The 121,896-nt window shown below is 42.9% G+C and overlaps 7 protein-coding genes and 1 pseudogene across 16 annotated transcripts; 3 read left to right on the top strand and 5 right to left on the bottom strand.

Moving 5' to 3' along the window:
- Positions 1-12,815: 12,815 nt before the first annotated feature.
- LOC135545698 (kelch-like protein 3) lies at positions 12,816-29,482 on the bottom strand. Its single transcript, XM_064973498.1, has 17 exons — positions 28,957-29,482; positions 28,223-28,336; positions 27,789-27,895; positions 27,500-27,621; positions 26,141-26,303; positions 25,623-25,732; positions 23,733-23,849; positions 22,941-23,090; positions 22,477-22,594; positions 22,160-22,357; positions 21,682-21,750; positions 21,593-21,641; positions 20,668-20,819; positions 19,578-19,718; positions 19,318-19,461; positions 16,253-19,131; positions 12,816-16,171 (listed from the first exon to the last, which is right to left on the bottom strand). Exons 1-16 carry the CDS (start codon positions 28,974-28,976, stop codon positions 19,103-19,105), a joined length of 1,803 nt encoding a protein of 600 aa, XP_064829570.1. The 5' UTR covers positions 28,977-29,482; the 3' UTR covers positions 12,816-16,171; positions 16,253-19,102.
- A 1,619-nt stretch (positions 29,483-31,101) lies between these two features.
- On the bottom strand, positions 31,102-39,018 carry LOC135545695 (heterogeneous nuclear ribonucleoprotein A0-like). 3 transcript variants are annotated; one of them, XM_064973494.1, is made up of 3 exons: positions 37,572-39,018; positions 31,619-31,693; positions 31,102-31,348 (listed from the first exon to the last, which is right to left on the bottom strand). In XM_064973494.1, the coding sequence occupies exons 1-2, from the start codon at positions 38,314-38,316 to the stop codon at positions 31,620-31,622; spliced, it is 819 nt and encodes a 272-aa protein (XP_064829566.1). In that variant the 5' UTR covers positions 38,317-39,018; the 3' UTR covers positions 31,102-31,348; position 31,619. The 3 variants fall into 3 exon arrangements, with proteins under 3 accessions (XP_064829566.1, XP_064829567.1, XP_064829564.1); XM_064973495.1 differs by lacking the exon at positions 31,102-31,348 and having other exon boundaries at positions 31,669-31,757; XM_064973492.1 differs by lacking the exons at positions 31,102-31,348; positions 31,619-31,693 and adding an exon at positions 31,764-34,516.
- A 129-nt stretch (positions 39,019-39,147) lies between these two features.
- On the bottom strand, positions 39,148-40,965 carry LOC135545696 (heterogeneous nuclear ribonucleoprotein A0-like). The gene has a single exon (XM_064973496.1). It carries the CDS (start codon positions 40,878-40,880, stop codon positions 39,978-39,980), a length of 903 nt encoding a protein of 300 aa, XP_064829568.1. The 5' UTR covers positions 40,881-40,965; the 3' UTR covers positions 39,148-39,977.
- Positions 40,966-42,166: 1,201 nt separating this feature from the next.
- On the bottom strand, positions 42,167-45,240 carry LOC135545692 (heterogeneous nuclear ribonucleoprotein A0-like). Its single transcript, XM_064973490.1, has 2 exons — positions 44,058-45,240; positions 42,167-42,531 (listed from the first exon to the last, which is right to left on the bottom strand). Exon 1 carries the CDS (start codon positions 45,163-45,165, stop codon positions 44,233-44,235), a length of 933 nt encoding a protein of 310 aa, XP_064829562.1. The 5' UTR covers positions 45,166-45,240; the 3' UTR covers positions 42,167-42,531; positions 44,058-44,232.
- Positions 45,241-46,071: 831 nt separating this feature from the next.
- LOC135545694 (protein Spindly-like) lies at positions 46,072-55,216 on the top strand (annotated as a pseudogene).
- Positions 55,217-56,717: 1,501 nt separating this feature from the next.
- On the top strand, positions 56,718-62,752 carry LOC135545691 (nucleotide exchange factor SIL1-like). Its single transcript, XM_064973489.1, has 9 exons — positions 56,718-57,001; positions 57,143-57,281; positions 57,854-57,962; positions 58,099-58,216; positions 58,374-58,556; positions 60,182-60,303; positions 60,422-60,518; positions 60,730-60,894; positions 60,985-62,752. The coding sequence occupies exons 1-9, from the start codon at positions 56,897-56,899 to the stop codon at positions 61,345-61,347; spliced, it is 1,401 nt and encodes a 466-aa protein (XP_064829561.1). The 5' UTR covers positions 56,718-56,896; the 3' UTR covers positions 61,348-62,752.
- A 65-nt stretch (positions 62,753-62,817) lies between these two features.
- Positions 62,818-66,806, bottom strand: LOC135545693 (serine protease inhibitor Kazal-type 1-like). Its single transcript, XM_064973491.1, has 4 exons — positions 66,698-66,806; positions 65,853-65,893; positions 65,628-65,737; positions 62,818-62,981 (listed from the first exon to the last, which is right to left on the bottom strand). Exons 1-4 carry the CDS (start codon positions 66,804-66,806, stop codon positions 62,930-62,932), a joined length of 312 nt encoding a protein of 103 aa, XP_064829563.1. The 3' UTR covers positions 62,818-62,929.
- Positions 66,807-90,826: 24,020 nt separating this feature from the next.
- On the top strand, positions 90,827-117,381 carry LOC135545690 (casein kinase I). Of its 8 annotated transcripts, none has more exons than XR_010456488.1 (12): positions 90,827-91,591; positions 92,001-92,107; positions 101,537-101,663; positions 101,879-101,977; positions 104,244-104,327; positions 106,700-106,839; positions 107,786-107,873; positions 108,825-108,899; positions 109,429-109,535; positions 109,896-110,008; positions 110,631-110,729; positions 115,583-117,381. XR_010456488.1 is itself a non-coding variant. In XM_064973487.1 (11 exons), exons 1-11 carry the CDS (start codon positions 91,469-91,471, stop codon positions 115,588-115,590), a joined length of 1,071 nt encoding a protein of 356 aa, XP_064829559.1. In that variant the 5' UTR covers positions 90,829-91,468; the 3' UTR covers positions 115,591-117,381. The 8 variants fall into 8 exon arrangements, 4 of the variants coding, with proteins under 4 accessions (XP_064829559.1, XP_064829556.1, XP_064829557.1 ...); XR_010456489.1 differs by having other exon boundaries at positions 90,830-91,591; positions 107,786-107,864; XM_064973487.1 differs by lacking the exon at positions 110,631-110,729 and having other exon boundaries at positions 90,829-91,591.
- Positions 117,382-121,896: the final 4,515 nt, after the last annotated feature.

The raw sequence follows: 121,896 nt of genomic DNA, 5'->3' as shown, positions 1-121,896 counted from the left end.
GGTTGCAGTTATGGTGGGTTAGGACTAGGGTTAGGGTTGTGGTTATGGTGGGTTAGGACCAGGGTTAGGGTTGTGGTTATGGTGGGTTAGGACTAGGGTTAGGGTTGTGGTTATGGTGGGTTTGGACTAGGGTTAGAGTTGAGGTTATGGTGGGTTAGGACTAGGGTTAGGGTTGTGGTTATGGTGGGTTAGGACTAGGGTTAGGGTTGTGGTTATGGTGGGTTAGGACTAGGGTTAGGGTTGTGGTTATGGTGGATTTGGACTAGGGTTAGAGTTGAGGTTATGGTGGGTTAGGACTAGAGTTAGGGTTGCGGTTATGGTGGGTTAGGACTAGGGTTAGGGTTGTGGTTATGGTGGGTTAGGACTAGAGTTAGGGTTGTGGTTATGGTGGGTTAGGACTAGGGTTAGGGTTGAGGTTATGGTGGGATAGGACCAGGGTTAGGGTTGTGGTTATGGTGGGTTAGGACCATGGTTAGGGTTGTGGTTATGGTGGGTTAGGACCAGGGTTAGGGTTGTGGTTATGGTGGGTTAGGACCAGGGTTAGGGTTGTGGTTATGGTGGGTTAGGACCAGGGTTAGGGATGTGGTTAAACTAGGGGGAAATTAACCTTAAAGAAGACAAGCAAAGTACAGGCACGTGCTCTCTAATTCTATTGCTCCTCGGGATCCATCTTTCTAAAAGTTTTTGTATAAGAAGTGCGAAAACATTCAAAGAGGAAGGTTAAGGGTAGAGCCAAGACCTGGATAGTAACCTCTATCTAATGAACCTTTTACCTATTACTACCAGTCAGGGCAATGAGATTGAGACTGTAACCTCTTATAAATATCTTGGAATTTTAATTGATGACAGCCTCTCTTTTAAATTGCATATTCAACAACGTACAAAAAAATGGAGCTGAAGTTTCGATTTTATTTTAGGAATAAGGCCTGTATTTCTTTTGAAGCCAGAAGGAGGCTAGTATCAGCTACATTTATGCCTTGACTAGACTATGGGGATATTTTATATATGAATGCTTCCGCTCAGTGTTTGAGATCAATTGACAGTCTTTACCATGGAGCATTGAGATTTATTTTAAACTGCAAAACCCTTACGCACCAATGCACTTTATATACCAGGGATGTCTGGCCTTCTCTAGTCACCTATAGGCTCAGTCACTGGTATACTTTTATTTACAAAGCCATTTTTGGTTTACTACCTTTTTATTTGGGCATTTGTATTGTTCAGAAAAGTGGTGGGTCGTCTCTTTGTTTGCTGGACTTTATCCTGCTAACTGTTCCAAATGTCCCAACTGAATTTGATAAAAGGGCTTTTAAGTACTCTGTGCCATCGGCTTGGAACACCTTACAAAATACTTTTAAATTGGAAGAACTTGTTTCGATTGGTGTTTTTAAATCACTGATGAAGGATTTTGAGACTGATTCCCTGACCTGTCACTATTTTTAATTTGCTGTTTTATGAGTTTGTTATACTCCTGTGAATTCAATGGTTTTTACTAGATTACTTGCAGTTTTTCATGTTGTCTGTCTGTAATTGTGTAATGACTTGGTGCTTGCCTATCTTGACCAGGACGCTCTTGAAAAAGAGATTTAAAAACTCAATGAGCCCTTCAAAGTAAGGTTAAATAAAACATATATTTTTTAATAAACTTCAGAAAAAACAACAACCAGTCCACCTGTCTTCTCAAAATTGTCCAATAGATGGAGAAAGAGGATCCTATGTGGTCATGCCTTTCACTAATACTTGTTATTCAGACCTGTGGGATCAATAGTACTCTGTTTTTTTTCCATTCAAAAACGCTCCTTAGTCTGTCTGTGTTAACGTCCCCCCTTGATTAGATTCTAACCCTGCTATTCTTAACTGTCGTACTATATGATATCTAAATGTGTGGTTAGTGTGGTTGTACCTGCATATCTTTCACAGTTTTGTTTTGTCAATATGCTGATATATATATTACTCTGAATTGTTGGAGAACCTCATCATCCTTTGTCTTCTAGAAATGACCCTTTTACTACAGAGTTAAACTTCATAGAAGACAGAGTATGTGGGGACAAATGGGAGTTTGTCACCATATACTAGTCCTAACCCTCCCAGAACATCACCATAACCCTAACCGTTGCAGAAACCCAAACCTAACCTCAACCCTATCCCTAACCTAATGCCTTTTCTTCCTCTAGTTGTTGTATTTCTCTCATTGAACCAACGCAGGTGACCCCTCTGAGCTCTCGGCCACCATTGACCCCTCAGTCAAACAAACGCCCCATGTTTTCCCACCCTCTTCTGACACATTTTCAAAATGCAAAGCAGTAGGTTGGAATAGGCCTGTGCAACCCAGGGTTTGATACCAGCACAAACAGAAACCCTCTGAAACCGAATCCTAGCACAAACTCTAACCCTAACCCTTACCCTAGCTTCATGTCCACATCCCAGCTCAACCCTAACCTTAACCCTTACCCTAGTTTCATGTCCACATCCCAGCTCAACCCTAACCTTAACCCTTACCCTAGCTTAATGTCCACATCCCAGCTCAACCCTAACCTTAACCCTTACCCTAGCTTCATGTCCACATCCCAGCTCAACCCTAACCCTTACCCTAGCTTCATGTCCACATCACAGCTCAACCCTAACCTTAACCCTTACCCTAGCTTCATGTCCACATCACAGCTCAACCCTAACCTTAACCCTTACCCTAGCTTCATGTCCACATCCCAGCTCAACACTAACCTTAACCCTTACCCTAGCTTCATGTCCACATCACGGCTCAACCCTAACCTTAACCCTTACCCTAGCTTCATGTCCACATCCCAGCTCAACCCTAACCTTAACCCTTACCCTAGTTTCATGTCCACATCCCAGCTCAACCCTAACCTTAACCCTTACCCTAGCTTCATGTCCACATCCCAGCTCAACCCTAACCCTAACCCTTACCCTAGCTTCATGTCCACATCCCAGCTCAACCCTAACCTTAACCCTTACCCTAGTTTCATGTCCACATCCCAGCTCAACCCTAACCTTAACCCTTACCCTAGCTTCATGTCCACATCCCAGCTCAACCCTAACCCTAACCCTTACCCTAACTTCATGTCCACATCCCAGCTCAACCCTAACCCTTACCCTAGTTTCATGTCCACATCCCAGCTCAACCCTTACCCTTACCCTAGCTTCATGTCCACATCCCAGCTCAACCCTAACCCTTACCCTAGCTTCATGTCCTCATCCCAGCTCAACCCTAACATAACTCTTACACTAGCTTCATGCCTACATCCCAGCTCAACCCTAACCTTAACCCTTACCCTAGCTTCATGTCCACATCCCAGCTCAACCCTAACCTTAACCATTACCCTCTAGCTTCATGTCCACATCCCAGCTCCACCCTAACCCTTACCCTAGCTTCATGTCCACATCCCAGCTCAACCCTAACCTTAACCCTTACCCTAGCTTCATGTCCACATCCCAGCTCAACCCTAACCCTTACCCTAGCTTCATGTCCACATCACAGCTCAACCCTAACCCTTACCCTAGCTTCATGTCCACATCCCAGCTCAACCCTAACCATTACCCTAGCTTAATGTCCACATCCCAGCTCAACCCTAACCTTAACCCTTACCCTAGCTTCATGTCCACATCCCAGCTCAACCCTAACCCTTACCCTAGCTTCATGTCCACATCACAGCTCAACCCTAACCTTAACCCTTACCCTAGCTTCATGTCCACATCACAGCTCAACCCTAACCTTAACCCTTACCTAGCTTCATGTCCACATCCCAGCTCAACACTAACCTTAACCCTTACCCTAGCTTCATGTCCACATCACGGCTCAACCCTAACCTTAACCCTTACCCTAGCTTCATGTCCACATCCCAGCTCAACCCTAACCTTAACCCTTACCCTAGTTTCATGTCCACATCCCAGCTCAACCCTAACCTTAACCCTTACCCTAGCTTCATGTCCACATCCCAGCTCAACCCTAAGCCTAACCCTTACCCTAGCTTCATGTCCACATCCCAGCTCAACCCTAACCTTAACCCTTACCCTAGTTTCATGTCCACATCCCAGCTCAACCCTAACCTTAACCCTTACCCTAGCTTCATGTCCACATCCCAGCTCAACCCTAACCCTAACCCTTACCCTAGCTTCATGTCCACATCCCAGCTCAACCCTAACCCTTACCCTAGTTTCATGTCCACATCCCAGCTCAACCCTTACCCTTACCCTAGCTTCATGTCCACATCCCAGCTCAACCCTAACCCTTACCCTAGCTTCATGTCCTCATCCCAGCTCAACCCTAACATAACTCTTACACTAGCTTCATGCCTACATCCCAGCTCAACCCTAACCTTAACCCTTACCCTAGCTTCATGTCCACATCCCAGCTCAACCCTAACCTTAACCATTACCCTCTAGCTTCATGTCCACATCCCAGCTCCACCCTAACCCCTACCCTAGCTTCATGTCCACATCCCAGCTCAACCCTAACCTTAACCCTTACCCTAGCTTCATGTCCACATCCCAGCTCAAACCTAACCCTTACCCTAGCTTCATGTCCACATCCCAGCTCAACCCTAACCCTTACCCTAGCTTCATGTCCACATCCCAGCTCAACCCTAACCATTACCCTAGCTTAATGTCCACATCCCAGCTCAACCCTAACCTTAACCCTTACCCTAGCTTCATGTCCACATCCCAGCTCAACCCTAACCCTTACCCTAGCTTCATGTCCACATCCCAGCTCAACCCTAACCTTAACCCTTACCCTAGCTTCATGTCCACATCCCAGCTCAACCCTAACCCTTACCCTAGCTTCATGTCCACATCCCAGCTCAACCCTAACCTTAACCCTTACCCTAGCATCATGTCCACATCCAAGCTCAACCCTAACCTTAACCCTTACCCTAGCTTCATGTCCACATCCCAGCTCAACCCTAACCTTAACCCTTACCCTAGCTTCATGTCCACATCCCAGCTCAACCCTAACCTTAACCGTTACCCTAGCTTCATGTCCACATCCCAGCTCAACCTTAACCTGAAACCCTTACCCTAGCTTCATGTCCACATCCCAGCTCAACCCTAACCTTAACCCTTACCCTAGTTTCATGTCCACATCCCAGCTCAACCCTAACCCTTACCCTAGTTTCATGTCCACATCCCAGCTCAACCTTAACCCTTACCCTAGTTTTATGTCCACATCCCAGCTCAACCTTAACCCTTACCCTAGTTTCATGTCCACATCCCAGCTCAACCCTAACCTTAACCCTTACACTAGCTTCATGTCCACATCCCAGCTCAACCCTAACCTTAACCCTTACCCTAGCTTCATGTCCACATCCCAGCTCAACCCTATCCCTTAACCTAGCTTCATGTCCACATCCCAGCTCAACCCTAACCCTTACCCTAGCTTCATGTCCACATCCCAGCTCAACCCTAACCCTTACCCTAGCTTCATGTCCACATCCCAGCTCAACCCTAACCCTTACCCTAGCTTCATGTCCACATCCCAGCTTAACCCTAACCTTAACCCTTACCCTCTAGCTTCATGTCCACATCCCACCTCAACCCTAACCTTAACCCTTACCCTAGCTTCATGTCCACATCCCAGCTCAACTCTTATCCTTACCCTAGCTTCATGTCCACATCCCAGCTCAACTCTAACCTTAACCCTTACCCAAGATTCATGTCCACATCCCAGCTCAACCCTTACCCTAGCTTCATGTCCATATCCCAGCTCAACCCTAAACTTAACCATTTACCCTCTAGCTTCATGTCCACATCCCAGCTCAACCTTAACCTTAACCCTTACCCTCTAGCTTCATGTCCACATCCCAGCTCAACACTAACCTTAACCCTTACCCTAGCTTCATGTCCACATCCCAGCTCAACCCTAACCCTTACCCTAGCTTCATGTCCACATCCCAGCTCAACCCTAACCCTTACCCTAGTTTCATGTCCACATCCCAGCTCAACCCTTACCCTAGCTTCATGTCCATATCCCAGCTCAACCCTAAACTTAACCATTTACCCTCTAGCTTCATGTCCACATCCCAGCTCAACCCTAACCTTAACCCTTACCCTAGCTTCATGTCCACATCCCAGCTCAACCCTAACCCTTACCCTAGCTTCATGTCCACATCCCAGCTCAACCCTAACCCTTACCCTAGTTTCATGTCCACATCCCCGCTCAACCCTAACCTTAACTCTTACACTGGCTTCATGTCTACATCCCAGCTCAACCCTAACCTTAACCCTTACCCAAGCTTCATGTCCACATCACAGCTCAACCCTAACCTTAACCCTTACCCTCTAGCTTCATGTCCACATCCCGGCTCAACCCTAACCTTAACCCTTACCCTAGCTTCATGTCCACATCCCAGCTCAACCCTAACCTTAACCCTTACCCTAGCTTCATGTCCACATCCCAGCTCAACCCTAACCCTTACCCTAGCTTCATGTCCACATCCCAGCTCAACCCTAACCTAAACCCTTACCCTAGCTTCATGTCCACATCCCAGCTCAACCCTAACCCTTACCCTAGCTTCATGTCCACATCCCAGCTCAACCCTAACCTTAACCCTTACCCTAGCTTCATGTCCACATCCCAGCTCAACCCTAACCTTAACCCTTACCCTAGCTTCATGTCCACATCCCAGCTCAACCCTAACCTTAACCCTTACCCTAGCTTCATGTCCACATCCCAGCTCAACCCTAACCTTAACCCTTACCCTAGCTTCATGTCCACATCCCAGCTCAACCCTAACCTTAACCCTTACCCTAGTTTCATGTCCACATCCCAGCTCAACCCTTACCCTAGCTTCATGTCCACATCCCAGCTCAACCCTAACCCTTACCCTAGCTTCATGTCCACATCCCAGCTTAACCCTAACCTTAACCCTTACCCTCTAGCTTCATGTCCACATCCCAGCTCAACCCTAACCTTAACCCTTACCCTAGCTTCATGTCCACATCCCAGCTCAACCCTAACCCTTACACTAGCTTCATGTCCACATCCCAGCTCAACCCTAACCCTTACCCTAGCTTCATGTCCACATCCCAGCTCAACCCTAACCCTTACCCTAGCTTCATGTCCACATCCCAGCTCAACCCTAACCTTAACCCTTACCCTAACTTCATGTCCACATCCCAGCTCAACCCTAACCCTTACCCTAGCTTCATGTCCACATCCCAGCTCAACCCTAACCTTAACCCTTACCCTAGCTTCATGTCCACATCCCAGCTCAACCCTAACCTTAACCCTTACCCTAGCTTCATGTCCACATCCCAGCTCAACCCTAACCTTAACCCTTACCGTCTAGCTTCATGTCCACATCCCAGCTCAACCCTTACCCTTACCCTAGCTTCATGTCCACATCCCAGCTCAACCCTAACCCTTACCCTAGCTTCATGTCCACATCCCAGCTCAACCCTAAACTTAACCCTTACCCTAGCTTCATGTCCACATCCCAGCTCAACCCTAACCCTTACCCTAGCTTCATGTCCACATCCCAGCTCAACCATAAACTTAACCCTTACCCTAGCTTCATGTCCACATCCCAGCTCAACCTTAACCCTTACCCTAGCTTCATGTCCACATCCCAGCTCAACCCTAACCTTAACCCTTACCCTAGCTTCATGTCCACATCCCAGCTCAACCCTAACCTTAACCCTTACCCTAGCTTCATGTCCACATCCCAGCTCAACCCTAACCTTAACCCTCTAGCTTCATGTCCACATCCCAGCTCAACCCTAACACTTACCCTAGCTTCATGTCCACATCCCAGCTCAACCCTAACCTTAACCCTTACCCTAGCTTCATGTCCACATCCCAGCTCAACCCTAACCCTTACCCTAGCTTCATGTCCACATCCCAGCTCAACCCTAACCTTAACCCTTACCCTAGCTTCATGTCCACATCCCAGCTCAACCCTAACCCTTACCCTAGCTTCATGTCCACATCCCAGCTCAACCCTAACCCTTACCCTAGCTTCATGTCCACATCCCAGCTCAACCCTAACCCTTACCCTAGATTCATGTCCACATCCCGGCTCAACCCTAACCTTAACTCTTACACTAGCTTCATGTCTATATCCCAGCTCAACCCTAACCTTAACCCTTACCCTAGCTTCATGTCCACATCCCAGCTCAACCCTAACCTTAACCACTTACCCTCTAGCTTCATGTCCACATTCCAGCTCAACCCTAACCCTTACCCTAGCTTCATGTCCACATCCCAGCTCAACCCTAACCTTAACTCTTACACTAGCTTCATGTCTACATCGCAGCTCAACCCTAACCTTAACCCTTACCCAAGCTTCATGTCCACATCACAGCTCAACCCTAACCTTAACCCTTACCCTAGCTTCATGTCCACATCCCAGCTCAACCCTAACCTTAACCCTTACCCTAGCTTCATGTCCACATCCCAGCTCAACCCTTACCCTTACCCTAGCTTCATGTCCACATCCCAGCTCAACCCTAACCTTAACCATTACCCTCTAGCTTCATGTCCACATCCCAGCTCAACCCTAACCCTTACCCTAGCTTCATGTCCACATCCCAGCTCAACCCTAACCTTAACCCTTACCCTAGCTTCATGTCCACATCCCAGCTCAACCCTAACCTTAACCCTTACCCTAGCTTCATGTCCACATCCCAGCTCAACCCTAACCCTTACCCTAGCTTCATGTCCACATCCCAGCTCAACCCTAACCCTTACCCTAGCTTCATGTCCACATCCCAGCTTAACCCTAACCTTAACCCTTACCCTCTAGCTTCATGTCCACATCCCAGCTCAACCCTAACCTTAACCCTTACCCTAGCTTCATGTCCACATCCCAGCTCAACTCTTACCCTTACCCTAGCTTCATGTCCACATCTCAGCTCAACCCTAACCTTAACCCTTACCCTAGCTTCATGTCCACATCCCAGCTCAACCCTTACCCTAGCTTCATGTCCACATCCCAGCTCAACCCTAACCTTAACCCTTACCCTAGCTTCATGTCCACATCCCAGCTCAACCCTAACCTTAACCCTTACCCTAGCTTCATGTCCACATCCCAACTCAACCCTAACCTTAACCCTTACCCTAGCTTCATGTCCACATCCCAGCTCAACCCTAACCTTAACCCTTACCCTAGCTTCATGTCCATATCCCAGCTCAACCCTTACCCTTACCCTAGCTTCATGTCCACATCTCAGCTCAACCCTAACCTTAACCCTTCCCCTAGCTTCATGTCCACATCCCAGCTCAACCCTTACCCTAGAATCATGTCCACATCCCAGCTCAACCCTAACCTTAACCCTTACCCTAGCTTCATGTCCACATCCCAGCTCAACCCTAACCTTAACCCTTACCCTAGTTTCATGTCCACATCCCAGCTCAACCCTTACCCTAGCTTCATGTCCACATCCCAGCTCAACCCTAACCCTTACCCTAGCTTCATGTCCACATCCCAGCTCAACCCTAACCTTAACCCTTACCCTCTAGCTTCATGTCCACATCCCAGCTCAACCCTAACCTTAACCCTTACCCTAGCTTCATGTCCACATCCCAGCTCAACTCTAACCCTTACCCTAGCTTCATGTCCACATCTCAGCTCAACCCTAACCTTAACCCTTACCCTAGCTTCATGTCCACATCCCAGCTCAACCCTAACCCTTACCCTAGCTTCATGTCCACATCCCAGCTCAACCCTATCCTTAACCCTTACCCTAGCTTCATGTCCACATCCCAGCTCAACCCTAACCTTAACCCTTACCCTAGCTTCATGTCCACATCCCAGCTCAACCCTTACCCTTACCCTAGCTTCATGTCCACATCTCAGCTCAACCCTAACCTTAACCCTTACCCTAGCTTCATGTCCACATCCCAGCTCAACCCTAACCTTAACCCTTACCCTAGCTTCATGTCCACATCCCAGCTCAACCCTTACCCTAGAATCATGTCCACATCCCAGCTCAACCCTAACTTAATGTCCATACTCTGGTTCAACACAGCCTAGTTTCATGTCCACACCCCAGTTCAACCCTAACACTAGTAAACCGTTTCATATCAACAGTTGCGGTTGATAGTTTAATGATTGAGTATCTATAGACCAAATAAGGCTCTCCAAATACAGTTTGACCAACACGTCTTTATTTCTAGCTTCTGAATCACTCATTACCACTTAGCAGACACCTTTATCTAAAGTATTTTAGTAACTACACTGAACAAAAATATAAACGCAACATTCAACCATTTCAAAGATTTTACTTACAGTTCATAAATGGAAATCAGTCAATTGAAATACATTCATTATGCCCTGATCTATGGATTTCACATGACTGGGCAGGGGTGCAGCCTTAGGTGGGCTTGGGAGGGCATAGGCCCACCCACCTGGCAGCCGGGCCCAGCTTATCAGAATGGGTTTTCCCCACAAAAGGGCTTTATTAAAGACAGAAGTACTCCTCAGCACACAAATTCTCTTGCAACAGCTCTGGTGGACATTCCTGCAGTCAGCATGCCAATTGCGTGCTCCCTCAAAACTTAAGACATCTGTGGCCTTGTGTTGTGTGACAAAATTGCACATTTTAAAGTGGCCTTTAGTCCCCAGCACAAGGTGCACCTGTGTTATGATCATGCTATTTAAATCAGCCTCTTGATATGCCACACATGTCAAGTGGATGGATAATCTTGGCAAATGAGGAATGCCAACTAACAGGGATGTAAACAAAATGAGAAATTAGCTTTTTATTCATATGGATCATTTCTGGGATTTTTTATTTCATCTCATGAAACATGGGACCAACACTTTACATGTTGCGTTTATATTTTTCTTCAGTGTACATAGGATCCCTGCGGGACTGTAACACACAACCTTAGGCCACGCAATGCAAGTTTTAAAGGCAATGTTTCTGCAGGCAATGTTTGCAGAGACAACATTCACAGTTATGTTGTCTCAATCGGAAATATTGCATTGTCTAAATCGGCGATGGGATTGAATCCCAGCTTTCGTACTGCACCTTGCTTGTGTGCTATACTCTTATCATGGTAATATATTATTGTCAAATTATAGAATATTTCACAAAAAGACAGACACCACATCTATGTAAAAAAAAAAAAAAAAAAGATCCATATATACAATTGAAGTCGGAATTTTACATACACCTTAGCCAAATACATTTAAACTCAGTTTTCACATTTCACAAATCTAATCTGAGTAAGATTTCCCTGTCTTAGGTCAGTTAGGATCACCTCTTTATTTTAAGAATGTGAAATGTCAAAATAATAGTCGAGAGAATGATTTTCTTTCTTTCATCACATTCCCAGTGGGTCAGAAGTTTACATACACTACACTCAAATAGTATTTGGTAGCATTGCCTTTAAATTGGTTAACTTGGGTCAAACGTTTCAGGTAGCCTTCCACAAGCTTCCAACAATAAGTTGGGTGAATTTGGGCCCATTCCTCCTGACAGAGCTGGTGTAACTGAGTCAGGTTTGTAGGTCTCCTTGCTCGCACACGCTTTTTCTGTTCTGCCCTCAAATTTTCTATTGGATTGAGGTCAGGGCTTTGTGATGGCCAGTCCAATACCTTGACTTTGTTGTCCTTATGCCATTTTGTCACAACTTTGGAAGTATGCTTGGGATCATTGTCCATTTGGAAGACCCATTTGCGACCAAGCTTTAACTGATGTCTTGAGATGTTGTTTCAATATATCCACATAATTTTCCTCCTTCATGATGCCATCTATTTTGTGAAGTGCACCAGTCCCTCTTGCAGCAAAACACCCCCACAACATGATGCTGCCACCCCCGTGCTTCACGGTTGGGATGGTGTTCTTCAGCTTGCAAGCCTCCCCCCTTTTCCTCCAAACATAACAATGGTCATTATGGCCAAACAGTTCTATTTTTGTTTCATCAGACCAGAGGACATTTCTCCAAAAAGTACTATCTTTGTCCACATGTGCAGTTGCAAACCGTAGTCTGGCTTTTTTATGGCGGTTTCGGAGCAGTGGTTTCTTCCTTGCTGAGCGGTCTTTAAGGTTATATCGATAAAGGACTTGTTTTACTGTGGATATAGATAATTTTGTACCCGTTTCCTCCAGCATCTTCACACGGTCCTTTGCTGTTGTTCTGGGATTGATTTGCACTTTTCGCACCAAAGTACCTTCATCTCTAGGAGACAGAACGCGTCTCCTTCCTGAGCGGTATGACGGCTGCGTGGTCCCATGGTGTTTATACTTGCATACTATTGTTTGTACAGATGAACGTGGTACCTTCAGGCGTTTGGAAATTGATCCTAAGGATGAACCAGACTTGAGGAGGTCTACAATTTTTTTTCTGAGGTCTTAGCTGATTTATTTTGATTTTCCCATGATGTCAAGCAAAGAGGCTCTGAGTTTGAAGGTAGGCATTGAAATACATCCACAGGTTCACCTCCAATTGACTCAAATTATGTCAATTAGCCTATATGAAGCTTCTAAAGCCATGACAATCTTTTCTGGAATTGTCCAAGCTGTTTAAAGGCACAGTCAACTTAGTGTATGTAAACTTCTGACCCACTGGAATTGTGATACAGTGAATTATAAGTGAAATAATCTGTCTGTAAACAATTGTTGGACAAATTATTTGTGTCATACACAAAGTAGATGTCCTAACCGACTTGAAAACTATAGTTTAAGAAATTTGTGGAGTGGTTGAAACATGAGTTTTAATGACTCCAACCTAAGTGTATGTAAACTTCTGACTTCAACTGTATTTATTCAGTTACACAGTACCAGTCAAAATTTTGGACACACCTATTCTTTCAAGGGTTTATCTTTATTTTTACTATTTTCTACATTGTAGAATAATAGTTAAGACATCAAAACTATGAAATGACACATATGAAATCCTGTGGTAACCAAAAAAGTGTTTAAAAAAAATTCAAATCTATTTTAGATTCTTAAAAGTAGCCACACTTTGCCTTGATGACAGCTTTGTAGTCTGGGCATTCTCTCAACCAGCTTCATGAGGAATGCTTTTCCAACAGTCTTGAAAGAGTTCCCTGCTTTCACTTCACTCTGCGGTCCAACTCATCCCAAACCATCTCAACTGGGTTGAGGTTGGGTGATTGTGGACACCAAGTCATCTGATGCAGCACTCCATCACTCTAATTATTGGTCAAATAGCTCTTACACAACCTGGAGGTGGGTTTTGGGTCATTGTCCTGTTGACAAAAACAAATGATAGTCTCACTAAGCCCAAACCAGATGGGATGGTGTATCGCTGCAGAATGCTGTGGTAGCCATGCTGGTTAAGTGAGCATTGAATTCTAAATAACTCAGTGTCACCAGCAAACCACACCCACACCATCACACCTCCTCCTCCATGCTTTATGTCGGGAACCACATATGAGAGATCATCCATTCACCTACTCTGCGTCTCACAAATACATGGCGGTTGGAACGAGAATTTACACTGGTCTAATGTTCATTGGTCATGTTTCTTGGCCCAAGCAAGTCTCTTCTTATTGGTGTCCTTTAGTAGTGGTTTCTTTGCAGCATTTCGACCATGAAGCCCTGATTCTCCTTGAACTCTGTGAAGCTTTTATTTGGGCTGCAATTTCTGAGGCTGGTAATGAACTTAACCTCTGCAGCAGAGGTAACGCTGCTGCTACTCTCTTTTATCTATGCATAGGCACTTTAATAACTCGACCTACATGTTCATATTACCTCGACTAATCTGTGCCCCCCCACACATTGACTCCGTACCGGTACCATCTGTATAGAGCCTCGCTGTTCTTATTTTACTGCTGGTCTTTCATTATTTGTTACTTTTACCTTTTTTTTCTTTTCTTAAAACTGCATTGTTGGTTAAGGGCTTGTAGTAAGCATTTCACTACCTATTGTATTCGGCGCATGTGACAAATACGATTTTATTTGAACTCTGGGTCTTCCTTTCCTGTGGCGGTCCTCGTGAGAATCAGCTTCATCATAGCATTTGAAGAAACTTTCAAAGTTCTTGAAATTTTCCAGATTGACTGACCTTAATGTCTTAAAGTAATGATGGGCTGTCGTTTCTCTCTGCTTATTTGAACTGTTCTTGCGATAATATGGACTTGGAATTTTACCAAATAGGGCTATCTTCTGTATACCAACGCTACCTTGTCACTGATTGGCGCAAACGCATTAAGGAAAGAAATTCCACAAATAAACTTAACAAGGCACACATGTTAATTGAAATCCATTCTAGGTGACTGCCTCATGAATCCGGTTGAGAGAATGCCAAGAGTGTGCAAAGTTGTCATCAAGGCAAAGGGTAGCAATTTTGAAAGCTCTCAAATAAAAAATATATTTGGATTTGTTTAACACTTTGACTACTACATGATTCCATGTGTTATTTCATAGTTTGATGTCTTCACTATTATTCTACAATGTAGAAAATAGTAAAAATAAAGAAAAACCCTTGAATGAATAGGTGTCCAAAATTTTGACTGGTACTGTATATAAAGATTAACACCATACACAGTCCCTACTGAATCCTAAGATCCCATACAGTATCGTGTTAATGTTTCGCACTGTTAGACAATGATTCAGGGCCACACTTCCCCCACTTAAAATGCAAGGCCATTTTTATTGGTCATAAACCGAGCAGCTGAAGATATATGAGGACAGGTTGGGTGGAATGGACGCAGTAAGGCCCTACAGGGCTTTGGAGACCCATGGACTGTAAACCCATGCTGGTGTTGTTATGCAAGCTCAGTGCAGGTCCCTGAGTGGTCCAGCTCTGACCTCTGACCACACCTCTCCAGAGGGACACTGGGAAGATCTCAATTGCATACTCCTTGCGTCCTCTCTCCTCAAATCCCATTGGAAGAGAAGGTCAGAGGTGAGGGTCCTATGGCTTTCTCATCCAATGGGTTTTGAGAAGGAGACAAGGAGAGAGGACGCGGAGTATGCAATTGAGATCTTCCCCCTGTGACCCTGCTCAGTCTCGTATTGTCAGTGACATGCTGTAGATAGCTAGTAATAATATATGGTGTATTACTATTCCCACCAATACAGAAAGTAGCCCTAAATTCCGTATGACAAGTGGCTTGAAATGTAATGTACAAGGCCACAAACATGGCTGCTGAGCTGATGGCATTCACTAATAAAGTCACTGACAACTACAGATGTCATCCTCATACACTCCCAGTCTGAGTCACACACACACACCTCCTACCAATCCACATCTTACAATGGTGGCTCACAGTCAGCTGCATAGTCCAAGTTAATAAAAAGACAGGTTCGTTTCAGTAGCATTGAAAGTGTAAAGTAAAACTGCTCATGGTGATTTGGAAGGGACCTTGATTCTATGAAGAGAGTCAGATGTTCTAGAAATAAAAATGAAAAATGGAACCACCATAACCACGTTTCCAAATAGAACCACCACAACCATGTATCCTCATGGAACCATCGTAACCATGTACAGTAATGGAACCACCATAATCACCTTTCCAAATAGAACCACCACAACCATGTATCCTCATGGAACCATCGTAACCATGTACAGTAATGGAACCACCATAATCACCTTTCCAAATAGAACCACCACAACCATGTATCCTCATGGAACCATCGTAACCATGTACAGTAATGGAACCACCATAATCACCTTTCCAAATAGAACCACCACAACCATGTATCCTCATGGAACCATCGTAACCATGTACAGTAATGGAACCACCATAATCACCTTTCCAAATAGAACCACCACAACCATGTATCCTCATGGAACCATCGTAACCATGTACAGTAATGGAACCACCATAACCACGTTTCCAAATAGAACCACCACAACCATGTATCCTCATGGAACCATCGTAACCATGTACAGTAATGGAACCACCATAATCACCTTTCCAAATAGAACCACCACAACCATGTATCCTCATGGAACCATCGTAACCATGTACAGTAATGGAACCACCATAATCACCTTTCCAAATAGAACCACCACAACCATGTATCCTCATGGAACCATCGTAACCATGTACAGTAATGGAACCACCATAATCACCTTTCCAAATAGAACCACCACAACCATGTATCGTCATGGAACCATCGTAACCATGTACAGTAATGGAACCACCATAATCACCTTTCCAAATAGAACCACCACAACCATGTATCCTCATGGAACCATCGTAACCATGTACAGTAATGGAACCACCATAATCACCTTTCCAAATAGAACAACCACAACCATGTATCCTCATGGAACCATCGTAACCATGTACCCAAATGGAACCACCGTAATCACCTTTCCAAATAGAACCACCACAACCATGTATCCTCATGGAACCATCGTAACCATGTACAGTAATGGAACCACCATAATCACCTTTCCAAATAGAACCACCACAACCATGTATCCTCATGGAACCACCGTAACCATGTACCCAAATGGAACCACCGTAACCATGTACCCAAATGGAACCAACGTAACCATGTACCCAAATTGAACCACTCCCTGAACAGAGGACTGATGCTCAAGAGAATTCTAAAGGTGGTACTATCATTTAATATCCACAATAAACCTTAGAAAATATTTCACTGACCTTGATCAAATATTTAATATACTTAACATTATACAAGTTGCCTATGTCCTGCATATTTCAACATTGCTCTGGGGTGGCTAACCATAGTAAACCTACAGATTGTGCAGTATATAGAATCATTTAAAATACCAGAATCTCAGTGAAAAAATTACAGTTTAGGCTAGGCGTAGACAAAGACAGTAGGGGTCAACTCCACTTCAAGTCAAGAGATTCATTATTATTCAAAAAGAGAACATTTAATTGAAATGGAATTTAACCCAACCCTGGTAAAAGATGTTCTGAGCTTGAAATAAGGTTAACCAGAATTATTGGCCCTGATCCAGAAGTTGTACAGTAGTATTTTGCTCATGTTACAGTAAATTAGCTTAATACAAAACAAAAAGGTGATAATGCATTCATTCTTACACACGGTGTTCATTGTCTAACGTTGTTTTTGCATCAATTTGGCACTTCTCCTTCAGAGAGAGACAAGGTTTGTGAACAAACCCCCAGACACATTATGAAAACAGTATGGCACATAGAGCGCGCCAAGTTAAGACTGAGTGTATCTTGGGTATCACTTTGCAGTTGTCTTTACAGTGCATTTAAAACACTACATCAACATGGTGCCCCATTGCAGCCAATTCAAATATGTGAAAAAATACAATATCGATTTAAAATTGGAAATTGTATTTGAGGCATGTGGCTCCTGGTAAATGCTGGTCCAGGTTGGTCCTCCAGTCTGCCTGCTGAGTTCTTCAGACCAGTAGTACAGGTGATATTAAAAAGGGAGCGCCCAATCAGGCTGCAGACAGTGAAAGCCTGTTGGTTTCACCTTGGTAGTGACCATAGTGCCACAGTCCTGCAGTCCATAAGGTCTCCAATCGAGGACAGAAAGACTGACCTGATTATCAGGGCATTTCTACATCAGTGGTCGAGTCACTAAACCTCGAATCCCAAGTCCCCTGTGCTCGAGTCCAAGTCAAGTCACGAGTCCCTATGGCTGAAGTCCGAGTCAAGTTCAAGTTCGAGTCATGAGTCAGGTCACTAGTCCATCAATTTATAATAGGTCTTATTAAGCCATTGTTTCTAGTTGCCACCAAATGACTGATTATCACCACTCCCTCGTGAAAAAATAAACCTCACTTACTAATCATCACTACCTCACAAGTTCTACTCTATACCTGTTTCACTACTTATTTACTACATAAATTAAGTCAGGCTCTCAGCTGCTGCCCACTGATATTTGATTAGGTTTTTTATTGCAGAATGAAAACTAAAGGGAGACTTGTCAGAACCAGGGGTATAACCATTAAACCGATTTTGTTGCAAAACTTTTCCAAATCATTTACTCCAAACGGAAACCGCAAACAAGAGTTTCTATTGGACAAATTCAGGTACTTCCCTCCCAGTTTCCTTTTCTCCGTTTGGTTCTTAAACTGTAAGTGGTTTCCGTAATGAATACATCCCTGGTTCTTTAACAGTAAACAGTTTCCGTAATGAATACATCCCTGGCGATGGGATGCAGGGGGGAAAGTGGGCGGCTAGAGCGGGACGACAAATTCAAAGACAACTTACTTCTCTATCCTCAGGGTAGAGAGAGACAAATAGCTACAATGTTGTTTACTATTAAACTCAACACTAGTACTGTTTTACATTTCAAAAACCAGTTTGTGTTTCTTAACCAGGCAAAGCTAAATAGTAAGCTGGTGACTAATGGTTATGGGGAAACAAGAAAGTTGCTTGTGCGATGTGTAGCAGCCAATGATTGGAGGCGGCGCCTGCCTTGCGGTCTTGCTCCCCCGCAGCTCGCCAGCTGATGTAGGCTGTGTGTGGCACGTCCTTCCCACTGCTAGAGAACAGAACCCTCGAGGCTCTGCGCACCCAGTGCTGCTAATATTCTCCTTATTATAGTAGCCTATCCAGTCCAAGTGCAAATACAAGTCACCAAAAGGCGTGTCCGAATCACAAGTCATGAAAATCGGGACTTGAGTCAGACTCAAGTACTACAACACTGCCAGAGCTCATTGTTGGTTTGAGAGGCCCGTCTTAGCACAATGTGTGTCTGCACGGTCACAGTCCCACGCCGCAGACTGACTGCAGTCTAGTTTCCCAGGCCAATCAACAACCTTCTTCTTGGTCCTAGCTCATTTAGTCCATCCCTTAAAACAAGGCCAGTTTATTTCCCCCTCTGATCAGTTGTAAGGAGTCTGAGGGGAGTGAGGCCCTCCTAATACTAATGTAAATGGCCCCCTGTGAGGCTGAAGGAAAACAGACCCCTCCAGTCTTAAGACACTCTCATCCAGGCAGATTTGTTGAGTCTTGGGGTCATTTTGACCATGGAAGCCAATGTCTCTCTCAAGTCCACTCTGCCTGGAAGGAAAGCAGTTAGAGTTACAGGGCTGAGACTGCAGCTCCGCAGAGCACTGTCCGGGCTGGGGTCTCCCTCCCTCCTGAGCCACCCGTCAGGCTAGTGTTACTCCATGGAGTTGACTGTGAAATCAGACGTCTGTGTGGCTCCCTTTGATTGCTACCTGTGGCTGTGGGGTCCTGCTGCCGTCAGGGCCTGATAGTCATAAAGGCTTGTCTATAACGGATACACCTTGAGTGGATATAGCAATGTATATCAGGACAGCGATTAATAACACACTAAATGCAGCATAACACATTCAACATCAAACCATCTCACGACCAAAATGTCTTAATTCTTCAAAGGAGAAGGTTCTGAGTTTGGATGCGGAGACAAGCATTTGAAAGGTGGTATGAAAGGTAAAAGGTGAAAGGTTACCTGCATAGCTTCGTCCGTTTCTCATGTTGGTGGGTATGAGGCTCCACTTGTCTGTGGCAGGGTTGTAATACTCCACTGAGGAGAGGTTACAAGAGCCGTCGTCTCCTCCAATCACATACAGCAGTCCGTTTATAGCACACACACCTGCATGAACACAGGGGATGAGGTTAGTGAGTCACACACACACACACACTCCAGAGACAATGATATGCAGAACATTTGGGCATAGGGGAGTGTGTGTGTTGCATCAGACTACTCACCAGCGTTCCTCCGACACATGTTCATGTCACACACCTGTCTCCAGGTGTTACTAGGTGGGTCGTACACCTCCACACTCTTCCTCACCAGGGGCCCATCATGACCCCCTGCTGCATACAGCTGCCCACTTAGCACCCCAACACCTGCACACACACACACACACACACACACACACACGTCTGGTTATATCTATTTCCACAAACACATATACTTGCACAAGCTACAGATGTTTCCCAGCAATAACTGCAGTCCATTAACTACCCACAAGGAGGAGCGATCACTCCCAGTAATTCTCTTGTTAAGTGGGCCATCTACCTCTACGGCAATTATCTTATTTCAGTGCTCATTGGGTTTAGATTGGTGTATGCCTACGCAAAGAAAATATTGCTTGCAGTGCATTAAAACCACATCATGTATTGTCTCATTTTCACTGATATGGTTGTGCTGTTCCTTCCTAGCTAATGGGCCAGTAAGTTAGTTAGCAGTAGAGTCCTGGATGAACCCAGGCAGTGTCCATAGGAATCAACGGACTGCATTGTGTTGGTGCTACTTCCTCTGGCCAGCTGAGCAGACTGCACAATGAGCACAGGACACTCACACACATTCAGAGCCAGGAGGCTCACACACAGAGAGGCCAATGGACCTCCACCAGATCACATTCAGAACAACAACCTTCACTGAGACAGAGACACTCTCACAGAACCAAGCTAACAGAACGGGAGGGAAAATACACAACAGAACCCTTTGGGAAAGAGAGAAACCATCCCAATAGAATATTTTTATGTACAAGACCTTGGGTCTTGTGACACCTTGCCTATTTCCAAGGATCTCTATAGAGAGTAAGAGTGACTGTGTGAGGTTAGTCGAGCCCATTACAACTCTATATATAGTCCTATACCACATATCATACTGCGCAGCTCCATTACACATTTCCTGGACTTAAAGTCACAGCACTCCCATGTCTCTGTGGACACTGACAGTGTGAGTGCAGTGTGTCTGTGCGGCACAGAGGTAGCATTGCCTGCTTTTAAACACATAGGATAGATAGTCTGTGATAAGGAGAGGGTTGTTGATGGTGAGGACTGTCTGCACCTGCTCCGCTGCGTCTGGTGCTCATGTCAGCCATGTAGCCCCACTGGTTAGTGACTGGGTTGTACTCCTCCACCGTGCTGAGACACTGCCGTGACGCCCCGTCGTAGCCACCCACTGCATACAGCTTGCCTGTACAACACAACACACACCCACTGAGGAATACAACGAGGAACACATACAAAGAGATGCTCAAAGTACAACCGCAGACAGGAATCTGACAAATACACAGGCACAGAAACACTATAGACACTAAGTGGACAAAACATTAGGAACACCTGCTCTTTCCATGACATAGACTGACCAGGTGAATCCAGGTAAAAGCTATGATCCCTTATTGATGTCACTTGTTAAATCCACTTCAATTAGTGTAGATGAAGGGGAGGAGACCGGTTAAATAAGCTTTAAGCCTTGAGACAATTGAGACATGCACTGTGTATATGTGCTATTCAGAGGGGAATGGGCAAGACCAAGAATGTAAGTGCCTTTGAACGGGGTATTTTAGTAGGTACCAAGCACACAAGTTTGTGTCCAGAACTGCAACGCTGCTGGATTTTCACACTCAACAGTTTCCCATGTGTATCAAAAATGGTCCATCCAGACAACTTGACAAATATGGGAAACATTGTAGTCAACATGGGCAAGCATCTCTGTGGAACACCTTCGATACCTTGTAGAGTCCATGCCCCAGTGAATTGAGGCTGTTCTGAGGAGGGGGTGTGGGGGTGCAACTCACTATTAAGGTGTTCCTAATGTTTGGTATACACTGAGGAGAAGCTCTATATAGACACTGAGGAGAAGCTCTATATAGACACTGAGGAGAAGCTCTATATAGACACTGAGGAGAAGCTCTATATAGACACTGAGGAGAAGCTCATAAAACTGAGCACTGTTATAGACACTGAGGAGAAGCTTCTCTTATAGACACTGAGGAGAAGCCACTCCCACTCCGACACTACTGCGACACTGAGGAGAAGCTCTATATAGACACTGAGGAGCAAAAAAGCAAACATCCACTCATTGGTCTTATAGCAACAAACATCCACTCATTGGTCTTATAGCTGTAGGTCTCCACTGATGACAGGCCTGAGACGGAGGGAGAAAAGGAAGGAGGGAGAAAAGGAAGGAGGGAAAAGGGCGAGAAGAAAGAGTTAACAAAGCAGCTCTAAATTACCTTCTGAAAGCAGGGCACAACACTTGGCCAACACTAATGCTCTCTCCTCTCCCCTGTCCTCTTTCCTCTCCACTGTATCAGTAACACTAATTTTCTCTCATCACATAAAGTCAGAGTGACATCACCACTGTGCCCAACCACACAATCTAGACATTCATCCTGGGGGTACTACTGTTCCAAGCTCCATTCAGTCACACTGCAACACGCTCCACTGCCTCTCAAAGGACTGCTGGGACACTTAGACAACACACTTTCTTTGACTACACACTGGTCTTGGGCAGTGGTGATGCAAGGGGAGAAGAGCGGTGTAGGACTGTGTACCTGTGCTCCCGTCGAAGCCCCCCACAGCATAGAGCAGGTCCCCCAGCATGGCTGCCCCCAGAGTGCTGCGCCGCTCTTGCATGCTGGGAACTGTGGTCCACTGGTCTCTCATCCCGTCGTACATGTCCACCGTCCTGACCCGCAACGAGCCGTTGAAGCCTCCCACAGCGTACACCCTCCCTGCCATGAACACCACACCTGAGAAAGCGAGAGGAGAGGAGACATTAAAAGCTTTTAGGTTTGCCCAGTAGAACAGACAAGTCAGAGAGGAGTGTGTGATTTCAGAGGTAGCAGCGGCCAGAAGGAGGTGTGTTTACCTGCTCGACAGCGTCTGGACGGCAGGTCAGCCACCTGGTACCAGCGGTCCTCCTGGAAGTCATAGCACTCCACACTACGGATGGCCTTAGGAGCCTGCCCACCCACCACTATCATCACCTAACACAACAATAGGGCTCCGGTTGGTTCAGTCAGTGGGTATGAATAACTGTGTGTGAGAGCTTGTATTGCTCCCCTTGAGGGTACAGGAAATCCCCACAAGGATAGTAAAACAAGAAACATTCTCACTTGTGGGGACATTTCCCAGTTCCCCACAAGTAAAGTAAAAAAGGCTAATTTAGGCTTAGGGGTTAGGTTTAGAGTTAGGAGATAGGGGTTAAGGTTATGTTAAGGAAAATAAGATTTTATTTCAAAGGTTTTATTGGAATAAATGTTTTGGTCCCCACAAGGATAGTAAAACAAACGTGTGTGTGTGTGTCCATGTGTGATGCAAGTGTTGTCTGACCTTGGGCATGCTGATAGGCGTGCGTGGGCGTGTCCGGTCGGTCTTGATGAGGTGGCGCTGGTCAGCGGGTAGGAGGTGGTACTTCATGGCCTCGATCAGGAAGTCCTTACAGGAGTTGTTGTTCTTGATCAAGGCCTCCTTCTCCACTATCTGCTCCACAGGACACAGCACAGTGAGCAATACAGACACATGAAACAAGTTCACTATCTGTCAAGTACACCATCTTGAATAAAACAATGCAGTGGGTTTTCAAATATCACAGTTTGATTTGTATGATGGAGCATGTGGATGCTTGATTAATTATTCATGCTATCTGACAACAAGGTGAATGGTAGTGCTGAGTGACCCACCTGTACTAGGTCATCTCTGGACAGTAGGACCCACCTGTACTAGGTCATCTCTGGACAGTAGGACCCACCTGTACTATGTCATCTCTAGACAGTAGGACCCACCTGTACTAGGTCATCTCTAGACAGTAGGACCCACCTGTACTAGGTCATCTCTAGACAGTAGGACCCACCTGTACTCGGTCATCTCTGGACAGTAGGACCCACCTGTACTAGGTCATCTCTGGACAGTAGGACCCACCTGTACTAGGTCATCTCTGGACAGTAGGACCCACCTGTACTAGGTCATCTCTGGACAGTAGGACCCACCTGTACTAGGTCATCTCTGGACAGTAGGACCCACCTGTACTAGGTCATCTCTGGACAGTAGGACCCACCTGTACTAGGTCATCTCTGGACAGTAGGACCCACCTGTACTAGGTCATCTCTGGACAGTAGGACCCACCTGTACTAGGTAATCTCTGGACAGTAATGGCAGACGAACGTGCTCCATCAGCTTTGGCATGTGCTCCAGACGAGCCTCCTTGTCGTGCTTTATCCATGCAACAATGGCCTCAAATACCTGAGGAGAGAGAGAGAACACAAAGGGTTAATTACATTTACCAAGAGGGGAACAGGAACTGGATCTGACTTGTGCTGACTCCCCTCCTTTACCTGAACACAGACTGAGACAGCCATCTACCATCCCTTGCTATTTCTCATACAACCTGCTCCTCCACTCTCCTGCTCTAATCCCTGAAGATAGAGGATCAGAGCTGTGAATGGATAGATAGGAGACGGGGGCCAGATAGAGACAGGGCTGGTGTCATGTTGCTGTGTACATCGGTTGAAGAGGAGGCGGCTACTTTGCTTTGTAAACACATTAGCAAGTGGAGCCTGAGGCATGGAGTGGTGGGTCCGCAGCAGTAGTGCCAGCAGTAGTGTCAGCAGTAGTGCCAGCAGTAGTGCCATCAGTAGTGCCATCAGTAGTAACAGCAGTAGTGCCAGCAGTAGTGTCAGCAGTAGTGCCATCAGTAGTGGCAGCAGTAGTGCCATCAGTAGTAACAGCAGTAGTGCCAGCAGTAGTGCCAGCAGTAGTGTCAGCAGTAGTGCCATCAGTAGTGCCATCAGTAGTAACAGCAGTAGTGCCAGCAGTAGTGCCAGCAGTAGTGTCAGCAGTAGTGCCATCAGTAGTGCCATCAGTAGTGCCATCAGTAGTAACAGCAGTAGTGCCAGCAGTAGTGTCAGCAGTAGTGCCATCAGTAGTGCCATCAGTAGTAACAGCAGTAGTGCCAGCAGTAGTGCCATCAATAGTAACAGCAGTAGTGCCAGCAGTAGTAACAGCAGTAGGAGTAGCAACAGCAATAGCAACAGCAAGAGTAGCAGTAGTGCCAGCAGTAGTGCCCGCAGTAGTAAAAGCAGTAGCAGCAACAGGAGTAGCAACAGCAGTAGGAGTAGCAGCAAGAGTATCAGCAGTAGCAACAGCAGTAGCAACAGCAGTAGCAGCTCAGGTACAGCTCTCTCTCCCTCTGTGGTAAGTCACTCTGGGACTGGGACCAGGCTGTTTGTGAAAGGGCTGTCCTCTATTACAGCAGGATGGGACTCTGCTGTCACGGGGAGCGATCGGGAGTCGGATCTGTTGTCATGGTGAGAGATGGGGAATCTATTGTCATGGTGAGAGATGGGGAGTCTATTGTCATGGTGAGAGATGGGGAGTCTATTGTCATGGTGAGAGAGGGGGAGTCTATTGTGAGAGATGGGGAGTCTATTGTCATGGTGAGAGATGGGGAGTCTATTGTCATGGTGAGAGATGGGGAGTCTATTGTCATGGTGAGAGATGGGGAGTGGTCTATTGTCATGGTGAGAGAGGGGGAGTCTATTGTCATGGTGAGAGATGGGGAGTCTATTGTCATGGTGAGAGATGGGGAGTGAGAGATGGGGAGTCTATTGTCATGGTGAGAGATGGGGAGTCTATTGTCATGGTGAGAGATGGGGAGTCTATTGTCATGGTGAGAGATGGGGAGTCTATTGTCATGGTGAGAGATGGGGAGTCTATTGTCATGGTGAGAGATGGGGAGTCTATTGTCATGGTGAGAGATGGGGAGTCTATTGTCATGGTGAGAGATGGGGAGTCTATTGTCATGGTGAGTGATGGGAAGCCTGTTGTTATGATAAGTGTTGTCTGAGGAAGACCAGGAGGAGAGAGATTGAGAGCTGAGCTGTACTGAGCTCATTGATAGCAAAGAGAAGGAGTTGCCACAATCCTCACTTCACAGGTTAGAATAGGATATGAGGCTGCATTGTCCCTGAACAGAAAAGAAGGGGTTGGTTTGGGATGTTCTGGTGGCTGGCCTACCTTCTCCTCTGTGGACACGGTGAGTTTGTCGCTGGATATGAGACCGCACACATGCTGCAGAGACAGGCCCATGAACTCCTCTCCCAGCATCACCTCGGAAAAATGCTGCTCTGTTAAACAAACAAGCACACAGTTAGACAGACAACTAGACTGTTCACGGTTACACCCCTGAGCAATGACAAAGGTTGTCAGCATACGGCCAGCAAGCCCCTGCAGTTTACCACGTCTCTACAACGTGGAGTCAACGTGTTGACATTTAGATGGGTTACAAGCTTTGAGCAGAACGAGGTCCATGCAAAACAGAGCCAGGGTGGGTCACATCTTCTAAAAGCAGTCTGAGTCAAGAACTCCCTTCACTTGAAGCTCAAAGTAGTATGTCATAAATACCCACTGTATGCTTTTTAACGGCAATCTGTTCATACTGACTGACCAAGACAGAGGGCAGTTTCTCCATCCCCTCCGCTAGGCTTACACTCTCTGCCTGGTGAAACGTAAAAGTGAGGTGGGGCTCCACTAACCAGAGTAGGCATGGGACTGGTTGAGGAGCTGTGTGCAGGTGTGGAGGTCGGCGAAGGCTTGAATGCCCAGACAGTTGGTGGGGTGCAGCTGGCTCTGCAGGAACTCGCAGCACACCTGCCTCACGTCCATCAGCTGCAGGAGGCTGGCTGCAGGCAGGAGCACCTACAGAGACACAACACAGGGATCAGAACACGCAGCAGGAGACTGGATACTCTCAGTTCAGCCATCAGAGAGAGAAGGTGGGCCCAATACAAGACAATATCATTTGGTCAATTAATAGAATACACAGCAGGAAAATGCTCTCCTTGTCATTCATTTCTAACACCAAACAAATCTCCATGTTTTCAATTCAGAGGATTTGAATACTATTCAATGGTTTGAGGAATCTATGGGAAGCAAACTTATTTCAATTCCAGAGTGGGGTTAATACCAAAATTAAGGGCAACCCAAACAGAGCCCCAACTTCATCTACAGGGGGCCATGATCCATAATGTCAGTGCCACTCAGAATGGACAATGAGTCAGAAACAGCCACATATTTACTAGGATAAGAGCTTAAGCTGTGAAAAACCCAAAACAGAGACAGCAGGGATAACAGGAGAACTCTGCAGCCCTGGCTCTCAGACTATAGCCGGACAACTAGAATGATGTTTACCGGTGGTACACGGTGGTCAATTCTAAAGGAGACATTTGGCTTCTCTGGTTTATTAGCCTCCAGCCTGCCAGTCCTTCAGTAATATTGTGTGCTTTAACAGGCAGCCCAGCTCTCCCATTTGTCGACATCCCCACACAGGCAGGCACACAGAAACTAGGTCACTCAGCCAGGCTCTCCTTTAATTTAGGCCTGTGATTTCATTTTTGCCTGTTGCCCTTAGGTCTGAACAGGGAGCTGCAGGCTAAATATTATAGTGGGTGTTTTCAGCAGTTGTGGCCCACACATTCTGAGAGCTAAAATGGAAAATACCGTAGCACCACACACACATACAATGAAAAATGAGCCAATCAAATGACAAGGCTTGGATGCCATTCTAAAACAAACACACACACACACAAAGCAGGCATGTTGCAAACATTGAGAGCATTTCCTCTCCCTCCATGCACATTTCCTGAGCTAATAATAAGAGGAAAAGCCCTGCCTGCAGAAACCTTGGCCTCAACAGCAAGGAAGGAAGGAGCAGACTGGTAATGCTGGAGAAAGGGAAAGGGCTGGTAGGGGGAGACAACTTTATGCCACATAAAATGTATAATTCTGAAGAGACCAATGAAGGCATGCCAAAGCAACATGAAAGAATCCATTGACTCCACTGCTGTAAGCACTTAGACATGTCGGAGGACACAGATAGGGACGCTGTAGCTCACCTGAACGTTGTCCTCCGTTACTTCAATCATAGCTGTATAGATATAGTCCACCAGTTTTTTTAGTGTTTGGCCATCCACATCCCTGATCTCCACCTGCTGGGCTTTGCTCTCACTCATGTCCCCTGTCCACCACACACAGCGAGAGAACCCACTTGAGAAGGTTTTATGTGATATGAGGAAAAAAATAATCTCACTGTCACAATAAAGTGGGCTTCACATTCACAACATCTTTCACTTGACCCGCGGCTTTCACAATGATTACAAATGTAGCCTATATACACACAAATACCTGTGAACATGGCACAGAAGTAGGGGCTGCAGGAGGCTAGCACCAACTTGTGAGCTGTCACCTCTACATTTCCTGCCACCAACAGAACGTCGCACAGCATATTCTTACTGTAAACACAAAAGATGGTTGAACAGTGTTTTCCCAAATCACCATACTGAGCGATTTCTAAATAACTGTCAACATCATACTGATGATTTATAAATAACTGTCAACTGTAAATAAGTGCTCCAGCTGTGTGCCGAGGTTACTGTAGTATTAGGTCATTCATTGCAAAGTAGACTATTCGGTGCCAAGGATAAGCCATTATGTATAATGTGAAGGCTATTACTGTGTCTAATGACACTGGGTTATATCAACATCTTACAAAGGCCATTACATGGCTTATTTTCAGTGATGAAAAAAGGGGATACTAGGCAGGGGTGAAACCAACCTACCTCCTCATGTCATTCATCAGCTGAAATGCCTTTCTCATATGGGTGTGGTTGAAGGTGTGCATCCCCACATCTTCCTCGGGGTCACAGGTCAGCTGCTGGTCATTAGATTCTCGACTGGTCAAGGACAATAAACTGGACATTAATAGGCCCACCCAAGATAACTCAAGATCATTAACCTCATTCATAATAACCCCAGTCCTTTGACTTGTACAAAAATGGTATTAACAAAACCCCACTGTCATTCCAAAGACAATGCTAGAGATAAGTTCGTGTTACTCAAAATAACTGAACACGCATTTAAAATTACAATAAAGTATTGTAATGTATGCTTCAACAGTAGCTAGCTACAGTTGCTAACACAGTAATTTAGCTGCTGATGTTCGTAGCTAGTAATTTGGCAGCTCTTTCGCTAGCTAGTAACGTTACTTGGTTACTAGAACCACGTTACAATAAGTATGTGCCACTCTTATTGACGAACGTACTAACAAAGTACGGTAGGTAACATACAGTTGTCTTGGGCTACATTATACTCACGCCGTTCGCTTAGATTGCTAATACTATAACTACATTGACAAACCAACGAGGCAGTGCAGTACAGTAACGTTAGTTAGCTAAACTAGCAAGTCATCCAGCTATCATGGAATATGCCAAATCATGTTGCAAGTAATCCGACAACAGCTGTACTGAATTCATCGGAAGCGTACACTTTCATCCCGACTATTATGTCAACTTACCCCAAGGTTATACAATCCATGATATCAGATGTGCTAAATAAGTACAGGGGCTGGCAACGGGCACATGCACAAAATGTCTCGTCCAAACTAAGTCCAACGCAACACTAGCATGAAATTGCTTATAATCGAATATTGACTCATTCATTAGCTGACAAATAAACCTAGCTAATAATAAGCAAGCATCTTCCCATGGTTACTGCTTCTTTCCTTTTTACCTTAAACTATTACATGTATTTTCTGAGAACTGATTAAGGAAGGGTAGAGAATGTTTTCCCCAGTCACCACTGCTGCTTCATGCGGCCCCATTTCAATCGGCAAAGCGTTGTTCCACGGAGGAACATCTTGGTTCCACTTGCTCCCGCGTTGCTAGGTTACGGAGTGTCCGGTGAGGAGAAGAAGAATCCACCCAAGAGAAGTCGTTGGGACAGTCGGTTACAAAGTAGCCATTCATGAGGTAACTTTATAGATAATAGTATCAATATTCATCATATCAACTTTAGAATATTGATATACATACAGTTCATTCTGAAAGTATTCAGACCCCTTGACTTTTTCCACATTTTGTTACCTACAGCCTTATTCTAAAATGGATCAAATGGTTTTTTTTCCCTCATCAATCTACATACAATACCCCATAATGACAAAGCAAAAACAGGTTTTTAGAAATATTTGCACATTTATTAAAAATGAAAACGGAAATATCACATTTACCTAAGAATTCAGACCCCTTACTCAGTACTGTTGAAGAACCTTTGGCAGAGATGACATGACAGCCTCAAGTCTTCTTATGTGTGAAGCTACAAGCTTGGCACACCTGTATTTGGGGAGTTTCTCCCACTCCTGCATTGTCTTGGTTGTGTGCTTAGGGTCATTGTCCTTTTCACCCCAGTCTGAGGTCCTAAGCACTCTAGAGCAGGTTTTCATCAAGGATCTCTCTGTACTTTGCTTCGTTCATCTTTCCCTCGATCCTGACTAGTCTCCCAGTACCTGCCGCTGAAAAACATCCCCACAGCATGATGCTGCCAGGTTTCCTCCAGAAGTAACGCTTGGCATTCAGGCCAAAGAGTTCAATCTTGGTTTCATCAGACCAGAGAATCTTCTTTCTCATGGTCTGAGAGTCTTTTAGGTGCCTTTTGGCAAACTCCAAGTGGGCTGTCGTGTGCTTTTTAGTGAGGAGTGGTTTCCATCTGGCCACTCTACCATGAAGGCCCAATTGGTGGAGTGCTGCAGAAATGGTTGTCCTTATGGAAGGTTCTCCCATCACCACAGAGGAACTCTGGAGCTCTGTCAGAGTGACCATCGGGTTCTTGGTCACCTCCCTGACGGGCGGCCAGCTCTAGGAAGAGTCTTTGTGATTCCAAACTTCTTCCATTTAAGAATCATGGAGGCCACTGTGTTCTTGGGGCCCATCAATGCTGCAGACTTTTTTGGTACCTTTCCCCAGATCTGTGCCTCAGCACAATACTGTCTCGGAGCTCTACGGACAATTAATTATACCTCAATAGCTTGGTTTTTGCTCTGACTGTAAGACATTATATAGACAGGTGTGTGCCTTTCCAAATCATGTCCAATTAATATAATTTACCACAGGTGGACTCCCAAGTTCTAGAAACATCTCAATGATGACCAATGGAAACAGGATGTACTTGAACTCAATTTTAAGTCTCATAGCAAAGGATCTGAATACTAATGTAAATCAGATATTTCGTTTTAGTTTTTTATACATTTGCAAAAATGTCTCAACCTGTTCTCGCTTTGTCATTTTGGGGTATTGTATGGAGATTGATGTGGATTTATTTAATCCATTTTAGAATAAGGCTGTAACGTAACAAAATGTGGGAAAAAGTCAAGGGGTCTGAATACTTGTATAAGCTAAACAACATGACTTTATTTGAGTGAACTATTGTAAATAGCCTAACTATCTCACTCAACGCTTTAGCTAGCAAAATAGCGTAGAAGCTATTGGCTGGCCTGAGGGTCAGCAAACTTGAAATGTGATAATGTGTTTCACTTTGTTTACAAGACATGGTTCAAGGTGGCTTACAAGATAAAACAGCATGCATCTAAAATGACATTTTAAAAAAGGAGCTTAATACACGGTCATAAGCACCACTTGACATTTTAGAAGAATTATCAATGTATACGTTTTAAAAAATATCGATATTTATTGAATTGACTAATAACCATTAGAGTATAGTACAAGCAGTGCAATTGATTCCACATACTGGAATACAAAACAAGGATACACATCTGAATGATTCAGTGAAAGTTTCAACTTTCCCAACAGATGGATATTAGGTCCTTCAAAAAACCTGCATCTTTCACAGACATCTTTTTTTATCCTGTGATGACAGGACCACTGTGCTGATCCAGCTCTTGTCTTGGGTCACACCTGTTAAAATACATTGGAATTTGATAACCATTAAAACAATTATAAAACCCATGTAGTACCCAGTTAGCTATCCATTGGCACTTTAACCAAAATAGTAATTAACCCTTCATGAGCAAAGAAATGCTGCCCTCCATAGGCTAAAGACAAAACACATAAGGAAGTTCCTTTGACTTAAATTAAGCACTGTGAATCAATGAAAATGTGTAGGCCATATCAAAGTATGTGCATGTAAACAAAATGCATCTGTAATAAGAGAATTATTAAACTCACCTTAGTCGTCCCGATGCCATAGACAAGAGTTTTCCTTCTCATAGGAACTTGTCCTCATCTTGGTCCAATCAATCCCTGGCGATCCATTAACCAGCAGGACATAGGAAGAATGTATCATAATCTATCAATTTTGATAACTCTGTGGAAAGTAAGAGAACATTTTTGAAATTGTCATCCAGACAGATAAAAAATATGTTTCCCAGTGAAGTGGAATAGGCCCAGGACTATTTCAATTATGCATGTATTGTAACAAACCTGATATCCTATGGAAGTATATCCTATGGACTTTCAGCTGGAATTCCAGAGCTCGGAATACCCTGGAGATTCCCATGATATAGAAGACACAGCTAAGGTATCCAGCCTATTTGTTCACCAAGGGCCCGATTCCTACCCAAGTTAAGCGCGTGTAAATGGAACATAATTCCCTTTCTATGCACCTCTCTCTATGCGTATTCTGAACTTGAATATAAGCATGAGAATAGTATTCTATTCACCTACTATTTGTTTTGGGTGGAGATCTAATAAATGAAGGTGTGGCGGAGGTGTGTCAACAGATACGCTGTATTCTGACCTTGACTTAATTCCACCACTTTTACGTGTGAGGAAACCATGAATAAGGTCTAGCAAACCTACAGGTTTCAATTGGAAAAAGCATCCACTTTTTTATTAGAAATAACATTGACTGTAATTTACAACTTAAGAGCTAGGTAAATGAGTAATCCGTTTGGATAAGGGAATTGTAAATATAAATGACACTCGGTTTAGATATATTTTACCTGGAGACAAATGTACAACAAGTCATATGGCAGCAAACTGAAACATATCAACTTTCCTACTGTAAAGTTTATAAAATGCTGTGCCATTATGCAGAATTTAAATTGTACGGCCTTTTGACTTGCAGGGATGGCCACTCAAATGTCTTAAACATGGGGTAGCCTATCTTTCTCAGTTTTCTACTTCTATCATGTTAAATGTTAGCCACTATTAGTATCGATCGTCAGTAGGCCTAATAACACATATTCAACTGCCAACTTACTGATAGTTCCCTTCAGTTGGTATAACCTAAATTATCATTCCATTTAATGACATTGTTTCATTTACCTTAATTTGCTTCCTCTGTAAACTCCGTCATGACCATGTGGTTGTTGCTGAGGATCATTAGTAACAGTTGATTATACACACTACATGACCAAAAGCATGTGGACACCTGCTCATTGAACATCTCATTCTAAAATCATGGGCATAAATATGGAGTTGGTCCCCCCTTTGCTGGTATAACAGCCTCCACTCTTCTGAAAAGGCTATCCATTTGATGTTGGAACATTGCTGCGGAGACTTGCTTCCATTCAGCCACAAGAGCATTAGTGAGGTCGGACACTGATGTTGGGCAATTAGGACTGACTCGCAGTCAGCGTTCCAATTCATCCCAAAAGTGTTCGATGAGGTTGAGGTCAGGGTTCTGTGCAAGCCAGTCAAGTTCTTCCACACCGATCTTGACGAACGATTTCTGTATGGACTTCGCTTTGTGCACAGTGGCATTCTCATGCTGAAACAGGAAAGGGTATTCCCCAAACTGTTGCCCCAAAGCTGGAAGCACAGAATCGACGAGAATGTCATTATATGCTTTAGCGTTAATATTTCCCTTCAATGGAACTAAGGGGCCTAGTTCGAACCATGAAAAACAGCCCCAGACCATTATTCCTCATCCACCAAACTTTACAGTTGGCACTATGCATTCGGACAGGTAACGTTCTCCTGGCATCCGCCAAACCCAGATGCGTCCGTCGGACTGCCAGATGGTGAAGTGTGATTCATCACTCCAGAGAACACGTATCCACTACTCCAGAGTCCAATGGTGGCGAGCTTTACACAACTCCAGCTGACGATTGGCATTATGCATGGTGATCTTAGGCTTGTGTGCAGCTGCTCGTCCATGGAAACCCATGTCATGAAGCTCCCAACGAACAGTTATTGTGCTTAAGTTGCTTCCAGAAGCAGTTTGGAACTCGGTAGTGAGTGTTGCAACAGAAAACTTTTATACGTGACACGCTTCAGCACTCAGTGGTCCTATTCTGTGAGCTTGTGTGGACTACCACTTCGTGGGTGAGCCGTTGTTGCTCCTAGACGTTTCCACTTCACAATAACAGCACTTACAGATGACCGGGGTAGCTCCAGCAGGGCAGAAATTTGACAAACTGACTTGTTGAAAAGGTGGCATCCTATGACGCTGCCACGTTGAAAGTCACTGATCTCTTCAGTAAGGCCATTCTATTGCCAATATTTGTCTATGGAGATTGCATGGCTGTGTGCTTGATTTAATACACCACCAGCAACGGTGTGATTGAAATAGCCGAATCCACTCATTTGAAGGGGTGTCCACATACTTTTGTGTGTATACATACAGTTGAAGTCAGAAGTCTACCTACACTTAGGTTCGAATCATTAAAACTCATTTTTCAAACACTACACAAATGTCTTGTTAACAAACTATAGTATTGGCAAGTCAGTTAGGACATCTACTTTGTGCATGACACAAGTCATTTTTCCAACAATTGTTTACAGACAGATTATTTCACTTTTAACTCACTGTTTCACAATTCCAGTGGGTCAGATGTTTACATACACTACGTTGACTGTGCCTTCAAACAGCTTGGAAAATTCCAGAAAATGTAATGGCTTTAGAAGCTTCTGATAGGCTAATTGACATCATTTGAGTCAATTGGAGGTGTACCTGTGGATGTATTTCAAGGCCTACCTTCATACTCAGTGCCTCTTTGCTTGACATCATGGGAAAATCAAAAGAAATCAGCCAAGACCTCAGAAAAAAAATTGTAGACCTCCACAAGTCTGGTTCATTCATGGGAGCAATTTCCATAAGCCTGAAGGTACCACGTTCATCTGTACAAACAATAGTACGCAAGTATAAACACCATGGAACCACGCAGCCGTCATACTGCTCAGGAAGGAAGTGCGTTCTGTCTCCTAGAGATGCGAAAAGTGCAAATCAATCCCAGAACAACTGCAAAGGACCTTGTGAAGATGCTGGAGGAAACAAGTACAAAAGTATCTATATCCACAGTAAAACGAGTCCTATATTGATATAACCTGAAAGGCCGCTCAGCAAGGAAAAAGCCACTGCTCCGAAACCGCCATAAAAAAGCCAGACTACGGTTTGCAACTGCAAATGGAGACAAAGATATTACTTTTTGGAGAAATGTCCTCTGGTCTGATGAAACAAAAAAAGAACTGTTTAGCCATAATGACCATTGTTATGCTTGGAGGAAAAAGGGGGAGGTTTGCAAGCCGAAGAACCCCAACCCAACAGTGTAGCACAGGGGTGGCAGCATCATGTTGTGGGGGTACATTGCTGCAGGAGGGACTGGTGCACTTCATAAAATAGATGGCATCATGAGGAACAAAAATTATGTGGATATATTGAAGAAACATCTCATGAGATCAGTCAGGAAGTTAAAGCTTGGTCACAAATGGGTCTTCCAAATTATACAATGAACCCAAGCATACTTCCAAAGTTGTGGGAAAATGGCTTAAGGACAACGAAGTCAAGGTATTGGAGTGGCCATCAAAAGCCCTGACCTCAATCATATAGAAAATGTGTGGGCATATGCGAGCAAGGAGGCCTTACAAACCTGACTCAGTTACACCAGCTCTATCAGGAGAAATGGGCCGAAATTCACCCAACTTATTGTGGGAAGCTTGTGGAAGGCTACCCAAAACATTAAACAATTTAAAGGCAATGCTACCAAGTACTAATTGAGTGTATGTAAACTTCTGACCCACTGGGAATGTGATGAAAGAAATAAAAGCTGAAATAAATCACTCTACTATTATCCTGACATTTCACATTCTTAAAATAAAGTGGATCCTAACTGACCTAAGACAGGGATTTATTTTTACTATGATTAAATGTCCAGAATTGTGAAAAACTGAGTTTAAATGTATTTGGCTAAGGTGTATGTAAACTTCCAACTTCAATTATATATATAGCATGTAGGCTAATTAAATCGTTTATGGAGCAGAGTGCAGACCAAGCCATAACTGTTTCAACCCAACAAATGGTGGAACACTTGGCTGTATCACAGTTCAATGGTTAGTGCAGGCAATTGATAAGGGTATAACCTACTATTGTACACTATTCTCCCTATTATAATGTGCTTGAATTAAATTTATTTGGAACCACACCTACAATGCCAGTTGCACACCTTCATAAGGTAAGTCTGAATATCAGCTACTGAGAAGTGCATAGGAAAGTTGTGTGTAAGAAAGGCGTCATTTCCTAAATCGGGCCCGTGGAGCTTTGGAACAGAGCTCTAGCATTAATTTCATGGAGGAATAAAGACATTCTGGATGTAATACATATATGTTCAAAGACAGATATATAGTCTATTCATTACTCTACCAAATCTGATTGATTGAATATATTTTTGGGGACCTAAGAGCTACTTGAATATCAAACATGAGTGGCTAGCAAATCCAATTAGTATGAAGAATACATTCATCAAAATCTAGGAATTAATTTTAAGGTGCTTAAAGAACAAACCCTGATAACATTTTCTGTACCACAGCAGGTTACTTACGGTTGTTTCATACCCTAAGTTTTACCTGATTTAATTCAAAGTACTTAAGGTCTAATTCATTTCTATATAGAAGGGTTTATTAGATGGATATATTACACACAGTTTACTGAAAAACAATAATAAGTTTAACTCTGTTCACCAAAAATACACAAGACAGAAGCATAAAGATATATCCTTGTTACTGAAATATTTGTGGTTCTACAGTAAAATAGAAAAACTGGAAAGCTTAGGTAACATCTGTTTACAGAATTTGAAGTAGTTGAGAAGTGAGAATATGTAATGGTTAACAACTATAACATAATGATCATAGTAATGTTACAATTATTTAATATTCAAACTAAATGGGAATTACAAATCAAACACTACAACAAATAGCCTATATTTCAGTAACAGCAGTGAACCATGAATACTTAAAAAGTGTGACCTAGTCCTTAGTCCAAAATAAATACTGTGTGGAGATTCCCCTTTGAAACCAAATGGTATTGGGCAGATATGTCATATACTTTGGTATAGTGCAGGGGCAAGTAAGAAATGTATGGGCAAAATAATTTAAGTTACCTTTAAACTACTTAGATGCAGAAAAGGACGTCATCAAGTTCACTGCAATTGACGACATGGCTAAGTCAAACAAGGGGTCCCAAATTAATAACACTCCAACTTCAATACAAATATTTTAAAACAAAATGTAATTTAGTTACAACACATTAAGGTAAATATAACAGATCTACGATAACAAGCAGAGACGTATTAACTTAATTTTTACAGCATCTTGGCAAAATATAAACAGTGGTCCACTGCTCAAAATAAAATAATCCAAAGGAGTAGTCCTATTACTTGTGGTGGATGGACAATGGCCATTTAGAGCTAAGTTATTTGAGAACTTTGGAGTGATGACATCTGCCTCCTAGAGCTCAGTAGTTGCTATGGGGTGAAGACATCTGCCTTCTAGAGAGATCTGTAGTTGCTATGGAGGTGAAGACAGCTGTCTCCTAGAGAAATGTTGTTGCTATGAAGGTGGAGACATCTGCAGTTGCTATGAAGGTGGAGACATCTGCCTCCAAAATAATCTGTAGTTAGTTGCTAGATGGCCCTAACGTTGCCTATTTGGGTCATCTTTGAATAGAGAATACTGTAGTAACTTTCCTGTCTGAACCACTCGGTCTGTGTTCAGTCACTCTCGTACCATTATAGAACGCTTGGTGGGAACTATGTTATGAGGGTGTAATCATTTTTGCTAAGGGAACGAGGCTGCTTTGAGTAAGATTTGCTGGGGCTCTAGTAAGCGCCATCGTACCCCCCCCTGCCGTAACCACCACCACCTCGGGTGTAAGGTGCGCTGCTTCTGCCCGAGTAATTACCTTTCATGGGGCCATAATTAGATGACTGGTCGCTATAGCCACCTCCAAAATCACTGTAGCCGTTCCCACCGTAGCCACCCATTTGGTCACCATAGCCTCCACTGTACCCCACGCCGTATCCACCGTCACTGCCTCCATAACCTCCTCCATAGCCAGCACCGTATCCATTTTGAAACCTTCCTCCCCTCCCGCCACGGGTGCCAGCAGCCTGCATTTCTTGCTTTGTGAGGGCTTTTTTCACCTCTACTTTATGGCCATTTATATGGTGGAACTTCAGTACCACCGCTTTGTCGGCAGAATCATAATCTTCGAAATAAACAAAACCAAAACCCCTCTTCTTACCAGTTTGATTATCGCTAATAACCTCGGCCTTCTCGATAGTACCGAACTGAGAAAAGTACTCGTTCAGATGTCCATCCTCTATGTCTTCTTTCAGACCCCCGATAAATATTTTCTTAACCTTAGCCAGAGCCTCGGGTTTTCCCGCATCTTCACGTGCCACTGCTCTTTTCAGTTCAACATTGTTGCCGTCCAGGGCATGAGGCCGGGCGGACATTGCAGCGTCTGCCTCATCAGCAGTAGCATAGGTTACAAAACCAAAACAGCGAGAACGCTGTAGTTGCTGGTTCTGAACAACTACGCAGTCGGTCAGCTGGCCATACTGTTCAAAGTGTTTACGAAGACCACCGTCAGTGGTGTGAACATTTAGTCCACCAATAAAGAGCTTGCAGAGTTGATTTTCCATCTCGCTTTGATGCAATTTATATGGTTATGTCAACGCATAGACTTTTGACAGTGCTTCTTTTGGTGTCTAAAATGGCGGATGTAGACTGGTTGGCGTCGACGTAATGCTTACACGTCTACGAGCCTCCTAGGGGCGAGCTATTGTAAATTGATAAACTCCAATAGAACTACATTTTAGCAAAAAGTTACCCATTTTGCAGCTTTTCATAATCTTAAGGACATAATGATCGGGCACATTGGAATCAAATTTGGACAGGACAAAAACTAGAATACAATTGTATCGACTAGTTTACATTTGGCACGTATGTAGCAAAACAAAAAGCTGTTTATAGATTTTATAAACTGGGTGGGTCAAGCCCTGGCTGACAGCCATGGTATAATCAGACAACGCAGAGTACCTGGATACAGCCCGTAGTCATATACCAGACCCCTTCATGCCTTATTGCTTGAGTATAGCCAGTGCACTGGAGAAAAATAACAATCCTCACTGCTATCCAATCAAATTAGATGTCAGACAACCAAAAATCCCACATTGATTAGGATAGACCTAGTATTAGAAAAGACAGCCTTTGGTAGTGTAATGGTCCTGCCTCCAATCAGGTTTGTCACTCCTCCCTCAATGAGGACTGGTTGTAGACAGCGTAACAGGAAATTCTGGAAGGTCTGAACATTTTATTCTTTTATGCATGAATGGAGGCCAGTTTCACACGTGCCAGATTAGTCTACTCCTGAACAGGAAAGTAACCAGTGATGGTGTTTCATTCTGTAGGGTGCCCAACCACTTCATGATAACCGATCCTGAATAATCCTTTTGAAACAAAATGCCATATGGTTAAATTGACAACATTAAAAACTTTATTACAGGCAAAGGAGTGAGACTCAAGAGTCAACTAATTCAGGATTTTAGTAACATTCCACAACTGCATTGATTTACAAGGTATTGAACAGCACATATTGGACGGAGAAAAGCATTAGGAGGTAACCATTAAAAACAATAACCATAGTTCTTTCAATTCCTCAAAACACTGTCACGAAATTTTATGATCTTAAACCACTCAAGCATTCATGAAGACTGCTTTAAACTCCATTAATACCCCTGAGTTTCATGTTGCAAAGCAATTTGACTTGTTATTAACCTTGCTGGTACTAAGGACAGAGCACAGGTGTCAAACTCATTCCACAGAAGACCGAGTCTTAGCTCCTCCCTTGTACTTGATTAAGGTCAATAATTAGTAAGGTACTCCCCACACTGAAGCCTAGGGCGTAATTGAAAAGGGGGGGGAAAGGCCTGAAACACTAGACCCTCCATAGAACGAGTTTGACACCCCTGACATACAGTATCATAGGAAAGTCTTGAAGCAGGGAAGTTAACTACAATTTAATAAAAAAAAAAATGTTTAAAGAACCACGAAACTACATCGACAAGTCATAAAGTTGAACTGGTAACAAAGTCCATAATGTCTTTAGTAACGCCGCCTAGGGACAATGGTGTAGTCCAGATGGAGGGAGTAGGATAGGGGTTAAATCAGGGTGGGTGAGGGGCGCGAGTCCTTTTAAATTGGAGCAACAAAGAAATAGGGCACTCTGGCCCGTGTGTAAATTCAGTTCATTGAATCAGAAATTATGAACATTTCAAATTGCGGGTTGAGAGGTCAACGGCATCTAATAACCACCATATCCACCCCTGCCATAGCCACCGGCACCTCCACGGGAGTACGGTGCAGCGCTCCTGCCTGAATAGCTACCCCCCTTCATTGCACCATAACCGGAAGACTGCTGACCATAATCTCCGCCAAAGTCATTGTAACCGTTCCCACCATAACTGCCCCCCATTTGATCGCCATAACCTCCTCCGTATCCCCCTTGGTTACCGTAACCACCTCCGTTGCCGTATCCTCCACCGTAGCCGCCATCGTTTCCTCCATAGCCACCACCATAGCTGCCGTAGCCGCCACCTCTTCCGCCGTCGTAGCCATTTTGAGACCCCCTCATTCCTCTCCCACCCCGGCCACCACGACCACCGGCTGACTGCATCTCTTGTTTGGTGAGGGCCTTCTTCACCTCCACTTTGTGTCCATTGATGGTGTGGAACTTCAGCACTACCGCTTTGTCGGCAGAGTCATTATCTTCGAAGTAGACAAAGCCGAATCCCCTTTTTTTGAAAGTCTCTTTGTCGCTGATGACTTCGGCCTTCTCAATTGCGCCGAATTGAGAGAAATAATCATTCAGATGTTCGTCTTCAATGTCGTCTTTCAGCCCACCAATAAATATTTTCTTTACTTTGGCGAGTGCCTCTGGCCTACCAGCATCTTCCCGTGCAACGGCCCTTTTTAACTCCACGTTGGTACCATCGACGACATGTGGCCTGGCGGCCATGGCTGCGTCGGCCTCCTCCGCACTTGAGTAGGTTACAAAGCCGAAACAGCGGGACCTTTGTAGCTGCTGGTTCTGGACCACTACGCAGTCGGTTAACTGGCCGTACTGCTCGAAATGTTGACGAAGGCCATCGTCTGTAGTCTCGACGTTCAAGCCACCGACGAATAGTTTGCAAAGTTGGTTAGTCATGATTACTAGCAGAGTTGTTTTTTACAGCAAATAAAATGTAACCTGACAAAATCGCATCGCTTTAAAAGAAGCTACCCGCGACGCAATGACGTCTGGCGTAGGTTTGGAAATACGTCAACAGTTCTGATTGGTTGTTCCCTTCAAATCCCACCTAATTTTATTCAAATTGCCGTTCTCATCGTTTGTAAATTCATCCTTCACGTTTTATACAATCTCTTCATATGTAATGATCTGAATATCCATTATCTACTTAGCTTTCACTAATCCAGGTCTTTATTCACATCAGTACTCTGGTCTCTGGCCTGACATTCATGTCAGTTCTGTTCTAGCACGACACTGCTGTGCGCATTCAAAGCAGTATTGATGCCAAAGATTTTTGGTTGACGCTCATTTGTGGACGACCTTTCATTCTGAACTACATCTGTTACTCCTTTGTTCCCCCTAACCATTAAAAAAGACTGGCATTGAACATTCAAGTGTAAAAAATAAATAGGCAACTTGAATACATTCATTCAGCAGACACTCTTATCCAGGGGGTCTTACAGTAAGAATAGCATAAACTATAACACGAGAGCTGTAATGTTTTGTACATTTTGACATTCGAGGACAAGAACATCTTACCTTCAGAAGAGTATATATTTTTCATACTGGTCCACTGTAGGAATTGAACCAAAAGCCCTGGCTGTTCGAAGCACCATGCTCTACCAACTGAGCCACAAGGGATTAGTGTGAGTGCGAATGTGAAAAAAGATGTGAATACATTACAGGACATGCAGATAATCCTGGCAGTGCTCAGCATGCCACAATGCTGTTGAATTTGCATATTTAAATTTATTTTGCTAAGAAAATACTGGTGTCCATCTTTCCTATTCATTTAGGATTGAGGTATAACACTACAAATGCCATGCAATATAGGCCCATTTCAATATTAAATGGCTTTTGAGATCTGAAGACATCTGCCTAAATTTAATTAACAGTTACAGTACAAGTAAATGTGCATCAATAACTGCGAGACAGGCAGCCCAATTCAGAGCATTCACTTTGAACTGCATCTTTAGAGCTCAGGAGGTTGAGATTCACTGTACCTGGCACTTAACTATTAAACTAAGATCTAATGACTGCTCAAAATAGCAAATTAGTGGACTAATAGAATTGGACTGCATGTCCAAAGTTCAGTACATGTAACTTGAACATTGGAAGAGTTAATGCAATCCAAAGGCAAAAACTTCCATACAATAATATTGCCCTTCAAACCCATTGCACATGTCCCAATAAAACAATGTAAATCTTTAAAAAAATAGTTTTATTTAAATTGCAGCAAATTAAAAGCATAGCACACCAAAGCCATCATTGGTGTCCATTTTTCCATAGTATGCAATGATCTAACAGTTATGACCCACTTTCCTACAATGGGTAAGAACAGAATAAGTAGTCAATTATTTCACCCTCCTAGATTGACAAGAATAAACCCACTGGCAATCATTGAAACCTGGTAAATACAGTAAAGATTTTAATGCACACATTAGGCAGAATGTCCAGGGGTTCCAAATCACCCATGGAAGTGGGACAGCCTTAACTGCAATCCCCCAGTCCTGAAGGAAACCAAGGCTTTGCCAGATTGGTGTCCTGGCAGTCAGGTCACCATGGCTACCTGGAGGAGAGAGGAAAAGGGTAAAGAATGAGACAGTGCATATAAATACATCAAGCCAAGTCAGGAGGTAACACCATGTGCCATTCCATATATTTGCATTAATGTAGGAAGTGCACTTAGTCTCCTCAGACCATTATTTTAGATTATTTAGGACCAAGTAAGTGCAGTAAAATCCCCTCTTAAAAGATGCATAAGGCCAAAGACCAACTACTGATAAATGCAAAAAACTATCAATAAATTAATCCTAATCAGTACAGTTGAGTACCATTTCAAATCCATATCTTTAATACTTGACCAACACATAGTGAAGACAGTTTGATTTACATACCTAGTTTGCTGATGTGATCCTAAAGAGATATTTCAGAGTCCTATGACAATCGACCCCAGGTATAGAACAGGGTCCCTGTATAAAGTCAAACTGCTACTGCTATGTTGACGTACTTGGATAACAGTATGAACACCTAAATGTAGGAATCAAAGATAAATATGAGAGCCCTCAGGTCCACAAGTTAAAAGCCAGTTAACTTTATGGAACAATTTATGTTATTGCCAACCAACAAAGCCTCCATGCATTGGTCATGGGCAAATTTAACTGCAATCCATTCTTCACCCCCTTAGCTGGGAAGAGCAATGGAAGAAACGCCATGAAGCTAATATTAAATATAAAATAAGTCACATAATATAACCAATCAGAAGTAGACTTAGAGGGATAGTTCGGGATTTTTTCCAGTGATATGAACCATTTATATGCACCTGCGTGCAGCTTGAAGGAAGTATTGGCGCTCGAAACTGCCTTCATACTGGACGCTGATGATTACAAATGGTATACCTTGATTTGACTTTGGAGAAGTAGATCAAGCCGTCAAAAACCCGAACTATCCATTTAAGACATTTGGTAAAATGAGTAAAATAACTAAGTTTGTTTAACTTTTTATTTAAAATGAACATACATATGCATACCACTGCTTAACAATTGTAGTTTGATCTTCAGACAGATTATACAATATACATGAGATATTGCTGAAGTAAATGAAAGGAACATTAAGCTGATAGCGGACGCTATGTATGTGTGTTGGGAAATTACTGTGACGTACTTCGTTGATTTACAAAACATTGTCAAGAATGAAACGTTTAAACTGGATCCGCCCCACCACCTAAGCGTCACCTAAAACCTATAGGCTAGTAGTGGATAGAATACAAATTTACATCAGAGTCATAGCTAATAAATACAACTCCATAGCACATGCGTCCCATTCCCCAAACATTGAAAAAAAGATTAGATCCCAGGGAAATTCGGAACTAATTGCTTAAAATGTAGATAAGAGAAAATAGTATCAAACAAAACAATCCTTGACTAAACTCAAAAACGAATGTACGCAAAACTAAAAAAAAAAAAACAAGCCAACTAACGACAGCTACACGCCCTCAACTTGGAACAAATGATAAATGGGTTTTGCAATCGAACTTTTCTTACAGCAACAGCTGGTCGTGCTAATCAGGTTCTGGGTCGGAAGTCATCTTCCTACCTGTTTGGTTTTGAGGTCTTCTTAATGATTAGGTTTCACAGTGTCGGCATTTTGCCAGTACTTTATGGCAGATGCCCGATGACTGAATTTATTTAGTTCGGTTTGAGGTCGTCCGATCCGACGGTTGAGGGTGTAAAAGACATTTCTTTGCAAATAGTCTGTCGTAGCCACGGGTTTAGTAGCCGCCATAAGCCCCTCTGTTGTAGCCACCCGCACCGCCTCTGGGGGCGTATGGAGCGGGGCTCCTACCGGCATAGTTGCTGCCGCCTTTCATGGGCCCATACCCGGAGGACTGCTGGCTGTACCCACTGCCAAAGTCACTGTAGCCATTGCCGCCACCATAACCTCCCATCTGGTCGCCGTAGCCACCTCCGTAGCTTGCGCCTCCATAACCACCGCCATAGCCTCCACTTCCGTAGCCACCGCCATAACCGCCGCTATTGCCTCCGTAGCCCCCACCGAAACCGCCCCCGTAGCTGTCGTAACCACCTCTGCCGCCACCGAAGCCATTTTGTCCTCCTCTCATGCCTCTCCCCCCTCTTCCACCCCTGCCGCCACCACCAGCTTGCATCTCCTGCTTGGTGAGGGCTTTCTTCACTTCCACCTTGTGCCCATTGATGGTGTGGAACTTCACAACCACTGCCTTGTCGGCCGAGTCGTTATCTGTGAAGTGAACAAAGCCGAAGCCCCTTTTCTTTCCGGTTTCCTTCTCCGCGATTACTTCGGCCTTCTCGATCTCGCCGAACTGGGAAAAATAATCATTCAGATGTTCATCTTCGATGTCGTCTTTCAGTCCACCGATGAATATTTTCTTGACCTTGGCGAGTGCCTCGGGTTTACCAGCATCTTCACGAGCGACCGCTCTTTTCAACTCCACGTTGGTGCCATCAACGACATGTGGCCTTGCCGCCATTGCTGCATCGGCCTCCTCCCCGCTCGAGTAGGTAACAAAGCCGAAACAGCGGGACCTCTGTAGCTGCTTATTCACAACCACAACGCAGTCGGTCAGTTGACCATACTGCTCAAAATGCTTGCGGAGCCCGTCATCGTCGGTATCTACGTTCAATCCACCGACAAAAAGTTTGCAAAGTTGATTTGCGGCGTCCATTTCTTGACAAAAAATACTGCGTAGCTAGCTCGACAGAAAACCTGTATCAGCAAAGCTTGGAGGTAGGGAAATGGCGTCCAGGCCGTATTTATAACGAAGTTATAGTGACGTCAGACTACAGCAACATCACCGTTACGCCCCTGACATTGGAGTTGTTCAGGAGGGTAAGGTTGAAGCAAAACGCTGCGCAGATGATCGGATCACCACAATTTCCGAAGTACTCCTTTCAAAGTAATTCATATACAGGGGGGATTAGCGAATTTACGCAGCCCCTAGTCACCCGTTGATTGTTGTGAATAAACTGATAATCTTTTGTTCTTTTGAGGGTTGGAAAGTAATTTTGGAAATTGTTTATTTTAATTGTATAATTAGTATCTTATTTAAATCTGTAGAACTTGACTTTGTTTTTTACATTTTATTTAACCTTTATTTAACTTGGCAAGTCAGTTAAGAACAAATTCTTATTTACAATGACGGCAGAAGGCCTCCTGCGGGACAGGGGCCTGGGATTAAAATAAATAAATACAATATTAATATAGGACAAAACACACATCACAACAAGAGAGACAACACAACACTACATAAAGAGAGACCTAAGACAACAACATAGCAAGGCAGCAACACATGACAACACAGCATGGTAGCAACACAACATAACAACAACAACATGGTAGCAACACAACATGGTACAAACATTATTGGGCACAGTCAACAGCAAAGGTCAAGAAGATCGAGACAACAATACATCACACAAAGCAGTGAATTTCGACCCCCATTAACATACTTTACGCAAATTCCCCTCCTTGTATAACCCTACATACATGTACAAATTACCTGACTAACCTATACCCCCGCACCTGTACCCCCTGTATATAGCCTCGTTATTGTTATTTTGTTGTGTTATTTTTTTATTAGTGTTTTATCTTTTACTTTAGGTTATTTAGTAAATATTTTCTTAACTCTATTTCTTGAACTGCATTGTTGGTTAAGGGCTTGTAAATTAGCATTTCAAGGTAATGTCTACACCTTTTGAATTCGGCCCATGTGACAAATAAAAATTTTGTTTTCTTTGTATCCCTTCAAATTGCTTATATAAATTGCAGTGTAAAATGATACCCCAAGCCAGCTTCCAACCAGCTATTGTATGGTTAAAGACTGTTTAGTGCCTTGATGTCTGAAGCATTAACATTTGAGAGAGAAAAAAAACAATAACAGACATTTAAGCTTAATAGTTTTCCTATGAAGTTTGTGAAAAACCTTAGCCTTTAACTTTGACATAATCTAAACTGCATTTGGGAAAAATGAAGAAAAATAGTAAAAGCTAGTGCATAAAACAAAAGTCATAATTTAATATCATATAACCTTTACATAATCTAAAATTGAAATGATGCTGTTCCTGATGTAAATGGTTAGATTGATTGGATGTGTTTGCACAACAACAGAGGTAGCGTCTGTGGTCAGCTCCTCAGACAATGGCATGGTATGCTGCTGCTCATTTGTGTTTGAATGGGGAGGCCCCTATTCTCTGGAGATGCGAAATCGAGGCTTTTGGTACCACCAGTGTTCAAACTATTCTTTTCACTGATGAGCAGCCTTCATCATGTGCATCATCTTCCTCGGGTTGATTTAAGTACTCTGTCTCTCTGAATATTCCTGTTTCATGAGCTGATGGGTTAGATACTGTTCAGTGCTCTATTTAATATACACAGTGCACAATCTGGAACTATGTGGTGTTAAATATTGATATATATATATATATATATATGTATATATATTTTTTTATTGAAACTTTATTTAACTTATTTAACAGTTAAGAACAAATTCTTATTTACATTGACGGCCTACCGGGGAACAGTGGGTTAACTGCCCTGTTCAGGAGTAGGATTTTTTTACCTTGTCAGCTCAGGGATTCAATCCAGCACCTTTTCGGTTATTGGCCCATTGCTCTAACCACTAGGCTACCTGCCGATATTCAGCTTATTCAGCAATATCTCTTTGTCAAACAATTATTTTAAGACTACAATGTGTTAGATCCAGGCTAGATGGTAAGAAATAACTATTTCTTTCAGCTTATGGTTTCAATATAAAAATCAAGCAGAATGTCAAAGAATAGTAATACTTCCCTCTGGTGGAACACATTTGGCAACTCTGCAACACTGAGAGGCAGTACAAATGAGATAAAAGTATATCCGATCTGCTAAACCTACTAAATAAGTATAATAGTAAGCCTTCATGATGAGATTATTACATTATTTTGGAGTAATTACATGTAGCTAAAACCAGTTGACAAAGTGGCACAGGGTTAACATAGGTTTTGTTCTTATATGAGGTTTGTGTGCTACTTTGATTTAACTTTAGTGTTTTAGTGTTTGGTCCTGCAGTCACTATAGTCTGAGCTTTAGTGGATTGCAATAGTTTGGAAGATTGGACATGGTTTCAGTATGAGGTGAAAGCTTGCATATTCCGTTGAATTTCCACCACAACAGGGGATGTATCCCTGGACATGTTTCACAAAGGTTATGTCACACACAGAGATGCATGTGAAAGTGTATGGTGCTCAAACCACCTCGAGCACCAAATCAATAGGCATAGCCTACATTGTTTACCATGTCTGTTTGGCTCAATGACTTTATCCAAATGCCTAGGTATTGTATAAGTACTGTAATAGTACTGTAATAGTATTGTAATAGTGTTCATATTAAGTAAAACATGCTTTTTTTAAAAGACAAGAAAATGACACATTGACACAACTGAGAGAATAACATCAGATTATTGGATAATATAATCATAGCAATAAACATGGTGGACTGTATTATATGTTCATAACATTTTTAAACACACGTTGTGCATTATTGACATAAAGAATTGATCCTTGTAAAAAGGCAGAGCAACAGACGTATCATTACTGTCGCGATATTTGGCTTGTGGCTGGAGCTGGATCAGAATTCAAATCGTGTTTCGTAAATGGTGGAAAACCTAATAATATTTGAGGTGTGGTGGTGGTTCGGTGCCCTTTTGACGGCATGTGGAAAGGTATGCTAACAAGCTAGGCTGCAAGCTAAACAGTTATCCTCTTCAAATATGATCACTTACAACTTTTCGGAGGATAACTGTCTTTGTGCAATCAACAGCTAACCGTGTCCCCAGGCTCGATTGCAAGAGAGACAGCCGGCTGGTGGACGAGATTACAAGTTTAGCTAACGGAGCTAGTGAACTTGAATATCAGGAGGGGGAAAAAAAGCTTGATATCGTGTTACTAGCTAGCTATGTAGCCTAACTTGTCAGATAAACAAAACAAACATTAGATCAAATATGTGTATCAGTTGTATGTTGCATTGTTCACTAGAAAGCATATGTATACAATCGTTTTATCCAGTTTCGTGCCTACTGAAAAGGACCCAGTTACTGAGTCCAAGTTAGAGCAGTTACTACTAGCTACAACCTTTATCCATTGTTCTCTCAACACGGTTTAGCTCCAGGTTTGTCTTTGGTTCACCATTAAACTAATATCTATTTGGCATCCTTGTTTGTTCTGTTCATTTAAATCAGATATTGTAATCACAGAATAGCCCACATGCGTTACATAATTGAACAACTATCCCACCTAACACCATATGAGCCATTGCTGGATTTAATGGGTGTCCCACACCTTCCTTAATAAGTGTTCCTGTTAAGTTTCTTGTTGTTAAGTTGAAAGAAGAAGAATGTGCGCTGCAGAAAGCAGCCCAATATGGCCTTCAACTGTTGGACGGGCAGCTGGATCTGCAGAACAAGTTGGATGAACAGAGGATAGAGATTACCAACAATGTGGAGGTGATCATTCACACTAGGCAATTACTGACATCATTAAAGGCAGCTGTCTTGACAGTTGATGAATAGGCAATGACAGAAGCAGTATAACTCATTACAAAATAAGACAACTGCTTAAAACTACTAATATGAATGGTGTAATCATCCTGATATTGCATGACAGGAATCTTGTTACTACTGATATTACAAGAACGTTAAACAGGGTATGACTATAGTCTCTTGTGTGTCGGTTCTCAGGCCCTGAAGGAAGATAAATACTCTGCAGGAGAGGAATGTAAAGCCGTGTGCTGGACAGCCTGCGCTCCGACTACGACTTGGTCAATAGCCAGCGGAGGCTGCAGTGGGAGAAACAGGAATCCATGCTGGAGAGGAACCATGCTATGGATCTCAATGAGTGCAAGAACAAGGTTGGGCTGCCAGTGATGTGGTTTGGGTTACCTGTACATCGCTGTACACCATTTGCAGTATTTGGGGGATATGCTGAATCTAGAGGAGGAATGAATGCAAAGTTAATTGTTGTGGAATTCTGCACACTGAAATCATCTCTGCTAAGGACATCACAAGTTGTCTTGGAGTCAATTCGTTTTCCCTGACAATACATAGTGTGTTTGGCCGTAGGTGGAGAAAATGGAAGCTGAATTGGATGAGGCGCAGCTCATTGAGAAGCAGCTGAAGCATAAACTGGAGCTCCAGACAGAGACCCTGAGGAACAAGATGGAGGACCTGCGTTTGGTCACAGAGCGGACTCATGAAACCATGTCCTTAGAGTTGATGGAGTTGCAGGAGGAGAGGATGGAGCTGGAAGATGCTAAGGTGAACAAAATATTTAATATTACACTCTGTAAAGACCCATAAAGACTCAGGATAAACAGAAAAATAATTTGTTCATCCATAGCTGATTAAAATCTTGGTAAACAATGATTACATGTGGTACAGTATAGGTAGCCATTTTCTTTTTGTCCACTCAGGCCACCTTGGAGCAGGCACTTCAGGAGGCTCAGTACAAAGACCAGCATCTGGAGCTGACCAACACAAACCTTCAATGTTAACTGGATCGAATCACTGAGAAAGAAGAGCATAAGAGAGAAGCTGTCTCCTGCTTTAAAGCCTTGGAGTAAAATAATAATCTTTTAGCAGTTTAGAATAAGGCTCAAGGTACTAAACGATATCGTAACCGCCATCGATAAAAGACAGTATTGTGCAGCCGTCTTCATCGACCTGGCCAAGGCTTTCGACTCTGTCAATCACCGTATTCTTATTGGCAGACTCAATAGCCTTGGTTTCTCAAATGACTGCCTCGCCTGGTTCACCAACTACTTTGCAGACAGAGTTCAGTGTGTAAAATCGGAGGGCCTGTTGTCCGGTCCTCTGGCAGTTTCTATGGGGGTACCACAGGGTTCAATTCTCGGAACAACTCTTTTCTCTGTATATATCAACGATGCCGCTCTTTCTACGGGTGATTCTCTGATCCATCTCTATGCAGACGACACCATTCTGTATACATCTGGCCCTTCTTTGGACACTGTGTAACTAACCTCCAAACGAGCTTCAATGCCATACAACACTCCTTCTGTGGCCTCCAACCGCTCATAAAAGCTAGCAAAAACCAAATGCATGCTTTCAACCATTCACTGCCCATACCCGCCCGCCCGACTAGCATCACTACTCTGGACGGTTCTGACCTAGAATACGTGGACAACTACAAATACCTAGGTGTTTGGCTTGACTGTAAACTCTCCTTCCAGACTCATATCAAACATCTCCAATCCAAAATCAAATCTAGAATCGGCTTTCTATTTCGCAACAAAGCCGCCAAACTTACCCTAGTAAAACTGACTATCCTACCGATCCTCGACTTCGGCGATGTCATCTACAAAATAGCTTCCAATACTCTACTCAGCAAATTGGATGTAGTCTATCACAGTGCCATCCGTTTTGTTACCAAAGCGCCTTATACCACCCACCACTGCGGCCTGTATGCTCTAGTCGGCTGGCTCTTGCTACATATTCGTCGCCATACCCACTGGCTCCAGGTCATATATAAGTCTATGCTAGGTAAAGCTCCGCCTTATCTCAGCTCACTGGTCACGATGGCAACACCCACCCGTAGCACACTCTCCAGCAGGTATATCTCACTGGTCACCCCCAAAGGAACTAATTGCAAAAATCGCTGAAGCTGGAGACTTACATTTCCCTCACTAACTTTAAACATCAGCTATCTGAGCAGCTAACTGATCGCTGCAGCTGTACATAGTCCATCTGTAAATTGCCCACCCAATCTACCTACCTCATCCCCATATTGTTTGCTACTCTTTTGCACACCAGTATCACTACTTACACACCATCATCTGATCATCATCATCTGCTCATCTATCACTCCAGTGTTAATCTGCTAAATTGTAAATACTTTGCTATTATGGCCTAGTTATTGCCTTACCACCTCATGCTATTTGTACACACTGTATATAGGCTTTCTTTTTTTTCTATTTAGTTATTGACTGTACGCTTGTTTATTCCATGTGTAACTCTGTTGTTGTTTCTGTCGCACTGTTTTGCTTTATCTTGGCCAGGTCGCAGTTGTAAATCAGAACTTGTACTTGGTTAAATAAAGGTGAAAAAAAAAATATATATATGTATGCGTTACACTAGATTCATAGTCATTCATGCTAATGACACTATTGTTCCTATTTGCCTGCTTTAGATAGCCCTGGAGGCCAACAAGATCTCCAGATTCAACTGGATCAGGTGTTGAAACAGGCACAAGATCCAAACAGCAAGGGAAATTCTTTATTTGGAGAGGTAGGTGCAACATTTCTCTTTAGCTTGAGGACAAGCGAGCAGCGATTAAGAGACAGTTGATCAGTATGAAAGTACCGGCCCCTTCAGAAGCAGCATGTGATCTCAGAACAACATCTTCATCATATGAAGGTACAATACAAAACACTTTCCCTTATGTTTCCAGTCAATCACTCCTAGTGACAATGTGAGACTGAACCAGAGGTGCATTTGGAATTTATCTGCTTTTTCCTCTTGTTTTTTCCCTCCGGGTTCAGATAGCCACAATGATGCAGCTGCAAGGCTCCAGGGCAGGCCCTGCTCACTTGGAGCGCCTTCAGTCCATGCTCTCAGAGAAGAACAGTGAGATACAAGCTCTCAAGATCAAACTACGTCGCTCGGAGAAAGTAGAGGTGATATCCTCTTGTTTGGGGTCACTTCGATAAAAATCCATAACACTACAACATGTGATAGGACAACAGATTCACAGTATGAAGTGATTGTGTAGTTATGTCAATTGTTGGTTACTTTGTCTATGCAGATGACATTGAAGGCACAGCCCTCTTCAGCCCCAGTGGAAATGGACAGTGGGGACGGGACTTACTACACTGACCTGAAAATCCAACTTTTGAACTCTGTGTGAGTTATCTCTGGTTTTAGTGTAGAGTTAGTATTTACAGTGCCTTGCAAAAGTATTCGGCCCCCTTGAACTTTGCAACCTTTTGCCACATTTCAGGCTTCAAACATAAAGATATAAAACTGTATTTTTTTGTGAAGAATCAACAACAAGTGGGACACAATCATGAAGTGGAACAACATTTATTGGATATTTCAAACTTTTTTAACAAATCAAAAACTGAAAAATTGGGCGTGCAAAATTATTCAGCCCCTTTACTTTCAGTGCAGCAAACTCTCTCCAGAAGTTCAGTGAGGATCTCTGAATGATCCAGTGTTGACCTAAATGACTAATGATGATAAATACAATCCACCTGTGTGTAATCAAGTCTCCGTATAAATGCACCTGCACTGTGATAGTCTCAGAGGTCCGTTAAAAGTGCAGAGCGCATCATGAAGAACAAGGAACACACCAGGCAGGTCGGCGATACTGTTGTGAAGAAGTTTAAAGCCGGATTTGGATACAAAAATATTTCCCAAGCTTTAAACATCCCAAGGAGCACTGTGCGAGCGATAATATTGAAATGGAAGGAGTATCAGATCACTGCAAATCTACCAAGACCTGGCCGTCCCTCTAAACTTTCAGCTCATACAAGGAGAAGACTGATCAGAGATGCAGCCAATAGGCCCATGATCACTCTGGATGAACTGCAGAGATCTACAGCTGAGGTGGGAGACTCTGTCCATAGGACAACAATCAGTCGTATATTGCACAAATCTGGCCTTTATGGAAGTGGCAAGAAGAAAGCCATTTCTTAAAGATATCCATAAAAAGTGTCGTTTAAAGTTTGCCACAAGCCACCTGGGAGACACACCAAACATGTGGAAGAAGGTGCTCTGGTCAGATGAAACCAAAATTGAACTTTTTGGCAACAATGCAAAACATGTTTGGCGTAAAAGCAACACAGCTCATCACAATGAACACACCATCCACACTGTCAAACATGGTGGTGGCAGCATCATGGTTTGGGCCTGCTTTTCTTCAGCAGGGACAGGGAAGATGGTTAAAATTGATGGGAAGATGGATGGAGCCAAATACAGGACCATTCTGGAAGAAAACATGATGGAGTCTGCAAAAGACCTGAGACTGGGATGGAGATTTGTCTTCCAACAAGACAATGATCCAAAACATAAAGCAAAATCTACAATGGAATAGTTCAAAAATAAACATATCCAGGTGTTAGAATGGCCAAGTCAAAGTCCAGACCTGAATCCAATCGAGAATCTGTGGAAAGAACTGAAAACTGCTGTTCACAAATGCTCTCCATCCAACCTCACTGAGCTCGAGCTGTTTTGCAAGGAGGAATGGGAAAAAATTTCAGTCTCTCGATGTGCAAAACTGATAGAGACATACCCCAAGCGACTTACAGCTGTAATCGCAGCAAAAGGTGGAGCTACAAAGTATTAACTTAAGGGGGCTGAATAATTTTGCACGCCCAATCTTTCCGTTTTTGATTTGTTAAAAAAGTTTGAAATATCCAATAAATGTCGTTCCACTTCATGATTGTGTCCCACTTGTTGTTGATTCTTCACAAAAAATACAGTTTTATATCTTTATGTTTGAAGCCTGAAATGTGTCAAAAGGTCGCAAAGTTCAAGGGGGCCGAATACTTTCGCAAGGCACTGTACATGCTGAGTGGATGAAGGCCTTCAGTTTAACCCATAAACGGTCTGCATTTAAAGTTCACTATACAAATTGGAGCTGTCATACCGTCGTCAGCGTTTGATTGTTGTGATGTGTGATGTTTGTGTGTGTAGGAAGGATGCAGAGCGACTGGGGGATGAGTTGTTCATGCAAAGAATTAAGTCACTCTGAGATTCAAAGAGCACTGGAGCTGGAGAGAAAGCTATTCAGTAAGAGCGTCTGCTAAATGACTTAAATGTAATGTAATGTAGTGAGGGCCCTCAAACAGAGTCAGAGTGACAACATCAAGCTGCAAGTCAAAGTGGAATAGTTTAGGTGGAAATATGAGCCCAATGGTAAATTTGCCTATATAGTGACATTCACTTGAACACAGGTGCAGTGATTACTTACATATTTCAAACATTTAGACAATAGGTAATAGGTATTAATTCAATGATGTTGTGTTTTTAGTAGGGAATAAATATCTTATTCAGAAGCGCAAGTGCGAGAAACTCCTTATAGACATGCCTAGTGACCTCCCAGAGGTGAAGAAAGAGGAGCCCATGGTCCTGGAGATGGAGCTCCCCAAGCACATGAAAAGAGGAAACGGAAGCAGAAAGCAGAGGCCCACCCTTGTGTAAAGGAGAGGCCCACCGTTACCCCTCTGCACCCCCCCCCCAACAGCCCCAAGCCTAACCCTGGCTTGCCTGGAGACGGCAAGTGTGTCCGCATCTGTGAGGAGCCCCCCATCACTATCCCCAACCCCATTTTTCCTACAAATCTGACCGCCTGGATTAAGGATAGAATTGCTATTAGGAGAACCGTTGTAACTTACTGTATACAGTGTACCATGAGTCAGTGTGTAACTTGTTCTTCCGTTGTATGTACTGTATTAGATGCATGTCATTTAAGTACTAATAATGGTTTACAGCCTGCTGCCTTTGGGAACAGTTTAAATTACGTTTATCATTGTTTTAGCATTTTTTTGTTCTTATTAACACATGTACTTGAATTTTGTCAAGTGGTTTTGGAATTAGCCTGTTTACCTTCAATCTAATGGGGTTTATTGTATGGCGTACCACGTAGGCCTAGAACATTTGTTTGTAAATTAATAGTTTTATATTTATACTATAAATGAAGATGACGGGGTTGTAAACCTCATCTGTATGGCTTTGCATTTGACCATCTTTATACAAACTGAATGGTTTGCAATTGCCTTTAGGTCTCTTTTAGCTGACTGTAAAATCAAGACTAAGGAGATGGAGGAGGAATCACTTAAATATTTTGTCTTGCTCATTCACTCTCTGAATGGCACACAAACACAATCCATGTCTCAAAGCTTAAACATCCTTCTTTAACCTGTCTCCTCCCCTTCATCTACACTGGTTGAAGTGGATTTAACAAGTGACATCAATAAGGGATCATAGCTTTCACCTGGTCAGTCTGTCATGGAAAGAGCAGGTGTTCCTAATGTTTTGTACACTCAGTGTATATTTTAACAGTTTGTAAATATATTAATACAATTACCAGAAAATATGGATTTGAGTCTGATTTAATCTCATTTAAGTGTTCAAATTAAATATTTGGTGAGATGCCTTTTAAACCCTATCTGATATCAAAGCACAGTCAAATAGCATTTTTTTTTAAATATATTGTTAAATTAGTCTATGGGCAGTTTTGGGAAGTGCTCTATCATCACTTAGTACTTAGGTTATAACTAACACAATGTCACACACAACAAGGAGACCCATTGAGAAAGTTTTTTTAGTTGTATAGTCATCATATATTAAGCCAGGATTAAATTATATTGCACAAAAATATAAACGCAACATGTAAAGTGATGGTACGATGTTTCATGTGTTAAAATAAAAGATCCCAGTAATGTTCCATGCGCACAAAAGCTTATTTCTCTCAAATATTGTGCACAAATTTGTTTACATCACTGTTCGTGAGCATTTCTCCTTTGCCAAAATAATCCATCCACTTTACAGGTGAGGCATGTCAAGAAACTGATTAAAAAGCATGATCATTACACAGGTGCACCTTGTGCTAGGGACAATAAAAGGCCACTCTAAAATCTGAAGTTTTGTCACACAACACAATGACACAGATGTCTCAAGTTTTGAGGGAGTGTACAATTGGCATGCTGACTCCAGGAATATCCACCAGAGCTGTTGCCAGATAATTGAATGTTAATTCCTTTACCATAAGCCGCCTCCAACATTGTTTTAGAGAATTCGTCAGTATGTCCACCTGCAGACCACGGACCACGTGTAACCAAGCAAGCCCTGGACCTCCAGTATAGATCAGGGTTAACCCGCTATAACCGACACACGCAAGAGTATTGGTCTCTTCTCCTGCTTATCTCTCTGTCTTCTGAGAAGAAAACACTGTAGTTACTTTTTCATATGTTGTAACATTCATATACATGTTTACAGTTTACAACTGTTTTGACAAATGGGCACATGGGCTATATGTACAGTTGTCAGTTCATGTAATAAAATGAAATAAAACAGACTGACTAAAAAGACAGATGAAATGTCATGTAATTGCGTCACAAAGATTATACAGGGATCGCCATTAGCCAATCCGATTGCATAGATTTGAAAACAAGTGACACTCTTTCAAATACAATTGGCTCCCGGTCGTGATGACAAATACGGTAGGAGTGGTCTAATTTCTGACAAGTATCAACGTTACACGTCCATGCTTAAATCTGAAATGGTGCGGTCGGGTAAATAAATAGTGCAATGCGTCGTAGTTCACGTGAATTGAATTTGTTACTCTATAGTGTTATGATATCTTCACCATCAATATATTAGTTGTGTTAGCTATACAACAGCCAGTATGTTGACCGGATGCCTGAGAAAAGGAAGTAAATCTACCAGGCTGAAGATGGACCTCGTGCTCTTAATACTGAGTTGTCAATTCGTCCATGTTCTCAGCGAAAAAGTGAGTAATTAATGAGTTAATGATATACTACTCGATATACTACTGTATAAATATATTGTTAAACAGTTTGTGTGTAGCCTACCAGAGTTTGATGAGAGTTTGTAGCCTACATGAGTCTGATACAATCCCCTGGCCCTGTAGTCTTCCTCTGAGTTGACTGTTGTGGAGAGCACTGAGACCAGCCTGGATGATGAGGATGCGCACCACATGGAGGAAGAGAGCAATCCTGAGGATTTGGATGTGTTCCGTCCCACGGACCAGTGGCAGTCTCTCAAACCAGGTGATTTTTTTTAAAGTATTAATGCACAGGTGCCTCATGACGTACACACAGTAGTAATACATGTATTTTATTAGGATCTCCCTTAGCGACTGTTAAAGCAGCAGCTACTCTTCCTGGGGTCCAGACAATATAAAACATTACATAATACAGAACATTTAATAGACAAGTACAGCACAAGGACAGAACTACATGCATTTAAAATAAGAATGCACACATTCATATATTTGTGCCTTAGCATTCCATTTACTCAGTATAGCAGAAATACTGCAGCCATTTATTTTCCCATATATTGCAATCCTTTACGCTACTGTTACAATTGCTTTGTCTAAGCAGGTCCTGATATCATAATCTCACAGCACTAGTTGTTCTGTAAACACCAGAGAGAATCACAACATCATGAACCATCCATGTCCTTGGTTCTTCCATTTGATGTCAATAATAATATTAATAATCATGTGATTCATAGATGCCACTGAATGCAAGTGCAAAACACAGAAACAAGAAACGGCATGGAGTATTAAGGTGTATGGCAGAATCAAAAGTATTCACTGTACAATATTGTTATCACTCAGGCCAGGCAGTCCCAAGGGGCTCTCATGTAAGGCTCAACCTCCAGACAAGACAGAGGGAGGTCAAACTTGGGGAACATCAGATTCTCAAATACCAGATCGATGGACAAAGGTAAGGATCCTGTTGAAGTGTTTCTGTCAGTTTGAAACACTAACATTTTTGCCATGTAGCTATTGTACAGTGGAGGGCCATACTATCTTTGCTTGAGATTACAACAGACTACCCACAGATGTTTTCTCTGAGTCAGACAGGGGAAGGAGAACACACCAGGCCCATCCTTCAATGCAGAGGAGCTGAAGAAGGCTCTGAAAAATATAAAAGAAGGAGTGGATCCCGAAACTAGTGACAAAGAAAAAGAAGAGAAGGTATGGCCTGATTTGACATGTCTGTAGTCTCTTTTCACGGCGAAGACACGCGGCTGTGAAAAGAAATGGGTTCACAGAGGCATTCGTCTATTTTTGATTTCCTTCTCGGTTGGCAAACTATTACTTATGGTTCTAGTGTGTTTCCCTGTGTGTTTAGGAGGCTCTCAGAGCCCAGTTTCGTCCCATGGAGGAGCTGAAAAGAGACATGGCCAAACTGGACATGCTGATGGAGTCAGACTTCCAGATTATTAGCAGACTGATGTCCCAATTCAACAGCTCAAACACCACTGTGGAGGAGAAGATCAAAGCTTTACATGACCTAGAGTACCTTGTTCATCAGGTGAGCAACGAGATAGTGGCTTTGGAAAGTTTTCAGACCGCTTCACTTTTTCTACATTTGTTACATTACCACCTTATTCTAAAATGGATTGAATGCACCCCCCCCCCCTCAATCAATACACAATACCCCATAATGACGAAGGTTAAAGGTTTTTAAATTTTAGCAAATGTATTTTTAAACTGAACTATAACATTTACATAATTACAGCCTCGAGTCTACCTGGGTATGAAACTACTAGCTTGGCACACCTGTATTTGGGGAGTGTCTCCCATTCCTCTCTGCAGAGCCTCTCAAGCTCTGTCTGGTTGGATGGGAAGTGTCGCTGCACAGCTATTTTCAGGTCTCCAGAGAAATTTGCTCCAGTTCAATCCGGGCTCTGGCTGGGCCACTCAAGAACATTCAGAAACTTGTACCGAAGCCACTCCTGCATTGTCTTGGCTGTGTGTTTATGGTCATTGTCCTATTGTTTGGTGAACCGGTCTCCCTAGTCTGAGGTCCTGAGAGCTCTGGAGCAGGTTTTCGTCAAGGATCTCTATGTATCCTGCTCTGTTCATCTTTCCCTCGATCCTGACTAATCTCCCAGTCCCTGCCACTGAAAACATCCCTTCAGCATGAAGCTGCCACCACCATGCTTCACTGTAGAGATGGTGCCAGGTTTCTTCCAGATGTGATGCTTGGCGTTCAGGCCAAAGAGTTAGATCTTGATTTCATCAGACCAGAGAATCTTCTTTCTCTTGAAGAGAGTCCTTTAGATGCCTTTTGGTAAACTCCAAGCGGGCTGTCACTGAGGAGTGGCTTCTGTCTGGCCACTCTACCATAAAGGCCTGATTGGCGGAGTGCTGCGGAGATGGTTGTCCTTCTGGAAGGTTCTCCAATCTTCACAGAGGAGCTCTGCCAGTGTGATAATTGGGTTCTTGGTCACCTCCCTGACCAAGGCCCTTCTCTCCCGATTGCTACGTTTGGCCGGGCGGCCAGCTCTAGAAAGCGTCTTGGTGATTCAAAACTGTTTCCATTTAAGAATGACGGAGGCCACTGTGTTCTTGGGGACCTTCAATGCTGCAGAAATGTGCTTCAACACAATCCTGTCTCGACGCTCTACGGACAATTCCTTTGACCTCATGGCTTGGTTTTTGTCCTGACTTGCTCTGTCAACTGTGGGACCTTTTATATAGACAGGTGTGTGCCTTTCCAAATCATGTCCAATCAATTGAATTTACCACAAGTGGACTCCAATCCAGTTGTAGAAACATCTCAAGGATGATCAATGGAAACCGGATGCACCGGAGCTCAATTTTAACTCTCATAGCAATGGGTCTGAATACTTATGTAAATAAGGTATTTCTGTTTTATTTTTAATACATTTTTAAAAATGTCTTAACCTGTTTTCACATTGTCATTATGGAGTTTTGTGTGTAGATTGAGGGAAAACAAGTCATTTAATTCATTTTTGGAGTAAGGCTATAATGTAACAAAGTGGAAAAAGGGAAGGGATCTGAAAATACTAATGGTTTGGGAGTATAAATTGTTGAGACAATAAAAGATGCAACACTGATTACATTTTTTTTGTTTTAATTTGATTGTAGAAGCAACATTCTAATTAGTTTCCTTGTTATCTGTGTTGTCAGGTGGACAATGCCCAGAACTTGGCATCTAGGGGAGGATTGAAGCTTGTGGTTGATGCTTTGAACAGCACAGACTATCGCCTTCAGGAGAGTGCTGCTTTTGTCTTGGGGTCAGCTCTGTCAAGGTATAGCAGTCTCTATTAACCCATACCAACAGTCTAATTGTAAATACCATCCAAGAGATGGCATGTTTGTATTTGTGTGTGCGTCAGTAACATTATCATCGATTTATATTCTTCCTAGTAACCCGGTGGTGCAGGTGGAGGCAGTTGAAAGTGGTACTCTGCAGAAGCTGTTAATGTTACTCGCCACTCCACGACCCATGTCTGTTAAAAAGAAGGCAAGTCTTGTTCCCACATAATCAAATCCATTCGTTTAGTACTCTGATTGTAAATGTAGCACTGCTAATTATCCAGTTGGAGACTCTCTTTCCATTTTAAAATTGTAAGGTTTCCTCACATCTGTCTACAGTGAAGTTTTACAATTAGCACACTATTTTGCATTATTCTCTTCCTGGCACATTACTGATGCTAATGTTTGTCTGTATACAGGCGTTGTTTGCTGTGGCCTCTTTGCTACGTCACTTCCCCTTTGCCCAAAGCCACTTCCTGAAGCTGGGTGGGCTGCAGGTGTTGGGGGATCTTTTCCGAGCTTCCGAAGGTGGGGCCCTCCGTGTGAGGATTGTAACCATACTCTATGATATGATCAATGAGAAGGTGAGTGGTGCTCTTATGAAAACCTTGCCTATAAATGCAAGGCTAGTCATGTGAAATCAAATGATGTGAATGGCACATTCTCTATTCCAGGAGCTGATTTCTCAGACTGGACTTGACCCCATTCCAGATGCTTCTCACAACGAGCGGTTGCGGCAGTATGCACAGGTCTCCCTCATGCCACTGTTGGCAGAGCAGGGCTGGTGCAGCCTGGTGCCTGAACTGTTGGCCTCCCCAGAGCACGACTGGAAGGAGAAGGCCCTGAGAACTATCCTGGCCATGATGCCTAACTGCCAGACTCAGTATCGGCAGGACTACACCCTGTCTTCCTCCCTTCACACCCTACAGGAGCAGTACCAGGAACTGGTGCTCTCAGAGCAGGTCCTCGGAGACGAGGATGGGTACTTTGGGGAGATCCTGGCTCTGTTGGAGACAGTGCTGCTTAAACTGAAGTGAGCATACGGCTGGGTGGAGAAACCCCATCTAAGGACAATTTAAAAAAGGTCTGCAGCTCTGTAATGTAACATTTTTATTTAGAGACTAATATGATCACACATCTGCAAATCAGAAGGTTGCCTTTTTCAGTTGCTGCCTCAGAGGGCTTAGCCTTCCTTACAGCTTTTTTTTCTGCATCTGTGATGCCTCATGCTTTGCCTTGTCTCAATAAGGCTCTCCAGTCCTCCCTGAGGAATACATTTAGCTGGGCTAAATTTCATTTTCCCTTATGACATGTTTCTTTATTCACAGTGTGCTCTATCGATCTTCTTGTTGGATTGCCCACTAATGTGAGACTGGTGCGCCTGTGGGTGGCGGGTAGAGCATTGGGTTAGTAACCGAAAGGTTGCTAGTTCCACTCCCCGAGCCGACTAATTGTAAAAGTTGTCGATCTGTCCTTAAGCAAGGCACTTAACCCTAATTTGTACAGGGTTGGCTGATCCCAGGCCGTGATCCCTCTCTGCAGGTGTCTCGGCGGGGAGTGGGATATGCAACAAAAACATTTCCATTTCACACCACATACTTTTACAAGTTACGTACTTGTACATGTGTGACAATTATAAGCACCCCCTATTTATCCTGCTGCTAACAGTAATGAAATCAGAACTATATTGAACAAAAATATAAACTTAACAATTAATTCATAAAAGGAAATCAGTCAATTTAAATTAATTAATTAGGCCCTAATCTATGGATTTCATATGACTGGGTAGGGGTGCATCCTTGACAGGGCATAGGCCCACCCATTTGGGAGCCAGGCTAACACACTGGGGAGCCAGCCCCAGCCAAACATAATTTGTTTTTCAACACAAAAGGGATTTATTACAGACAGAAATACTTTGTCTGTTTCATCAGCTGTCCGAGTGGCTGGTCTCATACGATCCCGCAGGTAAAGAAGAAGGATGTGGAGATCCTGGTTACACATGGTCTGCGGTTGTGTGGCTGGTTGGATATTCTGCCAAATTCTCTAAAATGAAGTTGGAGATGGCTTATTGTAGAGAAATTAACATTAAACACTCTGGTAACAACTCTGGTGGACATTCCTGCAGTCAGCATGCCAACTGCACGCTCCCTCAACCTGACATCTGTGGCATTGTGTTGTGTGACAACTGCAGATTTTAGAGTGCCCTTTTATTGTCCCTAGCGCAAGGTGCACCTGTGTAATGATCATGCTGTTTAATCAGCTTCTTGACATGCCTCACCTGTAAAGTGGATGGATTATTTTGACAAAGGAGAAATGCTCACTAACAGGGATATAAACAAATGTGTGTGCAAAATTGGAGAGAAATAAGCTTTGTGTGTGTATGGAACATTTCTGTGATCTTTTATTTCAGCTCATGAAACATAAATGCAACATGTAAAGTGGTCCCATATTTTTGTTCAATATACTTCCATAATATTCTATTAGTTTTCATAAGAGAAGAGACTACATTTTCATGCTTCATAATTTTATTAGTCTACAGATTTCGAAAGCTGGTGTCCAGTGATACTCCTCCTTCCTCTGGATCATTCCAGCAGGACAGGTGTCCAGAGAGACTTCTTGTTATGCCTCACACACTCCTCCATGCTTGACCAGGACTTGCTTGTGTTTAAGCCTGTGAAAAATAGGTGTTCTGTTAACAACTTAAAATGGAAGGTTCAAATATGGCAACTTCAATTCAAAAGGGCATGATTGAATGTAAAATGCTGAACAGAAACCTCAAGGATTGTTCAGTATAAAATTGAGTCTACATCTCTCAAATACACACTTTATTCTAATAATTTGAGATGTCTTTTATTTGAAACTTTTTTGGGGGGTACAGATCAGCTTTAAATTGCAGATTGTAGCTTCCATCAATGTAATTGTCTGTATCATTTCCAATCACACACACACACATATATATATATATATATATATATAGTTGAAGTCAGAAGTTGCCAAATACATTTAAACTCAATTTTTCACAATTCCCAACATTTAATCCTCATATAAATTCCCTGTCTTAGGTCAGTTAGTATCACTACTTTATTTTAAGAATGTGAAATGTCAGAATAATAGTCGAGAGAATGATTTATTTCAGCTTTTATTTCTTTCATCACATTCCCAGTGGGTCAGAAGTTTACATACACTCAATTCGTTTTTGGTAGAATTGCCTTTAAATTGTTTAACTTGGGTCAAAGGCTTCGGGTAGCCTTCCACAAGTTTTCACAATAAGTTGGGTGAATTTTGGCCCATTCCCCCGGACAGAGCTGGTGTAACTGGATCAGGTGTATAAGCCTCCTTGCTCACACCGGCTTTTTCAGTTCTGCCCTCACATTTTCTATAGGATTGAGGTCAGGGCTTTGTGATGGCCACTCCAATACCTTGACTTTGTTGTCCTTATGCCATTTTGCCACAACTTTGGAAGTATGCTTGGGAGACCTATTTGCGATCAAGCTTTAACTTCCTGACTGATGTTGCTTCAATATATCCATATAATTTTTGTTCCTCATGAAGCCATCTATTTTGTGGAGTGCACCAGTCCCTCCTGCAGCAAAGCACCCCCACAACTTGATGCTGCCACCCCCGTTCTTCACGGTGGGGATGGTGTTCTTCGGCTTGCAAACCTCCCCCTTTTTCCTCCAAACATAACAATGGTCATTATTGCCAAACAGTTCTATTTTTGTTTCATCAAACCAGAGGATATTTCTCCAAAAAGTACGATCTTTGTCCCCATGTGCAGTTGCAAACCATAGTCTGGCTTTTTTATGGTGGTTTTGGAGCAGTGGCTTCTTCCTTGCTGAGCGGCCTTTCAGATTATTTTGATATCGGAATCGTTTTACTGTTGATATAGATACTTTTGTACCCGTTTCCTCCAGCATCTTCACAAGGTACTTTGCTGTTGTTCTGGGATTGATTTGCACTTTTCGCACCAAAGTACATTCATCTCTAGGAGACAGAACGCGTCTCCTTCCTGAGCGGTATGACGGCTGTGTGGTCCCATGATGTTTATACTTGCGTACTATTGTTTGTACAGATGAACGTGGTACTTTCAGGCATTTGGAAATTGCTTCCAATGATGAATCAGACTTGTGGAGGTCTACAATTTTTTCTGAGGTCTTGGCTGATTTCTTTTGATTTTCCGATGATGTCAAGCAAAGAGGCACTGAGTTTGAAGGTAGGCCTTTAAATACATCCACAGGTACACCTCCAATTGACTCAAATAATGTCAATTAGCCTATCAGAAGTTTCTAAAGCCATGACATCATTTTCGGGAATTTTCCAAGCTGTTTAAATGTTCAGTCAATTTAGTGCATGTAAACTTCTGACCACTGGAATTGTGATACAGTGAATTATAAGTGAAATAATCTGTCTGTAAACAATTGTTGGAAAAATGAGTTGTGTCATGCACGAAGTAGATGTCCTAACCGACTTGCCAAAACTATAGTTTGTTAACAAGAAATTTGTGTAGTAGTTGACTCCAACCTAAGTGTATGTAAACTTCCGACTTCAACTGTATATTATTATTTTCCACCACCCCTCCCCTAATTGGAGTAAACTTATGAACAACACTTCGGCTTCTACTTCCAGCTTAAACATACTATATACATTTTACAGACACAATCTATTTCACAATAGTTATCTGTCGTTTTTATTACTCCTATCCTTCTGCTACCCTCAACCCCTCCCATCTATTTTTTTCTATTTGAAATGTCTTAACTAATAATGTATAAGTTATTTGTTTACTGTTTATTTAAGCGTGGTTGATATGAATAAATGTATCGGGTATAAAGCATGATCTTCCTTTAACTGAAAAATGTTTGAATCTTTAACAAACCGTACTAAATTTCTAGCCACAGTCAATAGGTAAGATTTGTGCGTCAGTGGCACGTCCCTTTCCTGATGATGCAACTGTTCCTAGAACAAGGTCACGTAAAGTTACCTCACCGGAACTGGGGTAAGGTTTGGAGGTCCGTACCATTGATTTCTCAGACTTCTGGGGGAATTTTTTCTTATTGACGTATTGCCTAACCTTTCTGTGTGGTCTGGCATCACTTTGCCAGTGTTTCCTAGTGATTGAAATAGCCTAAAAGACAGCATCAATCATCTATATTATAAAGAGAATAATTCTCTCCAAAGCTTTCTTTACTGCAGGTAAATAACCTCACCCTTGTGCTTCATACTTACATTACAGCACATAGTAGGATAGGTATAAAAGGAATAATACTTTATCAGAAACCCTATTTACACAAGGTAAATAACCCATGTGTTTTATACTTACTTGTTCTCACGACACAGCACACACTCGGTGGTGTATGTGTTGCCATCGCTCCCACACACAGGATCAAACTCTCTGGAGCACATGCCACCTTCATACACCTCACACTGAGGCTGTTTTGGGCAGGGGAAGAGCAGTCTATTATAGTTCTTTTGACATACACATCCTCATAAAAAGTATTGTAATGGCCTTGTTCCCATAGAATAACTATTTCCTAATGTATCTCACCTCTCTGGGCTGTGGGCGTCTTTCTTCATCCATGGCAAAAACTGTACAAAACATGAGAAGAAAGGGGTATTCACTTTTTCCTTGATGTGATTCACAATATTTAGTGTGGGGGAAAAGGTTGGTGGAATGTTGCTCAGCAACTGTCTGAAAAGTATGCCTCCTTTTATTATTGGTCTTTGAAACAAGATCACATTCCACTTCTTTAAATACCTTATTGTTTTCCAGATTAATTACTCTCCCTTGTTGAACTTACTCAATGTGTTATCTTTAGCTCTATGATGACACAGCCAGTGAGATACATACCAGTAACCCTAATGTCAAGGTACCTATCTTGGAAATAACTTTTATCTTGGTATTAATGGCATGGGGTCTGAGACCGTTGTCCATATTCTATCACCAGTGTCCTGTGACACATGCATATAATTAGGAATTACAATAATTAGGAATTTAATAGGATCATGGCTCCCCACATGATGAGCTCTCCCAGAGTCAGCTTCATAGAAGTGCCTTGGTCGACAAAATGATATCACCTGACATTCTTTTCTTGGTGCAACTCTGACTTTCCATTTGTGTGGGCTCTTACAACTGGGTATTCTATCCTAAATATAGATAACCTAAGCTATCACCACTTCCTTATAGGCTACTCTTCATTCTTAAATTCAGCTGAAAGCGTTTAAAGGATCCAACTAGCATCGCTCACAGTGAAGAGTTCTGATTATTCCCAAAACCTCATTGATCTAAGTACAGAATAAGGTGAAATGTTCAATGTTAAAATATCAGGCAATATTTTTACATGTATGTCAAAACAGCTCGTAAGTGCTTTTGGTTATGGCAATAGTACTCACCAGAGAGCGAGAGGAGCACGATAGCACAGAGCAGTATTGTCAGCTTCATAGTCTCTGTGAAGGTATGGCTTGGAGTTGTGAGTCTGTAGGTTTGTGTTTCCCTTGCCATCTAGCTTGCCTTTTTATATGGTGCTTTTGGGACTTGACCTGTCTGTTAAATATCACTCCTCCCACCCCTCCATCTCTCCTCCCAGCTGGTTTGTTTGTTATTGCCACTGAGTTTTTGTCACATAACAGTGTGTTGGCCAGCAGGGGCCATTCAGCATGGTCATCATAACTAACACAGATCTGGATTTTGGGCCCACAGAATAAAACTAACAATAAGTACTGCAGTTTTATGTTCTTGTGTGCATGTTCTGCTTTCATTTGATCAATAATAATTTATTACATCTCTGCAACAAAACAAACACAGTACATATCTTCCCTTTTTCAATTCACTTTGTCAGAATAAGATGTACTTATTTCTAAATAAGTATTTTTCTATTGTGTCTGTATAGGAATAAAAAAGAGACAAACCATTATTTTTCAGGCAAACCCCAGTTTCACTACACAGCTCCCAAAGTGAGTGACTGTTCATTGGTTGAAAATGAGTGGAATGACTGGAAGAAGTTGAACTTGCTTTCTAAAGAGGTTAATTGTGCTTTGAGACTTTAACAATGCAAGATATCAGTCATCCTTTGGATTTGTAAATGTAATTTGTAGTCTCTTAATGAAAATGTGCATCTACAAATGACTCAGAAAGATAACCAAGTCACACAGTACACCTTGTGCATTCTCAATTGAATCCTTGCTCAAGAAGATAATCCTGTATATTTTAGAATGAATGGAAATATCAGAGTAGTATGTAGCTAGGCTACTAAATTCTAAGGCATCTTTACAGTAGGTCATATGCGGCAAGCTCTGTCTGAGTTTAATCTTTTTCCCTCCATTTTCAGATCACTTTGAGGGGAGGCGTTAAACATGGATAAAACTACCATTTTGATTTCATGGACGGTCAGTCCTTGCATCCATAGCCCCGTCTATGAATTTAACATTGGTACCATTCTCTAGGCCCATCCGTCTGCTTTTTACTTAAACAGAGGCAGGTGACCACTTTGTTATTGTTTCAATTAAAGGTAGACTCAGCGATATGAGGTACACGCAGAAAGTAAACAGCATAGTGGATCAGTTTACGCATCAACTAAGAGCGTTGAAGCGTGAGGCTCAACTTCTTCCATTTTGTTTGCAATACATGTATCTGTGCAATTTTTAAAGTCATGCAACCCTCTGTCCTTGGCTTGAACTAAATACGTATTTTTGACACACCTATGTTAACATTTAGAGATCACAACATTAGTGTTATTAGCATTTTTAGAATGACATGTAATTTACTTTCAGAACCACCAAAAAGTTACTTTTTCAAATCCTACAGATACAGGTAAGATGTTCTGATTTCTATATAGTATCAGAAAGAGCAGATTCTGAGGTTTCCAACACATTTACCTTTGCCGAATAACTCTCAAAATTGAAGATATGAACTCTATTTCAAAATCTCACTTTTTTTCAAGAATAACCACTGGTCCTTTATGCTCAACACAGTGAGCATGCAGCAATAGATCATCTACAGCAGTGGTTCCCAAACATTTATAGTCCCGTACCCTTTCAAACATTCAAACTCCATCTGCGTACCCCATCTAGCACTAGGGTAACACGTTCTGACCTTAGTTCCTTTATTATGTCTTTGTGTTAGTTTGGTCAGGGCGTGAGTTTGGGTGGGTAGTCTATGTTCTTTTTTCTTTGTTGTATTTCTGTGTTTGGCCTGGTATGATTCTCAATCAGAGGCTGTCAGGTCTTGTTATGTCTGTTCCTGTCCTTTCTCTTCACTCTGTCTCTCTCTGCTGGTCTTTTTAGGTTACCTTCTCTGTCTCTCATTCTTCAGCTGTTCTACATCTCCCCTAACTAGCTCATTCACTCTTTCACACCTGTTCTCTCTTCCCCCTCTGATTAGGTCTCTATTTCTCTCTCTGTTCCTGCTACTTTCAGTGTCTGATTCTTGTTTGTGTTTTTGATGCCAGAAGCAAGCTGTCGTCTCGTTTGCTTCCACCTTGTCCTATCCTGTCGGAGTCTGCCTGGCAGGTGCATCCTGCACTATACTACGTTCTTTTTGTTCCATTGTCAACGTTGGAAGAGGATTTATGCCATTCCTGTTTTTCATTAAAGAACTCTGTTTTCTGTTAAAACCGCTTTTGGGTCTTCACTCAAGTACATAACAGAAGAATCAGACCAAGAATGGACCCAGCGGCTCCGGACCCTTTTCACTCCGCCGTCGAGATCCAGGGAGCGATGCTAGGCAGACACGAGGAGGAATTGTCTGCTGCTCGACATGCCGTTGAGACCCTGGCCGTCCAAGTCTCCGACCTCACAAGACAGGTTCACCAACTCCACCTCGATCCACCGCCCACTTCCAGGGTTTCCGAGTCTCCGAAGCCCAGGATCAACAACCCGCCCTGTTACTCTGGGGAGCCCACTGAGTGCCGCTCATTCCTCACTCAGTGTGATGTGGTGTTCTCTCTCCAGCCCAACACTTACTCCAGGAGCGCAGCCCGCATCGCCTACGTCATTTCTCTCCTTACCGGACGGGGCGCGTGAGTGGGGCACGGCAATCTGGGAGGCGAGGGCTGAGTGTATTAACCAGTTTCAGGACTTTAAGGAGGAGATGATACGGGTTTTGACCGTTCTGTTTTTGGGGAGGAGGCTTCCAGGGCCCTGTCTTCCCTATGTCAGGGGAATCGATCCATAACGGATTATTCTATTGAGTTTCGCACTCTCGCTGCCTCTAGTGACTGGAACGAGCCGGCTTTGCTCGCTCGTTTTCTGGAGGGTCTCCTCGTCGAGGTTAAGGATGAGATCCTCTCCCGGGAGGTTCCTTCCAGTCTGGACTCCTTAATAGCCCTCGCTATTCGCATAGAGCGACGGTTTGATCTTCGTCGCCGAGCTCGTGGAAAGGAGCTCGCGTTCTCCGTTGCTCCCCTCTCCACATCACTGCCACCTGCCGCATCACTGCCACCCTCCTCCGCCGGCTCGGATGCTGAGCCTATGCAGCTGGGGGGTATCCGCATCTCGGCCAAGGAGAAGGAACGGAGAATCACCAATCGCCTCTGTCTCTACTGCGGCTCCGCTGGTCATTTTGTCACCTCATGTCCAGTAAAAGCCAGAGCTCATCAGTAAGGGAGGGCTACTGGTGAGCGCAACTACTCAGGCCTCTCCTTCTGGATCACGCACTACCTTTCCGGTCCATCTCCGCTGGCCCGGTTCATCTGCTTCCTGCAGTGCCTTGATAGACTCTGGGGCGGAGGGTTGTTTTATGGACGAGACCTGGGCTCGGGAACATGACATTCCTCTCAGACAGTTAGGGGAGCCCACGGCCTTGTTCGCTTTAGATGGTAGTTCTCTCCCCAAGATTCAGCGTGAGACGCTGCCTTTAACCCTCACTGTCTCTGGTAATCATAGCGAAACCATTTCTTTTTTAATTTTTCGTTCACCTTTTACACCTGTTGTTTTGGGTCATCCCTGGCTAGTGCGCCATAACCCTTCTATTAATTGGTCTAGTAATACTATCCTATCCTGGAATGTTTCTTGTCATGTGACCTGTTTAATGTCTGCTATCCCTCCTGTTTCCTCTGTCTCTTCTTCACAGGAGGAGCCTGGCGATTTGACAGGGGTGCCGGAGGAGTATCACGATCTGCGCACGGTGTTCAGTCGTTCCAAGGCCACTTCTCTCCCTCCACACCGGTCGTATGACTGTAGTATTGATCTCCTTCCGGGAACTACTCCCCCCCGGGGTAGATTATACTCTCTGTCGGCTCCCGAACGTAAGGCTCTCGAGGATTATTTGTCGGTTTCGCTCGACGCGGTACCATAGTCTCCTCCTCCTCTCCCCGCCGGAGCGGGGTTTTTTTTGTTCAGAAGAAGGACGGGTCCCTGCGCCCATGCGTGGATTATCGAGGGCTGAATGACATAACAGTTAAGAATCGTTATCCGCTTCCTCTTATGTCTTCAGCCTTCGAGATCCTGCAGGAGCCAGGTTTTTCACCAAATTGGACCTTCGTAACGCCTACCATCTCGTGCGCATCAGGGAGGGGGACGAGTGGAAGACGGCGTTTAACACTCCGTTAGGGCACTTTGAATACCGGGTTCTTCCTTTCGGCCTCGTTAACGCTCCAGCTGTCTTTCAGGCACTAGTTAACGACGTCCTGAGAGACATGCTGAACATTTTTGTTTTCGTTTACATGGACGATATCCTGATTTTTTCACCGTCTCTCTCGATTCATGTTCAGCACGTGCGACGCGTCCTCCAGCGCCTTTTGGAGAACTGTCTTTATGTGAAGGCTGAGAAGTGCACTTTTCATGCCGCCTCTGTCCCTTTTCTCGGTTCCGTTATTTCCGCTGAGGGCATTAAGATGGATCCCGCTAAGGTCCAGGCTGTCATTGATTGGCCCGTTCCTAAGTCACGCGTCGAGCTGCAGCGCTTTCTGGGCTTCGCTAATTTCTATCGTCGTTTCATCCGTAATTTCGGTCAGGTGGCAGCTCCCCTCACAGCCCTTACTTCTGTTAAGACGTGCTTTAAGTGGTCCGTTTCCGCCCAGGGAGCTTTTGATCTTCTTAAGAATCGTTTTACATCCGCACCTATTCTTGTTACACCTGACATCTCTAGTCAGTTTGTTGTTGAGGTTGACGCGTCAGAGGTGGGCGTGGGAGCCATTCTTTCTCAGCGCTCTCTCTCTGACGGCAAGGTCCATCCTTGCGCGTTTTTCTCTCATCGCTTATCGCCGTCAGAACGTAACTATGATGTTGGTAATCGCGAACTGCTCGCCATCCGCTAGCCCTAGGCGAATGGCGACAGTGGTTGGAGGGCGACCGTTCCTTTTGTCGTTTGGACTGACCATAGGAACCTTGAGTACATCCGTTCAGCCAAACGACTTAATGCGCGTCAGGCTCGTTGGGCTCTGTTTTTCGCTCGTTTCGAGTTTGTTATTTCTTATCGTCCGGGCTCAAAAACACCAAGCCTGATGCTTTATCTCGTCTCTTCAGTTCTTCTGAGGTCTCCACCGACCCCGAGGGATTCTCCCTGAAGGGCGTGTTGTCGGGTTGACTGTCTGGGGAATTGAGAGGCAGGTAAAGCAAGCACTCGCTCACACTCCGTCGCCGCGAGCTTGTCCTAGGAACCTTCTGTTCGTTCCCGTTCCTACTCGTCCGGCCGTTCTTCAGTGGGCCCACTCTGCCAAGTTAGCCGGCCACCCCGGCGTTCGGGTACGCTCGCTTCCATTCGCCAGCGTTTCTGGTGGCCCACTCGGGAACGTGACGCGCGTCGATTTGTCGCCGCTTGTTCGGTCTGCGCGCAGACTAAATCTGGGAACTCTCCTCCTGCCGGCCGTCTCAGACCGCTTCCCATTCCCTCTCGACCGTGGTCTCACATCGCTTTAGATTTCATCACCGGACTGCCTTCATCAGCGGGGAAGACAGTTATTCTTACGGTTGTCGATAGATTCTCTAAGGCGGCTCATTTCATTCCTCTCGCTAAGCTCCCTTCTGCTAAGGAGACGGCTCAGATCATTATCGAGAATGTTTTCCGAATTCATGGCCTTCCGTCTGACGTCGTTTCCGACAGAGGCCCGCAGTTCACGTCTCAATTTTGGAGGGAGTTTTGCCGTTTGATTGGGGCTTCCGTCAGTCTCTCGTCCGGCTTTCATCCCCAGTCTAACGGTCAAGCCGAACGGGCCAATCAGACTGTTGGTCGCATTTTTACGCAGTCTTTCTTTTCGTAACCCTGCGTCTTGGTCAGAACAGCTCCCCTGGGCAGAGTACGCCCACAACTCGCTTCCCTCGTCTGCTACCGGTCTATCTCCTTTTCAGAGTAGCCTCGGGTACCAGCCTCCACTGTTCTCATCTCAGCTCGCCGAGTCCTGCGTCCCCTCCGCTCAGGCTTTTGTCCAGCGTTGCGAGCGCACCTGGAGGGGGGTCAGGTCGGCACTTTGCCGTAATAGGGCGCAGACTGTGAGGGCCGCTAATAGCGTAGGACCAAGAGTCCTAGATATTGTTGCGGTCAGAGAGTATGGCTCTCCACTCAGAACCTTCCCCTTAAGACAGCTTCTCGCAAGTTGGCCCCGCGGTTCATTGGTCCGTTCCGTATTTCCCAGGTCATTAATCCTGTCGCAGTGCGACTTCTTCTCCCGCGCTATCTTCGTCGCGTTCACCCGGTCTTCCATGTCTCCTGTGTTAAGCCCGTTCTTCGCGCCCCCGCTCGTCCCTCCCCCCATCCTTGTCGAGGGCGCACCCATCTACAGGGTTCGTAAGATTTTGGACATGCGCCCTCGGGGCCGTGGTCATCAGTACCTAGTGTATTGGGAGGGGTACGGTCCTGAGGAGAGGAGTTGGGTTCCCTCTCGGGACGTGCTCGACCGTTCGCTAATCGATGATTTCCTCCGTTGCCGCCAGGTTTCCTCCTCGAGTGCGCCAGGAGGCGCTCGGTGAGTGGGGGGGGTACTGTCATGTCTTGTTATGTCTGTTCCTGTCCTTTCTCTTCACTCTGTCTCTCTCTGCTGGTCTTTTTTAGGTTACCTTCTCTGTCTCTCATTCTTCAGCTGTTCTACATCTCCCCTAACTAGCTCATTCACTCTTTCACACCTGTTCTCTCTTCCCCCTCTGATTAGGTCTCTATTTCTCTCTCTGTTCCTGCTACTTTCAGTGTCTGATTCTTGTTTGTGTTTTTGATGCCAGAAGCAAGCTGTCGTCTCGTTTGCTTCCACCTTGTCCTATCCTGTCGGAGTCTGCCTGGCAGGTGCATCCTGCACTATACTACGTTCTTTTTGTTCCATTGTCAACGTTGGAAGAGGATTTATGCCATTCCTGTTTTTCATTAAAGAACTCTGTTTTCTGTTAAAACCGCTTTTGGGTCTTCACTCAAGTACATAACAGAGGCAGCTGTCAATCGTTGTCTCTGATTGAGAATCATACTTAGGTAGCCTGTTTTCCCCATTTTGGTTGTGGGTGGTTATTTTCTGTTTAGAGTTTTTTCATCACCTTACAGGACTGTTCGTTTGTAATTTTTGTTATTCAGTTGTTTTATTAAAATATGAACACTTACCTCGCTGCACCTTGGTCCTCCTCTCTTTCTCCAGATGACAAGCGTTACATAGGGTCAGCGTACTCTCAAATGTTGTTTTTTGCCATCAATGTAAGCCTTCCACACACACACTATATGATACATTTATTGAACATAAGAATGAGTATGAGTTATTGTTACAACCCGGCTCGTGGGAAGTGACAAAGTGTTCTTATAGGACCAAGGCACAAATAATAACAATATAATAATAATCAATAATTCTGCTCTTAATTTATCCATCTTACATATAAAACCTTATTTGTTCATCAAAAATGGTGAATAACTCACCATAGGTTAATGAGAAGGGTGTGCTGGAAAGAATGAACATAACTCTGCAGTGTTGGGTTCTATTGGAGAGTCTCAGTGTTAAATAATTTTCCACACACAGTCTGTGCCTGTGTTTAGTTTTCATGCTAGTGAGTGCTGAGAATCCACTCTCACATAGGTAGTGGTTGCAAAGGGCATCAGTGTCTTAACAGCGCAATTTGCCCAAAGCGGGATACTCTGAGCGCAGCCCAATCCAGAAATCTGGCAGTGGCTTTTGATTAAATTCAATTTTCACAGAACGGCTTGTTGCAATTTCGAATGAGGCTCTCTTGTTCAGATATCGATAAGTGGACTGGAGGCAGGGCATGAAAGGGATATCGAATCCAGTTGTTTGTTTCATGTTTCGGGAAAGTACCTGTGTAATTGCGTAGGTACAGTGCCTTGCGAAAGTATTCGACCCCCTTGAACTTTGCGACCTTTTGCCACATTTCAGGCTTCAAACATAAAGATATAAAACTGTATTTTTTTGTGAAGAATCAACAACAAGTGGGACACAATCATGAAGTGGAACGACATTTATTGGATATTTCAAATTTTTTTAACAAGTCAAAAACTGAAAAATTGGGCGTGCAAAATTATTCAGCCCCCTTAAGTTAATACTTTGTAGCGCCACCTTTTGCTGCGATTACAGCTGTAAGTCGCTTGGGGTAAGTCTCTATCAGTTTTGCACATCGAGAGACTGAAATTTCTTCCCATTCCTTACAGTTATTGTAATAATCGTTTATTATTATTATTATTATTGATAAAGCTACTGCAAGCAATAGCACTTGTATAGCCTAAGAAAGTAGCAGAAATGTGCAATAACAATAACAGTCTTGAACTTTTTTGGCAACATCATGATATATTCTTATATACTGTACAATGAGGAATTCAACTACAAAATACTAGTTTTCTCCCATTTTTTGAATCATTGCCCCAATCCACAAGGTGTATAAACAACAACAATAAATAAGAATAAAATAAGATAATAGTAACAAAACTATAGCGTAAAGAACATAAATCAATCAACTCTAATTAGCACATGTAGGACAGTCTGCAAGTGTGTGTGCATGGACTTTGCAGATGTATTTCTCACATGTGCAGCACATAGTATTTGTTTTACAGTCCTTCTTTGGGGGGCAGAATTGGCACCTCCTCCTCTTGCCTGCCCCAGCTGCAGCCTCAGGTGGATCAGGACAAGATTCAGCCCCCTGAACAGCTCTCACAAGCTCTGCAGAGGCTGCTGTGCAGGCGAGGGGCTCCCTTCTTTGAATGTGTGGGGTTACAAGTGCCTTTCCCAGCTGCTCCACCCTCGTCTTGTTCCGCTTATCAGGTATCCAGGTAGGGTTGATCTTGTTCCATATCACTAAGGCATTGTATGAGGACACATCAATGATGTTATGGAAGATGACCAGGAGCCAGCGGGCAGTCATCCTCCTGCAGCTGCACTTTCCGATCACCTTGTCCAGGTTGTCTATGCCTCCTTTGTTGTGGTTGTAGTCCAGGATGATGACTGGCTTCCTGTCATCACGATCACTAATCTCAGCCGTTTTGTGCAGTGTGCTCAGGAGGACCACATTCTTGTTCCTCAATTGGAGGTAAGAAAGTAGAGTGGTGATGGGGGTGAAGGCACACTTCGATGAGAAGGCCTCTCTCCCACTTGTTGTGAGGAGTACAGGGGGCTCAGGCTTGTTCTTTCTAACTTTGCCGACCATGGTGATCTTCCTCTTCAGGAGCTGCTGACTGAGTTCAATCAGTAGCACACATAATCTAAATGTCTCATTGTTTGTGTGTGTGTGTGTGTGTGTGTCTTTGTGGTTTTAGTGGTGTGTAAATCATTTTATGACTGCCTGGTCAAAAATTACCCTAAGACAATCTTTGTACCCTGGTGGTGTACAGCTTTCATGGAGAAATATGTACAAAGGAGATGTTTAACTTTTTCGAGTCACTAGGAAAAGTCATACATTTCAAGTTGAAAAAATATAATTTCGGGGGGGGGGTTCTCTGCTGTTAAACATAGTGGTGGGTCATTTTTTTACCCTTAAGACAGCACAAGGGTTAAGCTAGCTTCGTAATTTTGTCTGACATGCCGAAAATGCAGCCGTCATATGCTTCAGCCACCGAAGTATGAGTACAGTTTGCATTGAATTGTGGGTTATATCAACCCCACAAGTGATCATGGTTCTTCACTCACTACCTCAAGCTGAATCGAGAGCCGAGGGGGTAACGTTAGTGAAATGGACCTCCACTTCAGATGGCAGTCAAACTGCATCCGGCTAGCGCAATGTGGTACCTTCAATTCAAAAGAGCATCATTGAATGTAAAATGTTTAACAGAAACCTCAAGGATTAATGAGCGTAATACTGAGTCTACACTCTTTCTCATAAATTACAAGATTTATCTAATGATTTTATGTTTTTTAACGAATTATGGTGTCTATAAGTTATTTGCTTACTGTTTATTTAAGCATGGTTGATCAGAATAAAATGTATCGGTTAAAGGACCGACTGCTCATGATGTGTCTCTATCCCAAATTATGTTTTCATTTTTTTAATCACCCAACCGAATTTCTAGCCACAGTCAATACATAAAATAGATATGTGCGTCAGTGGCACATTTGTGCATCAGTGGTCCCTTTGGTGATAGGGAAAATGTTTCTAGAACATGGTCACGTAAAGTTACCTCACTGAAACTGGGGTAAGGTTTGAAGGTCAGTATCATTGATTCTAGGTGCATCTAACACCTGCTTCATCATCTTATTTTCTCAGACTTCTGGGGAGTTTTTTCTTATTGACATATTGCCTCACCTTTCTGTGTGGTCTGGCATCACTTTGCCAGTGTTTCCTAGTGATTGAAATAGCCTAAAAGACAGCATCAATCATCTATATTATATAGAGAATAATTCTCTCCAAAGCTTTCTTTACTGCAAGTAAATAACCTCACCCTTGTGCTTCATACTTACATTACAGCACATAGTAGGATAGGTATAAAAGGAATAATACTTTATCAGAAACCCTATTTACACAAGGTAAATAACCCATGTGTTTTATACTTACTTTTTCTCTCTGGAGCACATGCCACCTTCATACACCTCACACTGAGCCCATTTTAGGGAGGGGAAGAGCAGTCATTACTACTCTCATAATCATGACTTATATACTGTATCTCATAATAGTGTCTTACTATCTCATTATTATGACTTACATATCAGTATGAGCTCCATTCAAGACTATCCTATCAATGTGATCTGAAGAACTATAATATCCTATGTTTCTCTGAGTTGTGGCTGAACAAGAAAATGGTAAATATAAATCTAGCTGGTTTTTCTTTACATCGGCAGCACAGAACGGCAGAGTTGGTAAAGCTCAAGGGAGGGTGCGTTTGTATTTGTATTTATTATGGATTACCATTAGCTGCTGGCAAAGCAGCAGCTACTCTTCCTGTGGTCCAGAAAAATGAAGGCAGTTTATACCATTTTAAAAACATTACAATACATTCACAGATTTCACAACACACTATGTGCCCTCAGGCCCCTAATCCACCACTACAACATACTGCATCTACAGTACAGTACAAAATCCATGTGTATGTATAGTGTGTCTGTTATCATGTGTGTGTGTTTGTGTGTGTTTATGCATGTGTCTGTGCCAATGTTTGTGTTGCTTCACAATCCCCGCTGTTCCATGAGTTTTTTTTAATCTGTTTTTGAAATCTAATTTACCTGCTTGTATCAGTAACTTGATGTGGAATAGAGTTCCATGTAGTCATTGCTCTATGCAGTACTTTGTGCCTCCCATAGTCTGTTCTGGACTTGGGGACTGTGAAGAGACCTCTTGTGGGATGTCTTGTGGGGTATGCATGGGTGTCCGAGCTGTGTGCAAGTAGTTTAGACAGACAGGTCGGTGTATTCAACATGTCAATATCTCTCATAAATAAAAGTAATGATGAAGTCAATCTCTCCTCCACTTTCACCCAGGAGAGATTGACATGCATATTATTAATATTAGCTCTCTGTGTACATCCAAGGGCCAGCCGTGCTGCCCTGTTCTGAGCCAATTGCAATTTTCCTAAGTTATTTTCTGTAGCACCTGACCATACAACTGAACAGTAGTCAAGGTATGACAGAACTAGGGCCTGTAGGACCTGCCTTGTTGATAGTGTTGTTAAGAAGGCAGAGCATCGCTTTATTATAGACAGACTTCTCCCTATCCATCGCCGCTCCACCTTTCATTTTCCATTTGTTTTGTCTTGTTTTCTCGCACACCTGGTTCACATTCCCTCATCAAACTAAATGTATATTACCCTATGTTTCCCCCATGTCTGTGTGTGGAATTGTTATTTGTGTAGGGTGTTATGCTACAGGCTGGCTTGCGCTAGGTTTGTTTCAAACCTAGGTTTGTTTGTCTTGTTTAATCCGATTCATGTTACCGTGGTTGTGCTTTGTGCTGACTCGCCTGTGCCTTTGGGCCAGGGTGTAAATTAAAGTTCTCCGGTTATCACCCATCTCTGCTCTCCTGCGCCTGACTTCCCAGAAACCAGTCAGTCACCCCGTTACAGAATTCCACACCCATCAATGGAGTCAACAGGAGCGGGTGCCCCCGTCGTGGGGGTAGAGGAGCACGTCCAGGAGCACGCGGCGATGCTTCACCATCTCGGCGCTGTGATGAACCGTGTCATCCAGACTATGGACCGCTGGGAGAGACAGGGAGTACCTCCAGCGCCTCCACCAGCACAACCTAGGTCTCCAATACTCGCCTCCCCTGCTCCTGGTCCCAGTGGGATTCGTCTCGCTTTTTTAGGGAGTTTGATGGGACGGTGGCATGCTGCCAGGGGTTCCTGCTGCAGCTGGACCTGTATCTGGGGACCGTCCACCCGGCTCCTTCGGGACGCGAGAGGGTGTCCGCCCTCGTTTCGTGCCTCTCGGGGAAAGCCCTGGAGTGGGCTAACGCCATGTGGGTAGAAGGAGATGCGGCGCTGAACCACTTCGAGGAGTTCACCCGGTGAACATCTCTTCCACCTGAGGCAGGGGACGAGGAGCGCCCAGGAGTTTGCCCTGGACTTTCAGCATGCTTATAGGGAAGGACACTCAACAAGCACAGAATTTACACAAATGACTGACGATTGGCTGAAAGAAATTGATGATAAAATGATTGTGGGGGCTGTCTTGTTAGACTTCAGTGCAGCTTTTGACATTATCGATCATAGTCTGCTGCTGGAAAAACGTGTGTGTTATGGCTTTACACCCCCTGCTTTAATGTGGATAAAGAGTAACTTGTCTAACAGAACGCAGAGGGTGTTCTATAATGGAAGCCTCTCAAATATAATCCAGTTAGAATCAGGAATTCCCCAGGGTAGCTGTTTAGGCCCCTTGCTTTTTTCAATTTTTACTAACGACATGCCACTGACTTTGAGTAAAGTCAGATTGTCTATTTATGCAGATGACTCAACGCCATACACGTCAGCTACTACAGCGACTGAAATGACTGCAACACTCAACAAAGAGCTGCAGTTAGTTTCAGAGTGGGTGGCAAGGAATAAGTTAGCCCAAAATATGTCTAAAACTTAAAGCATTGTATTTGGAACAAAACACTCACTAAACCCTAAACCTCAAATAAATATTGTAATAAATAATGTGGAAATTGAGAAATTTGAGATGACTAAACTGCTTGGAGTAACCCTGGATTATATACTGTCATGGTCAAAGCATATTGATACAACAGTAGCTAGGATGGGGAGAAGTCTGTCCATAATAAAGCACTGCTCTGCTTTCTTAACAACACTATTAACAAGGCAGGTCCTACAGGCCCTAGTTTTGTCGCACCTGGATTGCTGTTCAGTCATGTGGTCAGATGCCACAAAGAGGAACTCAGGAAAATTGCAATTGGCTCAGAACAGGGCAGCGCGGCTTGTCCTTAAATGTACATGGAGAGCTAACATTAATGATTGGCATGTCAGTCTCTCATGGCTCAAAGTGGAGAAGAGATTGACTTCATCACTACTTGTTTTTGTAAGAGTTGTTGACAAGCTGAAGGCGCCAAGCTGTCTGTTTAAACTACTTGCACACAGCTCGGACACCCATACATACCCCACAGACATGCCACCAGAGGTCTGTTCACAATCACCAAGTCCAGAACAGACTACGGGAGGCACACAGTGCTAGATAGAGACATGACTACATGGAACTCTATTCCACAACCAAGTAACTGACACAAGCAGTAGAATCAGATTTCAAAAACAGATTAAAAAAACACCTTATGGAACAACAAGGACTGTGAAGAAACACACACACAGGTACAGATACACGCATACTCACACATACATTTTGTGTTGTAGATATGTGGTGGTGTGACAGTGTTATATGATGTACTGTTTTATGTTTTGTTTTATGTGTAATATAAGTGTCTTAATGTGTTTGGACCGCAGGAAGAGTAGCTGCTGCCTTAGCAGGAACTAATGGGGATCCCTATAAAATACAAATACAGGGCTTGCAAACTATTATGGATTATAAAGGGAAACTCAGCCGGAGAGCTGTCCAGGAATGCGAGTCTACCAGACAAGCTAAATACCTTCTATGCTGCTACAAGGCTAGCAACACTGAACCATGCATGAGAGCACCAGCTGTTCCGGACGACTGTGTGATCACGCTCTCCGTAGCCAATGTGAGTAAGACCTGTAAACAGGTTAACATTCACAAGGCCACAAAGCCAAACTGATTACCAGGACGCGTACTCAGAGCATGCACTGACCAACTGGCAAGTGTCTTCACTGATATTTTCATCCTCTCCTTGAACCAGTCTGTAGTACCTACATGTTTTAAGCAGACCACTATAGTCCCTGTGCCTAAGAATATCAAGGTAGCCTGTTTAAATAACTATTGCCCCGGAGCACTCACATCTGTAGCCATGAAATGCTTTGAAAGGCTGGTCATGGCTCACATCAACCCCATAATCTCAGACACCCTGGACCCACTCCAATTTGCATACCGCCCTAACAGATCCACAGATGAAGCAATCTCTATTGCACTCCAAGACAAAGGAGCTGATCGTAGACTACAGAATGGCTGAGCACGGCCCCATCCACATTGACAGGGCTGTAGTGGAGCATGTCGAGCACTTTAAGTTCCTCTGTGTCCATATCACTAAGGAATTATCAAGGTCCACACACACCAACACTGTCATGAAGAGGACACGACAACGCCTCTTTCCCCTCAGGAGGCTGAAAAGATTTGGCATGAGCCCTCAGATCCGCAGAAAGTTTTACTGCTGCACCACAGAGAGCATCTTGACTGGCTGCATCACTGCTTGGTATGGGAACTGCTTGGCATCCGACCGCAAGGCGCTACAGGGGGTAGTACGTACGGCCCATTGCATCACTGGGCCTGAGCTCCCTGCCATCCAGGATCTCTATACCAGGCGGTGTCAGAGGAAGGGCCTAAAAATTGTCAAAGACTCCAGCCACCCAAGTAGGGCTGGGCACTGTGGCCTATAAATCATATCTAACTTATGGAGATTCACAATATATATCTTGATTTTTAAAATATTTTTCTCTAAACAAGCTTTGTTGCACAATTGAAGGTCAATACACTGCATTTCAAACAGTCCTGAATAATCTAATGAATTCAGGGCTTATAAAATTATACCGAGGCTAAACATAAGCCTTCAACCATAAGACCCACTAATAATTTAATTATTTTATCAAAATAGTGTAACCTAATTTGTTTGCAATAATCATTGATCTGGCTTTCAAGTCTGTCTATGAAAATGCAGTTTTTGTTACAAATCTAACCAGAACCATGCACAATGCACATCCACTAATAATGACCAACTTCTGGTAGCAGGCATTATAGAAAATGAACATAGGTCACTCAAGCACAAGTCCACTGCTAGTGAGTAGCCAGTTAGTCTTTATATTTAAAGTCTAGCCAACGTGGATCTATTTGCTTGCTAACAATGAATACACCTTCCTGTCTATCTCTAACTGTTTGAACAACAGCCTGTTCACTTTGTTTAGATGTTGAAATCAAGTGGCCTGCCTGGATAGGAAGATGATTATTTATCAGAATGAGAAAGTGTTGCCAATTCCTTATGCAAATAGATATGTTTATGCTCATTGGATTAAATACATTTTGTCTCACCCATCTACACACAATACCCCATAATACCCCATAATACCAGAAGTGTTAAATTAGATATTTGTCTACATCATTTTGAAAGAAAATCAAAAAATGTCTAAGAACATGTTTTCAGACTTTTTTTGATTTGTTTTCTAAATTAAATAGAGAAATATCTTATTTAATTAAATATTTACAATACCTAAGTGAATACATGTGAGAATCACCTTTGGCAGCGATTACAGCTGTGAGTCTTTCTGGGTAAGTCTGTAAGAGCTTTGCACACCAGGATTGTACAATATTTGCACATTATTATTTATTTTTTATTCTTCAAGCTTTGTCAAGTTGGTTGTTGATCACAGCCATTTCCAAGTTTTGCTATAGATTTTAAAGCCACTTTATGTCAAAACTGTAACTTGGCCACTCAGGAACATTCAATGTTGTCTTGATATTGTAAGCCACTCCAGTGTAATTTTGGCCTTGTGTTTTATGTTATTGTCCTGCTGAATGGTGACTTTGTCCCCCAGTGTCTGTTGAAAAGCAGACTCAACCAGGTTTTCCTCTAGGATTTTGCCTGTACTTTGCTCTATTCCATTTCCTATCCTTGCCAATGACAAGCATACCCATAACATGATGCAGCCACCACCATGCTTGAAAATATGAAGAGTGGTACTCAGTGATGTGTTGTCTTGGATTTTCCCCAAACATGATGCTTTGTATTCAGTTTTACTTGAATGCCTTTTTGCAAACAGAATGCATTTTTATGTATACTTTTATTATATACAGGCTTCCTTTTCATTCTGTCATGTAGGTTAGTATTGTGGAGTAACTACAATGTTGTTGATGCATCCTCAGTTCTCCTATTACAGCCATTAAACTCAAAAACTGTTTTAAAGTCACCATTGGCCTCATGGTGAAATCCCTGTGAGGTTTTCTTCCTCTCCGGCGACTGAGTTAAAAAGGACACCTGTATCTTTGTAGTGACTGGGTGTATTGCTACACCATCCAAAGTGTAATTAATAACTTCACCATGCTCAAATGGATATTCAATGTCTGCTTTTTTATTTTTACCCAATCAATCAATATTTATTTTTAAAGCCCTTCTTACATCAGCTGATGTCACAAAGTGCTGGAGAGAAACCCAGCCTAAAACCCCAAACAGCAAGCAATGCAGGTGTAGAAGCACGGTGGCTAGAAAAAACTCCCTAGAAATGCCAGAACCTAGGAAGAAACCTAGAGAGGAACCAGGCTTTGATGGGGTGCTCCTATCACTAGGTGCTCTTCTTTGCAAGGCATTGGAAAACCTCTCTGGTCTTTGTGGTTAAATCTGTTTGAAATTCACTGCTTGATTGAGGGATCTTACAGATAATTATATGTGGGGGGGGGGGGGGGGTACAGAGATGAGGTAGTCATAAAAATTAATGTTAAACTATTATTGCACACAGAGTCCATGTAACTTATGTGACTTGTTAAGCACATTTTTACAAACATATTTAGGCTTGCCATAATAAAGTTTTTTTTGACTAAAAACATTTCAGCTTTTCATTTATCAATTTGTAAAAAATTAAAAAACATAATTCCATTTTGACATTATGGGGTATTGTGTGTAGGCCAGTGACACAGAATCTCAATTTAGTAAAGTGATGTGAATAGAACCAACTTTCTGAAGGCATTGTACATATCTACATTTGTAACGTTCGTCGTATGGAGGAGACCAAGGCACAGCGTGATATGAATACATATTACTTTTAATAAAGATGGACACTAAACAAACTTACAAAACAAACCGAACGAATAATACTAATGCAGACACAGGCAACTAGACATAGACAATAACCCACAAAATACCCAAAGAAGATGGCTGCCTAAATATGATTCCCAATCAGAGACAACGATAATCACCTGCCTCTGATTGAGAACCAATCTAGGCAACCATAGACATATAAACACCTAGATGATAAACAACCCCATAAACATAAAAAAACCCTAGACAACACAAAACACATACATCACCCATGTCACACCCTGACCTAACCAAAACAATTAAGAAAACAAAGAATACTCAGGTCAGGGCGTGACAGTACCCCCCCACAAAGGTGCGGACTCCGGCCGCAAAACCTAATCTAAAGGGGAGGGTCCGGGTGGGCCTTTTTCATGGCGGCGGTTCGGGTGCAGGACGGGGACCCTCGCAGCGGACCCCGAACGGAAGATCATTGTAGAGGGCGTCACTGGACTGAGGTGCGGCTCTGGCAGATCCGGACAGGAGGGAGATTACAGCATCACCGGCGTGACAGGCGGCATCGGCAGCTCCTGGTTGGCTGACGGCTCTGGCGGCTCCTGGCTGGCTGACGGCTCTGGATGCTCCTGGCTGGCTGACGGCTCTGGATGCTCCTGGCTGGCTGACGGCTCTGGATGCTCCTGGCTGGCTGACGGCTCTGGATGCTCCTGGCTGGCTGACGGCTCTGGATGCTCCTGGCTGGCTGACGGCTCTGGCGGCTCCTGATTGGCTGGCGGCTCAAGACTGGAGGGCGACTCTGGCGGGCCCGGACTGGAGGGAGACTCTGGCAGGCCCGGACTGGAGGGAGACTCTGGCAGGCCCGGACTGGAGGGAGACTCTGGCGGGCCCGGACTGTGACCCGTCGTGGTAGACTCCGGACTGCGACCCGTCGTGGTAGGTTTCGGACTGTGACCCGACGTAGGAGGTTCTGGTCTGCTTCCCGTCGTAGGAGGTTCCGGTCTGCTTCCCGTCGTAGAGGTTCCGGTCTACGGCCCGTCGTATGAGGTTCCGGTCTGCGGCCCGTCGTATGAGGTTCCGGTCTGCGGCCCGTCGTAGGAGGTTCCGGTCTGCGGCCCGTCGTAGGAGGTTCCGGTCTGCGGCCCGTCGTAGGAGGTTCCGGTCTGCGGCCCGTCGTAGGAGGTTCTGGTCTGTGGCCTGTCGTAGAAGGTTCCGGTCTGTAGACTGTTGCCGGACTGGGTACTGTTGCCGGATGCTCTGGACTGGGTACTGTTGCCGGATGCTCTGGACTGGGTACTGTAGCCGGACGCTCTGGGCTCGGTACTGTAGCCGGACAATCTGGACTGGCGAGGCGCACTGTAGGCCTGGTGCGTGGTGCCGGCACTGGTGGTACTGGGCCGAGGACATGCACCTCAGGGCGAGTGCGGGGAGGAGGAACAGGGCGTACTGGACTGCCGAGGTGCACTAGGCCTGGGCGAGTGCAAGGAGCAGGAATAGGGAGTACTGGATCCTGGAGACGCAGGCCTGGCGTGGTGCCGGCACTGTGGTGCCGGCACTGGGAGATACCGGGATCTGGAGACGCACTGGTGGCCTCGGGCGAGTGCGGGGAGGAGGAACAGGGTGTACAGGGCTCTGGAGACGCACAGGAAGCCTGGTGAGTGGTGTTGGCACTGGTGGTAACAGGCTGGGGACATGCACCTCAGGGCGAGTGCGGGGAGCAGACACAGGACGTACTGGGCTGTGGAGGCATATTGGAGGTCTGGAATGTAAAGCTGTCACAACACGTCCTGACTGGATGCTCATTCTAGCCCGGCCAATGCGAGGAGCTGGAATATAGCGCACCGGGCTAGAAATGCGCACTGGAGACACCATGCGCATCTCTGCATAACACATGCCTGACAAGTTACATGCTCCCCACGGTAAGCACGAGGAGTTGGCTCAGGTCTCCTACCTGACTTAGCCAATCTCCTCGTGTGCCCATCCAAAACATTTCTTGGGGCTGCCTCTCGGGCTTCCATGCTAGCCGTGTACCCTTATATCTTCGCCGTTCCTCCATTCTCCTGTATCCCGCCTCGCACTGTTCCAAAGAATCCCATGCAGGCTCTGGCCCTCTCCCTGGATCAATCGACCAACTCTCAATCTCCTCCCAGGTTGTTACCCATTCTTCCTTCTCCCCGGTCCATCTCTCCATTAAGCGCTGTTCCTCCCAATCACTCTGCTTGGTCCTTTTAAGGTGGGTTATTCTGTCACGTTTGTCGTATGGAGGAGACCAAGCCGCAGCGTGATATGAATACATATTACTTTTAATAAAGACGGACACTAAACAAACTTACAAAACAACAAACCGAACGTGAAGCTATATAATACTAATACAGGCAACAAGACATAGACAATTACCCATGAAATACCCAAAGAAGATGGCTGCCTAAATATGGTTCCCAATCAGAGACAACGATAAACACCTGCCTCTAATTGAGAACCAATCTAGGCAACCATAGACATATATAAACACCTAGATGATAAACAACCCTATAAACCTACAAAACCCCTAGACAGTACAAAAACACATACATCACCCATGTCACACCCTGACCTAACCAAAACAATAAAGAAAACAAAGAATACTCAGGTCAGGGCGTGACAACATTACCTTAATTACCTCGTACCCTTGCACATTGACTCGGCACTGGTACCCCATGTATATAGCCAAGTTATTGTTACTCATTGTGTATTTATTCCTTGTGTTATTATTTCGCTATTTTTCTATTGTTTCTCTTTTTTTTCTCTGCATGGTAGGGAAAGGCCCATAAGTAAGCATTTCACTGTTAGTCTACACCTGTTGTAACAACGCATGTGACAAATTTGATTTGATTGATTTTACTTACTATCACATAACTATAATGACTTAGTATCGCATTATTACGACTTACTATCTCATAATAATGACTTATGATCTCATAAATATGACTTACAATATCATTATTATCACTATCTCATATGACTTATTATCTCATAATTATGACATGGTATTTAATTATTATGACTTACATATCTAATAATTATGACTTACTGGAAGGATATTGATCTCATCCCGTCAGTAGAGGATGCCTGGTTATTTTTTTTAAATGCCTTCCTCACCATCTTAAATAAGCATGCCCCATTCTAGAAATTTAGAACCAGGAACAGAAATAGCCCTTGGTTCTCTCCAGACCTGACTACCCATAACCAACACAAAAACATCCTATGGCGTTCTGCATTAGCATCAAACAGCCCCCGTGATATGCAACTTTTCAGGGAAGCTAGAAACCAATATACACAGGCAGTTAGAAAAACCAAGGCTAGCTTTTTCAAACAGAAATTTGCTTCCTGCAACCAAACTCAAAAAAGTTCTGGGACACTGTAAAGTCCATGGAGAATAAGAACACCTCCTCCCAGCTGCCCACTGCACTGAAGATAGGAAACACTGTCACCACCGATAAATCCACTATAATTGACCATTTCAAAAAGCATTTTTCTACGGCTGGCCATGCTTTCCACCTGGCTACCCCTACCCCGGTCAACAGCACTGCACCCCCCACAGCAACTCGCCCAAGCCTTCCCCATTTCTCCTTCTCCCAAATCCAGTCAGCTGATGTTCTGAAAGAGCTGCAAAATCTGGACCCGTACAAATCAGCCGGGCTAGACAATCTGGACCCTTTCTTTCTAAAATGATCTGCCGAAATTGTTGCCACCCCAATTAGTAGCCTGTTCAACCTCTCATTCATGTCGTTTGAGATTCCCAAAGATTGGAAAGCAGCTGCGGTCATCCCCCTCTTCAAAGGGGGGGACACTCTTGACCCAAACTGCTACAGACCGATATCAATCATACCCTGCCATTCTATGGTCTTCAAAAGCCAAGTCAACAAACTTGGCTTTCGCTATGCAATCTGGGTTCAGAGCTAGTCATGGGTGCACCTCAGCCACACTCAAGGTCCTAAACGATATCTTAACCGCCATCGATAAGAAACAATACTGTGCAGCCGTATTCCTTGACCTGGCCAAGGCTTTCGACTCTGTCATTCACCACATCCTCATCGGCAGACACGACAGCCTTGGTTTCTCAAATGATTGCCTCGCCTGCTTCACCAACTACTTCTCTGATAGAGTTCAGTGTGTCAAATCGGAGGGTCTGTCGTCCGGGCCTCTGGCTGTCTCTATGGGGGTGCCACAGGGTTCAATTCTTGGACCGACTCTCTTCTCTGTATACATCAATGATGTCATTCTTGCTGCTGGTGATTCTCTGATCCACCTCTACACAGACGACACCCTTCTGTATACTTCTGGCCCTTCTTTAGACACTGTGTTAAGAACCCTCCAGACGAGCTTCAATGCCAAACAACTCTCCTTCCGTGGCCTCCAATTGCTCTAAAATACATGTCAAACTAAATGCATGCTCTTCAACCGATCGCTGCCTGCACCTGCCCGCCTGTCCAACATCACTACTCTGGACGGCTCTGACTTAGAATATGTGGACAACTACAAATACCTAGGCGTCTGGTTAGACTGTAAACTCTCCTTCCAAACTCACATCAAACATATCCAATCCAAAGTTAAATCTCGAATTGGCTTCCTATTTCACAACAAAGCATCCTTCACTCATGCTGCCAAACATACCCTTGTAAAACTGACCATCCTACCAATCATCGACTTCGGCGATGTAATTTACAAAATAGCCTCCAATACCCTACTCAATAAATTGGATGCAGTCTATCACAGTGCCATCAGTTTTGTCACCAAAGCCCCATATACTACCCACCACTGCGACCTGTACACTCTCGTTGGCTGGCACTCGCTTCATACTCGTCACCAAACCCACTGACTCCAGGTCATCTACAAGACCCTGCTAGGTAAAGTCCCCCCTTATCTCAGCTCGCTGGTCACCATAGCAGCACCCACCTGTAGCACGCGCTCCGGCGGGTATATCTCTCTGGTCACCCCCAAAACCAATTCTTCCTTTGGCCGCCTCTCCTTCCAGTTCTCTGCTGCCCATGACTGGAACGAACTACAAAAATCTCTGTAACTGGAAACACTTATCTCCCTCACTAGCTTTAAGCACCAGCTGTCAGAGTAGCTCACAGATTACTGTACCTGTACATAGCCCATCTATAATTTAGCCTAAACAACTACCTCTTTCCCTACTTTATTAATTTATTTTGCTCCTTTGCACCCCATTATTTCTATCTCTACTTTGCACATTCTTCCACTGCAAATCAACCATTCCAGTGTTTTTCTTGCTATATTGTATTTACTTTGCTACCATGGCATTTTTTTTGCCTTTACCTCCCTTATCTCACCTCACTTGCTCACATTGTATAAAGACTTATTTTTCTACTGTATTATTGACTGTATGTTTGTTTTACTCCATGTGTAACTTTGTGTTGTTGTATGTCGAACTGCTTTGCTTTATCTTGGCCAGGTCGCAATTGTAAATGAGAACTTGTTCTCAACTTGCCTGCCTGGTTAAATAAAGGTGAAATAAAAAAATAAAAATAGTATCTCATTATTATCACTATATCATAAATATGACTTAATATCTCATAATTATCACTTTAAATCTCACAATAATGACTTACAATCTCATTATTATGACTTACTATCTCGTAATTATGATTTTATCTCTAATAATAGGATTTACAATCTCATATTTATGACTTACTATCTCATTATTATCACTAACTCATAAATATGACTTACTATTTCATAATTATGACTTTATATCACATAATAATGACTTTGTATTTCTTAATTAGGACATAGTATCTCATTATTATGACTTACATATCTCATAATTATGACTTACTATCTCACAATAATGACTTACTTTCTCACAACAATAACTTAGTATCTCATAATTATGATTTAGTAATCCATTATTATGACTTACATATCTAATAATTATGACTTACTTTCTCATAATGACTTGCTATCTCATAATTACTTTATATCTCATAATAATGACTTACAATTTCATAATTATGACTTACTATCTCCTTATTATGACTAACTATCCCATAATGACTTACTATCTCATAATTATGATTTACTATTGCATAACTCCTAGTCAGATTTTTTTGGTGTTTTTTTTGGGGGGGGGCAGCTTCCATAAGTTCCACTTCTTTAAAGACCTTATTGTTTTCTAGATGTGCTCTTGACTAGAAATAATATTACCAACACAAATGACTGTTCCTTGTTTAACTTTCTCAACGGCACCAGATTGCTATAATTTATGTGATTAGCTGATATGTAAAATACCTATCCAGGCGTTGTAAAATATGGTATGCGTCAGCAATGTCTGGGCAGGAGAATACAACCTAATAAGTGTTAAGAGGGAGGATAATGTCAAACAGGCTAGGATTTGTTTCACGAAAAAGATCTGTGAATCAGTGAGGCAATAGATGGCACCAGTGAACCGTTGTAACACTGGTGACACTTATTACAATGACGCTGTCAATATAGTAGCCTATGTAGAAATAACTGTCACCAAAATTAAACCGACATTTGTTAAAAATGGGTTCTCTAATGTCAAGTCCCAACGCATAGGCTTTGGCTATATGATCCATGGCATAACATTCGCTTAGATTTGAAATGTGTCCATATTACATGAAAAGGTAGAGCGCGGCTTTTGATCTGAAAACATCAGTGGAAAGTACTTGATATCTTGGACACTAATTACAATGCATACATTGAACGTTGTAATATGCGAAACTGTTTCTTTATTTTTCTCACGCACTTACTAGGCAAGGCTCTCTTTCGTAAGCGCAAATTCAAAACGTCACAAGGCGTCCTCTGCGCTCGCGCCCCCCAGTGTTTCTCGCGCCCGCCTGCGCCTTGTTCTGAAGCTAAGCTAGCTAGAATCACCTCGAGACGGACAGTGCATTTTTGTGGAGTAGTGACAAGAAAATGGCGGAGTGAGTGGGTTGCGCTTTGAAGGAAAGCAGCGACCCTAGGTTTCCGTAAAATATAATACGAACAAAGGAGAGTCACATAAAAGCTGTAACTTTCATCGAAAATTTGACAAACAAGAACAATATTGCCCCTCTCGCGGAGGTGGTACAAACAGATTATCGAACCAGGCTTCGCAGTACCACTGGTGTCATTTCGATAGCTCGACGCTAGCAGGCTAGCGACGAGGCACTGGGCGACGGACTAACACGGCACATTAGAAGTGTTTTCAGAATAATTGTTTGGCCTTTTTCGTGATAAGTGTTGGGTTTATTTTGTATGTTTTTTACTAGCTAGCTTGTGAATATCGCATGAGAATAAACAAAGTCTGTCCTAGTTCGCTAACATTACATTGTTTCAAGTACATAGCCTACGACCAACCAGGATTGTATGTTCACGATATGTTCTGATAACGAGCTGGCCGAGTAGGGGAACCGACGGAGCAGTCCCAGAAAATACTATTTTAAACTGATTGGGGTTGCTCGTGATTTTGAGGATATGGCAAGCAGCAGCGGCTCAAAAGCCGAATTCATTGTTGGTGGAAAATACAAACTTGTCAGAAAAATTGGATCTGGATCATTTGGTGACATATACCTGGCGATCAACATCACAAATGGAGAGGTAATAAACATTTAACTAGTGCTTAACTTAGTGTTCGCTGTGTTAACCAACAGCCAAGCCGACTCAGAGATTGAACAGAAGATTGCTTAGCCTTCCTAACGTTAGCTAGCTAAGTTAGCTGAAATATTTGCCAACGATGCTCAATGAATACCCAGCTAAAATTAGCCTAGCTAGCTAACTGTCATGTAAGATACTTGTCGATATTGGCCACACTAAAACGTGTGACGGACTACATAACGTTCGTTTCTTAGAAATAACACGTTTGTTGTACCTAGTTAGTAAATTACGATAGACTATGCATCTGTGACGTTAATAACTAAACACTGCCTAGCTAACGTGGCTAGTCTAAAGTGTTACTAACTCGGTGGACTACTACGTTAGCTAACTTACTGATCATTTTGTTTTACAGGAGGTAGCTGTAAAATTGGAATCTCAGAAAGCCAGACACCCACAGTTGTTATATGAAAGCAAACTGTACAAAATATTACAAGGAGGAGTTGGAATCCCACACATAAGGTAATATACGTTTTCATTATTTTGGACAATTTAATATCGGAGTTGTATGTGGAGTAAAGTCATAGCTAATTGTACAGTATTTGTACAGTTACATTTCTCATGCAAACATGTCTGGTTTACTTCCATATGCCAGTTGTAGTTGGTAAGTTAAGCTAGTTAGCTGGCATTAGTTAGCTTTAATCGCCAAGGCTTCATGATTTTCCTTGATCTTTGCTTATGTAAACGTTCCACTTACATTCCCTTTTAACGTCAATATTATTCTATTGACCAATCCTTCATGAGCCATGTATATTTTCACAATGTGTGTTCACTGCTCTAGTTTTAACGTGCAAAAAAATCACCAGGCCACGAAAAAAAATCGGTGTGCTGGAAATGGCCGCTCCTCTTTTATTGTTTGTTCCAACATGTCTTCCTTCCCTGTTAGGAAATGGCGGCTCAGCACTAGCGAAAACAACTAGCTATCTGGGCCAATTGCTTTTGTCTCAAGGTGACTTCAACGCTGAAGTAGGACCGTATCTCGCTCTCATTAAACACCTACAATTAGTTTATTTTAGATTTCATAGGTTATAGGGCAATATGTAGAGTATAACTTGGGTAATGGGTTAGTTCACTGACACATTGGTGAAATTAATAATCGAGGCAGGCAGGCTGTAAACTGGCTGTGCACGTTTAAAACAACTGAGTTAGGCTCAATTACCCAGTTGACTTATAATTTATCAATATTATCAGTGATACACAATTGTTTTATGGTGTTGTGACAAGAAACACCACTTGTTTGCATTTGACTTGGAAAAGGGACATAAGGATACTAAAGCCATCAAAGATGATAGGATCAACTTTAATGTCCCCAAGGTGAAAATTCTTGGACACAGTACTGCCGTTTACAAAATACACTGTACATTACACATTCAGCATAATACATGCATTAAACCTTACCCAACGTACACATTGTGCACTTCTCAAATAGCCACATGCATAATACATATTGCACATTTCTCCTATATACTGAATGTAGGGAAATGTGGAATATGTATGTGGCTATTTTAAGATTGTGTGGAGGCGAAAGAAACGCACACCTGCTTTGGCGGGGTGCTGGCTTGGGTAGAACACTTGAAAAAGAAAAGGAGAGCCGCACACTAGGAGCTCAGATGCAATAATGCCCCTTCATCCTGGAACATGCTTCAAAATATATTCAAGTTGGGAGATTTAGTGCCCTTGTTGATCAGTCTAAAAACGGGCAACACGGTTTGTGATAGCTGCAGTTGTTTCTAATCTTCAATTGTATCTGCGACTTGTGACCGTTTTTTAACGAGTATATTCTGTAATTTTCTGTCATTTATGTACACGTTGCTATTTCCCTTTTGCTTTCTTGCCAGGTCACCTTGTAAAATATGCTTTTAACCTCCAATGGGTTTTACTTGGTTAAATAAAGGTAAAACATTTTTTAATAATTTAATTACCAACATTTCAACAGACATGCTTGTCTTCATCAGGGTATAATGACAAACACTGCGGGTCACTAGTTTGTATAGTTTTGAGGGAAACACAGGTGTCTGTAATCATGGCTGGGTGTGGCTTGATTTCATTGGGTCATTTACAGATAAACACTACTGGTGAGTAGTTGTTTTTTTTAACCTTTTTACCTTTATTTAACAAGGCAAGTCAGTTAAGAACAAATTCTTATTTTAAATGACGGCCTAGGAACTGCCTGTTCAGGGGCGGAACGACAGATTTGTACCTTGTCAGCTCGGGGGATTTGAACTTGCAACCTTCCGGTTGCTAGTCCAACGCCCTAACCACTAGGCTACCCTGCCGCCACACAAATAGAATCATGTCGTAATAAAGAAAGTGTTAAATAAATCAATGTTATAGTTGAGATTCTTCAAATTGCCACCCTTTGCCTTGATGACAGCTTTGCACACACTTGGCATTCTCTCAACCAGCTTCATGGGATAGTCACCTGGAGTGCATTTCAATTAACAGTTGTGCCTTAAATGTTAATTTGTGGAATATTTTAATGTTTGAGCCAAACTTTGCACACTCTTGGCATTCTCTCAACCAGCTCCACCAGGAATGCTTTTCCAACAGTCATGAAGGAGTTCTCACATATGCTGAGCACTTGTTGGCTGCTTTTCCTTCAATCTACGGTCCGACTCATCCCAAACCATCTCAATTTGGTTGGGGGATTGTGGAGGCCTGTTCATCTGATGCAGCACTCCATCACTCTCCTTGGTAGAATAGCCCTTACACAGCCTGTAGGTGTGTTGGGTCATTGTCCTGTTGAAAAACAAATGATAGTCTCACTAAGCCGAAACCAGATGGGATGGTGTTTCACTGCAGAATGCTGTGGTAGCCTTGCTGGTTAAGTGTGCCTTGAATTTTAAATAAATCAGTGTCACCAGCAAAGCACCATCACACCACCACCTCCATGCTTTACGGTGGGAAATAAATCTCCGATTTGGACTCTAGACCAAAGGACAATTTTCCACCAGTCTAATGTCCATTTCTCGTTTCTTGGCCCAAGCAAGTCTCTTCTTATTGGTGTGGTTTCTTTGCAGCAATTTGACCATGAAGGCCTGATTCATAGTCTCTGAACAGTTGATGTTGAGATGTGTTTGTTACTTGTACTCTGTGAAGCATTTATTTGGGCAACAATTTCTGAGACTGGTAACTCCAATGAACTCCGGGTCTTCCATTCCTATGGCGGTCCTTATGAGAGCTAGTTTCATCATGGTGCTTGATGGTTTTTGTGACTGCACTTGAAGAAACTTTCGAAGTTCTTAATTTTCTGTATTGACTGACCATGCCTTAAAGTAATGATGGACTGTCATTTCTGTTTGCTTATTTGAGCTGTTCTTACCATAATATGGACTTGGTCTCTTACCAAATAGGGCTATCTTCTGTACCCACTACCTTGTCACCACACAACTGATTGACTCAAACGCATTAAGATGGAAAGATATTCCACAAATTAATTTTTAACAAGGCACACCTGTTAATTGAAAGGCATTGCAGGTGTCTTTCCCATAAAGCTGGTTGAGAGAATGCCAAGTGTGCAATGCTCAAGGCAAATGGGTGGCTATTTGAAGAATCTCAAATATAATTGGATTTGTTTAACACTTTTTTTGGTTACTACATGATTCCAAATGTTATTTCATAGTTTTGATGTCTTCATTATTATGCTACAATGTAGAAAATAGTAAAAATAAAGAAACCCTTGAATGAGTAGGTGTTCTAAAACTTTTGACCGGTAGTGTAAATAGAACGTATAAAAGCATGAATGGATAACATACCATATATGAGGTTGTGAACATAGCTAGATTCTGGTTAAAATGTTGTACCTATTTGTTTCAGGTAGGGTTCTGTCAATGCTGTTTAGGCCTAATGGTGAATAGTTCATGCCTAGATTTACGCTGGGATATTGCCGTGGTTGAGGGTCAGGGTACTTTTGAATGTTTTTACAAAAAAATGTATTAAACTAGCCAAGTCAGTTAAGAAAATTCTTATTTACGATAGCGGCCAAACCCGGATGACGCTGGGCCAATTGTGCGCCGCCCTAAAAAACCTTCAAACACAGCTGGATGTGATGCAGCCTGGTTTCGAACCAGGGGCTGTAGTGATGCCTGTTGCACTGAGATGCAGTGCTTCAAACCGCTGTGCCACTTGGGTGCCCTTGATCATTAGGCTCTGATATTTAGAATGATTTAATAGAAAGATAAGACTACTGGCCCCTCCATGACCCTTCTGGATAACTTTTTCCCCACCTTCTAACGAAGCCTATTTACAGTGCCTTTGGAAAGTTTTCAGAACCCTCGACTTTGTCCACATTTTGTTACATTACAGCCTGTTCTAAAATGGGTTAAATAAATATTCTCAGCAACCTGCACACAATACCCCATAATGACAATTGAAAAACAGTTATTTAGACATGTTTTCAAATGTATTAAAAATAAACATACCTTTTATTTACACAAGTATTCAGACTCTTTGCTATGAGAGTCGACATTGAGCACAGGTGCATCCTGTTTCCATTGGTCATCCTTGAGATGATCCTACAACTTGATTGGACTCCACCTGTGGCACACGCTTGTCCATTTAAGGTCACAGCAAAACCCAAGCCATGGGGTTGAAGGAATTGTCAATAGAGCTCCTAGACAGGATTGTGTCGAGGCACATCTGGGGAAGGGTACCAAAAAATGCATTATTGAAGGTCCGCAAGAACACTGTGGCCTCCATCATTCTTAAATCGGAGAAGTGTGGTGGCAGCAACATGCTATGGGGATTTTTTTCAGCGGTATGGGCTGGGAGTTGTCCTGATCGAGTCAAAGATGAACAGAGAAAAGTATAGGGAGATCTGTATTTTTAATTTAAAATAAAGTTCTCCCCAATTTCGTGGTATCCAATTTCTGGTAGTTACTGTCTTCTCATCGCTACAACTCCCACACGGACTCGGGAGAGGGGAAGGTTGAGAGCCATGCGTCCTCTGAAACAACCCAACCAAGCCACATTGCTTCTTAACACAGCGTGCATCCAACCTGGAAGCCAGCCGCACCAATGTGTCTGAGGAAACAACGTACACCTAGTGACCTGGTCAATGTGCATTGCGCCCGGCCCGCCACAGGGTCGCTAGTGCGCGATGAGACAAGGATATCCCTGCCGGCCAAACACTCCCTAACCTGGACGACGTTAGGCCAATTGCGCACTGCCCTATGGGCCTCTCGGTCGTGGCCAGCTGCTACAGAGCCTGGGCTCTAACCCAGAGTCTCTGGTGGCACAGCTCGCACTGCGTTGCAGTGCCTTGGACCACTGCGCCACCCGGGAGGCCCAGTATAGGGAGATCCTTGATGAAATCCTGCTCCAGAGCGCTCAGGACCTCCAACTTGGGGCGATGGCTCATCGTCCAAGAGGACAACGACCCTAAGCACAAAGCAGGCTTTGGGACAAGTCTTGGAATGTTCTTGAGTGGCCTAATGTGCAGCAACGCTCTCCCTCTAACCTGACAGGGCTTGAGAAGACCTGCAGAGAGGAATGGGAGTAACTCCCCAAATACAGGTGTGCCAAGCTTGTAGCGTCATACCCAAGAAGACTTGAAGCTGTAATTGATTCAACAAAGTACTGAGTAAAAAGGGTCTGAATAGTTGTGATTTATGGTTTTAATTTTTAACAAATGTGCAAAAAATTTCTAAACCTCTTTTTGCTTTGTCATTATAGAGTATTGTGTGTATCTCGAGGGGGAAAAATATGAAATGCTCTAACGTAACACAATGTGGGAAAAAGTCAAAGGGGTCTACATACTTTGTGAATGCACTGTATACATTGTTGAATATTATGCACTACCCAACTAGAACAATTTAGACTAGATATGTTGGGGCTGCCACACTATTTTATCTGCTGTTCTGTACTCTCATAGCCAGTTGTTTTTAGGTACATCAGCATCTGGCTGGTGCACCTGTCTAGGGACCTTTCTGTTATGTAACTCACCTGACATTTTCTTTCCACAATGAGAGTTGGAAGGTTTGATCTGGAAAGTTCTCCAATGCTTTTCCCATCTCCTGTTTTCATCACATTTTAATTAGACCTACTTATACCCATTTCAGACAGAATATGTGATGATACATGTAAACAATACAAGGCCATGTTTATGACCCTCTTTCAAACATCCCCTTGTTTAGCTTATTTGCAGGTATACATACCCCTTGCATACATATCGTGGGTAACTGGCAAAGTGGGGGGTGTTGGTTAACCATGCGGCTGTTTGCATTTAAAATTAGGGAGGTGTTCAACACAATTTATGAATTGATCTGCTAAAAAGCAGAGAACCATTCACACAGACCAGTACTTGTATTTTGGTTACAGGGTCTGTGAAATTGCAGGAATCGTGATTGTCTTTAGGTGGCTTTTTTTTTTTTTTTTTTTTTTTTTTTTACTGCTTTCAGATGTTTGAAAAGGCTGGTATAAAAATGCAGGCGTGGTATATTAGACATATTTTGGTCTGTGTATGAAAGGGATATTAGACTAGAGCCAGTGGTTAAACTTAAGTGCAAACATTCTGGAAAAATTGTACCACTTAATTGACTCAAGGGTTGTAGAGCCAAGTTATTGAGATGAAAATAATTCCATTATTACCTGCTTCGGAAGCTTGTGCAAACATTTTTATTTATTTATTTAGCAGATGCTCTTATCCAGACTGGCTTAAACTTAAGTGCCTTGCTCAAGGACACACTGCTCTTAACCACTAGGCTGCCTGCTGCCTCAGAGCCCAACTTCCTCTTTAGTAAAGAAGACCATCAACAGATGAAGTCCACTTGAAACCTAGCCAACTGCCGGCTGTGTGTTGGTATATTCAAACTAAGTTGATGCTTGTTGACCAAGGCATGGTGGCTTACTGGTAACCTAATCTCTAGAGCTGCATTCTGTTACTTAGCTACATACAGTGTACAGATAAGACCCATTTTGTGTTGGTTAACTATTCATGGATATGCCCAGCCGTTGGTAGGTAAGGAGGGGGTTGGTGATTTCTAATTTGCACAACTGAAAGCTGGTTATCAGCTGGTACCTCCAGCAGATATACTGCGTGTTACCTAGGCAGGTGACTTCTTCTCTTGGGCACCTCAAAGGGCTAAAGGCCATTTCAGAGTTATTGGTACATGAGTGTGAATTGTACATTAATGTGCAGTGCAGGCTTTGAGGCTCAGTGGGTAATATCAGGAGCTGTATAGTGCTTTTGAATTGAGTCATTTTAGAATGTTTGTTTGTGAAGGTTACTGTAGGAACGAGCTGAGAGAGTGAAAAAACTCATGGAACTTTGTCAATTCCAGAACAACCTGCTGAACAAGCCTCCCCACAATCAACCAATAGGAAGCCCTACGCAAATAACTTTGGTTCATTTTAAGTCGGATGTTCCTCGTTTCCGACATGACGTGAACGCAGCATAATCAACAAAGGGAAGGCTTGTGCTTATGCATTTTCTCTTGGGTCCATTGAGATTATGAAACTCTTCCTCTTTTTAAAATTCCACCTTAAAAAATGCTAGGCCTATCGGTTAATGACTTGTTTCTTTCCTTAATTTAGTTTCCTTTGTAGTTACATTTTGGATTGTCTCTAAACAGCCTGAGTTTCCACTGATATATTATGCCCATATTTCTCCTGTTTAAAAAAAATAATAAATCGACTTATTTTAGATCGATGGAACTATTTAAGAAAAGGGCACGGGTGCCAATACATTTGGCTGCAACTGTACATTGTTTGTACAATTATATTTCTATGGTGAATTTGAGTAAAGAATTGAGTTTACCCAGATCTGCCAGGATTATCTTTGTATTCACAAGCTATTGTTTGACTGTCAACCCTCTATTTGACATTCTCAAATGTAGGAGGATGCTTCCTTCAAGACGTCACGCCACTTGCTTCATTAGCATATTGACTTTTTTAATATCTTGTTTTGCATTCTAAAGATTGGCAGGTTTAAATTGTTCTGCATCTGAACTGTCTATAGGAGTGTCGACCGAGAGTCGTCTGTTCAATTGCCCAAATTTTAGAGACACCCTGTTTGGATAAAATAAAATCTATGTAGGCTACTGAGCTTTTCAGACGCTTTAGGCACTGTGATTTAATAATGAATCAATGTAGCCTAAACAGAAGGAAAATAATATTTTCAAGGAACTAGAAACATTGTATCAACTAACTTAGTCCAGTCAGAAGCTAGTGCTAGCAAACTTACAACATTGTATAAAATATTCTGGGACATCAGTTTCCCATACCAGTGAGCTCCAGACAGACACAGCTGTCGGCTATTTGCGCTATGCATAAGAAGTAATCAGGTAGGTCTATTTTATGACGTTTCCCCCGGATCAAAATATGACATGTTTCCCCCCCCACACACAGAGAGCTGGAAAGGTTTTTCAAATAGGCTATGTTAAGGAACTATGGTCAGACTGTTTACTTGCTGTTTGAGGCAAAGAAAAAATAACTTTCTTTACTCACCACCACTGTAGCTTTTAAATCAGAAATGGTATCAGATCCCCAAATGGGAACATTTTATAGACCTACATTTGCATGTAGGCCAGGTAGCCTAGGCCTACTTCTATGTATAATCAGGTGCATGTCCTTACAAGATTGACAGGAACGCGCCAAACAAAAGACAATTTAATAAATTGACAACTCGTAAATTGAATGAAATAATAAACCAAAACCTTTTTCTCACAAGTGTAGCCTAGGTTGTGCGCTTTGCAAACAATGTGTCCACTCCTACAATGACAACAGTGGGACTGTAATAATAATAATAATAATAATAATGTGTTTAATGCATTAACAGAAATGACCATAACCAAACACTGAATTATAATTTATGATAAGTAACTGTAAATGTACTACTGGTGTGCCATACCCACTGCCCCTGCAATGGATTTGTCCACTCAGTCACACCTGAATCAGACAGGTGTCTCGTGTGCCATACATACTGCTTGACTAAAAATCTTGGCTGACTATCAGCCTATTGACCAAACATTCAAGAGCTTTGCATAGCACCATACTTTTTGGCTGTTACGCTTGTGCTTGGGAGTGTGTGTCCTGGGTGTGTGTAAGCTCATAGAAATGCAGAGTTTGGAACTGTTTACTTTATTCAAAGTGTATTTTCTTTGCTGCCACCATGGACGGTCTTGTGAAAGTGTTATTGACTAACCACACCCGTAGCTAATTCCGCAAACAAGATCTGTCAGAGTAGCGAAATGGCTGTGTCGACTCTTGCAGTACATCATTCCCAGACAATACCTCTTTGTTTAGAGGAATATTGGACAAGATGGTTGCCTGGTGACTGCTGGCCTGGCAGTGTACTGGAGAAGTGTTGGGAGTCTCTTTGACCTCGAATGTCAGAGCTGTGAGGATTAGACCGACTCTAACTCTGTGCTCTCGAACCCTGTTTCTAGAGAGCTACCCTCATGTAGGTTTTTGCTCCAACCCCAGTTGTAACTAACCTGATTTGACTTATCAACCAGTTAATTATTAGAATCAGGTGTGCTAGATTGTGGTTGGAGTGAACCTACAGGATGGTAGCCCCCCAGAAACGGGGTTGAAGAGCCCTGCTTTAACTATTGTCAGGCCAGCCTAAAAAAAAGATGCATGTCTGTTAATGATAGCTGAGGCCTCCTATAATAACTCACTGGAGTCCTAGGGTTTGGGATGGAGTTATTATGACCTCCATACAAACAGTTTTTGTCCTAAAGACTAAAGTTCAACCTCCACATACATTTTTGCCTCTGGTTTTGAAATATGAGCTTTGACCACACAACTGTTGCAGTAACGGTTATTTTACATAGGCCTAATAAATTACTCTTCAATTGCTATGTAAAGTTTTACAACTGAAATACTGAAAACACTGAAATGACATTTGATGGTTATGAATATTGATGCATGGTTGGTGCTGTCTTGCAGGTGGTATGGCCAAGAAAAGGACTACAATGTCCTAGTGATGGACCTGCTGGGACCTAGTCTGGAAGACCTCTTCAACTTCTGCTCGCGCAGGTTCACAATGAAAACTGTACTAATGCTCGCAGACCAGGTAAAACTCAATTTAATCAACGCTCTTTATCTTCCACTTTGGCCCTTTGCTTAACTTTGTCTGGTTACAAAAAAACAAACATTCATTATTTATTTGCCAAAGGGAGAATATTACTTGCCCATTTCTCATTCTTATGAAATGTTTGAAAATGGACTAAGAAGACCAGTCTATTTTGAAGTTCTGCGCTAGCTGATTGACCGGCGTTTTCCCCACAGATGATCAGCAGAATCGAGTATGTGCACACAAAGAACTTCATTCACAGAGATATCAAGCCAGACAACTTTTTAATGGGTATTGGCCGTCACTGTAACAAGGTAAGCTTTCAGCAGTTTCCCCCTCCTCAGATGCAGTAAGTGGAGTGAATCTCTGACCTAGTTTCACTTTTATTTTATACACCATTGTGTGAAGTGATACAAGTAGCCCATATTGTTAATATAACTCTCTTTTGGTGGTTTCATGTATTTTATTGTGTAAATATTGACTATCTAATCCTCAGTGAGGTCAATGTGATTAAAAAATATATATATATATTTGAATAGGCTTCATGTCCTGGTAATGGACATTTTCAAGGCTAATTGTTTGGGGTTGGTTTAGTCCACTTGTTATGTGGATGGAATTGTTAGTCACATTTAGGTACTTTTACAATCAGGTAATACAGGCCCTCTTAGACAGCGCCATAGGTGTGGATCTGTTTGAGTTCTTAGACAGGACAACAAAAAGGTTTCTGCATGATGTGTAATCCCATGAATTCTTTCCCCTTTGCAGAAAATAATGTTACAGCGTTTTTGTGATTCTTTTTTCATATACAAACTGTATCTCAAGTTGCCTGATTTGTATTTTGTTTTTAAATAACTCACTATTTTGAGCCCTTGCAGACAGGCAACATTTGGCAAAGTTAAAGCATGATGTGTGTTTTAACACGGACCTATCCACACCAGCTGTGGCTGTCGTTAGTGTTACTTGATATAAACTCATCAGACTAGTCTAATCAAAATGAAACGGTACCTTTTGGGTATTCAAGCATTGAAGCCTGTATTACCATTTTTGGCAGTGCTGTCTGGAATAAGTGTTTACCATTGTGTGTCTGTGTGAATGCCAGCCTAAAGCGTATTTTATTTTTTTCATACACATGAAATTTTTCACTTTGTTTATTTACTGAAATTGAACAACATTATCAAGGGTGCGCATACAATCCTTTTGGATTGCAAGTTCTGACACTGAACTCAATGGATGGGAAGACTGGCATAGCAGTAGCTTCTGCAATCCCCACTCTATCCTAATGTGTAAATCAACTGCCTTTCTCTTCACCTGAACTCACTTTGCATTCTGCTTCCTATCTGCTATTTTACAATGGTGCTTATATGCCCCTTAGCTTGTGCCCAATAGGGTGGTCGCCTTTAATTTAGGAAGTGTGTTTCTGAAATAGTCTTCATTTGGACATGGCTCCATTGGTGAAAATAAATCTCTGCCAAAGAGCAATTGTTAAACCTTAACCTTAATCCCCCCTCTTAATAGATTGCATGTGAACACTGCACCAACGCTAGCTTCCTCTCTATGGTTTGGAGAGTGATACTCCGCTTGTTTTGTTGCTTTGTCCAGGGCTGCTCTATAGAAATCCTCTAATCAAGAGCCACTATCACAAAGGCTGTCCTGTCACGCGTTTCTCGCAGCTGTACTAAATCTACTCTATGTATTGACGGCTACATGCAGATTAGTTCATGCTTCTTTCTTGTACTGCACGCTTTTCCTCTATTTGGCGCTGTAGAGCTGCTAATTGCCAGATTGGGCTTTTCCAAAGTCTGCCAAAAGTATTCTACCCTCTTCCTTACTGAAGGTGTCTACTGTTTCAAAGCCGTTTCAGGATAATACAAAAAAATATATTTTCAAAAATTGGGGGACCCAATGCTTCCTGTGAGATCTCAAGGAGGTGGTGGGTTGGGTGGCTGCATTTTTCAAAGCCTTTTCACGCCTTATTGCTAAATGAGTACCCATGTTAGGGAATGGCCTTCATTATTTGAGTTCTCTTTTGACCCTAGTTGTGCCAGTCAGTCAACTGCGTATTGTGTTCTGCACTCAGGCAGACTGTTGGTCCAAATTTTTAGGATGATTATGGTACAAAGCAATTATACTGTGGCCAATGCTAGCATTAAATGCTGCAATATCAAAAGGCCAATGCAAAGTCAAAAACGCAAAACAGGCTTGGAAATACTGGCCGTTTTTTTACATGAAAGAATAACATCGGAATTGGGCCGTTATATTGTCTTCAATTCTGCCTCTGAAATTGGTATTGCAGTGTGGACTGCATATCCTGCAGGACATCTCCCTCCCGCCCCCATCTGCCAAGCCTAAATACTGGCTTGCATCTAAGCCCAGGCTAACTCCTAGGAAGTCCTACCACAGACTCCTCTCTGATTTTAGCTCATGCTTTGCTGGTTGATGAAGGATGGCCTTTGGCTTTCTCTTCCCCTTCTCCTCCCTCTCCTCCCGTTCTTTTTCTGAGCCTTGGTGTTGCCTGTCTGCGCTGGCCTTGTGGGATTGTCAGCAATCCTGTTTGATGCACTGCACCCTCTATTTGTTCAGTGTTTGGAATCTCCAGTGGGGAAGAGGAAAAGAAGCTTGGCTGTTAGTTCTTCTCAGGACCCATCTTTCTCAGGATTAAACCAGGTCTGAAACTACAACCGCCTCTTAATACTCCCCCAAATTCTGTTTGCTTTTGGGATTTATTTTACCCATTTAGGAGTACTACTTTTTTATTTCATTAATTTGGTGAACACCATATTGGCATTAAACCAGACACACATGCTAAACAAATCTAGAGATAAACACCTACTCCAGATTGCAGGGATCTGTGTTTAGGTGGATGAAGGACATATGGTGACTAGTAGTGGAAGATGCTGTCGGATTTTGTGAGGAGGACGTGCTCCTCATTTGAAGTCGTCACGGCGCCCACTAGGCTAATTTTATATTTTGGTTTCTTTTCCATTTCCTTGGCGCTGTTTCTTGAGATTTACTTGCCAGTTAAACAGAGGATTATATTTATCTTGGTTTCACAAATTATTATCTCTTGGGGTTTCAGGATATGTCATCACAGGAAAATGTGTGTTGGCCAAAATGAGCCAACATTGAGTTGAGGGCAATTTTCTTAAATTCCTACAGAATTTTTGTAGGCTCAGCAGTACTGTAGCTATTTGGTTTACTTAACCCACTATAATGCTACATGCAGGTCAACTGCCTTGTTCAGGGGTAGAAAGACAGATTTTTGCATGCATGATTCGATCCAGCAATCTTTCGGTTACTGGCCCAACGCTCTCTAGGCTACCTGCTGACCCATGATGAGACGGGAAAATGTTTGGAAATGTAGGACCTGAAAGGCCAGATCGGGACCAGCCAGGCAGACGGGTGTGGTTAGCTTATGCTTGCTCGCAGATTAGCAGACCTAGAGTTCAACATTTTTCAGTTCCTGTTTTTCAAATGGGAAGAACTTGACTCCTTGAAGGTTAATTACTAGTATGGCTTTGCAACCAGAATCCTCAGTCTGAAACTCTTCTGATGAAACATACTTTGACTTTTAAAAGTATCTAGGTTTGTGCTGCTTTGTTTCACAGTTTGCTTGATTAGAGTGGGCCTGTGAAGTCTTTGGTTGCTTTTGAAACGGTTGTGAATGTTCAGGTAATGGTATGGTATGTTGAAGATTGAACTAAGAACCAAAATTCAAAGATAGAGTGACTCGGCATGTTAGTTGAAACCAACATGTAGCCTATTTTGAAAGTCATTGGCTTGTCAGATACAGTTCTGATGTTGAAGTATCATTTACAAGGTAACTGACCACCCATTCACAGTGACCTTGAATATTAGCAGATGGAGAAGAAAATGGGATGCTTTTCATCATAACAAGTGTTTTTTTGGTGAAATTGTCCTCCACACATTGGATAGATTTTGTATTTGGACCACATTCTCATTTCTACTGATGGTTCAAACTAAGTTTCAGCAATCCTTCGACTGTACGCATTGCTCATGCAAGTGCTGTAGTGTAATGGTTGGCTTATTTTCACATTTAAAAAAACTCACCATTTATGTAGTTCTTAAGGACCTAGACCTAGTTGAAGTCCGTGAATGTTCAAATTACCAGATAGCAGCTTACTTCAACTTAACACTTCTTGATGTTCTATTTCAGCTCTGCAGGTTTAATGGAAGCTCCTCCAGACCCTGCTTTTGTTCTGTGAACACTGGAAAATGCTATTTAGGGTGGCCATTGTCCTCGCTACGTTGTGTATTTATAGACTCTGAAATGTTTCATTCTGCCTGCAATGTTGCTATTGAACACCAGCTGAAGGTATATCAAGGTAGAGGACAAAGGTGCAAGTTAATGAATACTGCGGAAAAGGGAGTGTTACTTAGATTACAGCAAGTGGACGGTTGCGTGTGAAACTGACTTTCCTCCCGGCCTGACTTTTCAGATCGAAGCATCACAATATAACGTTCCGATAGGCGTAGACGGGAGGAAATAAGGTTTGAATCCCCAGCTGAGCCAAGCAGGCATAGGCACGGCTGAGTGGATCTGCCAGTCCGGTCACTGCTGCCTCAGTGAAAAACGTCTGTTGGGCGAGGCACTCAGGGACTGCAATCTGCAGTTGTGTGTGGGCAGTAGAGTGGAGAAGTATGGCAGGCAGTCAACAAATGAGATCATTCCGATCTGAGACAAGACTGTGATGGCCGGGGCTTTCAACAACCATAAAGAGCTGTTAGCAGGCAGGGAGCTATTAGTGAATGAAAACCTTCATGAGTTTGCTGCAGAGATTCCATCTGACTCTGACCCCTGGGTGTTCCCTGATCCTGCCAGCACAGTTTTCATAGATAATAAGCAGGGGCCTTGAGGATGGCTGCCTCGCTAGTAAAATGGTACACGGAGCAGAGCAGGATATTTGAAGAGTAGACCCATGATCTCGCACAGTGGCAGCCTCTATTTTGTCAATCGTTCCCTGTGAATCAGGATATTTCTAAAATGTCAATGTTTTTTCTTTCCCCCATCCTTTTAGTTGTTCCTCATCGACTTTGGTCTGGCCAAAAAATACCGGGACAACAGGACACGACAGCACATACCTTACCGAGAAGACAAGAATCTCACTGGCACAGCACGCTATGCCAGCATCAACGCGCACCTGGGCATCGAGCAGAGGTAAGAGATCACCACCCAGTAACTATAGTCATCTGGAATCTAGTTCAGCCTTCGCTGGATATTCTCTTCTCACTCCTTATTGTTTGCACGCTTTCAGCCGGAGTGATGGGATTCCTAGGGATTAATATAGAGGTTAATATGTCTTTTCTGCACTTTATGCCACATTTTTGAGTGGCATGAAGGAGCTTTTGATGTTCAGGCTGTGTGTTCCAGCTGGGGCTGCAAGCTGGCTCTCTAAGGGCTTGCCCTCATGATGACCAAGCTGCACTCATTGGTCATGTTAGAATCTAGCCTCCACCAACAGCTTGGCTGACCCAGAACCCTAATTTTGACAAACAGGGCTGTGTGATTTAGCCAGTCATGCTTCCATTATATACCAACACTCTGCATTGAGCTGTACAGTAGGCATGGAAGTCCAAGACTAGATGTTTTTATTTTATTTGTATTGCATATTACAGCAACGTAAGCGTGCAGTAATTTTCTTTAAACCTTTGATACGTTGTGAGCATTGACTTTCGTAATAAGATAGAATTCAACATTGCTAGAAATCCTTTTGTTCTTGTCTAAACAGGCTTTTTATGAATGCTGGTTTTCATGTCATTTGAAGCATTCAGTTGGGATATAAAAAAAACACTATGTGGCTTCTCTACTGAGCCGTGCTCCAAAAACAAAATATATGAAGTAGTGGAGAAGGATTGCCTTCTGTTGAAACACCGTAACAGGATAGACATCCCACCCTCTAATTCAAGTGAATTATTCAATGACAGTCCCTGCTTGCACTTTACCAGTTAAATGCTATGTCACTGGTCTGAAAGTTAGTGTACAGCTTAGCCATTACAATTACAAAGGGCCTTGAGATTAATGTCAAATGTGTTGCTCTTGAACCAACTGTGATGTTACCTTTTTACGTGCTGAATGCTAAATGTCTCTGCTTGTTTGTTTCCAGTCGCCGAGATGACATGGAGTCGCTAGGCTACGTCCTGATGTACTTCAACAGAACCAGCCTGCCCTGGCAGGGTCTAAAGGTAGGCCAGGCAGGTACTCTAGGGCTCCCAGTCCACTATATAAGTGGTTCATATTTCACCAACTCACATTGAAACCAACTTGCTCGCTCGCCACAGCTTTTCCTCCATGATTCTGCTACTAGACCCCCCCCCCCCAATAAAATAAATGGATTGTCAGCTGTCTCCATAACTTGATTTCAGATTATTTACAATTTTTTATGACTTATTCACATTTGCATGTTTTATTTTATAGTTGGATTCTCTGACAACTTCAGGAATTAAATTGTTTAGCATGACATAATATGCCTTGTACAATGCAGAATGTTAGCTAGTCTTGTAGATAACCCCTATTGTTCCATTCAAGTTGTAGTGTTGAGGTCAGCTACTTCCCAAAGGTTTAGCTAGATACCTTTTTTTTTTTTTTTAATGAATAAATACTCCAGAGATATGGGGTGCCTTGAGTGTACTCAGTTATATGCTTTTGTGAAGTCACCAAGACTTGCATTTGCAGCATAATGCGCCTTCCCCTTTTCTGACGCTACAAGGGTTAAATAGGGAACACGAGAGATCTGTGCTGTGTGTTAATGTAATTGCATGGAACAGCAGCCTACGGTGATAAAAACTAAAGTCCTCAGCAAGGTGTTAGGTACATACCTACAGAACCAAGCTATTGTTCATATACATACAGCCCCAGTTGCCCGGCCTATCAAGATAGGCTATGTCGCAAAACACTATGTACACATTTGTATTACTCAGAAAAATACGAAACTTCCTCAAATGTCCCAATATTTTCCTGAATATTTCCCTTAGGTGGCTCTTTCACGGTGCTGTAAGTCACATCAGGCCAAACTAATACATTACATTCTGTATGGACCACTGACCTCACCGGCAGTGACAAGCTTGTGTGTGTTGAGAAATTGCAAAGGGTAGTGTTAAACTGTGGTGCACAACATTTTCATTTCTCGCCCACATGTTCCACAGGCTGCCACAAAGAAACAGAAGTACGAGAAGATTAGCGAGAAGAAGATGTCCACTCCAGTCGAGGTTTTGTGTAAGGTGAGTGAACATAGAAGAATCAACCTGGCACGCCCACCAGCGGACTGAGTTGGTCCTATTTTTATTTGGTGCCTCCGGGTCAGAAAGGTAGATGCTTACTATGGAAGTCCATGAGTAGCCACATCTGCCAGTGAAGTACGAGCCTGTTTGAAGGGGTTCTAAAGGCTGTCTTGTAGCGTACGAGAGTAGAGATGTTGGCTGGTGTCACTAATCTAATCCAGTCTTTAAATAGTGGCTGTTATGCATCCATCACCTTGGACCTGAAAGCATGATGGCCATTGCTCATTAAAAGACTTAAGTAGCTGGCTGAGAGCGTGTGCTGCTAAACCTGATGCCTTGCGTTAGGCTGTGGACTAACTTGTGAAACACGCTCAACTCTTTTCTTTCGGTAACTTGCCTTACCAGAACGCATCTCAGGGTATTTTTCTGGCACCGACTGTCATGGTAAATAATGTATACATGACCGTAAGCCAGACAGTTGGGCATGGATCGATAGATAACCTTCCTACTTTCCTGCGGTTGTTTCCAGGGTTTCCCAGCAGAGTTCGCCATGTACCTGAACTACTGCCGTGGGCTGCGGTTCGAGGAGGCACCTGACTACATGTACCTGCGTCAGCTGTTCCGCATTCTCTTCAGGTGCTTGTCATTTCTCAACCTCTAACATGAACCTCTGTTCCCAAGGGAGCTGAAATGCACGTGCACCAAATCACATGTTTCTCTCACTTGCAAGACCCACGAGGCAGGAAAAATTAATTGTTTGCATTGCATGTAAAGCATATGGAGTTCTTAAGGTTTACTAGACGTTAATAATGAAGTGTTCTTTATGAAACAACAGTGAAAGGAGCAACCTCTATAGACCTGTGTTTTTCATTTAGTCTCTTTCTGCTTTTATGTATGTTTAGGCTGAAAACAAGTTGTCCTTTGGCAGCAGTAAAGAGTTGATGAATATAGGTGAGCTCAGTGTGACTGCATGTCTGAAAGTGTCTGTTTGTCCAGGACTTTGAACCACCAGTATGACTACACGTTTGACTGGACGATGCTGAAGCAGAAAGCAGCCCAGCAGGCTGCGTCCTCAGGGGGACAGGGGCAACCGGCACAAACTCCCTCAGGCAAGCAAACTGACAAACCCAAGAGTAACATGAAAGGTTAGTAGCAAAAAGCCAAGCGACGTTTCAAGTGCAAAAATGGAGACGCCAATTGCTTTCATTTTCGTTCCCCCTTCAAAGTGCTTGGGAGAAAAAAGAAAAAAAAGTGGATTTGGAACATTATTAACTCCCAGCGGATTAATGAGACCACAAACAACACAACAGTGTTAGTTCGAGGAGGCCCCTGAAAGATAAAGAGATTCAATTGGTCTGTCTTGCAGATGCAAAGACGTCCTTGGGAAATTTGACTACTAACTTTGTACCCCAATGTCTTTTATTCTTCTCTGGGACAAAGGGTTGTGGCTTTATTATCTTCTGTGGATGTTAAAATTGATTTCCCTCTTGAATTAACCCCTTCTCTAAATGGTGTACGATTGACTCTTGATTTCTCGCAATCATTGTTCCTGGATCTAACACTTGTTAATCGTTATTGTAATGCTCTCAGATACAGTGGGAGTGAGATTCTAGCCACACACTGCACACACATGTATGATACAACTGTTCATGGTAATAAATGGCCACCTGTTTTGATGTGGATTTTAGTGCTCATGTGATGTGACTCTTGAATAACCTCTTTTAATTCCAGTCTATCCCCTCCCTCTCGTAGAGGGTATCCCGGGTGCCCAGGGTTGATGGCAGAGGAGTCAACCCAATTTTTCAATAAACCTGAAGCAGTTTTCATCAGGTGATGACTAGGATTTCCACAGGGATTAGGCAATAGCCCATTTAGGTGTGTAATCTCTGGCATGAAATTGCAGAGCAGCCTTCCACTTGACCTGTATTGGTAGTAAAAGGAACGCTTATACCAAGTCAATGCCTCACCCCCTTTTACTTAAAACCACCATAGTGGTGGTGTTTTATTTGTCCCCACCCCAAATTAAACAGCGACTTCGCCTAAGATACACCATTTTGAAAATGATAAATTGCATGTGGCATCGATTTGAGTCAAACATTGATTATAGTGTCAAAATTCACTACGAAGTGTAAATAGGATCATTTTGGTCTTAGTCTTGTCCAATATTGAGATTTGAGAGATGATAGAAAATAATTATGTTAAATGTTATGTTAAATAATGAAGGGTACCGTAACATTTTCTGTGGGTTGTTTAAAAAAATCCTACCCACAGCTGCCAGCACCCAAGTAATCATCAATTCAGAGCGCAGTGGCACACGACCCGATCATAATGCACATGGTTAATTTAATGACATTCGATATCCCAATGGGGTTAGTTAATTAAGGACCATGAGTAAATTATACAATGTTAATGGGACAATATTTTAAAAAGTTCAACTCCAAATTTCAATGACTTAAAAACCTTAAACCAACTAAATTGCAGAAATTCAATAACAATTATTGAAAGGATTTAATGAGAAAAGATAACTCCCCAGAGATGGGCTATGCAAAGTTTAACCAAATTTGCCATGGTCACACAACAACAGGCTGAATCGAATTGGCTAACTCTTCCCACCTGTGAACACCCACATGAAACTAACTCACGTTTGAATTCAGTTATGGCCGCTAGCATTTCTTAATGAACCAAATCTAAAATGAGGCCAAATCAGGAAGTGTAGTTGCCCTTTAAACCATGGCTGTCACATTGGCCCAGAACTCACTGCTCCACACACACCATGTGTTTGTGCACACAGTGCATGGATGACTCAAATGAAGCCCTCCCTCCCACGTGTATTAGTCAATAAGTGCCTGGTTCCAACATTTTAGGTAGGGCTGAATTAAATTCTCAATACACAATCGGATTAAGTATTTATTAGACAAAAATGTTTTGGGTTTGAATGCAGGTTGATTGGGGAGAAAGAATGCCCATGTAAATGGGTGACGTGACCTGGATGGCACCCCTGAGAGGGCTCAGTGTATCGGTCCTGCTCTTCCCCAGCACTGCAGCCCCTCTGACTTAGCACATTACATTTTCTGCTCCTCTACCATTTTGTTTGTGTGACGTATTGTTGGTTAAACCGTGTTTCGAACAGGGCTTCCTGTGGCTTATATTTACTGTGGGTTACAGTTTTTTTTTGTATTAGATGTTCTCTCGATGACGTCAGGCAAATCATTTTTGGCCCCTCTGTTGGCCCGAATTATACCAGTGCTGTGTCTTCACTGCAGAGAAGAGCTTTGAAATCCATTAAATATGAATAGGAAATCAAAGCACGAGGACTCTATGCCCCCTCCCCCCCTCTTTCAAGGAACATCCCGCATGATGACACAGAACGAGTGCTGTGAGGGGTTAGTTATAAATATGATTTTGTTGATGACGTGGTATTGGTCTAATCCATTGTGTACACGGTGTCTGTTTTAGTATGTGGACTCCATGCACACAGTAGCCTGCAGCACAGTTGAGCTCTGCTTATGTGCCTTTCATGCAGGGGTGGAGAAATCAAAGTTTTTCCTCTGGAACTGATATAAAAAAAAATGTAAATGGACCCCCAGCCTTTTTTCTCATGTTTTTGTTATGAAGATGTATAGAAAGGACATGTTATTTCCTGGTCTGGTGGTTAGTGTTCTCTCCTGCAAGCTGTCCATTTAAGATAACACTGCCAGTGAAGGTGCTGAGTACCCACAGCCAGAAATTTAAATAGCCGAGCTCTGGCTTATTGAAGCTTGAAAGAACTTGCTGGTTTCTTGGATACCAGTTTGGCTTGACCACACTTAGCCTTGTAATAATGAAAACGTTGTTAATGTGAATTTGCATTTCAGCCCTCCTGTTTTGCCCAATGGCCTTGTATTATATGATATTTGTTTAGAGCAAGCCACGTTGACAATCAGGCAAACACAAGTAGCCAAAGCTCAAAGCAAACTCCGTTAACCCAGCCATACTCTCAAAACATTTTGATGATCGCTTGGTCTTTAGTGTCTGTAAGGCCTAAACATCATCACCATGTTGCTGTGAAGTCTCCTAAAGGCTATTTGCTATATTAGAAGAGGCTTGATCTGTTAATGGTTTGCATATGGAGAATTGAGCTGCCCTTTCACCCCTGTGAGTGAGACTTGTCTGTTGCATCAGCTGGCCCCTACAGACACTTAAAACGCCAGGAACATCCGTCAGATCCGTGTTAGGATTTGAATTGAACCAACAATTCACATTGAGCGAAAGCTGCAGGCCATTTCATGTGTAATTAAGACCCATTACTTTTGCTTATTTGCATGGTGGATTAATCCTCTGACTCTGAAGACACCCTCCCATGTCATCCCTGCAGCAAAACTACCTTTCCTTTGAGTCAAACCACATTGGAGGGTACAGCTGTAGAGGAACGTGACTCGTGAGAGCTTGTGTCAAAAATGCTTCTCAAATCACTCAGATCTGATGAGATCATGTCCCGACTTGCGCTGCACTCATTTAACCTCTCTGGGATATATGGGACGGTAGCGTCCCACCTCGCCAACAGCCAGTGAAAGTGCAGGGCGCCAAATTCAAAACGACAATCTCATAATTAAAATTCCTCAAGCATAAAAGTATTTTACACCATTTTAAAGATAAAATTCTCATTAATCTAGCCACAGTGTCTGTTTTCAAAAAGGCTTTACAGCGAAAGCACCACAAACGATTGTTATGTCACCACCAAGTCACAGAAAAACACAGCCATTTTTCCAGCCAGAGAGGAGTCACAAAAAGCACAAATAGAGAGAAAATTAATCACTAACCTTTGATCTTCATCAATGACACTCATAGGACTTCATGTAACACAATACATGTATGTTTTGTTTGCTAAAGTGCATATAAAAAAAAAAATCTCATTTTACATTGGCGCGTTACGGTCAGTAGTTCCAAAAGCATCCGGTGATTGTGCCGAGAACCACATCCATTTACAGAAATACTCATCATAAATGTTGATGAAAGTGTTATACATGGAATTAGATATACTTCTCCTTAATGCAACCGCTGTGTCAGATGTTTTTTTTTTAAGTTACGGAAAAAGAGTACAACGTTCAGACAACAAAGCAGCTAAAAAGATATACGCCATATTGTGTAGTCAACATTAGTCAGAAATAGCATTATAAATATTCACTTACCTTTGATCTTCATCAGAATGCACTCCCAAGAATCCCAGTTCCACAAGAAATGGTTGATTTGTTAGATAAAGTTCATTATTTATGTCCAAATAACTTATTTTGTTAGGGCGTTTGGTAAACAAATCCAAGCGCGTGTTCAGGTCCAGCTGAACGTCGGACGAAAAGTTCCAAAAGTTATATTACAGGTCGTAGAAACTTGTCAAACTAAGTATATAATCAATCTTTAGGATGTGTTTATCATAAATCTTCAATAATGTTCCAACCGGAGAATTACATTGTCTGTAGAAAAGCAATGGAACGAGAGCTAACTCTCCCGTGACCACGCCTCACGAGCATGTGGCACTCTGCCAGACACCTGGCTCAATCCCCTCTCATTCGCCCCCACTTCGCAGCAGACACCTCAAACAAAGTTCTAAAGACTGTAGACATCTAGTGGAAGCCTTAGGAAGTGCAATATGACCCCATTTACACTGTATATTGGAATGGCAAAGAGTTGAAAAATTACAAACCTCATATTTCCCACTTCCCGGTTGGATTTTTCTCAGGTTTTTGCCTGCCATTTGTTCTGTTATACTCAGACATCATTCAAACAGTTTTAAACTTGAGTGTTTTCTATCCAGTATGACTAATAATATGCATATATTAGCATCTGGGACAGAGTAGCAGGCAGTTTACTCTGGGCACCTTATTCATCCAAGCTACTCAATACTGCCCCCAGTCACCAAGAAGTTAAACCCACTGGATGAGGCTCGCCATGCATCAACAATGGGCGAAGGCTTGCTTGAGGAAGACAAGATTGTAGGAGCCCATAAGAAAGATGAAGGAATCCTCACATCTTTTAGGATTATTGTGCCCATGTTTGTGTCCTGTGGATTGGCACCTCTCCAAAGGCCAACTGCTGCATGGGTGTGCTGCATGTAATTGGTTAATGGCTGTCTTTAAAGGTTACCTTCCACTGCAGACAAGTATGAAGGAAGTGTGGCTCACATAAGCAGGCCACATCCCTATTTGTCTTTTAACTGTGTTTTTGTTTGATCTCTGTGTAACGTTGCCCTTTCAAATAGGTTTATTGATAAGCCGCATTGTTTCCTTCATCACCGTTCCACTAGTGTCTTTCTGTCTGTACTCACTCCCCGGTACACTACACAGCTGCTGTTGTCACCTGTGCTCGTTGTGAACATCTATACCCACTCCCCGGCACACTACACAGCTGCTGTTGTCTCCTGTGCTAGTTGTGAACCTCTTAAGCTGAAGCGGTGGTTAATGTTTTCATTACAGGAGGCTCAGAGTAAAGGCTGCATAAATGTTTGATTCCCCCATCTCAGGCACTCTGCAGCAGCAGGTCCCAGCTTTGCTGCAGAGCGGGACTGGTGACTGGGCACTTATGTTACAGGGATGGAAAATTGCAGTGACTTAGTTGGCCTCGTTTATAGCAGTTGTTCAACCCTGTTTGATAACCTGTTCTACTTGATGTGTAACCAATGGCCCCTCTCTGTCTCTTCGTTTGTCTTGCAGGTTTCTGAGCAGTAAGACAATGAAAGGAAGCAGAGCAGAGTGGCCGTAGCAGGATTTGCCTTCCAATCACACCCCGGCATCTAGGATCAAATTCACCAGAACCTGCCAGGCATTGTGGGCAACCCTTTTTTCCTGTTAAAGAACTTTCCTTCCATATACTATATATGTAATCGCTCTATATAGATAACATGCTCTGCATATATCTATATATTGGTATGTATATACTATATCCACACAGAAAGCAGGCTTGGTATGGAATTTTCCGAAGCTGTAGCCTTCTCTATTGGCCTGTCCCTGAAGATTTTTTGTTTCTTCAAAACGGAAAACTAAGAAATGGTTGGCTCACTGCGGATGTTTGTGCACCTGCCAATACTTTCCCCTTGATACTTTCTCCCTCTGAGAGCTGCTGTTTGGGTGCCTCCCTCACCTCATGGCTGCCTGTCAGAGCAGCTTTGCCCCCATTCCCTCTGTCACCGAGTGTGGCATGATGACCCAGACACACGTCAGTCAGATTGAACATTTGAAACAACCATTTTCTCTTCCTTATTCAACCTATTTCCCTCATCCTCAAGCAAAATGAAAGATGTAATCTGAAACTGTTTCCTTTATGAAAAGGTAATTAAGATTCTGCCTGCAGATATGTGCTAGAAGAGCTTCTAATGTGAAGATGAAAACACTAGGTTTCTCTTTAGAATGCTGCATTAATATTGTACTTCTGAAGTCTCAAACAACGAATAAAAAATATGAACTCCACAAAAGCATATTCATTATAAATTAGGCACCACTTGACTAAACCTAATTGTAAATTGCTTAGAAAAAATGTTGCATCAATGAATTTATTTTGAAAATGTTTTATGTAATTGCTATGAAGGATGGCCTCAATGTTCTGTTTTTGAGACAGACAAATGTGCTCACTCCACCCGCCCTTCCTGTTATAATTTATATATATATATACACTTTTAAATCAGAACTTTTTTTCCCTTTCCGTTTTATAGTCGTCTTTCCCTGCATTGAATTGATCATTTTGGGGAAAGGGTGTTTTTGTTACTTTCTAAGGGGATGCAGATCCTGTTGTAAAATACTCTGGGACTTTCTCTCTGCAACTACATATTGCTGCTGCATAGAGTAGCAACCGTTTCCTAATTTTCCTTTTTTTTTATTGCGAAGAAAGTGTTGGAGGGTTTCTTTTTTTTATATATACTTTGAGTCTTGTAAGGCAAGTACCATTTGGATTTCAGTCAGCCTGTAGTCACAACAGATGTACACCAGGGGCAGTTTGTCCTATTCCCCCTGACCCAGCATTAGCTATTTTCAGCTGGACGTTCTATAAAAGTGTAATTTATTCCCTTTTAGCATGTCAGAATAAATTCAAATGACTTGTCAGCACCACTGTCCCAGTCTGTAATTTGAAGAACACACTGACTTCTTATGCCTTATGCCTGGATGATGATGATGGCTGTTGAAAAAAAAGCATTTTTTTTGCTTTCCATTTGCTTGTCTTTACACATTTACCTGTTGACGACCACACAACCTTAGTATTGTAAGCATTTGGAAACTGGAGACATCGGCAGGATTGGGGATAGATAAGGAAATACTTTCTTCAAAGATATCAGACTCCGATTGCTCTAGACAAAGGGACACATTTGTGGAAATGGTCTAAAAAGGTATTGCTGTAATCTAGAAAAAGCAGTTCCTGGTAAAATGATGTTGAAGGGTAGTTGTAGGTGCTTGTGGTGGTGTTTTGAAAAAAAAATCTTCCAGGATTTATATCTGTAAATATTAAAATGGCTTCAAATGGCTGTCGTGGAAAATCGTTTATCTACACCTCATCAACTCTACATAAAACTGGTCAAAGCAAAGAAGAATCTGGCCTAGCAGTAAGTCCTCTGTATGAGACTCATATGCCTCATTATACAGTTGTAGGACAATGGTAGTGTCAAGGGTTAGTGGGACAACTGCGAAGGAATGTGAGAACTACACAATAGGTTTAGGAGCAAAGTGCAATGCAACAGAAGGTATTCCCCCCACACACAGCATGGAAATGGGACTATTTCAAGTAAAAGTTGACATCTGTATGAGATTAAACCTCCCCCTAACAACATTGTTGGTGTTTGCATTGTTCTGTGGGATCTGTCAGTGTAGTCATAGTGCATTACCAATCCTGCATGGTCACTTCCAAAGCTGGTAGGATATGTAGCAAAAGTGAAGTGATCTAAGATGCTGTATCTCTCAATAGCACACTGGCAATATATCCCCAGTGTGTTTTGTGTAAATACCTAACTGCCTTTGGAAAGTCAGAGTCCAAGAAGGAACCTTGTGTGTGTGGCCAGGGATTTGTCAACCATGGCACACTAGACACCAGACTGCTTAGAGAAATGGATGGGGGGGTTTTAGACCAAGAGAGAGAGGTCTGTGAGACGTCATTCTCCAGGCTAGGAAGACACAACAGCACAAAGGTTGCGGCAGGGTGAATGAGGCATGTTTGTCATTTTATCCATTGTGAGGTGAACACATACAGAAAGCAGCTGTTTGCAGAGAAAGAGCGAGGCCCCAGACAGCCTTCTGGCCAGACAAATGGGGTGGCACTGTGGAGAGAGTAAAAAAATAAGGCTAGTATGTGAGCTTGGTAAATAAAAACAGTAGGTCAAACTTGAATCTCACAATTTGTCACCGTTGACGTTTTAAAGGTACGATATCATCCGCCATTTCAAACTGTTCAATTCAACCATTATTGACCCACAGCAGTACCCCAGTGTCTTGGAAAGGATAGTATTTTGAAAAACAGTATTCATAATTATTATTTTGCTAATTAACCAATCCCATTCAGGATCAAGATTAATTCACCATCTCAGTAATAGAGGATTTATATAACTACCTCTGGTGCCGCCTCTTCATAAAAGGCTCCGAAGCAGAGGAATGGCCTCCACGTGATACAGGCAGATCGAGTGGTTGGGAGGTGTCACATGCTGATCTGGCGCCCCCCTTTCCCTCTCCCTGATGGGGTTTTGTCTAGATGGGATACAGTTTATGCTAAAATTGTATTTTCGTAGCAGACTAGGAGAATTAACGTAACAGGTTAGGAGAATTAGGTTACGGTTCTCTAAAATAAAATATGTATCCCTTCTAAACATGGGTGCCTGCTAGATCTGCTACTGCGGTGTAATGTAATACCTATGCCATACTAACTAAACCCTAGCTCTCTCTCTGGCATTGTCCTCCATTATACCTTTTCTCCCTCTAAAAAGCAGGCAGGCACTACCCACAAAACAAAGAATTTCAGCTGCATGTGGGCACGAGAAAGTGGAATTAGAGAACTGTTGTATAATGCTGGGAGGTGTTAGAGAGGGAAGGGTCCATTGTATGAGGTGGTGAAGCCTAGTTGCTGGGTTTTGTCCCGAAGGGATACAGCTTTTAAGAACATATGCACAGCAGGTTAGGAGAAATAGGTTAAGGTTAGGAAAAGAGTTTGGGTTAGCTCAAATGAAAAAACTACTTTTGAAATCAATTTGACAAAAGCTATAGGGAAGAGTGGGATAAGTTGAGTCCTTTTTTCCATTCAGCCTCACTCTGTCAAGTGTAATATAATATTATTTCTAACAAAACAGTTGAAGTCGTAAGTTTACATACACCTTAGCCAAATACATTTAAACTCAGTTATCACAATTCCTGACTTTTAATCCAAGTAAAGAATTCCCTGTCTTAGGTCAGTTAGGATCACCACTTTATTTTAAGAATGTGAAATGTCAGAATGATAGAGTGATTTATTTCAGCTTTTATTTCTTTCATCACATTCCCAGTGGGTCAGAAGTTTACATACATTCAATTAGTATTTGGTAGCATTGACTTTAAATTGTTTAACTTGGGTCAAACATATCAGATAGCCTTCCACAAGCTTCCCACAATAAGTTGGGTGAATGTTGTTCCATTCCTCCTGACAGAACTGGTGTAACTAAGTCAGGTTTGTAGGCCTCCTTGTTCGCACACGCTTTTTCAGTTTTGCCCACAGATTTTCTATAGGATTGAGGTCAGGGCTTTGTGATGGCCATTCCAATACCTTTACTTTGTTGTCCTTAAGCCATTTTGTCCAAATTTTGGAAGTAAGCTTGGGGTCATTATCCATTTGGAAGACCCATTTGCAACCAAGCTTTAACTTCCTAACTGATGTCTTGAGATGTTTCTTCAATATATCCACATAATATTTGTTCCTCATGAAGCCATCTATTTTGTGAAGTGTACCAGTCCCTCCTGCAGCAAAACACCCCCACAACATGATGCTGCCACCCCTGTGCTTCGCGGTAAACAGTTCTATTTTTGTTTCATCAGACCAGAAGACTTTTCTCCAAAAAGTATGATCTTTGTCACCATGTGCAGTTGCAAACCATAGTCAGTTTTTTTTATGGCGGTTTCGGAGCAGTGGCTTCTTCTTTGCTGAGCAGCCTTTCAGGTTATGTCGATATAGGACTCGTTTTACTGTGGATATAGATACTTTTGTACCGGTTTCCTTCAGCATATTCACAAGGTCCTTTGCTATTGTTCTGGGATTGATTTGCACTTTTCACACCAAAGTACCTTCATCTCTAGGAGACAGAACACTTCTCCTTCCTGAGCGGTCTGACGGCTGCGTGATCACATGGTGTTTATGCTTGCATACTATTGTTTGTACAGATGAATGTGGTACCTTCACGCGTTTGGAAATTGCTCCCAAGGATGAACCAGACTTGTGGAGGTCTACACTTTTTTCTCTGAGATCTTGGCTGGTTTCTTTTGATTTCCCATGATGTCAAGCAAAGAGTTTGAAGGTAGGCCTTGAAATACATCCACAGGTACACCTCCAATTGACTCTCAAATGATGTCAATTAGCCTATCAGAAGCTTCTAAAGCCATGACATCATTTTCTGGAATTTTCCAAGCTGTTTAAAGGCACAGTGAACTTAGTGTATGTAAACTTCTGACCCACTGGAATTGTGATACAGTGATTTATAAGTTAAATAATCCGTCTGTAAACAATTGTTGGAATAATTACTTGTGTCATCCACAAAGTAGATGTCCTAACCGACTTGCCAAAACTATAGTTTGTTATGGTTATATAGTTATTGTTGGTTGAAAAATGAGTTTTAATGACTCCAACTTAAGTGTTTGTAAACTTCCGACTTCAACTGTACATATATTTCAGGATGATGTGTATCCCTGGAAATAATCCTAATGGTGTTAATGATGAGGGAGGATGCACATTTTTTTTACGAGCATGGCCTTATTTCTATTACAGCATATTGGATGACTGTCATTCAATATTCCGTTCACCCAGCTCAATGTAACATCGATAGGTACTCAAATGTTACTATACCCATCATGAGGTTGCTACAACCTAACCTATGAAAAATTTGAGAAGAATTTGTGTAATCAAGGTGACAGACATTGACACATTCAATACCGCCTTGCACAATATTGCCTGCATCTGGCTGATCTAGGGTGTAATCATTAGTCCAACATTTCCAAACAATAGTTTCTATGGGACAAATTTAGTTATGTTTATCCCAGTTTCGTTCCATTTAAGAAAATGTTTTCAACAGAATTGGCGGAATGAATACACCCGTGATCACACGCAAACACAGTTCACTTTCATAGCAACCAGATTGTTGCATAATTCCTTCTCGCATCTATGCCTTCTCCTCCTCTCACCCCTTCCCTTCGCTTGTGGACTTCATTGCACAACAAATCAGCTGTCAGTGACCAGGCAAAAAAAACTTTCCAAGCCAAACCTTCATATCATAACAGCTACACACAGCCTACGTCGTTGTCAGCATATTAGCTAATTCCAAGTCAACAACATCTACTAGAACTAACGCGTTAGTAAACCCGCTACAATCATGCAGTACAGTGTACAATTAGCAAGCAGTTTAGCAGTTATACCGTCAGGTCCCGGTGGCAATAAATTAATAAAACCTTGACTTAGAAGAGTTCCCGTGTTGGATAGCCATAGCCAGCTAGGTAACATAGCATCTATCTATTTGAGCTGGGTGTTTGAGTAGGCTAAACTAGCTGGCGGCATTCTTGCTTCTCCTTAATTTTTTAAGAAATGAATTTGTTAAAAACTGTACAACTGTTGTTTTTCTATCTCTTTGAGTCAACTACATACCACATTTTATGCACTGCAGTGCTAGCTAGCTGTAGTTTAAACTTTCAGTACTAGATTAATTCTCTGATCCTTTGAATGGGTGGACAACATGTCAGTTCATGCTGCAAGAGATCTGATAGGTTGTAGGACGTTCTCCGGAAGTTGCCATAATTACTGTGTAAGTCTATGGAAGGGGGTG

The sequence above is a fragment of the Oncorhynchus masou genome, chromosome 9 (genome assembly GCF_036934945.1).
Source record: "Oncorhynchus masou masou isolate Uvic2021 chromosome 9, UVic_Omas_1.1, whole genome shotgun sequence".
NCBI classification, from domain to species: Eukaryota; Metazoa; Chordata; class Actinopteri; order Salmoniformes; family Salmonidae; genus Oncorhynchus; species Oncorhynchus masou.
This window is presented reverse-complemented; position numbering and strand designations above follow the sequence as displayed.

Excerpts from the sequence above, each read along its gene's own strand:
- LOC135545698 (XM_064973498.1), bottom strand. The coding sequence starts at position 28,976 with ATGGATTGTATAACCTTGGG. Across the intron at positions 25,733-26,140 it reads CCAGTCCCATGCCTACTCTG|AGCAGCATTTTTCCGAGGTG; the intron begins GTTAGTGGAGCC and ends TTTGTTTAACAG. Across the intron at positions 23,850-25,622 it reads CCGTGTCCACAGAGGAGAAG|GTATTTGAGGCCATTGTTGC; the intron begins GTAGGCCAGCCA and ends CTCTCTCCTCAG.
- LOC135545695 (XM_064973492.1), bottom strand. The coding sequence starts at position 38,316 with ATGGAAAATCAACTCTGCAAGCTCTTTATTGGTGGACTAAATGTTCAC. Across the intron at positions 34,517-37,571 it reads TAATTATGGCCCCATGAAAG|ATGAACGTGGTACCTTCAGG; the intron begins GTAATTACTCGG and ends TTGTTTGTACAG.
- LOC135545696 (XM_064973496.1), bottom strand. The coding sequence starts at position 40,880 with ATGACTAACCAACTTTGCAAACTATTCGTCGGTGGCTTGAACGTCGAG.
- LOC135545692 (XM_064973490.1), bottom strand. The coding sequence starts at position 45,165 with ATGGACGCCGCAAATCAACTTTGCAAACTTTTTGTCGGTGGATTGAAC.
- LOC135545691 (XM_064973489.1), top strand. The coding sequence starts at position 56,897 with ATGTTGACCGGATGCCTGAGAAAAGGAAGTAAATCTACCAGGCTGAAG. Across the intron at positions 57,963-58,098 it reads TACCAGATCGATGGACAAAG|ACAGGGGAAGGAGAACACAC; the intron begins GTAAGGATCCTG and ends TCTCTGAGTCAG. Across the intron at positions 58,217-58,373 it reads ACAAAGAAAAAGAAGAGAAG|GAGGCTCTCAGAGCCCAGTT; the intron begins GTATGGCCTGAT and ends CTGTGTGTTTAG.
- LOC135545693 (XM_064973491.1), bottom strand. The coding sequence starts at position 66,806 with ATGGCAAGGGAAACACAAACCTACAGACTCACAACTCCAAGCCATACC. Across the intron at positions 65,894-66,697 it reads CGTGCTCCTCTCGCTCTCTG|TTTTTGCCATGGATGAAGAA; the intron begins GTGAGTACTATT and ends TGTTTTGTACAG. Across the intron at positions 65,738-65,852 it reads GACGCCCACAGCCCAGAGAG|CCTCAGTGTGAGGTGTATGA; the intron begins GTGAGATACATT and ends TGCCCAAAACAG.
- LOC135545690 (XM_064973484.1), top strand. The coding sequence starts at position 91,469 with ATGGCAAGCAGCAGCGGCTCAAAAGCCGAATTCATTGTTGGTGGAAAA. Across the intron at positions 92,108-101,536 it reads GTTGGAATCCCACACATAAG|GTGGTATGGCCAAGAAAAGG; the intron begins GTAATATACGTT and ends GCTGTCTTGCAG. Across the intron at positions 107,874-108,824 it reads AGGGTCTAAAGGTAGGCCAG|GCTGCCACAAAGAAACAGAA; the intron begins GCAGGTACTCTA and ends CATGTTCCACAG.